Source organism: Patiria miniata, unplaced genomic scaffold (genome assembly GCF_015706575.1).
Source record: "Patiria miniata isolate m_02_andy unplaced genomic scaffold, ASM1570657v1 HiC_scaffold_5, whole genome shotgun sequence".
NCBI lineage: Eukaryota > Metazoa > Echinodermata > Asteroidea > Valvatida > Asterinidae > Patiria > Patiria miniata.
This window is the reverse complement of record NW_024037072.1, coordinates 1,760,879-1,882,774: the sequence shown is the minus strand read 5'-3', so window position 1 is coordinate 1,882,774 and position 121,896 is coordinate 1,760,879. Positions and strand designations below refer to the sequence as shown.

Sequence of the window (121,896 nt, the reverse complement as noted above, 5' to 3'; positions counted from 1 at the left end):
AAACAGTTCCCGCATTCGCCAAACTGTACAAAACTAAATGCCTGTATAAAATATGACATTTCATGTACCTTATAGGTAACATTGACTTAATAAATATAAATACATACAAAATGACAATTTAAAATGCTTTCACGGAAGGTTAGAAAAATACAATGAAGTGAAGACTGACAATTTCAGAAGTCGGGCACATTTCAGATAAATTGTCTAAACAGAAAGACTGTTGGAAGTTGGGAATAGGAAGTAGTTTGTCAGTTTTATAGTGGGAGAAAACCTCGAGACATAAATCAACTAAAACTCTGTAAATTGCAGATATGAAATTTAAACAAAGTCACAACTTGACCTGTGGAAGAGGAGAAACTATCCCTGAACCAATCTGTAATAATCCTCCTTAAACAGCTTTGGTTTGTTTTGTACAGTGTGTCCAAAACAAGTCCTCTTTTTCACAGCTTTTAAAAAAGTAAGTAAGTAAAGTCTGTCACGAGCCAATGGGGCCAATCAGGCCGGCGTTTATCTCCGGTTTCAGTAGCACGAAATGACTAGGAATATTCTATTCCCCCTGGATGGGATGCTAGTCCATCGCAGGTTACTCCCCAGCTAATGCCGGTACCCATTTATACTCCTGGGTGGAGAGAGGCAAGTGGGGGTGAAGCGGTTTGCCCAAGGGTGCAACATATGGCCAGCAGCTGGATTCAAACCCCTGACCCTCTGATCAGGAGTCACGTCCCCTAACCACGTGGCCACACTCCCCCCCCCCCCCTTTTAAAACAATACATAACTGCTGATTTTTCATTTTGTCCACGATCTTAATTGTCATTTATTGCGAATGTAATGGATTTGGGTGAGGGTAGTTTTGCTTTCTTTAATTTTTAAACTTTCTATATTTGGTTCTTTTTTTGCAACAATGGTCATTTCTCCATTTGGAAGAAATGGTAGCCCTGAAAAAAAAAGCCTATTTGATGAACTTCTTAGATGTTAACTGTGGGGTGTTAGCACTCTAGTCATGTTTAATATCTCTATGGGCTCCGTGCACAAGTACCCTCATCAACGGCCAGAAAAGGAGAGTTGGGGTGACCTAGACTGGTTCCTGATCCATCCACTGCGTATTTCGAATGTATCCCAAGTTATTGGAGGCGGGGATTAGTCTAGGAGACCATCACAAGTTGAATTTGAATGTATTTGTGCGCCGACGGGGCCTGACGCCCACGTGAAGACGCGGTGGCTATAGCTTTTGCACATTCAGAAAACCGTGTGTACTTCACGTGCAAACCAGTACAGCACGCTGTGTGCCCCGTCCACGGAGCCATCAAATGAGGTAAAAACGCACCCTCTTTTGTTGGCGCACTGTGCCCATGGGCAGAGCACACACAGGCAATGGTGTTCAACTGTCCTTCAACACTGACGTTCCTCTTCACTTCTGAGGGGATGCTTGACCATGGCGACCATAATTTCAATAATGGTTGTAGGAGAAACTCCTTGCATTCTTGGAGGACCGTCCACTGCCCGGCCGACGTACTTCCTGATCTGAGATGAACAGCAAAACAAAACGCTCATCAGCCAAACAAAACACTTCTTACTCCTGCATGGGGAGATGCAACAGAGTTGCCCTGAAAAAAAAAGCTTTCTGACCCCGGAAATAGAAAGTTTATTAACTGTTAAAAAAAAAAGAAAAACAAAAGAACAAGTTTTTACAGGAAAAAAAAAGGACTTCTGGGTACAGAAAAGACAGCATTACAATTACATGACATGTATATTGAAAGAATATGAATATTCAAAATATTGCAAACTCATGACTGCAATGATATTTTTATTGGATTGTCTCACCTATGTATGAACTGCTGTTTTGTGGACTTGGAGATGTTTTCCATCGATGATTCAGTTGCTGTAAGCTGGATGGAGCCCTGACATTTTGAACCGTGGGTCGGTATTGGTCGATTGCAAAGTTGAAAGACAATGCTGCAAAATAATCAAAATGCATCATTACTTAAAGAGTATGAATGGATGACAGCAGGCATTTACTCCGATTTTCCAATCATACAAGCTAATTTAACAGCGATCGTGAAGTGTAGGGCCCGGTTCCTATAAGGGAACAAAATCCACTTTAAAATTATTGGACCTACCAAACTAGTTGGCGACATTCTCAATAAACAGGTATGTCATAGATAGAGGGCAGGGTTTTGATTTTTTGAGGGAAATTTTGGGGTAAAATGACGATGACAGAGCGGCGACAACACGCGACCCGAAAATAAAGATGGCGATCACCGCGCGATGTACCGTGAGCACACACGGCGCTCTGAATCGCAAGGCACAAACCGCGCAGGAAAATCGTGATTTCTACCCCAAGAATCTGTTCAAAATTGCAAAATGGGTGTCATTAGAATTGAGAAAAGTCTGCTTTTGATTGCAAAGGTGATTTTTGAGCAATAAAATACATTTTTGACTCTAATTTGATCAAAACAAAACAGGGGCCCTACACTTCATGATCGCCAATTTAACTGCACAAGCATCCCTATGTTGTTTTCTGTTCCATGTTACTAATGGCTGAACCTGGGTTGATTTGTGATTCACTTGCGACCAGACCTGTGATAGACTGGTTACGGACTCCTGGTCTTTGTCTATTAACATGGGTACATGATGTCAAAAGAAGCAGATGTAGTTCTAGACAAATGTTTTAGGCACAACCTAACCTATGATCTACACATACCTACAGCGGATGGGATATATCGCTGGTATTGAGGTCGGGCTCTGTGGACAAATGGCACAGTGCGCTGTGGTTTGGTAGCCGACTGCTTCTTGCCTGAAAATGAACATGATGATTGGGATAACTAGTTTATTGATTAAGAGTGGCATTACCAATAGAGTGATGTATCCTGTGACATGCACATTTCAAAGCAATCATCGAATTCACAAAGCAACAGCACAGCATATTCAAATCCGGAAGTTTGTCAAAATTGGGACAATCCTGTTGAGCCTATGTTCCCAATAATTTAATTATCAATTCCAAAATCTCATAACAATAATTCAACAGTAGAGCAAAACAATTGCTGTCTGTTTATGGAATTGCCAATGGGTTTTGTCCTCTCTCAGGGCAGTATTGTAGTCCAGTCCATCATAAGTCCTTTCGTAAGTCCAGTCACAAGTAACAGGATAAACAATGAAAAAGGAATAGCTAGTGACTTTACTTGAGACTGAGGGATTTGTGATGGACTTGTGATGGACTTGCAGGGACTTGTGGGGATTCGTGGGGATTCGTGGGGACTTGTGGGGATTCGTGGGGACTTGTGGGGACTTGTGGGGATTCGTGGGGACTTGTGATGGACTTGACTACAACGCTGCCTCAGGGTCATTCAGCACGTACACTAAGCTCCTCTTTCAGTATAAAACAATAAGGGACCACTTGTCAGCAGACAACTGTAGCAGTACATTATAGTACACACCATATATCTTACTCATCACGAGTGCTTGTCTGAGTGCGTTCAGCTGTGGTTTCCCAGTGTTGCCACTTGCCAATGCTGACTGCTGCCTGCTCCTTGTGCAACCTCTCCTAGCTTGCTGTGTGTCTGGCCTGGGGTCTGTCCTGCAGTGTGCCTTGGGGTCTGTTCTACCGTCCGTCTGCTGATTTGGGTGACGCGTGACACGGTGATGATGAGCGAGGCTGTTTTTTAACTGTTGCCTTTGCTTGAAACTATGCAAATTAAAGCAAGTCAAAACTTTTACAAACATGTACATGTACATGTATATACAAAGTGTATAAAGACTTAACCCCAAAGAGAAGTGCATTTTGAAAGGGGTAACCTAAGGAATGCTTTGTTCTTGAACTGTCTTTGGTGTGACCATCCTGTCATATCCTTTTCACAATGAAGAAAATGCCCCACTGTAATGCTTCAAACAAAATTAGTGATTAGAAAATTCATAATGGATAACCATCGAAAGTCTCTCGACCTATTTCTAATGGGGTCCCTTGGTAGATGTGGAAGGAAATTATAGTTTTTGTTCAACAGTTTGTTGACTGATTGGAGTGACTTGTGACCCGACGATGTGAGGCTGGATTTGATCTGGTGTTGCCTTTGTTCAATACTATGGAAGTTAACTCTTTCAGTGCCAAAGTCGTACATGTACGAAGTGTATTTGTTAGTTCGAAATCGCCAACCTCGTACATGTATGAGTAATGTTCGTACTTAAAATCGCCAAACCTCGTACATGTACAAGATAGAGTAAGCATGTTATCACAAGGGGGCGCTCTCGCTCTTTCTAATAATATCATTTTCATTCAGGTACGACCTGTATTTATTTGTTTCATTCGAGTTCTTGCGAGAGGGCGCAGCACTGACACTCGTATTTTCTGCAAAAAGTGCGGAATTCCCCTGTGTGCAGGACAGTGTTTCAGGGTGTATCACTATGTATGTGACTACTATTGACTATCCAATATACCAAGGATATACCAGAGAGCAACAACAACATATTTAGTGAGTAAAACTTATTTCCTTTTTTTTTTTTACAGAATTTTGAACAATTAACAAAAACGCTTGAAGTTGGGCACTTTAGGGTTAAACTTTTCAAATTTCGCGAGCACTGAAAAAAAGTTAACAAGTGTCAAAGCTCATTTTATACAGAGTGTGTAATTGCACCCCCTTAACGAAGAGTGGATTTTCCAGTGGAAACATATACAGTGAAGAACATTTTGTTTTAAACTTTCTTTGGAGTAAAAATCCTACCTGTCCTTCACACAATGAAGAGAATGCCCCATTGTAATGTTTCGTTATCAGGAAATTCAACTCTTTTGTTGGTGCACCCCAGACTACTTGCATCAGTGATCACTCCAATAAATACAAAAACAAAAGTCACTCAATCCACAAACAAACTAGCGGAAAATTGGTAATGAAGACCTTTGGCTACTTACATATTTTGTTTTTCAAATGAAAATTATATTTGTACTTGGTACTTGTAGAGTCCATATCACTTTGCCCCCTCTTTAGCTGTTTCCAGAATTTCAATGCAATTATACTGAAGTTTTCAATGTGTTACATATACATGTAGTACCAGGTTAGCTTGAGGAGAAAACAGTGGGGTACATAGGACACTTTAAGGACCTATGGGTTAGTGATGTATCTTTTTTTTTCAATGAACAAATGGAAAGAATGAAAGAACTGAAAGACACACATTGCCAAGACAGAGTATGTTCCTTACTTTCTCCATGCTCTTTGGATGACAGCTGCTGCATCACTCCTCCTCCTCCAAACTCTCCGCCTCTCCATCTCAACCGACTGCTGTCTGTCCTCAGATGACGCTTGCCGATTGACAGCAACCTCCATGCCACATAAGTTCCCTACACAATTACCCATTGAGCATGTACATTTCTGTGGTTCTCCAAGACATCTACTATCTTCATACTTGACAACTTCTCTCTTTTCTAGGCTTTTTGCTGTAAAGTCTAGATTACTGTTACTGTTATTTGAATTCGCATTCACAACTGGCGTGTCCGTTTGGTGGTTCGTATCTGAGAAGTCTATTTCACTTTTCCCGATAACCTCTGCAACTTCTGATGATCTGGAATTTTGGAGACCAGTGGCCTCGATTTCTGTCACGGGATCCTTCTTGTGGCGTTTGTGATCTGAATCACCCAATCCCAGATTAACTTCATCATCTGTGATGAAGTCACTAGTCCTTCCGCTGTCCGAGCTGGTCTGATCTCCGGGATGACATTTTTCTTCTGTCGCTTCTGTGTCCTCTTTGCTCTTTTCAGAAGCTTTCTGTGTTTCTGCTTCCCAACACAGTCTCTTGGGTTGTCCAGGCTCCAGTTCCGTTTCCAATTTGGAGGTGGTTTGTAATTCAGTGTGCACCACGTGTGATTCTCCGTCATTCACTTCTTCTTCATTACGCACTTGTCCCATCTGAGAATCAGAGTTTCCTATGTCTTTTCTTGAGGTTTCTTCTGTCTCAATTTTCTTGGTCATCTCCACTCTCTTCCTGTGAATGCCAAAGCAGATCATAAGAACTAAGAATACACATGTCATTGTTTGGATTAATTAAACCTTTATAAAAGGCATAATCAACCAAGATGTGTTAGAGTAAACAGTCTTGATTAAATTTTGCTCTACCACTGAGTGTGTCTGACACATAAAACAAATGGTGTGCAAAAATCATGCTGTAGAGTACACCTTTTTTTTGCTGAAATCCATGCAAGAGAAATGTGCCTCTTGTGGGTGTATGACGTAAAATGGCACTGCTATGGCACTGCTATATACCATCACTAATCAATAACTGGTCATATTTTCATCAGCAGAGGGCAGGCAAGTGCACAGCACAGAACCATTACAAATACATGTGTACGCGCATACTAACTTTGCGGCATCTTTCCGGAGTTGCTCATGCTTCATCAACAGTTGTTTCCTCTCCACAAAGGTCTTACGGACACGGTAACCTCGGAAGTAGGCCTGGACCCGGATGGCGGCCATGTCGCGTATCCCAGTGATGGAGAGCGCCCCCTGCTCGATCATGTACTGAGCCACGTGATGGTGCTCGTTCAGTAAGGCATAGTCTAGGGGAGTCAAGCGGTCCTCCGTGTACTCAATGTGGTTGGGGAAGGCTCCGTTGTCGAGAAGAAGCTTGGCGGCGTCCAGGTAACCGGAACTGCAGCACCAGTGCAAGGCGGTCATGCCCTGTGTAGAGATAACAAAGTATTTGTTATCCATTTGTTATTACTGGACTATTATTCATTGTAAAGAAAATGGTAACGAAACAAAGGATTCCTCAAAAGCTCCCCTGGTAATATACTTTGCAAGCCTGAAGATACATAGAGAGAAGACGATGAGGAAATGTTCAGGTGGAGGGAACCGACCACGCCTTGACTGAGTACCCAATTCGGTTGGATTGGAACCCAAGTCACAGAGGTAGAAGATAAAGAAAGCAAGGAGGGACTCAGGTTAAATCAAATAGATTTTGCTTTCAGGCAGGCAAACTTTATGTTTATAATTTTCCATTGACTGGACTCTCGAATTGTTCTTATCAATTGCAACGGTTGATCTTTTGATGTAGTGGCTCCTAAATATTTCAAATGTTGAACTTTTTTTAAATTTCTTAATGGAGACTTAATTCAAATCGTGGAAATAATTTGGTCCGGTGGTCCAAAATAGCTTGAAATGGACTTTGTTTGTGCGAGCTTACTTCAATGTCTTGAGAGTTAGGATCGGCTTCTTTGTCCAGCAGGAGGGAGATACTGTTGGTGAAGCCTCCATAGCTGGCACACTGCAGAGGAGTCCTGCCGCTGAAATCCTGAATGTTGGGGTCAACGTCCTCACTGATCAGGATGGAACAGATACAGGTGTGACCACCTAATGCTGCCCTGTAACCAAAAAGAAAAGGAAAATATCACCAAGGGTCAACTTAAGATGGGGGGGGGGGAGGGGCTATAAATATAACCATTCCTATTCTCTCTGACCAATTTGTTGAAAGAAATCCCAAATTTACATTCCTAAAATAAAGTCAAACTTTATTGCAAATCTCAGTTCATTGCTTATAAGCCTGTGGGCTCATATATGTTGGCTTTAACACCTAAGCCACCTACCCTTATAAAATCTAGGAAACACCTTCACCCAGCAAGCACCCTTTGAAATGAATGTACACAATGACATGTTTTTTGCAGCCAAGAGACTAAAGGAAGTGTATTTTTCAATCAAAACTATAGCTTTCACCCATGCTTTGTAAGCAATAATATTTCATACAGAGCACCTTTGCTGAGGGAATAAATATGAGCTTGGCCGATTTTAAACAAGTGCGTTTCAAACCAGCTAGGGGCCTAGTCGTAGGCTTGGGACATTATCGGTGACCAGGCCCCTGCCCGGTTTGAAACGTACTTGTTTAATAACAACCAAGCGCATATTTATTCCCACTCATAAACACTTTCCGTCAAAGAGTCAAAACAAGTCAAAAATTAGAAATCCCAAAGATTTTGTAAAATTTGTTTCAACAATTTTACTTTGTGTTTTGTGAAACACCCCTCAAGCTATGGTTATGGTATGTGCCTCGCCCGAGTAGTACTAAAAATCTCCTTATATGGCGATTGGCACGAGCATGGCCCATACTGTGCGATGTGGCGCAGAATGCAGCGGTGCCGGTGTAGTGTGAATTTAGGACTCTATGAGTATTGGGTATGCCTAAGTGAAGATAATTAGGAGAGTGACTGGTCACGTGTGATGAGGGTTCAACCAATAAAAGGGTAAAAGGGACCAGATTTTATAGGGCTCCAAATTTCACGTGAGACCAGAAAAAAAGTGTTTAAAACCAGTTGGTGTTATATCAACCGTTGAAAACCACCCACCTAATGGGCTCTTGACCAATAGGAATGGGTAAACTGTCTTAGGTATTTATGGATGAGGGATACATGGCACAGATTCACTGGCTTTAACACAAGCTAAATTCAAGACATACCAGTGAAGAGGCGACCGTCCCTCCTGATCCAGAATGTCAACATGCGCACCACCTGTCATCAAGTGGATCAGAACTTGTCACACCATACGATCCACATTTTATTACATCATTGACAAGCATGAACTACCATTCCTCAAGTGTTTTCATTGCCTTCAGTTCTTTGTATGATAATACTAATTTCCATATTCATGAGCAAAACTGTGATGTCATCTTAGAATCTTCAATGACAAAGCTGTTACCAGATTCAGTTTAGGCCGATTGTTAAGTAAGGGAAGGACTTCACCCCCTCACCTTTTGTTGCCATACATTTGGAAAAACAAAACTAAATTTTTTTTAATAAAAAAATTAATTCTCAGATGCCCCAATATGCATGAGAAAGTATCACAGATTTCAAACTGTCTCTGGAAAAATATCCCCTGCAGCAGTGGCGCACCCAGGGGAGGGGGGGGGGGGGAAATTGTTGTTTGTCCCGCGATTTGACCATGGTGATATGTATGTGGCATATTTTTGAGTACCATAATAGGAGTGCAAATGGCGCCATCAATGTCAAAATAGTCTGTCACCCTCCCCCCCCCCCCAAAAACAGTTTGTTTTTCTGCGGCCCAAAATTTTGGGCATAATTATTTTGAAAAAAAAAAAACATTTGAAAAAAACATGTGAGCCCCCCCCCCCCCCCCCAAGCCAAATCCTGGGTGCGCCACTGCCTTGCAGCTGGACATGTCACATAGATAAAGCCTCCTTTTTTGCAAAGTATCCGTCTGGATCTGTCCCTGTCCATTCTGTTTCTTGAACCCTAAGGCATGCAGTGGGAACCAGCTTAGGCTTTGTTTGAAACCGTCCAAAACTGACCTTGAACGAGTGCCTTGGCTACCAGTGTATGTCCCATCTCTGCTGCCCTGAACAGTGGTGTATGCTTGGACTGGTCTAACATGTTCACATTTGCACCAAGCTGTCAAAACAAATTCGTTCCAAAACAAACGAAATATTTTCATCATTTCCAAGACAGAAATTAATTCTTTTCAGGATGATACAGTTATCACTTTGTACATATATGTACATTTTACTTCAAGCATACTCAAATCCTGGATGCTGATTGGCTGTTACCATAGCAACAGCAGTTGGATAGGATCATTTGTTTGTGTGCATTTTGTTTTCAGTTTGAAGCAACAAAATTGCTCAAGATCCTTAAGTACGGTGCACAACGACTGACTTGTTGAAGTTGCAGTTTGGAAAACAATTTTTTTTGGGGGGGGGTTCTGGTAACTGGATTCCTTTGCTAGTGCATGTAAAAAACAGTGTACCCAGGGTTCGATTTTAGCAGCAACCCGCTAGCCAAATGCTAGTCAAAACAGCAGCGAGATAGTCAAAGTATTCCTTAAGTAGCCCCGCTGGCGAGTCAAAACTTATTGGGATACGGCAAAGATGAATAATAATTTTATTAACTGTTTAGAATTAAATTATTAGATCTGTTGATTAGAAACGCTGACAAGATTGCTTCAGGATACACGTTTGAATGTATGCACATTGTTGTTTATGAGACACTCCATAAAAGAAAAACAGGCTAGTAAAAATGCCCACGGGCTAGTTCAGAGTCTGTTTCAGTAGCCTGCTGGCTAGTGAACAAAAGGTCGAACCCAGTGTACCTGCAGGCACCCTATTTTGAAACAACGTTCAATGCTAGTTTCATTCAAATGATACCATTTCAGGCTGAATAACTCCACAGGGTATTGATAACAGTCCTAAATATGAAATTGGTAGGTATCTGCAAGTGATCATACATGTACATGGCTTTGAAAATGATTGAAATTACCCAAAATGTGCATTTTTCTTTTCGACAAGTTCTACACACAAAGATTTCTACCCACAGTGTGTTGAAAATGGGAGCAGTGTTTATTTCATTCTGCCTTGGCCTGAGCTTTGCTGACTGAAACAAATGTATGCTTTCAGAGTTCAGATTTCTGCAAACAGGTTGAAACGTACAATTTCTAAATGTGTTTAATACGGACCTGGATATCAAGTGATGTACATATTGCTTAGTAATTAAATTTACTGTTAATAGTTTCGGTTAGCAGTTGTGAGCACTTACCTCTAAAAGTACTTGGATTGTGCTCGGATGTCCACACATAGCTGCCGCGTGAAGGGCTAAACAAAAAGCAATCCAATAAAAGATATTTGCACAAATTAATCTCAGTGTAGTGGTACCACAAACAAATGACAATTTCTGAAAATTACAGCAAAAGCAAATGTTGTATCTTGCCTTCAAAACCTCCAGCAGGATTTTGAAAAAGCCTTGGGGTTAGCATAACGGCCTGAAACAAGCTGCCTTGAGCATTATTCCGGTGAGGACCATTAGTCGACTAGTGGTTGATTTGCGATGCAACTTACATCTGTGCACTAAATGCAATGTGCGAAAGGTCTCTATAGTCAAACGATAGTCAAAATTTCATCACAAAACTTCATGGTCCTGGCTCCCCGTTGTGCTTTATGATGCAATGGTTATTGGTAACCAGTGATGCAACCGTGCCCCGTTTCCATATAGTTGACTAGAGTAGTCCAACCATCCAGTGGCGTACCCAGGATATGGCTTGGGGGGGGGGCCTCACAATTTTTGTTTCCACATTTTTTAGAAGTTTGAATTTGTTCAAAAATTTTACAGAAAATTTGTGGCCGCAGAAAATATCACCAAGGTCAAATCGTGGGAGTAAAAACAAATTACCAAAAAAAAAATTTAAAAAAAAATTGACAACCTCTTGGGGGGAGGGGGGCTCAAGCCCCCCCCCCCCCCCTCCCCTCGAGTACGCCACTGCAACCATCCTTAGTTCGAGTGAAGTCTGGACATCTGGAGAGGCTTCATTTCCTTGGTTCGATCGGAAGATCGGCCAAGGTAGGTAGATAGGTAGATAGGTAGGTAGGTAGGTAGGTAGGTAGGTAGGTAGGTAGGTGAAGTTAGTCAAACAATGGCTTTAACCATAGTCTGTCTCAAACGAGCTCTTTGCTGACAAGAAACTCACCTGTTGCGCCTGTTTTATCCGTGGCATTGATGTCTGGCTGGCTGATTTCAACCATGCGGACAATCACCTCATCGGCACCTTTGCCTGCCGCCCACATCAGTGCGGTGCGCCCCTCCAGATCGGGCTCATCAGTGATGCCCTCACGACTCAGAAAAGCTGCCACGGTATCCTATTTCAAACAAAGACACAGTTGTAATTGCATTTTGATTCAAGTCGTGATACGCCTTGTAATGGAAACGGCTACAACTCTGGTACAATTTACAAATTTGGGCACACTCCATGCCTTTGAAGTTTAAAGCTTTGTTGCGTGGATGAACCGTTGCACATAACCCTCACTACGTACCCTTATTGGCTTGTGTGAGTAGATACAATGACATACTCTACCGTTCCATGCCTAGCCTCATAAAAGGAATGTCATTTCCCCTAATCTTCTGAAAATGCTCTTTCTTAAACCGTGTACTCTGATTGCAATTTTAGCTGAATACGCCACTGGTCTCCGTGAACAAGTACCCCCTCAATGGACAGTAAGAGAGTTGGGGGTGACCACTGGTAGAGAACTTCGAATGCATTGCTGAAAACGCCCGACACTCGCACAAAAATGCTATGGTTTTGTGAACAAAATACAGTCATGTGCGCTTCACACTATACACCCGTGAATCAGTACACGCATGCCGTGTCCCCCGTCCACTGGGCTTGAAAGTGGTCAAAAAGCGCCCTCTCTTGTTCGCGCACGGAGCCCAAACCCTCCACATGGAGTGCACTAAACAGCAAAGACTCTAAATACAGTTATTCGGAAGCCGCTAATGTGCTTATCATAGGATTAGCTGTAGATTTCTATTGAGTGTGCAGCTACTCACTCCTGTAGTAATATCCATGCAGTAAATATCAGGCATACTCTTATACTGAAGTATTGCTGAGCAGAATTTTTACAACTGGACATGTCGACTCACCGCATGGTTATTCTGTGCAGCGTAATGCAATGGCGTGGCCCCGTTGGCATCTGAGCTGGTCACGTTGGCCCCCGCGTCAAGCAGAAGCTCCACAATGTGGGTGTGGCCAAGCACTGCCGCCCAGTGCAGAGGGGTGCGGAACATGTTGTCCAGGACCGAAACGTTACACTTCACCAAACTCGTCTATGCCCGACAAAAAATATTCAAAGAACACAGGATGTGGTTTATTTTCAGAACATGGTAAATGAACAACATGTAAAAACATCGAAGACAGGAAAGTTCAGTTTCTACCGTTTCTGTTTAAATTATAGCTATGTTTTGTTGTACATCAAATTAGGTTTTGCCCTTCACCGACGTATAAACACTGTTTACTCAGTGTGTAACCTCCCGAGTGAAAGTTGGAAAAAATCACTCGGGTGGGACTCCAACCCACGACCTCCTGCTTTCTAGTGCAGATGTCTTACCACACGACGTTTATACGTCGGTGAAGGGCAAAACTTAATTTGATTTACATCACCCCGACCCAAAATTCCATCTTATGAATTATGTTTTGTGTTATTCCCTCTGAATGGATTTTTTTAAAATTGGGTATTGCTCTTCAAATCGACAGCTTTCTAAATCTATTTGTTTTGCTATATTTGGCTGTAATCACATTTGACTGTTAGTCACTGCTTAGAGGGAAGGCGAAAATAAGAACAATTGTTACAAACCCATTCAGTACACCCCCCCTCCCCCGAAAAAAAATGCGGCCCCTCTGCAAAATGGACCCAAGTTATGACACTGCCCTTAATGCAGTGTTCAAGTCTCAAGATTTCATTTGGTTTTCATTTCATTCTCGAATACACAGATTAATTTATTGGTCAGTCCAATGCAAGATATTCCACCCACCTGAAAATTGATGAGCTGTTGAGCTATGGTCTCATTGCCCTGGGCAACGGCTAGATGAAGGGCGGTCCGACCCTCGTAGTCCTGCCAAGTAATCACACTGGGCTCTGTGTCCTGATCAAAACAATCAAAACAATTGATCGGCACCTTCGAGTGACGATTGTGCACCTTATAAATGCTTTGTATTCCCAATGAAAATTCATTAAAAAGGGCTTACAGAATTTTCCTGTCTCGTTCTTAAGACCCAGTGGCAATTTTTTTTCTTCAAGTACCCAGATTCAGCTTCCAGAGTGGTATGTCGGTAATATAATAATAATAATAATTTGGGAGGCTAATCATCCTTACTCGCAGCTGGTATGCTGAATTGCGAAGGACGCGGCTACAACGTGGTCGGGCCGCTGGCATGTAAAGGCGCCTATGGCTGCCGGCCACATCGACCCATATATGACCACGGAGCACAGCCTGAGATCGAAAGTGTTTGATTTTTCCGGAGGGAGGAAAACCGGAGGGCCCGGAGAAAAAACCTCGTGGCACAGGAGAGAACCAATGCACAACTCTACTCACATGCGATCCGCGGCCAGGATTCGAACCGAGGTCACCTTGGTGAGAGGCGAGCGCTTTACGCACAAGCCACCCATGCCACCCAAGAGCTTAAATCAAAGCCTCCAGGTGATAGCACTTACTTCATCAGCCATTGAAGAATGGTTTTGACTAAAAAACACTGAGAGTACATTTTTCACATCTTCACTGTTGTCCACAGGCTGATATCCAAAATGTGAAATTAGAAAAAAAAAAGTTTGGCGAAAGGACTAAGCGCAATCAATTTTGAGCTGTCACATGTCAAATTCGTCCACATACTTAAAGTCTGAATGAGCACATCATAAATTTTGTTTGAACAAGTATAGTGAAAAGTTGGAAAATGTCCGAAGTCCCCCTCTAAAAAAAGTCGTTTGTGATCAGCAAATAGTTGCGCCTATATATAGCAGCTCTATGAAATTGTTCCCTGGTTAAACACTGACCAGTATGAGCTGTACAGTGTTGACAGCAGACACATCATGACCAGCACTGGCAGCCCAATGGAGAGGGGTCTTGCCGTCAACGTCAGGTATGCCGATATTGGAGTTCTGTTGGGAAAATCAAGACAAAAATTCCCATTAAAGGCAGTGCTTTTTACATATTGCTCATGTCAACATTGTTAAGGTGATTTTTTTTCTTCAAAGTATCAGGTTCTGTTATGAAACGAAGATGACAAATTCCAACCTTATAACCCTAACTCCCTACTGACTTTTTTTTTACTAAAGTAGAGGACCAAGTGTATCAAAATCCATCACTGACACTGCTTTGCATAATGCTTCAGGACCACATCCATTGCAATCCACCACTGGTGGATTCGGATGGATTTGCTACGCATGGCTTATCTGCCAAAATTCCCCCAAATTTGGGAATGGATTTTGATGCACTTGGGAAGGCTAGGGTTAACATAAAATTCCATCTTCAAATTGGTTTTTTATATCTTTGTTCATGTTACAGATTTTTTTTTCTTTTTCTCAAAATCATTACGATCTCTTACATCGAATCCAAATAATACTTGCATGTTTGATTAGAAGTTTGACGGCCTCTTCATTCCCATAGGAAGAACTCCAGTGTAGAGCAGTTCTCTGTGAAAATACAAAATAAAAATAACTCATCATCAAGTTTGATAAAAAGACAAAAAAATTAAATCATAACTTTACACACCTTAAGGCAACTGTGCTTGTAAAGTTAGGGATTACAATGTCTACTGTACAGGGCAAGTCAAAAAACGGAAACCCAAATGTCAGGACCATTGTGTTAATGAAGTTCTGCATGTAGCACTTTCAAAATCTAGGCTATGAAAGCCAAATTAATAAGCTTTCTTTTAGTACAGGAATCATTCATATCACTCATGTACTTTTCAAGTTACGGAATTTTGAACACAAACACCGTATTAAAGTTCTGTCCATGGATCACAAAAAAAGGGCAAGTGTTCTTACAGCAAAACAAAAACAATTCACATAGGGATGTATGTGAATACGCATGTCACAAGTGCCTGAACCGATCAGTTGTACAAAACGGACAAATTGTTTTTCAGTGTGGCTGAAAACATTAGCGTATAATGAATCACAAATATTAATTTCTTCGTCAGAGCAGACTTGTATTAATTTGTAATTAGCTTTATTTTATTGCTTTCATTTCTATTCGCAAGCTCCAAAAATTGAAGATTTGACCTTATTTTCAATTTAATATGGCCGACTCATGAATAAAGCCTATTGTAGGTTTCATCACTGCCATGACTAAGAAAATGGTTCAAATTCCATGCAGTTTATGAGAGGATCGATAAAAGCATTGACTAGGTCTTCACCTTCGCATTGTCCTGTTCGTCTTGTTCACCTGGCTCCAGTTGTTTGATCAACAGCATCAGGCATTTGGTGTTGTCATGGCGAGTTGCTAGGTGCAATGCCGACTGGCCCTCCTTGTCTTTAATCCTCCAGTTGGCTCCCTTGGCGAGAAGCAGCTTGCATAACCTCAGGTTACCCTGTCATTCAGAATAGAACACTTCATTGAAAAACACTATTAAGAATGTAACCAGTCCAATGCTTTACAAATAATGAAATCTTCCAGCCCAAAACGTACACACGGTTTGTGTGCAAACTTACAGGACTGTGGCAAATATACGGAATATTCACATTTTCAAATCATCAACTTGAACTGAAAAGCTTCTTTCAAATTCAAATATTAAAAATACGTGAGCAATCTCGGGGTGATGATGTAAAAGGTCCAAGATATCATTTGTAATCGTACAATTTGCGTGGTTCTAGTCAAATGCCACACTTTTGCTGATTTAAGAACTTCTATTCATAAGGAATATTAGCCGAAATTTCTACTTTAAAATCGGTCAAATATAAGCCATTCTCCTACCTGTTCTGTACCTCATTTTATTAAGCTTTTTGCTAATCCTGATTGTTGGCTAGTTTAGGCTGGCGCATGTTTATCTTGATCAGTGCATTTCAAAATAGAATATTTGAATATTCCATGAAGTCTAAGTTGGAATAATTGAATGCTAAATTCTTCACAAATGCACAGTTATACAAAGAATGGAAGGTTTGCAGTAACACCGTATCTCTTTTTGAGTTGTGTGGTTCTGGGAAAAACCAGTTGTTTTAACTCGACGTTTCGAACAGTGTGCTCTGTTCGTCATCAGAGCACACTGTTCGAAATGAACAACTGGTTTTCCTCAGAACCACATCAACTCAAAAAGAGATATCATTCACCGTGGTGTTACTGCAAACCTTCAATTCTTTGTTCACCTCCACCAAAACCTGCAAGTCTCATTCACAGCTTTACAATTCACAATGCAGAGGGCCGTTACCTAAAAGAAACCACTTTTCAACCTTACTGTCGACAGATCACAGCAGTCGAGATTTGTAAATAAAAAAAAAAACACCCATAAACCTGTTGAATTTGGAAGTAAAGTTTGTACTTTTCTTGTTTTCCATCTTTTTGGCCTGGGTTTAAATCCTACTCTGGCCAGCACGTGGAGTGACTTTTCAGTCCCTACATGAATCAGAGGCTTTTCCATACAATATTCATATGGGATTTTCCTCCCACCTTAAAAACTGAATAATTTTGTTTTTGCCCTTCCGATTTTTTGGGGGGCTGGCAAACTACTAGTCTATGGAATATCTTGTTGCCCAGTAACTGTCTATGATACGCGAGCAGATTCGGCGATTAATAATGCAAAACAAGACTGCGTCTTGACCTCGAGATTCTGACCATTCAGTGGGAGCCTTCTATATCGGGTCTTCAGTAACCGGTTGTTGTATTACAAAAACATGGCATCCAAATCGACCAATCAACAGCTTAGTCCACATATCTGATTGACATGATGTGACAGGTTCCAAAGTCGACAGAGCCATGGGCACTTTTGAAAAATGTGTTGTCTTCATTACCAGAAATGAACAATAAAGAAAACTCTTTAGTTCCCACCTTGTAAGCTGCCCAGTGGAATGCTGTCCTGCCTGCATTGTCCACACTATTGACTTTAGCACTGTGCTTAATAAGAAGCTCAGCGCATTCCAGCCGGTCGGCTAGCACAGTCAGCATCAGTGGGGTACGACCAAACTGGTCACCGGCATCAATGTCATCGTGACTATCTGTCATTCAATGTACAAACGTGCATGGAGTAATTCACAATCTATTTTAAACAAAGAATAAAAGGGAACATATAATATTTGCTTTTGCTGCAATTTTCAGAAATGGATGGATTTGGGGTTTAGTATTTTATACCAATTTGTTACACTGACTTGCTTGAAGTTTTGTGTTTGTAGAATGTAGATGCTGGAAAAAGCAAGAAATTTAATCGCGTTCCTGTAGTCTGAAAAACAATCGCGTTCATGTAGTCTGGTTCCCTGACTCCACGTAAGATGAAACGGAGCAAATTATAGACATCAGGGAATTGTAAGTTCAGGGAACCAGTCTAGCTGGCTTGTACCCGTTCATAGGTGTGTAATTGATTGCAAACAAAATGTGGAGTAACTAATATGGAAAATTGGGGGCAGTATTTGAAAAAAGCCAGTTTTTTCAAACGCTGGTCGGCCGACCAGTGTTGGAAATTGATACAAAGATGAGTGTGCAGTGCCTGATGAGTACAAAGTCCCTGCATTCCCGTAACTTAATATTTTTTGTAACCTCGGTGGATACATAAGGTCTGGTAACTATGTTCACATCAAATATGAAGTTTTGGTTAAATTCACAACTCATAATAATAACTCGATGCCCTAGTGAACACGTAAAAATATGATGCGAACAGCTGTCAAACTACTCACTGTTGAGTAGTTTACTGAGGGCGCTCTTATCTCCATTGACAGCAGCCGCATGTGTGTGCGTGCTCTGTGCCGACCCTCGCTGTAGGGATGGAATGGATCCCATAATGCCTTGCTGCTGTTGCATTGTGGGGCCATTGTCACTGGCAGGCATGTTGATATCCTGTTCTGCATGCACACGTCCGCTTCTCATCTGCAAATGAACAATATTTTGAAATGAGGAAGGAATTTATTACAATGAAAAGAATGATTTAAGTGCCAATAAAATTGTTTGGAAAAGTGAATGACAGTAGATAAGTCTCCTGGAGGCAAGGGCTGAAGATGTCTGCACTAGCTAGTAATTCAAAAGATATGGGTTGGAGTCCATCGTGCCAAGCTTCGGAAATTTTCACATCACGAAATTAATTCTCTTTTACTCCTCACAAAAGAAAGACAAAATTAAAACTGTTCAAGAGAGGAGGTTGATGAGTTAGCTGATTTCTTTCATTCATTTAAATGCTGACAGCATTTCCTTCACTAAAAGAAGTGTTAACTTTGGAAGTCTTAGGAAAATAAAACTTTCCATGATCACATAGTAATTAAAGTGGCCTTCAGGGTGAAGCATTGAGGCACTCATTTCAACAATGCACACATCTGGATTTCACTTGGATTTTGGCATTTTGTAAAAGCACTGTCTAAAAAGAAAAGCAACTTTTTAAAAAGACATCATAAGTCATCACGCAAACGTGAAGGGAATTGGATGGCAATAAACGTTCGCTGCAAAATTCACTGGAGTTGAAATGGGTTCAACTTTTGCGTATTCGTAGTGCAAATACTTGCCATGATGTCACAAATTCACATCCGCATTCATTCTCGAGCAGAGTATGAAAAGAAAAGCATCTTTTGAGAGAGACAGATCAAAGGTCATCATGCAAACATGAAGGGAATTGGACGGCACTAAACATTCGCTGCGAAATTCGCTGAGAGTTGAAATGTGTTCAACTTTTGCAAATTTGTAGTGCAAATACTTGCCATGATGTTGAAATTCACATTTGCATTCACTTCCGAGCCGACTATGAACTGGCCTTAATTCTATAGACTCTGCTGAAACCAAAGTTTGGCTTCCTTACTCTGAAACATACTTACTCTGAAACACTTGAAGAACCAAGAACACATTTCATGCACTGTTACCTTTCCACAATATTAATTCAGTTGTGTACATTTTCTTAAATCCATTAGTTTGAGTACTGAACAACAAAATGGTAAATTCATCGAGCTTAAAACAGCACAGTGAATGGCCGGAGCAAAAGTTGTACACCGACAGAAATACCTCGGTGTTCATCCATAGTACGCAACTCTACATACACTCTCGTTTATGACTCAACAGAGTGACAACATATCAGCTTAGTCATCACATGTATTGAACACTTTTGTGTCTATGAGTGAGTGTGTAGGAACCCATTGCTGACAGCTTTTCATTGTGCGTTGCTAGCCCGGACAGGAGCGCGCTATTCTTGTGTTGGAGGCTGCTGTCACGCACCAATGATTTCTGAGCTCAAATGTCAACAACGTGAAAAATATACAGCTTTTCACTTTTTTTGAGCAAGAGGACCGGTGTGTGGCAAATAAAAAGCTTCTGGCTTACAATTACAAACAGTACAAGAACATATACCGGCATATCATGTAACATTGTATTTTCTGCCATTTGGGAAGGGGGGGGGGTGTAAGTCTCTTTTTTAGCAATGTAACATTTTTAACTTTTGGAAAGATCCATACTGATTTCACTCTTTTTTTAACATCCTTTTTGCAAATCATGCATAAAACTAATGATGTTCTAATTATACTTTCAGCAAGTGAGTCACATTACAGAAATTTTCAATAGTGTTTAGGAATAGTGTTTATAAAAATAACATGTCTTTCATTACTCCATTCTCTCTTGTAAAATTTCAAAAAAAAAATACAATCAAACATTTATCAGGGCCTCTGATACCATTTGTATATCAGGTCACTCCATTCGATATATTTTCACTTGATTTTTTTTTCTCCAGTTTTTACATTCATATTATCATATCCAAAAGGATTGTTAGTGTTACAGTTGTGTGAAGATTCGTAGATAGGTGCTGGGTTTTTATTTCAAGAATGTCTTATGCCAACTACCATGCAACTTAAATTTTAAATTTTACTTGCCTTTTAGTTTCTACTTGTCTGTACTTTGGGCAAGCAAAAAATTAATTCAAAGCTCACTTGGAATGAAGAGATAAAAACTTGTCAAAAATATGTTTATTATTACCTGCAGCGACTTTGGACAATGGTGCACAAATGCTTGTCCCATCCAAAGTTCATTTTATGAAGCACCCTCTGTAATAAAACACACAAAAAATGTTTTTAATTAATATAATGTTGAAACTTGAAACTTTCAAGCCACATTTAAAAAAAAATATACTATCAATGAAGGTCAGTCATTGCAAAAATGTTGAAAAGACATGAATCTGGGTATGAGAAAATTTCCAATTTTGTTAGAAAATACTGACATTCACAATGCATTGCGGTACATATCAACGTGATGTCGCACGTTTGGATTTCAATAACTCTCTGCAAAATTAGAATTAAAAGGCAGAGGTTTCAGGGAACATTGAGGAAACCGTATTAAGAAGCTTGCAAATTTAATGCACACCGGTTTTTTTATGCAGCACAAACTTTTGCACGATATGGATACCTTAAGTTTTGGGTGATCGTGTAGTGTAGGGCCCCTGTTTTGTTTCGATCAAATTAGAATTAAGAATGTTTTTTATTTCTAAAAAATGACATTGTCAACCTAAAGCAGATTTCTCTCAATGTAATGACACCTTTTTGGTAATTTTTTGAACAGTTTCTTAGGGTAGAAATTACGATTTTCCTACGTGGTTTACAGGCGGATTACTGCATAAATGAACTACAACTACAAGTACAAATTACATGTAAAGTTTCAAGTATAAGTTCCATCCAGGAAGGATGTGTAGTTCTGTTTATAATAAATGGTTGCATATAATATGAGATTTCATTCTCATAGGGGTTTCAATTATGACGTCACATGTCACGTGATGATGTATGTCACATAAATTTTCATCTATAACTATAATTGTTTTGTATGCCAGAGCATACATCGTTGAAAGCAAGTTCACATCTTTCACCAATTTTAAATTACAAGGCACTTCCGGTTTCAACCGGAAGGAAGGGTCACATGATTTTGCACATATGTAATATCAAAAATGAAAACCCTGGATTATTCTATCAATTCCAGCAAAAGTCATGTTCAGGTCTCTCACGGTTGATTTTAATTTCTATATTGATTTTATATATATTTTTTATATTGATTATACAATATATTTATATTGATTTAATCTTTAATGTGACGTCACGTAACCCATAATGACGTCTTCGTGACGTCACTTCAATTTTCATCTATAACACATCCCGGTCTAGGTACATACCAACTTTCAACCCAATCGGACCTGTAGTTCTGTAGATATAGGCCTTCAAAATATGCACTTTTAATATGACGTCACATGTCACGTGATGACGTCATGATGATGTCAATGTTCGGCACACAACTTCAGATGCTGGTCTAAATGTTTCGGATTTTTCGGATTAAATTTAGTGTCCAAAGTGCCGGTAACAAAAAATGTGTACAAATGCAATGGGCAAAAATGACTGGAATTTTTTTTTTTTTTACAAAAACAAAGGGTGTTTCGGCTGGTTGCCGAAACAGCCAACAAACATGAAACTTGACTAAGTATAAAGGCCATCGGGGAAAAAATTCCATACTGGGCCACCACTCAGACAGTCAGAGCTCCTGCACAAAGTCCACGGGCCCATGACATTTTTAAGTAGTATCAAGAATTTCTGCACTAAACAGTGTTTCTTCATCAGATTTACAACTTTTGGTATTTTTCAGGTCATATTAATGAATATGAGTGGTGGCCCAGCATGGAATTTTTTCCGGGCTAAACATTGATGTGTATGACGTCACTGTTTAACAGGTTTTTTTGTTGCTAGGCTGTGTGGAATTCATTAATGAGTGATTACCTAAAAAATAAAACGCAGTGGCTATTGTTACGGCAGCCGTAACGCATTTCCCATTTTCTATCGTTACAGTAGTAGGCCTACTGCTACTGCAACTTTTATAAAAACATGAGAAGAAAATATAAAATAAGAAGGAAAAAGTGAATTTGAACGTTATGAAATTCTGACTTTATTTCCCTTTTGAAAAAATCCTCCAAAGCCTCAGGTTAGAAAAGGAAAAAAATTCGAGTGCAAAACTGAGATGCGAACCCGCAACATCGCGGTGCAAAATCCTACCCTCTATCGACTGAGCTGTCGCACTGTACTCCTAGAACTATGAGGCTCCGCGTGAGCGGAGCCTCATAGATGTAGAAGCCCGCAAAATTGTCTGCAGCACAAAACACTAATAAAGTACAAAAACGTCCATCAAAATTGCAGACATTTCACACAGAACCGCTGCACAGTTTGCCCCTATACTCCGTACTTTACCTCTTGACATACTCACGTATCTGGGGCACAACTAACATAGGTGGATTCTGTCGGTTTTTAGGCCAAAATGATGAAAATATGCCCTTTCCGCACTGAGCCAACCGAACACTTGAAACGTGCACGCATATGATCGAGCGATGATTTTCGGTTCGCTCGGAGCGCGCCGCAGGGGGTACGGTACAGGCGAAATGATACATGTAGTATGTGCATGCGTACAAGTGCATGTACCGTACCCCCCGCGGCGCGCTCCGAGCGAACCGAAAATCATCGCTCGATCATATGCGTGCACGTTTCAAGTGTTCGGTTGGCTCAGTGCGGAAAGGGCATATTTTTCATCATTTTGGCCTAAAAACCGACAGAATCCACCTATGTTAGTTGTGCCCCAGATACGTGAGTATGTCAAGAGGTAAAGTACGGAGTATAGGGGCAAACTGTGCAGCGGTTCTGTGTGAAATGTCTGCAATTTTGATGGACGTTTTTGTACTTTATTAGTGTTTTGTGCTGCAGACAATTTTGCGGGCTTCTACATCTATGAGGCTCCGCTCACGCGGAGCCTCATAGTTCTAGGAGTAGTCGCACTGCTCGCTAAAATGTGGGGAAACAAATAATTATATACCCGGGTGCGTATCAAAAAAAGCGTCGTAGAGGGCGCTAAACAACGGCTGCCGTAACGATAGCCACTTCGAAAATAAAATTAAATGGGAATTTTTCCCCATTTTTAAATCAATTATCATAAAAACATTGACAGATCGTCACAATTCACATCGTATTCCAAGTCCCTACTTGTACTACTTCCCAATGCACGTACCTGTACTACACTGTAGGCCATACGTTAACCATAACCGATATTTTACTTAGTGTTTCCGTTGTCATGCTGCATTGCAATGCGATGATAAATGACAACACACAGCATAGTACACCACCTGCTTAATGCTGTAGCATGACACCCTGCCAATTACGGAAAATTCTTGTGACTTAATAGTGCATTGCGAAGCACATCTACGTCAGGGTACCAAACTCTGTTCTTAAGCCGCAAACTAGACTTAATTTAAAGGCGAACCTGAGGCAATAAGCACAACACATGCGCTGTCGTTTAATGGACAGACAGATCATGCGTGGAATCTGACTTGAATCAAGTTTAGCTACATAGATTCAGTTGTGTACAACGACCCCGACCCGGCCAGCGCACAATGTAGGCATGGAAGTTGCATGGCAAGGGAAAATTACTAGGAGACGTGCTCCAAGTTCAATTCAGTAAAAAAAACTTAAGTCCAAGGTGATATTTTGAAAGTTGAAATTTGGAAAGAATGTTTGATCGTGAATGTTTTGACCGTGTAGGACCCTATATGAGCGCCCCCATTTGGAAGATGGGTGCCAGCCCCCGCCCCCCTCCTGTTTTTTGATTTTACGAAGGCCAAAACGTGCCTGAAATTTTTTTCTACATTTCCCGCGCACGGATGTGCAGTTGCTTCCCCCTCTTCTGGTCACTCACACATTCTCTCGGGGCACATAGACGTGCACTAGTGACCTAATTGCCAGTCTATTATGTGTATACTAGATGCCAGCGCTGAATAAGTTTTTTATTATTAATCAGTATCATTATTTTCGATGAAATATTAATGATTTTTTTTGACTGCCTTGCTCGTCACACAGTTTGTCCTAGAAGTGGACCAACAGACAGAATGAATCCATTTGCCAATAGAAAATAAAAGTAATGAGCTTCTGTAAAATAATCAAAATCCAGAAGAAATTAACCTAAGGGCGGATCCAGAACACAATTTTTTTTGGGGGGGGGGCCCAAAAAAAATTTGGTCCCCCCAAAAAGTGGGTCAAAATTTTTTTTTTGGATTCTAGATGCTCTGTGGTGCGATCTGAGGCAATTTCTGACCACTTTAACCAATGTTTTTTTTTGGAGGAAAAGATGGTGGTGTTCTCATTGCCTGCCTTTATTGCGATGTCACATAAAAAAAAAAAAAAAAAGTTAGCACCAAAGTTAATTACCTTTACAGACTTATGACGCTGTTGTTAATCTCTAATCTACTGATAAGGCTTAATGTACAAACGTTATTTGACATACGAAAGCATACAGTGCTTTGTTTTTATTGCGGGTAGTAGCTGATGCAGAAGATGATTGAAGAATTAAAAATCAAGGTCAATCTGTTATAAAAAAAAAACAATTAAAAGTTAAGTGGATTTTTCGGACTGGCAGGATTACTAGCATAACCCACTCGTGCCTTATTAATGCTTCGACTGATAAAGTTTGAAAAAGTGCCCGAAGCAATGGCACTTTTCGGGTCATTTGTATTTTCTGATTGTGTAAAATTTCAGTATTGGTCCGAAGACTCATTATTTTGTCCAACATTTCAATCTATTTCACCTTAAGAGTTTCAGGTCCCATACTCACACTTGTCATTCCTCTGCGTTCAAGGTAGTCTTGTACTCATGTTTTAGTCCAAATACGTGTCAAAATGTTTTCAGTATCTTAAATTCAACACGGAAGATATAGTCCATCATTTGTAATTTGTGCATTTTGTTCGTTTGAAGCAAAAAAAGTGTTCAAAATCTAATGAAAGATACTGAATAACTAACCTGATGAAGTTTCAGCTCAGCTTCAGCTGTACTTCCGAGAAAACAGCATTCTAGGATCTCAATTTCAAATCAAAAGTTGCTGAATCATGTTTTGAAGCGATGTCGCGCACTGATCCGACGAATTATAGCAACTGGGTGCACGTGTGCGTCGTGCCAATGCTTGCGCACGAACTACTAATTTAAATTTTCCTACGGTGCGTCTTAAGACGCACCGTTGGAAAGGCCTTCTTTCGTTGATTACTTCAAAATGACAGCTTGCCAGAAAGAATAGTTTCACAGGGAGTTTAGTCCCTTACTATCTTTCAACCAACTATGTTTTTCAACAATAATTACGCCAGTTACTTTTCGGATGGCTGCAAATGATGGACTATAGCTTTAAAGTTTGAATTATACTATAAAAAAGATATTTGAAAGTCGTGTTGGTGCTTGGGCCTCAAGGTCTAATAACTGTTTAAGTGCCAAGTTCAAATGACGTTTGAAACTTCTTATACATGAAATAGAAAAATAACAATTGTGAAGTTTTTCGATTAAATGTAAAAGTAGGTAGTAATTTCCTGCTGGTACATTAACCCAATTTAAAGACTTACCAGAACTAATGGATTTTTACAGGCCTAATTATTTTTGGAAGTGTTTCAGTTAAAGAGATGAATTTGATGTCAAGCTAATTTCATCACCTGCTATAACATTGCTCAAAGCCTATAAAATCGTCTGATAGATTGCAGAGATCGTCATTCTGATCTCGAATCCGAAGACGTATCACGCCATGATGATGTTGGTAATCGGTCTCTGCCTGGTGCTTGCCTCGACGGTGTTTGCTGGACCTGCGGTGAGTTTCGGTAACCCGTTTGAAGCCTAGGGAAATCATTTGATCGAAATCGACCCCATGTATCTCTTATGCATGAAGGCTGATCTAACCCAGAGCTGCTACAGAAGTGCAAATTTTAAACACTGGTCTAGACAACAGAAGACACGGAAGAGTCACGTCTTAAGCTTCAATCGGCAGTGGCGTAAATCTGTACCGGCGAGGGGGGGGGGGGGGGGGGGGGGGGGGGGGGGAGATGACCAAAATCCAATCGAAAGGGGGGGGGCGGACACCGCACTACACTAGGAGGCGCTCTTCAGGATATAGATGTTAATATGTATACTCGCGCTTACATCAAAACGGCGCATTTGAAGGTTTTTGTACTTGTGTTTCTTCACTTTTCAGTGCTATTGAATACATTTTTGTTGTCTGGATGTTTGAAAATACCTCGAAATCCGCATTTTTTTTTCATCACGAAACTTGTCGCCCCCCAGTCGCCCCCCCCCCCTGAGATTTTGAGTTTCTAAAAAAATTATCATTAATCTACATGACGCCCCCCCATGAAATGTTCCAGCCCCCCCCCCCCCCCCCCCCCCAACTGAAAAACATGGCTACACCACTGTCTGGGCGTCGGGGAAATTGTCAGGTCAGGGAACCAGACCAAAAGACTTTGTATCTCTTTGTAGACTGGACTAAAAACCTGCCCCGATTCAGATAAATCTCTTTTAAATAAATCACCTTTCCTTCTTCTGACAGCCGTCATTGGGACAATGCTGCTTTCTTAACCGGGTGAGTTGGTTGAATTACATCCCAGGCGGTGGTTTAGCAGGTTGTACAATTCATCGTCTTCTACTTGATTGTGAAAGCTGACAAATGTCGAGTTATATCGGCGGCAGTTTTTTTTTTTTACAGTCATACACAAATAGATAAAGCAAACGTTTTAAGAAAATTCATGATTCGAAAAAAAGGTTTATTCTACATTCGCTGGTAGGCCTACACAGACTACGCACTGACGTAACTTTCCTCGACTTGAACACAGTCGTCTCAATAATATTTTTTTGTCCAGAGCTTAACCGATCATTTGAAAAACAATACTCCATATTGATTTGGACAAAGCTGGTATGGTCTGTGCACCTTGATATTTTAAGTATTATTTCCAGGAGTATCTGAATCTCTTGACTATACTCACTTTTGTTTGGCTTCATGTTTGTTTCCTCATGAATTTCAACTTGCAAGCAAGTTTATAACAAAAAGTGTTTTTCTGTTCCTTGCGTCGTTTAACCCTCTGAAAAAGACTTTGAATTTTGGGTGTCTTTGGCGCAAATTGATCTACCTTACATGTTGACTGGCTTCTGGCTCCGTTTGATTTTGACTAGTCTCCCCAGCAAGAGCTTAATTATTGTCGGGCCGCAAAATATTCGAAATTAAAAAATTATCAATCCATAAGTAAACTTGGGACGATTTACTACGCATGAACAAATAGCAACGCAAAATATATATTCGCTGTGAATAGCACAGAAGATATATATTTAATAACTTTAATTTGAAATAGTAATTTGGAAAAAAATTATTACTCTGGGAAAAGTAATGAATTTGCCAGGGTGTCTGTCTGTTTATTGAAGCATTGTTCTATTTCACGCATTTAGATGGTCCATGGATTCGGGCGGCACCTTAGGAAGAGCAAATATCGCCCGTTGTGGCGATGCCCATTCAGCGTCCATTTCGAACGTCCGTACTTTAGATGCTACCGACACGGTCGCCCATGAAATCGGTCACAAGTAAGCAACATATTTATACTTTGGATTCTTGAAACAAGCTCCAATTATTTTTGTTTAATTAAAGAGATCTTTACCCAATTGCCGTCTTTCGGGCGTGACACTTCATCTACCTGTTCTGTTTTGTTTAGTTTCGTTTTAATGTCTGTTGTGAATTAAAGGTTTGCGGAAACGCCATGTGAGAATAATTTCTCAGACTATAAGATCTGCATGGTTCTGAAAAGAACCAGAGGTAGGCCTATTCTTTTCACAACCATTTTCTTAGTTTGAGAATTCCTTCCTCCATGGCGTTTCCGATAACCTTTCATTCATCAGTATCTCCACCATGCAAAGCCACAAATGTTACTGCATGTCTCTTGTGTTATTCTGGTGTTTTTTTCCCCCAAAGATATTTTAAACTTTTAACTGGGGTACGCAAGTCGGGAACAATTTGAAATGTGTTCTCCAAATACCATAAACCGCCTTAGGACATTTTCCTATAGGCATAAGACCTCCAAGTCAAACGCATTCCCTAATTTCACGATTGTCACGGTCCCATGGTTTCTCCTATTATTTAGTAATACATGTAGACCTTTATCATGCTACCACCCTTTCAGTCCTGTTTCCTGTATCAAATAACAGTACTGCATGAACGATACTGTTTTTTCTTTTTTTGTGCAAAAAGGAACCAGACTATTTTGCCTTCCAGCCTCGCTGGAAGGCAAAACGGTTATGTATTTGAATAGGAAGAAAAATCAAGATGGCCGCAACACGATAATGGTGTATTTACACCATGTAGGCCTATATTGGAACATTTCCCTAAAATGCACCAAATTATTGAGCCAAGACTTGAAGCAGGGACGGGACGCGCGCATATACGGAAGATTGAAACATGTTGCGTGAGGATATGTTGAAATGTGTTGACGAGCTAGAAATGCTTGATAGATACAAAAGCATTAAAATACGATTTGAACTCACTTAACTTGTGGTGGTTAAAGAATTCAACCTTACTGAAATAAGTAGAAAGAATTTAAGTGCACTCGTATTAGTTTGAAAAAGAAGCCATGAATTCACTAGTTTCTAGTATTTTCAAAAACTCAACAAATAACTACACAAGTAGAACTTAACGGAGTAATTCTGTATTGATTGAAAAAAAAGGCTTCAAATTAAGACGTCATGACTGTGTGAGATATTAATTGTTATATTTCCCCCGTCGACCTCACTGATTATTCAATTTACTCAAAGTATTACTCAATACGTTTGAAATGACTGAAAAGCATTTCGTTCTACTTAATTTTACCACAGTTTGGGCATGCGGTATGACAGCGATGGAAATGGCTGCTCTTCTTCTGGTTATATGATGGCTGCCAAGGCAACGGATCACCGTTCAGAGCCGAGTTGGTCATCCTGCAGTAGGAGTTACTACAACAGCTTTGTTGCGTGAGTGTGACCAATCTTGCTCATCGGTGTTTAGCGTAGCGCAATGAAATTCATGGATTCGAGACTTGTGGCTCGGTGCATCCCTTTTTGCAGTGATTGAAGAGTTGGCGAAAGACACGCGAAAGCATTATTTATAAAGCTAAGCCGGCAGATATCACACCAACAATTAATTAAGCAGGCACTTTTGCATGAGGTTAACTTTCGAACCAAACCTTTGATTGTCGTTGATATTCTGAGGGCTCTCGACATACGAAACGTTATACATGGGCCTGTCGTACGACGACAGCCTAGCCAAGGCACCTTTCGGCTCGACCACGTTGTAGTTGCATCCCTTCACAATTCAGTTTCTGCTGTCAATAAGCCCCCAAATCGATTATTTATTTATTTATTTATGTATTTATTCTTTATTTGTATACAGGCGAAAGACCTGCTACAACGACTTCTAGGACTAAGCGTCTTCCACTGGAACACCTCGTTATGATGATGGACATATAAAGAAATGACAACAACGATTTACTTGTTTGTTTGCGCAAATATAGCGGGGAAAAATATGTTGGGGAATTGTGCACTTGATGATAAAAGCTTGGCATTTGGCACACAGTCAGGGTATGTCAAAATAAAGATATTTGGCTATAGGGCCATCGCAGATTTGTCCTTTGAAAAAACATAGGTAGAATAACAAGCACTTTGCAAAATTTTAAAATGGCTGCCATTGCTTGTTATTCTATTTTCTCAAAGGACAAATCTGCGATGGCCATATAGCCAAATATCTTTCTCATGACATGCTCCGACAGTACGTGTGCCAAATGCAACGCTTGTATTATCAAAGGCACAATCCAATCACCTATCTGCCGCATTAAAATTGTAGGTCACTGTTCCTTCCTGTATTTGTTTACCTTGCATAAGAATGAAATTGGCAATAACTATATATATATTTGTACATAATTCCTTTTGTTCTAAATTTAGGTGAAGGTAATTAAAATACTCACTCATCAATCATTTTCTTTGAGTTGTGTGTTATATATTTTGTATATGTCTCGGCAGAATAGGAGCAGTATTACAGCACAGTACAGTTTCCATTTGCCTTCAATACCGATTTGGCGTAAATTTTGGTGCCGCGTTCACATTGGACTTAATTTGGTAAAAAGTTACCGCGAGTGACTGTCAACGTTCCATTGTAGCTTGCCTGCCAGAATATGAGGGCGCCCTGCCATGTACCTTTTACCTATAACACTCGGACGTGATTGAGGACAACACTTCAGTAGTTTCGACGGGAACATTATGTTTATTCATAAGAAAGGGTCAATGGACCTTTATCGAGGTACGCCATCTTGAAAATCAAAGCGAGGTATATAACACTAACAAACAAAGAAACAAACATGGCGGCATAAGTAGTGTGTGCGGTGAACGAGTGACACTAGCAAAGTTACAGCATGTTGACACTCTAATAAATGGATGTCAATTCGCCGAAACATCAATCAACACTCCAGAAGTCTCGTTGCATTCTGAAAAAGGATCTAATTATTAAAATTAATATACAGCCCCAAACCAGTGACCAAATTATATTTTTCTTGTCAGTTTGTAATACGCGTAGCTCAATCAATTCAGCTTAAAATCAATTCGACAACTGCATGCTAGAAATCTACACGTGTGTTCACAGCATTGACTGAAAAAATTTGTCAGTTAATAAGTCCTCGCTTTTTAATTTTTTTTGTTTCGAAAGTTAAGGTTTGAAAGGGCTATTAAGATTATTCAGATTAAACTGGACAGCTAAAAGAACTCCTTCTAGGTCAAATTTAGGGTGGGTCTTTCAATCCCCTGGAACATCCTTTCCCCGACCGCGGGCGCGCGGCCTTAAGTCTGCCTATATAAGTCTGTGTAATTAATTAATAAATTAATAATTAGAGTCTCTGGAACACAGTGCTACCATCCTGGGCCTGTACTTTGGATGATTCATATATCCCTCCGCCAAGTGAACAGGCTAGCGTCTCACCATTGAAGGCAAAAAAGCCACAACCACTTTGATGGATGCACATCAAGGAGCAAGCGAGACGACTACGTGCTGGAGTCTTAATGATCATCTCAGACGAATGAATGGTGTGATGTAAGTCAGTCACGACGAAGTATGAGCTCTGGGACCTCCAATCTTGATCACAAAAATAGATTTAAAAAAGTACAAACTAGTTGGTTAATCTTCATGTAAATCTTCGATTCAAATAAACATGAAATAATTTGGCTACTGCTCTCTCAAAGTGCATGCGTTGAAATAAAGAGAACCAAGGTTTATATTCCATGATTCATCCCATTTTTTATCTCTGGAAAAAGAATTTTGTCCGTGAGTTAGATTTGTTTTTCGCATAACAAATTTCAAACTTGTTTGTTTTAACCAAGCACAAACAAGTTATGTTTTTCTCTATTTTGGGAGTATGCAACCCTCTCCAAAGAGACTTTTTATTGGGGTTATTTTTGCACACAGATCCACTCCTGCAAGTACGCTGCCTCATTCAAAGTGAACAACGTTTGCTGGATTGAAAAGAGAAACACACTCAAAAATAGCATGGACAATAGGCCTAGGCTAGGCCAACATCTGTCAAACCTCTTGTGAGAAATCAGGTAACCTTCCTTACAAAACAATGTGTAAAGTATTCTTTAAAACGAATAATTTTGACAAGAATAGATTTTTTCGCACTATTTTGCATTTTGTTTCCGTCTACGAATACCTGAACTGCAGCTTGACGCTTGACTTGGAGTCACGGTACTAGTAGATTGAGCCACGTGTGTAGTAGTAGTATCCTGATCCACGGCTGAAAAATGCGCGCTGGGAGTGGGGTCTATTGGTGCTGCTGTCATGGCTTGTTTCGTGGGGTCTGGTGGTGCTGTTGTCACGGGCAGTGTCGTGGGGTCTGGTGGTGCTGTTGTCACGGGCAGTGTCGTAGGGTCTGGCAGTGACTGTGTCGTGCCATGTGTCGTTGAGGCGGCGACCGTTGTGACATCCAGGTAGTCACCGCTGTTACAGAGGTTAGTGTCGCAGCAGTAGTAACAGACCGAGTTGACATTTTCCCCGCGGTGACATTGAGACGGGTTTTGATTTTCTTGGGTGTGGCAAGCGTCTATTTCCTTGCACACCTTTCTGACGATGAATAAACTATTTTCGTCTCGGACCTCATTCATGCAGATCTGTGGTTTGAAAAGAAAGACCAGAACACTGAAATCTCTCAAGATTTATAGGGCCCATTCATTGTCTTTTTACTACCTTGTATAGCTTTTTGGGTGAAACCCGTGCCTATTACTGTAAAGTAGAGTTAAATACGCGTGAAGGAGGAACGATTTCTTTTTAAGTTACGGTGGACAGGTATATCCAAAATTTCAAAAGGCGGGAAATATCCGCATTTTTCACACCTTTAAAGATTACCGTGTTGGACCCGGGTCGAAACCCGAGATTTAGGGAAGCCCTTTCACATTAGCAACACTCTCAAAACGTTGGTTAAATTTGTTTGGTAAGAAAAAGGTTAGTTAAATTTTCACCAAATCACCAACATTGTGTAACGGTGTCCAATTTAACTAATGTTGGGTACATTTTACCAAACGTTGGGAAAATTTGTTCATGTTTTAGTTTCATTTGTTCATTTTACCCAACGTTGATTAAATTTAACAAAATTTAACCAACGATGGGTAAGTTTAACTATTTAAACCAACCGTTTATTACCAGGTGAACAGCCACACAGTTGGTTAAAAAGTTGGTTAAAAAAATAAACAAATTTTACCCAACGTTGGGTAAAATGTATTAAACATTGGTCTAATCGGAAACATTTACACAATGTTGGTTAAAATTTTAACCAACTTTTTAACCAACCAAATTATAACTAACACTTTGGGAGTGAATAATAGATAGAGAGCTTTTTTTATATTAATCTTCGCTGCATTTCAGCAGTTTCTAATCTGTTAGTATGTAATTTGCTTTGTTAGTTTGCGTTTATTCACCAAAACGATTTCCCGTTATACGGTTTTAAGCGTTGTGGTCAAATCTTTTCAGTGTCCGGGTCGAGTTGGGGAAAGGGACGTGTTCTCTATCCCTTCCCGCCAGGATCGCCACCCACTTTGTAGGTGTACAATCAGAGAACGATGACGTCATAGACTAACAGACTATCAGACAGATTAAAAAAAAAACATAGATAAACATAATTTTACAGTGAATTCAAAACAAACATACAAATGGAAATCTGACTAATTACCTGACCACTGCCGCATGTTGTTGCAGTCCCGGGATTGCAGTCGTTGTTGTTAGAATCACACACATAGCAACTGATCGCTTTTTGAACGAAACAACAACAATATACACAAGTTATTCCGGCAATTTGTAGGGGAAAAAACATTTCATCACGTGATGGTAGATCGTTTGCGCTCTGGGTCCATAGAGATAATCATATCAATTTCTAGCCTTGGTCAAGGCGCTAGTTGTTATTCATCCCGGCCGTAGCGCGGTAAAAGATATCCTCGCTAGCGCGCGCTATGCATGAGGTGCATTAAAAACACAGCGCGAACAGCGACCTCACGCGGCCACCATTTCTATGCAAATCAGTTGGACCCAATCTAGCGCCTTGGTTCAATCGTCCATGTGAGGTTTTGGGGGTGGTGCTCATTATGTTAATAGACTTAGCTGACCTTAAAATGTCGTTTTCTTATTGGTCGATCGTTGCGTGGAAACTTGCATAGTGAAACGTGGCACCGTACATAATCCATACACGTACACGTTGTGTGTCTCTGCACACGGCACCAATGCACAAAAACTGTGGTTCCTGTCACGTCCGCAAAAGGCGAATAGCTGCAAATAATTTGATGACGTCCGGATTGACCAAGGTGTGATTGGACACTCCACATATTAGCCCCGCCTACACTTATCTGTATTCGCATACGGGGTCGTGCGCTAGAAATCCAGCGCAAAATAAAGAAAAACATAAGCTTTTGCCGACGATTGAACCAAGGCGCTAGATTGGGTCCAACTGATTTGCATAGAAATGGTGGCCGCGTGAGGTCGCTGTTCGCGCTGTATTTTTAATGCACCGCATGCATAGCGCTAGCGAGGATATCGTTTACCGCGCTACGGCCGGGATGAATAATTATTAGCGCCTTGACCAAGGCTAATCAATTTCGTACTATTGGCATTTCAATGAAAAACAACGTTGATCGTGATTGGTTCTTCGTTTCTGATCGCCAATTTACTCATTATAGTTCAAGGAAAATAAAATCGGTCCATGCATTTTGTTCGATAACACCACTTAAAATCCAAAGAAAAACCTAACCTGTTGAAGTTTCAGTTCCGAGTGGATATTAGTTTTCTAGAAAAAAGCGAAAAACCATGCACAACCTTTTGATCACGAAACACGATTTTGTCCATGGAATGAAATCACCTACATTTTTTGATTTCTTTTAAATGACAGCAAGCCAGACGGAATAATTCCACGGGGTGTTTAGTGCCAGTACAATCTTTAATCCAAGTAAACTTTTGATAATAACTCGGTAGGTTACTTTTTGTACAAATGCAAATGATCCTATATGTCCTTAACCATGTGATCATCAGTAATTGAAGAACACAACATATTGTGCGAAACAGAAGATATTCCTCCAGGGAATATAGCATATCGAGACCAACTTCCTCCGGTCAATCTGTTGAATTTGTATATAGGCCTACAATCTAATGTGAATCAGAACTTTAATTTGCTTATCTTGATACAAACATAATACCGGCCATCGACAAGGGCGGATGGGGGGGGGGGGGGGTCAACGGGGGCCATCCCCCCCCCCGAAAAAACACACGAGGACCAATTATTATGTCAGCTAGGTTCATCATCTTTGTTGGACTTACCGTTTCCACAACGTATTTTGCTAGCAACAATCATCACCTGTAAATAATAATTGAAATTTAAGTGGTAGTCAGACTGTACCATGTGCATGTAGGCTCTATACTGGGGCCATATTCATGAAACCTTACTAACTAGCAGCCAACTAGGCCTTAGTAGGATACTAAAATGCCTAGTAGTCAACTATGAAGTTGACAACTAAATTGTAATCAGGGTGACCGTAAGGTCGATCATGGCCAAATTCTGCTAAATGCACTTCAAAAATCTGTCAGATTTATCAAAAATCTGCCAAACTGCCCAGAATTACTCGAAATACACTATTAACACTTAAAATCACATGCAGATGTTGTAATATTGCCTTAATTAAGGTTCAAATTACATTATAAACTAATCTATGGTCACATAAAAATGTTATAAAATAGCGTAAATTTCAAGCAAAATGCATGCAGTTACGTCACGACGACGGTCTCGCTCCAGTGAACCTCAGCACCTAAACCAGGCAACCTGTCCTATTTTGCAAGGGTTTGTTTGAAAAGATTGACGCATTTTGTTTCAAAATTGCTATGTTTTTCTGTCAAATAACCATTTTTGCAAAATTCTGCCAGAAATCTGCCAAAAAAATCCATTCTGCCAAATTTCTGTTAAACACGTTTTTTTAACAAAAAGTTAGCCGAAAATCGGCTAAAACGGTCACTAGGGTTGTAATTCATAAAACCTTACTAAGAACCTTGCTAACTAGTTACATACTAGGGAAATTTAGTTGCATACGTGACTAACTGGAATTGGGTGCTTTTGGGTGGAGTCGGCATGTATGGAATGTGATGACAACAGATACAATAGTGTGACAGGTGTTTTTAATAGGCTATTTCATGTTCAGCACTTGCGTAGATTAGCATAATATATCTTTGTGGTATAGTGTTCTACATGTAAGTGAATCAACATCAAATTCTCCAGCAATTGCATATAAAGCTAATAAAGCTATCCGACATGGCTACAACTTTATGGCAGACAACAAGTAGAGGAATTTAAAAACATTATTCGTGCTAAGCATAAGGATGCAAACACTAACAAGAAAAAGAAAGATGCATGGACAGCTATTCTCTGCCAACACCTTTTGCGGCCATAAATGTGCCCCCTTGTGCATAAAAGTGCCCCCTCGAGATAAAAAAAAAATGCCCTTAAAGTATCTTACTCATTTCTTATAAGTAACCATTTCCCAATAATGGTATAGATAGTTTTGATATTAAACGAGGAATATGAAAACCAAGCCCCCAAACCCATACACTATGCCCTGAAAATGGGCACATAATGCATAGTTAGCGCCCCCATGTTGGAACATCGTACCAGCCCCCCCCCCCCCCCCCCCCCCCCCCACACACACACACACAGACAGACACCCACTATCTTATTTTACGGAGGCCAAGTGTCCGGTGAAAAGTACGTGTCGACCTTTCAGCACGGATGTGCCAAAAAAAAAAAAAATGCTGAGCAAGTGCCCCTTTTTGGTGATGCCCCCAGTTTCAAACCCGCTCCGCCGCCGCTGATATAGTTGCTAACCAGTGACTTACAGTTGCCCTGGATCAACACTAACTTTAGTGAGAAACTTGGAACATAAGTAACGCTAGTAATGTTTCATGAACACCAATTAGTTACCAATTAGGCTTATTAAGCAACTACATGCCTTTTTAGTACCCAACTAGGCTTAGTAAGGTTTCATGAATATGGCCCCAGGAGACTGGGCTCCGCCGGTGATGCTCAGACTAACCCAGATCCGGATAGCTTCCAAAATCTAATCGATTTGTACTTGTACCAAAGCCCACCCCTAAGCAAAATTGCTTGCAAATCTGTCAATAACTTTTTGAGTTATACCAACCAACCAACCAACAAAATCCGATGAAAACAAAACCTCCTTGGCGGAGGAAATAACTGCCCAATACACAAGCAAGTTCTGAACAAGATGATCATGTACTTACAATCACAAGTCCCAGCTTACTGTTCATCGAATTAGGCATGTTCGTGACTTCAGTGGCCTGTTTTCAACAAAAGACCAGAGTATATTTGAAAACAAAAACTGCTCCAAACCAATGTTAAAACAGTCATCATGCACGGAGCCTAATGTGCATAATAATGATGTGGCATGCATTATGCCTATTCCAATGTAAACACTATGCATATCAGCGATAATGGAGGAAGTGCCTTTGTTTTACCTGCATTAAAAACGTCTGTCGATGTTGCAAACTATTTCTTAATCTTGGTGAAAAGGCACGCATGCATGTCTTTTGTTTCTTCATTCAGAGAGGAGGTTAAGCCCTCAGCCATAGGGCCTAACCGGTTTTTATTCAAGACCAACCAATGCTGATACACGATACAGTTACGGTTTTGTTTTAATTTAACATTTCTGATATAAGGCATAAAAACTCAAATTATATGATCCGACAGGTTTAATTAAACACCGATTTAAGAAAACGTGTCCGACTAGAACATGGCTGATTGACTTTTAATGAGACTTAACAGTACCGATTATGTATTTTTATTTAGCGCTTATAAGATCCCCCGCCAAAAAGTCATTTCTGCAGGTTCATCGTATTTAAAATCAGTGTCAAAATCTCCCCAAAACATAGTTAATAATTGTGACGTGGCAATCACCACTGAAACGTATTATTCTATGTTAAAAGGCGACAAGTGCAGGTTTGATTTATTGAGTGACAAATTGGTCAAGACCGCATACATCTACCTTTTGTTATGTCAAAATATGACGAAAAAAGAAAATTTCAAACTCGGTAAACTGCCATTGTAGAGGGCTTTGTCGTACTCAGGTACACACGAAAACAAACAAAAATCTCATTGTCTTACTACCAGATGAGAAACTGCACCTGTGCAAATATGATGAAAAAATCACAAACCAACCCTGTCTCTGTCTGAAATTACGGAAAATATATTTTTTTGGCAGATAAATATAGAATCTATACCTTCCACATCCGAGCATGTAATCATATCAGACAGACAGACATAATAACTTCGTGCTTACCTGATGAAAAATATCACGCAAGAAACCTGCTAGCCTTGCTTCACACACGGACCAAAATGGTCCGTGCTTCACATAATGACCACCCGATGATGGAGCAAATGCAGTAATGATAACGTGGCCTTCAGGAACGTTCTACCTAAACCAAGACTCGAGCTGAATATAGTCCGAGCGATGGTCGTTAATTATAAGAGCCAAAATCAATAACCAGCAATATAGCTTAAAAGTAGACCTACATTGCACCCTCTGTCATTTCATTAAAACCCAAAGTATTTGGCTCACACAAAAGAGGTTCTAATCAGAGTATTGATTTGTTTTTACCCAACATTTCATTTGAACGAATTTATAACAATGAGATGACATTTTCTTAATAATACACTTAATTTACAAGGTAGTGGGTAAATTAGTACTTGCAGAATACTCTAATTGCCCCCAATGTAATTAGGCAGTTCACAATGGCAATAATATCAAGCAAATAATTGACAATAGGCCTTACTAATTCAATTTTTTTTTCTTTTTTTAATATACGAATTGAAATCTCTTTCTCTGGAAAAATCTAGCCCAGCATTTAAGCAGGTACAGTTTGGAAGCATTGTATATCCTTATTACATCAACGGGCTCCATCGGTTTAAAAAAAAATCGAAAGTGTCCTCGATGCTCATAATCGAAAACAAATGAAGGTTTAGGCTAAGAAATTGTTCGCTCCTAAAGCTTAAATGTTGGCGAGTGATTTACACAAACATTGACAAAACTTAATACCCCATTGGGGACTCGAACCATTGGCGTTATACAGGGCGAGTCGAAAACAAAAAGCGGAACCAAAAGCCCCAAAATATATTTCGTATTTAAAAAAAAAATATGTAGCACCAAACATGATAACTACTGGAAAACCAATTTCATAAGCTAGTTTTAGAAGAAAAAAATACTAAAATTGCTCAATCCGTTCAAACAATATCATCATTTAAACGCAATGACCCTTAAACCTGTTTCGTCCCCAAAAAAACTCCCCAAAACCCCCAGTTTATCGTGTATTCTGATTGTTTGTAACAACAAAGAAAATGATTCAGAATACTTGTCTACAACTGTCAACAACTGCAGTACACAATGTCTTTATTAACAACCTGCTTAGGCAAACAATATGATTTATAAAATCCAACTTTTTGTAAAAGACGGGCCTTCAAAAGGCCTTCATTGAAGATTTTTAACTTTAAACTGAGGTTTTATGGCTGGTGACGTTTGAAGACAATTGTGAAATCAACGATTCTTGAAATCGCATTTTTGGACGAAAGAGGTTTTATGGTCATTGCGTTTAAATGGTGATACTCTTTGAACGGATTGATTAATTTCAGTATTTTTTCAATCTTAAAGTAGCTTATGAAATTGGCTTTCCAGTTGTTATTATGCTTGGTGGCGGTGCTACATATTTTTTTAAAATATGACCTATTGTTTTTAGGGTTTGGGTTCCGCTTTTTTTTTAATCACTCCTGTAAAACGTAGAGCCACTTCTTCACTTACAGAACAAATTGTTCACCAGGTTCAATTTATCCATGCTGATAAAGATAAGAAAATCCAATTTCTTTCTTCGTGCTTTAATGATACTTCAGAGCACGGAGTGTCTGTTTGTACTGAGGGAAACGCCACATGTTTGTCACTTCGCGCGGAAAATCCATTGCATGTAGCTATTGTCTACTTTATCGATTGACTGGACTTCAATGTCACCGGCGTTATGGTTAATGAATTATTGACATGATCTACTAACCTACAGTATTCAATAGTTGGCATGGAAACCACATCAATACACTAACACGTAATGTGCAAAGCCTTTACACAACGGGTGATGTTTCGACTACTAGTCAAGGTGTATTTGGCACTAGAACGGCTCTCTGCAATTTTTCTGTGGGTCTTTTAAACACACAAAAGCCCTTAAGATCATTAATATTGTATAAGGTCCGAAATGTAACTCAACATGGTGTAGTTGACCCCTTCCTGACCCCAGTTTTCAAATGAAATCAAAGTGGATAAGGTGTAGAAATATACACATAATGAATGCCAAACCTGGGTAGCAATAAGACTAAAAACGAAATCAAGTCCAAACGTTTTCTGTTACAAATGCCCCTTTACTAGAATCCACTACATGAAATGATATTGCAAGTTTCGTTTGTACAGAATTGACAAGGAAGACCAATGATTGGGACTTAGATTATGCAAATATCATTCATTTATGCAGACGTCTAATGTACTGAAGATACTGCAGATGGAAGTTGTTATCTGACTCGAATTGTGACTCTTCACTCTGTATAGTGAGTGGAGTTTGTGCATGAGATCTGCCAATGTTGACTTCCTTTCTGACTGGTCTGGCTGAGACCTATAAACAAGAGAACAAAATAGGTCAATCACCGAATAATATGCACAGTTAAATTCAATGAGACTTCTATAAGTTGAGATTTTGCCACATTTACTCTTTATGAAATAGAAACAAATTGTTTGGTCAAACTCAGTTTTCTGTACATGTGTTTTTTTCTACATATCCCACCTTTTTTTCCAGGCTTAAGTTTTGCTAAGTTTCTTTTTTTTGTACAAAACCATTACACCTGATTCCTCTGCAACACACTATAGAACCTCCGTTCTGCCATTACATGCTTCACTTCTGATGCCCAGGACAGTATTGTAGTCGAGTCCATCACAAGTCATTGGGGGAATGATATATGAACAACAATCACAAGAAATAGGGATAAAAATAACAGGGGAATGCCTTTGTAGGGTGCTGTGGTCCAATGGTTACGGTGTTCGACTCGTGAGCCATGGTACGTGGGTTCGAACCCTGACAGGGAACATGGTGCTTGTGTTCTTGGGCAAGACACTTTACTACAATTGCCTCTCTCCACCCAGGAGTATAAATGGGTACCTGTGAAGGTAGAGACCAAATTGCGCTGATCTCAAGCTGCTGCAGGGTCTCATTTCTGATGAACAGGGATAATAATTGTGATGCGCATTTGAACATATACAACACAAAGACAATTAATTAACCATCCCTAAGCAATGCTTTACCGTGAATCTTGAGATGGCATCACAGCTTGAAGACTTGGCAACAACTGCTTGGAGAGAGAGTCCCTTGTCTCCGGTACATCAAATGCTCTGTCCAACAACCTCACAACTGCCTCCTAATTTGAGTAAGAAATAATAGCTATCAGTCCATTGGTCAAACTCGTGTGATTTAAGCAGGATGTTTTATATTCTGCAATCCTGATCAGGAGAATCAAGTCTTGAATTCAAGACATGCCATCATTCATTGAAGTACAATCAGCACTAGTACTACATTGTATTGCACTGTATTTATTCCCAAAAGAATCCATTAACCACACAGTGCTTGGGCAATGGACCGATCCAGGAAGCACCGCCCCATGGTGTTCTGACCAATCACAGCCGTTATTTATGTCCGACGTGCGTGCACTAAGGTCCGACATGCGTGCACGCGCGTATGATGCGCGCAGAAGGAAAATGCAGCGTGGCATTGGAGAGGAACACGTGTTAATTTGCCCACGTGCGCACTGGGCGGAGCTTACTGGATCGGTCCATTCTGGGCAGTACGGGTGTAATAGGCAGGGTGGTTTGGAGCAGTACAAGGAATAATGGGCTGAACAGATACAGCTATTCCACTTTGAGAAGAAAAGTGAAAAATCAAGTTTTTTTTCTGCAGAAAGGACGAGTGAATATTGTTATTTTTTATCCAGAAATTTGAATATCTTATTTCTTAGTACACCGTAGAACAGTTTAATTTACATGCCGAAGAATTTTTGCTTCATTGTATTATTGTCCACTTACCTTGAACTGCTTACTAGCCAATCTTGACTGATAGCAAGCCATGAGTGTTGTGAATACAGAGCTTCTGTTGTAGAGTGTGACATCATTGGAGTCCCTCAGTCCATCCAGCAGTAAAGTCAGTATCCAGTAACGCTCATCCTCATGCTAAAAAAAAATGAACCAAACCAAACAAATTGAAATTCACTACAAGAGATTTGCTGGCTCAGGCAGGACTCGAACCAACTACTGGTGTTCAAGGGTTTGAGCCCCACCTGAGCACTTCACTTCATCTGATGAAATAGCTGTTGCTACGAAAGCTCTGGCCATAATTTTAATTTGAGTTAGTCTTTAAAGTGCTACCTTCATTACATCCCTGAGTAATCCTGTCTAGTTTACTGGCTCAGGCAGGACTGGAACCATCTACTTGATTAGCCCCGCCTGAGTACGCAGGTCTAGCTTCCTGGTTAGGGTTGGACTCGAACCAATACACCACACCAATGCAATGTCAATTCACAAATTTCTAAATCCTTTGGATATTTTGTTATCCTTGGGAAATTGATGTTCACTTCTCAGAGTTTCCACACAATGTTTGGAATATATATGAATTTGCAGTGGCGTTTATTCTCGTGAATTTGTAAATAAAATCAATCCATATACAGGGTGAGTCAGATTGATCTGGACCCAAGTTTACCATTTTTTTCTGTTGCAAATAGAGTACATTGAGAGAAAATCGGAGTGTTTCATATGAATGGTTATTACCTTGTCTTCCACAGGAATTTTGTATTTTTCAAATTAGTGGCTGTGGTGAGGAGTTATGCAATTGTTATTGAAGTGGCTCATTTTCCAGTCTGCGCACGAAATTGGTTTTGCCTCTTTTAAATGTGTCAATAACTTCAAATGAGCCAGCTACCATGACTAGGTTTTAATTTGTTATTACACTGCTTCACATCAGTACCAAGTTTCAATCAATTTGTTGAAGCATGGAACCGTGGTCAGAGTGTTTTTAGTGTGTGTTCTTTGCTAGCGCTTTTCTTCAAAATTGTACAAAGGACATACATGAAACTTTCACCAAATATGTCCAAAATACCAGCCTATAACATATCTCATTTGCAATTGTTTTGACAATTGCTACATATTTTTAATATTTTCTTTAATTTGGGTCCAGATCATTCTGACTCACCCTGTACATGAACATGCTGTGATCCATCTATAGTATGAGTCAGTTACCAGACCTATACAATGAATATAAACCAATGAACTCCAGAAGATGCTTGTTACAGCCATACGTTTGACACAAAAGTATTTGACTGGCCGTCAGGGACTTGGTAAAGGAAAAAGAGAAGCAGCCATAGTACATCCACACATTCCACCACCCAACGAAAGATATGATTTGACACCAACCAAAAACTTCACCTAAAACACAAGGTTAAGTTATAAAAAATACTGCAAGTGAGACTTGCGCAATCCCCCTCGCATATGCTGGCAGTTTTTATAAAGTCAGTGTCCCAAACCAAAATGTTAAATTTCTATTGTTTTAGCAATAGTGACCTTGACCTTTGACCTGTCGGCCCCAAAAGCAACAGGCTTCTTAAGACTATCAAGAACAATCCACAAACCAAATTTGAAGTTCCTCAGTAAAGCATTTCTCAAGTTATCGTGCTGACAAGAGTGAACCTAACCAAATCATAACACACACACACACACGCACACACAGACTTGTTTCACATACCTAGTGTGGACTTTCCTTTCTTTTCGTGTAGTTAAGGAACACCAGTGGAAAAACTCATTTTTCTCAAACTGTGAAAACTCTTACAACCCAATTTTTTTTCAATGATTCCCTTTAGTGTTTCTCTTCATTCTGCTACAGATAAACCTAACCCAAAAATGCCTCTAAACCTGTTTTCCAGAAATGGGGAAACACTGTGTGGACGTGGGCAAGTCCACACAACGTCGGTGCTACCTACATTATGTGGACGTCTTTTGTTCGGAAGTCCACACTGCGTATGTAAGACAAGCTCACCCGTTTAAATGCCGGCAATCGTGGACGCCCCATTGTCCCTAATCCTCTTTGCTTTGTTTGTACTCTAACTTTTTAGCGACAGCTCTCATTGGTTTTGTACACGATTTGAGATCGTGGACGTTCGGTCAATCGTGGACGTATTGTTTGCGCCCACATTCTTTTGTCCTACGTCCACGATTGCCGGTGTTTACATACTCACACATACACACATACATACATACACACAGAAGGAATACGCTATCGCCATATCCCCCTCCGGCTTACAGCCAGGGGGATAACAACGAATTACCTTGAAGCTGGAACTATAGAAGAGTCTACCAAAGAGTGGAACAGCATTCATCTGTAGGTGTGGTTTGATTAACAGATACTGCAGCACAGTTGGATACATGAAGTGTTCTGGTGTTAGCATGAGATGAGCTGATCTGGCAACGAACGCACCTACAATGCTGGGAACTCTCATGCTGGGTTCAGTGATGGAATTCCTGAAGCAATGAAGTAAGTAATAAACCTGAAGAAAACACCAAAAGGAAACTTCATAAATCACCAATCTAGGCCTTTTCTAAATGTACTGCTGTGCCAAACTCAATTGAAATGCACGTAGCCGTAGCTCAGGGGTGTGAGTGATCGCTGATAAAAATAGCTGAAAACAGCTGAAAAAGGTGTAAAAACAGCTGAACTTTGGAAATCTCCTATACTTTTGTACACAGCAAGTGAAGGAAAAAAGCTGAAATCCAAAACAAAAAAAAGCTGAAATCAGCTTTAAAGCTGAGATTTCACACCCCTGGTAGCTATAAAAGTCAAACTAAACGCATCCAAAGTAAGACTGCAGGATTATAACTTTCAAGTAGTCTAACCGTTTCCACACAATTCCACTGCATTCACTCCACTGTGAGCGTACAAATTTGTCAAATATTCTTCCAAATTTCCAAAATGATCTGCGTTTGGCACGACAGTGGCAAGGTGTTTAGAGTGGTGTCACTGCTATTCATCAGAAGAGCCAAACCTATTGAGCAGAAAGTTGCAAAGCTCAATTTGTTGTGACAAATAAGTCAGTTTGAAATGTTGTGCTATAGCCGTGCCAAATTCAAAGAAGTCATATTTATTGAGTCCGTCTTGGCAGTAGCATTTCATTAAAATTGGAATTTACATGATGAATAAACCTACTGTTTGGAAATGTTACCCTAAATTATCGTTCAAGAAATACTTAAGAAAATTTAGATATGTGCATGATAAACTAACTGCGTATGAAAAACTAATGTGTTATGTTTAAATACTACATATATGTCAGAAACAATGAAATCCGAATTCTTGGAACGAATTCTGACCTCCCTTCGTCCCCTGAATCTTGCATGTTCCAAGTGACTGAGGAATGATGCCATGACGTGGTAGGCTGCCCGTCTCATGTCTCTGTCATAGCTGCTCAGGCCAGCAACGACCATGTAAAAAGCATTGGAGTCTATGAACCGGCAGCAGTCAACGACACACTCTGACAAAACAAAACAGATAAATGTTTAGAAAATGTTTAGAAAATGCATCCATATAAAATGTGTCTAAGGGGCCAATTTAAACTGTGAGTGGCAACAGGAATACTAATTTTTTTTTTTAGAGTGTACTTGTTTCAATGGGACAGTTCACACTTTGTGTGCATACATTTTGGAGGTACATAAATGTACCTTCTGCGCCAAGAAATAACCAGAGGGATTCTCTGATAAATCTGATCAATCAAGACACTGGTAGTTAATACAATATGAAGCTTGGCAATGTAAAGCTTTTAATAAGTTCATAAACTTACCGCACATGCATAAATGCTTACTACAGGGCGATATGCTACTTTTTCTTTCTGCCTTCTATTAACCATGCTTCTGTAAAAATCTGCCCTTTGACTGTTGAACCCATTAAACTAATCTAGAATGAGACGTGGGGAATTAGTTGTGTTTATTCATAATCAAATAAACCAATACTTGCGTACCAACAGGGTGGCTATTCAAATGTTATAGTTATGTTTCAGAACACAAAATTGATCACGTGCAAAAAAAATTAAAATTGGTGACAAGCCAAAAATGGACTTATTCTAATTCTTAATTCCTTTTTTCACACAAAGATGTGTCACAATGTTACCGATCTTGAAAAACAAGTGCCAAGTAATTTCTACAATAGTCCACAGGCATTTAAATGCTAATATTTCTTATCTGAACTGCTTTTCAAAAACGTTTTGTAAGTTTTCATTTGTGATAATGTTGGTGATAAATTGTACACACCTGGTGCAAGGAGGTTACTGTAAAGAGGATACAAGAAGCCGGGATCATACAGATGAGACGAATCAGCTGCTGAGGGGTCACACGGAGACTAAAATGTGAAGAAAAAAACAGAAGAAAACAAAATCATCTCTATGATACAGACATACTCGAGTAACAATTTTCGAAACCCAACACTGTATGAAACATCAATTTTTAGACACCACACTTTCTGGACCTTTTTCAATGATTTTAACCCCTGTAATTATTCATGACAAAAATAACACACTATGCAAAGTACAAGAACACAGAAACATGCAACTTGAAACTTGAAAGGATTCATAAGTACTTATATGAGTTACTAGCTGGTTCTGGGGAAGTAAGCAAAACAATTTTGATAACGAACCATATGAACGGAGTAAAAAAAAATTAATATTGGGTTTTGCCATTCACCAATGTAATTCCATAAAAACTGTATACTCAGAGTCTGAGGGTTTGTGAAAAAAAAATCACAAGCTTACTCGGGTGAATCCATGGCCTCCTGCTTACCACGACTGACGTCAAGCTTTCGGGGTCAACTTTCAGGTTCAAACTTAGCAGGAGGTCATGAGTTCGAGCCCCATCCATTAAGTTTGTAAATTTTTCATGCAAGCCCTTGGAGAACGCTGACTATACAGTGTTATGGAATGATGCGATGATGGGCATAAATCCAATATTAAATATACATCTCCAAACACAGAAATTTCATCATACAAAGAGTTGAACAAAATAATTAGCATGGTCCAAATCAAATAAAAACAAACCTCTCCCTGTAACTTGCGATGGAGAGGGAAGTGAAGTGCCGAGTCTCTCAGCACCTCTGTGTCTAACTGCTGAAGTATTTCCTTCATGGTTGGCTGTTGCCATAGTGACTTTCCCAATGCCTTCAGGGTTTGGTGTTGTGAGACTGCAACACGACCCCATGCAGTGGGCCTGGAAATCAAGAATGAGAGTCTCATCAAATAACCGTGGTAAGAGTGTTTTTTAGTGTATGCATAAAGTAACTGGAGCACAGTTTGTTTTCCTTTATTAAGTTGTTGCAAATGGATTTCAAATGATTATAAATGATTAAAAAAAATCGCCAGAGCACTCTGTGGTTTTATGGATTCATCAGAAATAAATAAAATGTAATACAATGTAATACAATGTAGTACAATGTAATACAATGTAGTACAAATGCCAATGGGTTCATTACCAAATTGGTTGACTTTGGTGGTCCTCTTAAGAATGTTTGCATCCGTTCTATAGTCCCGACTTTCCATCTGATACCATCTCTGATAGTTTTGTTTGCCATGTCATGATAGGCAAGTTACAATGCAACCACGAATCACGTTAAAAAACTCATGAAGTTCATGTTGTTTCTTAAACCAAGGCTTGTAATGTTATAAAACCGAGAATCCCTCAAAAAGTAACGGAGGCACTATAGCTACCAATCCTAAAGAAATCTTGAAATAAACGTTGGACAGTTTTTGAGGTGGGATAAAACATTAAGGAAAACCCACAAAACCAGTTCGGGACTGAAAATCCAATCCACATTTGGGTATGTGCGGGATTTGAACCCAAACCACTGAGCTTAAAGACAAGTACCATCAGGCCGGTCTGACTACCAACAGATAAGACTCACTTGTAATCCGATGGCACAGCCTGATTCCTCTGATAATGCTGCATAAGCATCAGCAAGGCTGTGTCTGTGTTACTCCTGGTGATATTGTATGCTCCGATGAGAACGGCATAATGCGCTTCATGGCAACATCTTGGCTCCAACTCAACCATGGCAAGCATCAGTAACACCAATGATTCTATCAAAAGAACAGTCAACATAAGGCATGTAAAGAATTACCAAAAGAGACTTTTTAAGACCTTCGATCCATGTCAACACAGAAATGTGCTCATTTCACACATGTTTACATATCCATCACTAGTCCATTGCTTTATATTTTATCCAAAGATGCGACAAGACCAGCAACCAATTTCACAAAACAGTGCGTAACGTACACCGGACAATCCATATGATTTACACGACAAATTTGTTGCAAAGCTGCACAATAAACTTACAATCGATTTCACGAAACTTGGCACAGCTGAACGAAGTTTAAAATATCTGAAAAATCTTAGATGAGGATATACATGTAACAGCAAATTAGGACAACTGTTTGCGTATGAATTCCGTTTTGCTCGTCTTCTTTTGGAATTGTGCGACAACTCAAAAAATTATGTCACGGGTAAAACAGTACCTTGTTTACTTAAAAAAAACCAAAGCTTTAAGTGCCTTGTATCAACCTTGTTAAGTTGGGCAATAAGAGGCTCCACGACGATCACATTTTATTGAGTGAAATAGTCATTTTTCAGTCTTTTTGCTATAACTTATGCCACCTAAAATACTTCATAAGTTACGACATAATTTGTTTCGTAAGTCCCGGACTTACGCACAGTGAACATTTTGTGAAATGTGTCATAACTGAAATGTTGCTGACGTCTCCATACCTTTTGCTGATCTGTTTTCATCCTGTTCTTCTAGGACTGTTGGCAGAAACAGCGAATGACTCAGCACAATCTGATAGAGAACTGACAACGGAAGTAGGTTCTTTAATATCTCTTTCTCCAAGTTTGAATCCTTGTTACTGCTGTAGATCAGTTTGACCAGACTAGCTATGAGTTCCAGCATGGCTGGTGACTGGTAGCAGTGCTTGAGTCCGTTTCTGACCAGACTCTTCCAGGCTTGAGTAAGTGATGGAGACACTGACAGATGTCTTGTTCCCACAGCCTGAATGAAAACGCAAGGGAAAAAAAGAAACATTCAGCAGACTTTCAGATCTATGATAAAAGAATTTTTTGTTTACAATCAAATGGAATAAAAGACAGATTCTAAAGTCAATAGTCTGTTACCTAAATACAAAAATACTGCAAGTTAAACTTGCGCGATCCCCTGGCATGCTGGCAGTATTTATACAGTCATTTAGCAAGCACATTTTTCAGTGTACCTAACCAAAATCAACAATGACCTCATTTGACCCCTAGATGACCTTTGACCTCCAATGGCTCAAGTCATCTGAAGTTAACCTGACCAAGATGGAATACACACACATCGATAGAAGGAATACACTATCGCAACATCCCCCTTTCTAAGGATAAAAAGGTTGTTCAGTATGTGCAAAAAACGTAATGAACGACATCCTCATACACTGCGCAAAATTGTTGATTTCTATAGTAATAAACTCAGCAATGTATTTTTTAAACCTATGATTCCTAAAACAAGACATTTTGAAGGACCAGCAAAGGTATTTATTTTCATAATGCCACACTAAAGTGTCGTTTTTACTTGAGGGACACATACCTTGACAACTGCTGTTGTTGACATCAGCTGATCACTGATAGCTGTTGCTGTGTTGTCAGGATTCTTCTTGATCAAAGTGACGACGTTCTGTAAACATGCCACAACCACCTCCACAAGAACATCACCAGTCTTCTGGTCTGACTTGTTTACTTCATGACGGTTGGCAAGCCTTTCTACTGCAAGTTGACAGGCTTTCAGCTGTAACCTAACAAAAAAAAGTCGAGTTTGCTTATAAAACATATTTTTGCTCTGATAACTTCATATGTACATGTGCCAAATGGTACTAAATAAAAAGGAAAAGGAAATGTGTCTATTTCCAGATACATTCTTTGAAAATTTTTCGGTCAAAGTAGGAAATTTACCACTTTGGCACTTAATCCTCCTGTTATTTAAACATTCACAGACAATCAAAATTCACTTTCACTTCCCCCGTTATACTTTTAACAAAGGCTAGTCACCAGCAGTCAGATCATATGTCAAGCAAGCACTGTGACTAGTCAAACTGGGTCAACAGACAAAGCAGGCAAGTTGTGGTCACAGCTGTTTTATCACTCACCCGGAGTCAAAGCATAGATGTATCAAGTTACATAAACAGTCCCAGCCAGTCGATCCTGCTTTATGTAGGCTGGGAATTCTTAACTGTTGAAAACGGTCACTTGTTTGTTTTTGACTGAGAGGACTACTTTGGCACAGAATGTATGTTTGCAAAGGAGGGTTAATCATGTAAAACCTTAAAAAGGTTTTGCCAAATTAGTGGTCAAGAAGAGACATTGATCATGTTGTTTAAAACATTCCATTACTTTAACAGAAAATTACAGACTGACATGTCGTCTTATATGTTCTGCTGCCTTACAGACAACTTTGCAACACAGCTCGAGATTGCTTATTTTATGCAAAGTTTCAACGAAAGCGATATTTATACTATGTAAACTGCCTAGAGCGTTCATACCTGTGAAACACGCCAAGATGCTTTCCTCCTTGTCCTCTTCTGATAAGAGACTGAAGAAACAAGATCAACGTTTCTCTCTGTGTATCCATTAGGATTTGACTCAGTAGTTCCATCTTGGAGTCATCTTCTTCATGAACATCTTCGTTTGCTTGAAGACCAGCAATCCACTCCTTCAACCAAATCCAGTATGTAGCATGCAGTATGCTCAATATCTGCTTACCTGAAAGAAGTAAACCCATGTTTTAGTATTTCATTTAAAAATGTACTGTCCGTTTGGTACAGCTTCGTTTTTTAAATTGCTCTTTTTTCTAGTACTGCAAAATGCATTCACTTTTGCATGACACATTGAAAAAAAAAATGGCTGTTTAGTAATGAAATAATTTCTTGACAAATTTTGAATTATTTGTGGCCTGATAATAAGTCAGTTCTTGCAGGTTAGACTGGTTCTTGCCTCCTATCAGCATCATTGATACTGGAACTAGGAACCAGTCTGCTCAAAGAGCAGATTTATTTGTGCAAAAATGCTATCAACAATAACCACATTTCACAGAGGGATGAAGACACCCAAAATAGGACTATTATAAAAGTATTTTTTTTATTTTTTTTTAAAATGAAACACAGAAGGTGAAAATTCATCAGGATATTATTATTCAATTTGTGGATGAGCACCAACATTACATCTTTAAATTCAATATCTACAATCATTTGCAAGTGACCTCATGCTAAAAAGCATACAGAACGTTTTTTTATTAAATTTAATGACTTGCAAATATGTTGGTATTGCAGTGCAATATATAACTGTAGTGTTAAAATGCAAGAGTTGGTTCACAATGTCAATGGCTGAAGTACTTACTCGCAGAGCTGTGCTTACAGTAAGCCAGTATCACAGGAAGTAAGACGTCCTCCTTGTCATTCAGTTCTTGTTTAGAGCTCTCTAAACACCACTCCTCAAACCACTGTATGTGTACTGCACTGTGGTGTTTCATCAGTTGGCATACGAGCTGACTTGTAGCCTATCATGGAGCAAAAATAGTTATTAAACTACAATTTATAAATATCCAGAATGACAACATTGCTTGGAAGTGGCCCAAGTAAATACAGTGAACTTATGCAAACACAAACACTTAAACAAGTGCAGGTAAATATAACCAAAACAACATAAAAATCGGTAACATCAAACCAGTGTTGTAGTACTCGTACTCAGTACTCGTACTCGAGTACTACTCAAGTACTTTTTTAGAGTACTCGTACTTGAATGTCAAAGTACTCGTACTCAAAATGACGGTACTCGTACTCGACATGTCAAAATTGTATTCGATCATCAAAGTACTCATACTCGAATAAAAAAAGGTATAGCTTGACTTACCACGGCCTTATTTTATTATCGATACTTTCAGTTGGAAATGGTTGATTGGCTTGCAGAGAAATAAAAGTTTCCTGATTCTTCTCTGTGCACGTCTGGACAAATACATTGAACAGCTAGCCGTGAGTCGGTCCTGTTTATCAGTCTGACTGGGCCTGGGGCAATACACACAATGAACCAATTGCCGTATGGCTGTATTCAGAAATACAAGCACTCGTACTAGAAGACCTGAACTTGTACTCGGAAGTACAGGTACTCGTACTCGGTAACCTAAATACTCGGCAGTACTCGGTACTCGGAAAAAAAGTACTCGACTACAACACTGTATCAAACTCTGTCTTCAGATTTGCAGTAACGCACAGGAAGTAGTAATTTCTTTCACAGAATCAATACAAATATGTGTATGCTTGTTGTTTAGAGAGGGTCTCTAAACTGAGCTTACTTTGACCATTCCACTAGGAGTATTGTCTGTTACAATCAGGGAGACAAGCTGTTCCCATTAGAAAAAAGTCTGGGAACACCAGATGAATCTGTTTTAAATAAAACATTCTACAAGGAACAGAAAGGTTCTAAGTTCTTCATTTTTCCTTTATCATTGAGGGGCTTGTTTTGAATCGCTCACCTTAGTGGGTTGGTTCAGCCAGTCCATGTATACTTCCTTGGTGAACACTGCTACCAATTCCGGATTATCTCCCACAAACTGTGACAGCACAGATGCCATCTGATCACAGCTGAACTGGTGTGCTAACTCCACTAATGTGGAGATATCGTCTGTACTTAGCATCACCGGTTTGCTGGTTACTGCTTTGTCCACTGACTGTTTAAGTTTCATGGCCTTTTGTTTTTCTGCATGTACTTCCAGCAAATGGCAAAGCGTTGATCTGAGATGCTGTTTAGTCCCTGAAGTGACGGCAGAAATCTTCTGGCTCTTCAAACTCTGGAGTAGAATCCTGATAGCATCTACAAGTTCCTCATCTCGACAGTAAACGCACATCTCCTGAAATAACTCTATGACACTCCTGGACTCGTGGCTATGTCCTTTTGTCCTGTCTTTGTTTGAATTCATCTCCAGTTTGGCCAAGTTCAAGTAGTTTTGACAGGACTCCTTGATGATTAGTCGAAGTATCAGTTTGAGTGTGTCATTTGATAGATGCTGCTTGAACACACTTAGACATTTCAGAAAGCATGATGTAATAGCACTAAGTGTTTGTGGTTTGCCTTTGAGGCCTGATGTTACTGGTTCTTTCTGGACGTTTCTTGCAGAGTGTTTGAATAACATCGTGAAAGCTGCATGTTGTAATACTAGCTCAGCCATGCTGGTCCACCATTCATCTGACGTCTCACATCTTGAGGGGTCAACTACTGATGACATTCCATCATTTATTACTTTCTCAGGATCATGAATGTTGTTCTCAGTCTCCTTATCACGCTTAGCGTGGACGTGGTCAAGAGCGCTCTCAATCATCAAAAGATAGCTTTTCAAAACAGCCAGCATATTCTACACAAAACACGACAAGAAAATTATTGTTAACTCACGAAACGATTAAAGGAATGATGCAATTGTTTGCACAAATCTTTTAATTGTAAAATCACGGCTGAAGCTTTTTCCAAGATTGACTGTTCCATTCAACTCGGCTTCACCTCATTGAATGGAACAGTTACTCTTTGTCCACATTGAAATATTCCTTCCATTGCATTCATAGACATTCAGTATTTGTAAACTGGAGGCTGGGGCATGGTTGCATCACTGGTTACCAATAGCAGGGAGCCAGGATGTTTCATGATGATGTTTCAACCATCAATTGACTAGAGGACACTGCGCAGGTGTAAGTTACGTCACAAATCAACCACTAGTCGACTTATGGTCCTCGCCTGAACTTGCTGTATGCTTCAGCCTATTTTTGATGACATGTACCTTTGGTTTGATGATGTGCAGAGTGTAGATGTACATCAGTAACTGTCTAATCATTGGCAATAATTCCCTCTGATCACAACGCAACAGTCGTTCCATGTCACTGGCCTTCAGTACACCACCTTGCATGATTGATGATCGTAACGCTGAACTCCGTTCATTTCTGGGCTTTAGAGATGTCTGATCTGCTGATGCTCCTTCAGTCTTCTAAGGCAATGTAACAAGACAATTCGTGTAGAAAATTGTAAGTAACATCAAAACCTTGGCAGACATTAACAGAGTTACCGATACTGCAACAGTGTGATATGTACTGCATACCAGATTTGTAGTTGAGTCATTTGAGTTAAGTCCGGGTCCGAGTCTTGAGTCACTTGGGTCGAATCTGAGTCACAAGTCACATTTTGGAACTGGACAGATATGTGCATGCATTTAGTATCTTGGAAAACAACAAGTAGGACAGCGTAATGATGAGGAGCTTTCTAAATGCCACCATTTTGTACTTCAAGTGCTTTTATACATGTGATGAGCCCTATTCCTGGCCATGGCGACCAAAAAATTCACATCAAGTTTTTTATAATAATTAAAAAAAATATTAAAATGTTGGGTAAATAGTATGTGACTCACCACTCAGGAGTCTCAGTCATGATAGTTGAGTCCGAGTCCCGAGTCTTTTTTCAATGTGACTTGAGTCTAGTCCAAGTCACAAAAATTATGACTTGAGACAGACCTCAGTCCGAGACCGGGACTCGAGTTATACCACCTACGTGTGTACCAATTCTAGGAAATGCAGAGTGATAGCTTAAAGCAAAACAACTCAATACATCTTTCAAACCCAAGTACTTCCATTCATAAATTTGTTTAAACGTTTCAAACTGAGTAATATTTTCTAAACTGAAGAACAGCGGGTTTACACAGCAACATTATTAACCTATTACATTTTCATTGTTGACATTTATATTTCATCAGCGAATTCTGTCAACAAATTCTCAATGAAACTTATTTTCCCATGACTTTGCCCAGCTTACTTCCATCCAAATTACCAAATTTCCAAGACAAAACATCGGATCTTACCTGATACAAAGCACTTTTCTTGTAGATAGCCGGCAGCCACATTGCATAGTATTTCATGACATCTTGCCAGTACAGATTATGCTGCAAACCACTGCCTTCAGTTTGTGTGCAATGATGTAGCAGCAGACATACAGACATTGGGTTGTCTTGTCTCTCAAGAATACTCAATGCAACAAGTGATACGTAGTGACCAAACAAACCTGGATGAAAAATGCATCAATGGAGAATTTTGTTCCATGAAAGTAACTAATTACAAGGCTGCAAGCTACTCAAGTTATCGCAAAATACCTAACTTGACTGTAAGTGAATAACAGTCTCAAGCAACCTGTGACATCATATCACCTGCTGTGCTGTCATTTCAAGAAAAGTGAAATTGTTGTATCAATTTTCAACTCTTGTTTTAGAGTTATTGTTTAGGTCTTAGTCAATGACAACTACAGGGGAAAATGATGACAGAGACATAGCCGTAGCTCTGGAAGGCTGTTTCTAACCAGCCTTACCTTGAGTGTTGCCTTCCAACTGAGCAAAGACTTGGAGAGCGGAGGGCAAGAGAGCACTACAGGGGAGAGGCTCAGCTTGATGGGCTTCGCTGATTGGTTGATGAGCGAGGTCATCAAGGTCATGCGATGCTGTGTGGGTTATCATTGCTAAGATATCAGGTGAAAGGGTATCTGAAAAAAAGACAGATATTCAAATGATCTGAGTTTAAAGTGTGTTATAATGTGTAAAATTTATGGAAATAATAATATTGCCAAGTCTATTTAACCAGTTCGCGTCGGAAGTCGTGATAACACGCACTGGCTGTTTTTATACACAGGCACGGCTGACTAGTTAAAATGTCAAGATTGCCTTGACTCGCCTCCAGTTGACAACTGAACACGCTAATCCCTTGTGTCTTTTGTACACACACAAAGTCCATGAAGTCTGTGGAGGCAGACCGTGTGTTGATCTTGAATTGGCCGTTGTGCACGGCCTATTGTTCAACAATTTACGCTCCAGTGCACACCTCAGATTTTTGAAACATATGAGGTTTTGTCTAGAAATATCGTACAAATACTGTTGAAATGACTCTTGCAAATCAGTATTTAGTGGTGTTTTGGCTGGAAAATTTTGCCTTTTGCGAAAAATCACATTTTTTTGCAAAATCCTGGCGCGAGGTGGCTAACTGTGTCCCAAACTGGATTTGTTCGGTGAGACTAGGTTTAAATTCCAACAGACCAACCACCCAGTCAAACCTACTTTATGTAGGCAAATAATTCCTAATTGTCAAAATAGTCACTTGGTTGATTTTGACTACCGAGAAGGATTTGTCAATATGCAAATACTAACCATTCACATTTCCTTCTTGTCCATGCTGCTGAACTGCACACGCAGAGTGCATAGCCTCCATCACTCTATCATTGAATGGGTATGGATTCCGTATGGCCTGCGTCAGTGACTTGTAGAAGACGTCCACTATTTGTTTGGTTTCATCTTCACTGAAGGTCGCTAGGATGTCTAACCAAATGGCAATCTCCCATTCCGTCTGGGCAAATAGTCCGGTCTCTTGGATAAACTACACATGGGAATAGGAAAAGAATACATGTACATAAACGCCTTGGCTATTTTTACATGGAATCTTCTTGCAAACCTCCAAAATCAACTACGGTGCACCAACAAAATGGCACATAACGTAAAATTTTGTTTCAATGAGACATGAACCCTTTCCTTTCCCTTGGCAACTTTTGACTTTTGACAGGTGGGCAATTCCGACCACATGACGTAAGGTTGTTATTAAAGGTGGCAGTACCTTAGTTTTGTCAGTAATTGTTTTCTACTACATGTACTAGACATCACATTATTAGTGATGTATCACATTCACTTTTCTAACAGCAGCTCATTAACGTGTCCGATGTGTACGTCCACATTTACAAAATAGCCCTGGTCCAAAATATTCCCCACATTGAGAATTTTGATGAATTGAAAAGGGCTTGGGTTACTGTCAGTAAAGTCATACAAATTTGGCCACATATACTGTTGGTTGAGAAATAAAAACAAAACTTAAAAAAGGTCAAAGAAACCTGTAGTCAGAAAAGAGGAGAATTTAGGAAGCTCACCTTATTGAGTAGTTTGATTTTCAAAGCACATAGATCTGATTTTGTTGAGGCAGATATTAGCTGTCTGAGCAGCAATAGCACAGTGGAGCCATCTTCACCTCGGACCTGCGATAAATGAAAGGCATCATTATCAACGACTCACTTAACACTAACACGTCAACAAGTAGAGGTTGCTAAGTAACAGGACATGAGGTTCTGACACATTAGTGAAATTATTGTAAGGCCTTTTTTACAAATATTCAAACTGTATGACAAACTTATGTTTGCTGTGTTGAAACTAATGTGCCACGATTCAGCTCATTAGCCCTCCTGCTGTTTGAACAGTCACAGACAGTCAAAAAATAAATACTCTTCCCCTGCCATGCCTATTACACAGATTAGCCATCGCCAATAGTCAAATTCAGTCAACAGACATAAGCAAGCAAGGCGTCAGCACATCTGGCTTATCAATCACCTGCAGTCAAAGCACAGCCGTATCAAGTTACATAAACAGTCACAGCCAGTCAATCCTGCTTTGTGTAGGTTGGGAGCTCTTAACTGTTAAAAACAGTCACTTGATTGCTCTTGCCTGAAAGGACAACTTGGCACAGACTGTATGTTTGCATAGGAGGGTTAGACAAGAAATTGTGCATAATGTACATAATTTAGATCGTGCCTACCTCCTTAAAGCCGCGTAGCTTGCCTTCAGGGAACGCCAGTAGCAATCTAATAGCTCGTTTCTCAATAGCTTCAGTCACCAATGGGGACTCAGTGTGGTATATCAGATGTGGCAGACGACTGAAGTCATAGGTCGTTGGAGTAAAGGAAAGTGGGATTGTCAGCTGGTAGGCAGACAGGACATCAAACAGGGCAGTCAATAGTTCGTCTTTCTTTGCAACAGGTACTTCAGTCACTACAGCTAAAATACAAAACCAAGAAGGTGAAAGTCATCATACAAATTGTTATCACGTCATAAATTGTGAGGCGTTCTGGCAAAATGAGACGGAACTGGGCACAGGCCTTTAGTGGAGAATAATGCAAAAAACTGAATAGTGATGATGATTTTCAGATTTATTGATAATTGTAATCTTTGATATGTCTACTTTGCATATTTCAAAGAAACAGTATACAAATTAAATGTGTTTGTCCGGACTTGCACAGAGGAAAATCAGGAAATCTCGATTTCTCCACAAGCCAATCAACCATTTCAAACTGAAAGTATCGATAAAATAAGGCCATGATAAGTGAAGCTATAACATTTTCCCCGGCCGAGTACTGCTATCCGAGTTCGAGTACTTTGATGATCGCGTACAATTTCGCCATGTCGAGAACGAGTACTTTGCTGCCCGAGTACGAGTACCGTCATTTCGAGTACGAGTACTTTGACATTCTAGTATGAGTACGAGTACTCCAAAAAAAGTACTCGAGTAGTGCTCGAGTACGAGTACCGAGTACGAGTTCTACAACACTGCATTGAAGTGCAACAAACAGTATTGCAAGGAAAATTTAATTCTCTTTCCTAATACTACCAAGCCCGTACTTCCAACTCTGCCCAGTACTGTCTCATTTTGTCAAGCTGTGATCAATGTTAATTTTACCTGTAGAAGTATGTTCCATCTCTGATTCAGCTTCGCTTGGTTCTTGTCTTGTAACAGCTCGTTGGCTCCCATCCAGAGGTCTATCCAGCGTCTTGTGAAGTAAGTTCACATAGGTATCCAGATCTGGCAAGGCCTTTGGAAATCACAGAAGTATCGTATTAAACTTCGCATCATGTACAAAATATGCAAAATACACAGGTTTGCTTTTTATGGGCTCAATACACGAACAGCATATGGACGATATATTTAGAGGATTTCTCTTTAGAACTTCTTACCTTGATAAGAGCTTGCTGATATTGAGATATGACTGCTGTCTGACGAGACTCTCTCAACCAGTCTATCATCCCATGGGCTCTATCCAGAATGAGTCTGATGATCTGTAGTATACAGCAACTGACAACCAAGCTACTGTGCTGAAATACATAATAATCATCATGGTGTCAAATAGTGCATGCGACCCTGAACTTCAAAACTCAAAGTTGTACCTACAAGTTGCACTCAAATACCCGGCAGTTTAAGTGTCTGAAAGATCATTTGGTTCACCACATACAGTATACCTTGTCTACTATTAATCAGAACTCGTTTCTGAAAAATATAACTATAATGACAAAAATGATAATTAATTTACACAGAATCATGATTTCAATAATTCATGGAAACTTTTGAAACAGTTTACTTTGTGAAAAATTTCACATTGTTACCAAGAAACAATAAAGACTAATGCTAACACCCACAACAACAAATATACTTCTTTGAAAGAAACAGAAGAATAAATGCACCAACTATGAGCAACACCAAAAAAAAAAAAAAAAATATTCTTGTCATTTTTTTAAAGAATCGCCAGCACATACTAGGAGTAGTTTACACATAACATCTTCAGTAAATTGTTTGCCTTTGTTTCCTTTTCTTCAAATGTAGTCATACAGCAAGTTCTGCTACATACCTTGACAGCTTGAGACAGCAGGACAGGTGTCATGACCGTTGGGATTGTGCTAGCCATCGCTAGCTGTACCATGTAACCTGTGGAAGTGTTTCTAGCGTGAAGCAAGGCTGATGGAATTACTGATTGGCCAGTCAATATCTGGGGAGTCAGCAAAAATCAACAAAACTGAAATATAGCTGAAGAATTACAGGCAAATAACGAAAATCAAATCAAATCAACAAAGCTTAAATAGCAAGGCTGTATAAAATATAAACAGAAGAAGCTACATATTGGCAATTCCACGGTTACTCACGTTACATTTTTGATGTACTTTTGAGTTTCCTTGGGCTGTAATTACCTTACTGAAAAGGTTTAATAACTGTTATCCCCATGGTAGATAGAGTAGACCTAGACCTACCCAAGCACCAAAGATGACATCCAAAAAAATGTGTTATGTATGATAAACAAGACGCAAAAAATTGGTTACTCACGTTACATTTTCGTAACGTGAGTAACCGTGGAATTGCCCAAATGTATGTGTTGCTATCCAATGGACCCTGTGCACTATACACCACCACCAACCCCCCTTCTAAAAAGGGAGCATTGGGGAGACAAGTGGATGGGACATTTGAATGCAATGCCGTAGTTCCCAAGGAGAAGAAAATACTGGTTTATGCACATACAATTTAATCATGTGTACTCCACACCATATGTACATGACCAGCAGTACCATGGAGTTCTAATGCATTGTCACAAGGCACCATCTACTGTTAAGATTTCTATAAACAGATACATGAATTGTTTCCGACAGTGTTTCACTGAAATTAGATTTAAAAATAAATAATCACTCAAAACCATCAAGTTTTATCTTTTAAAACTTAAATTGTTAGAGGTCCATGTACATTTATGTAATTAGAAAAAGCAGACATAAGAATATAGTCATTTCAAAAACAGTTGTAAAAAGTGTACAAAATCATTAGAATTCATTCCAATACAGGGTGAGTCAAAGGGAAAGTTACCAACACTAATAATTTATCTTAATAAGCAATCAAATTTGAAACACCAATGAAGTATATCTAAAAAGAGCCTCTTCTTCGACTCATCTAAAAAGAAAATTACTGAAATTGATCCATGCTATCAGGAGTTATCAACGTTTTACTAAAAGAACACATTTTTATAGCTGTCCTTGGAATGCCATGAGAAGCTATTGAGCTGGGTGAGTATTACAGATTACACGTCCAAGTTTCATTGTACTCAGTAGGCATTCATGGGTTTGTAGAACGGTAAATGATCAGTGGTGGACAGCCAAGTTTTGTGATCTTTTTATTGAAATAAACATAACTTGGGAATACAGTATGCAAATTTACAGTTAAAAGTCAATAAGATGTACTTTATCCGTATGTTTTATTTTGTGTTCGAAATGGAGCAAGCCAAATATTTTAAAAATATTTTTAAAATTTGATAACTTTCTTTTTGACTCACCGTGTATTTATAAATCTGTTTATTTACCTGTTCTAAGACTTTCATGTTGTCAAGCCAAGATGCAGAAGGTCTGGGTTGAAAGGAGAGCTTGCACTGAGACAGGTAGCGGTTTAAAAGATCAGGACACGTATGAAGAATATTCACCACCAGATCTAGAACCAACTCATCCTCTGTAGTGTTATGAAGACTCAGTAAAAACTTCAGCAATACTGAATTGCAGTTTCTAAAGACAAAACAGAACAGAAGGTGACGATGAAATTAATGTCATTCTTTGTGAATGTCACATTAACTAAATCTTCATAATTTGTAGTTTCGTAAACACGACAAGGCAACCTCATAAATCTGGTACTAGAGTGCATGAAATTATATTCTATTGTTCAGAATGGCTGTTCACTGGAAGTCTTCTCACAATGAGACGCATTTAGCCCATTCATTGGTGTTATGGGGTAATCCTATATGATAGCACTGCCTGGTTTTCTTCACCAGTCTACAACCAGTCTAAGTCAGGGGAGGGAGTCAGTCAGTCAGTCAGTCAGTCAGCGAGATATTTACAAAGTGGGCACTAGGCTGGCAAAAATTCAAGGTTTTTTGGCAAAACTTAAAAAGATAGAAATCTTATAAGTAGTTCTATAATGTCAAAAAATATTTGGCTGCATACATGCATGGATGCATGAATACATAATAATAATAATAATGTGCTTATATACCAACGGTCTCAAAGTGCTTCACAATTATTACCCCTTTTCATCAGGCTATGAGACCAGTTTTTGCAACAGCTCGAGATCAGCGCATTCTGGTCTCTACCTTCACAGGTACCCATTTATATTCCTGGGTGGAGAGAGGCAGTTGTAGTAAAGTGTCTTGCCCAAGAGCACAACGTGAGTTGAACACCGTAACCATTAGAGCACTCCACATAATTATGTAACTTACTTTCCCGAGAGCCCGAGAGAGTTATCCAAGAAATTGATGCCATGTTTGAGGTCACAGGTGACTTTCAGTAGAAACTGATGACACAGTTGGCGTATCTCCAACACTTGAAATTCTTCATCAATTGTAGTATCATTCTGCAAAACAATAAATAATAAGCAGTATGTACATCTAATTATGTAGCTTCTAATTAAAAACTCTTCAGCTAAGTTTCCTTGTGGGATATTTTGTGCAATGAGGATGTATGTGCACCTGCTCACAAAATCGTGATTTGTCCTTTGTATTATTTTCAGTGAATTCACAATCCCACAGAATAAATATGTTTATAATAATAATCATATAATAATCGGCATTTAAGAACGCTTTTATTAGTAAACTAAATCACAGCGCTTACAGTATTATTATTACCCCTGATCATTGGGCCAATTAAACATTCCAAATACCATCTCAGCTCCCTGGGGAGTATACAGCTCGATGCAAACAAAGTGGCACATAGAGAATTCTAAATTGAAGTCAACAAATATCCCATCAGGAGTGGAACCTGGTCCGATCGAGCACAGGTCAACCAGGCATATCGTCCATAATTACACAAGTTTGTACACAGGTTGGCATAGGTTTTGGGAATTTTCTACCAGGTAGTGCCTCTCAACCCAGGTCCTAACTAGGGTTGAATTTTACCACGATAGATTTTTGTAAAAGCAGTTCCCAAAATCCCAGGGTTCGACCTGGGTCCAACATGGAGATTTTGAAAACTTTATGAAATAAATCATATTTCAAGGTTACCTTAGCTTCTGCAGTACCCTTCCACGTGTACAATGCAGCAAGTTGTTGAAGGGTGTAGTTGTTGAGAATGTGAAGTTTCTCAGTCTTGGTGACCGCTGGATTGCACACCAGATATTGCGTCAGCGTCACTAAGATCAGCTTAATGTTGGAGGCTCGGTCATGCCCTAGCTTCTTGAAGAAACTCTTGAGGAAATCTAGAACAGACCAAAAAGTAACAAAAAACGACATCAATGATTTTCAATGAAAGTGGTATGTGAGAATAAGTCAATATTGGGTTTTACCATTCACTGACGTGACTTTAAAAGCGCTGTACATGTACACTGTGCTGTCCAAGAGCCGGACAAAGTTCTTTAGGAGGGACTCGAACCCACAACCTCCTGCTTGCTTGCTGTGCAAGTAGGAGGATCATTGAGCTTGCTGGGTTGGCTGGCTGGCTGATTTGAATCCCATCATTCGAATCCAACGTTGATTAATGCAAGTTTCACAGACATTAAAATCACTTGAAAACAAAAAGTTATTACTTCTGTAGTGCTGTCTAAAAGCTTATGCCAACAAAATATACAAGCTTTTATTCAAAAGGGACTTGAATCAAATGTCATCCTGCAAATGGGAAAGTCACTTTTCAGAATACACCAGTTTTTTAAAGAAGTCTTGAGGACGTTAACAACCCCAAGATGGGCATCATGATCACTGGATGATGTCGTAAACTTAACATCATATCGTTATAGTAAGATACTAGTTAATGATTTGAAAAGTCAAGATTCAACTTAATTGAGACTATCAACAAAATGGTCATCAATGCAATTTTGCATTTCTAAAAGCATAAATGCAATATGGTGAAAAGATGTATTGCCATTAAACCTAACCTTCCCAAATCCTTTTTGCATAAAGGACGATTTTGAAGTATTGAGGCTGTACGGCAAAGTGTGTGGCTGATTTTGTGTCAAGGTCTTGGGCCGGACCTTGTGTTGTTTATGCTTAGCCGTGCATACATTTAGGCCTAAATTACACTTGAAATCATCCGCATTGCTCCAAGATGTCACTGGCTCTGCCTCAACATATTGACAGTGATTGCTGGAGGATTTTGCACAATATTGAGGCAGTGGTCACCCCTCCAAGGATCACATTCAGGAAAATACGGATGATTTTGGAGGATTGAGGCTGTACGCAATTTTTACATGAAGGCAGTTGGAGGATTTTGCATGATTGAGGTTGCATCCTAGCAAAAATGCCTAGGGGGTTAGGGTTAACATATCCAAATTATTTACCTTTACGAGTAAGAAACTGCTTGATGAGCTTATTATCTCCACTGACAAAGAATGCCATTGCTAAACGAATGCAACAAGTGCGTACATCATCTTCAGACTGAAAGAAAATAGACGCCACTACACTCAACATCTACCGAACGCAATAAAGAAAAGCATTTGTGTCTGAACTTATCAACAGATACACTTGAGAACTTTAAATCTCCTTTGGATTGAAAAAGCAAATTGAAATCGAACCCTCCCAATGACTTATTCAAAATTTCTAGTTTCCTCATCTCAAGATGGAAAGTAGATCGACTATAACCAGCTTTTTAAATCATTTTAATTCTGAAGCTACATGTATGATAAAAACACCAGGCATAAACGGTAATATAAAAATGTACATTCATTGTATTACTAAACGTCAAGTAACTTGTTTTGACTAAAGACATTTTCACTCCAATCAAAGTCATGATTCAACTGAAAAAGTTGGAATTGAATGATGCAGGTTCTCGCAAATACGTGAACGTTGAACAATATTTCTCTGTAATATGTACACACATGTACCTTTGAATCAGTCCTGTTGACTAGTGTCATAAATACGCCCTGTTGGAAGTTGACGGTCACCAAGACATCTCGCGCCGCATGCTGGCCGTAGGTTACCATGGCAACCAGGAGATTGAGAGCAGACACAATGACCGAGCTCTCGTTACTTCCATTCAGTGCGCGGTAAATGTGGGTGATATGAACATTGAGAATCTTCTGTATGATGTCCAATGCGGTGGTGCTGTGTTCTGGTAGACTGTCCGAGACATGCTGTAAAATCTGAGTCAATGTCTCCAATGATTCACGAAGCTGTAAATAAAAAAGGATAAAACAGGCCGGTGGTAGACACTAAGTCAAAATGCCTGAAAAATGATAAGTTTTTACTCTCCTACTGGGAAGTCACTATTCAGTGAAATATGTGCAACCCCAGACTGGGACCTTGAATGCAGAAAAACATGCAAAACAAATTCAGGCCAACTTTACTCACTCTTTAGCAGACAAAATTCTCCAAAATTTTCATGAGGCAAAGACGAGGTCCTCAGTATTTCACCAACCAAGTTTGAAGTCTCAATTTTATATTTTAAGGAAACTTTTCTTCCTTATTTTGCACCTGTGAGTGAAGCCAAGTGATTTAAATTTGAAGCCTAAGGCCAAAAAAAAAAAATTATTCCGTCTCTGGTCAGACCAAAAATCCGGAATTGACGCGGCCACGCGGCTTTTTTTTTTTTTTTTTTTTTTTCTTCTAGCTTGGATTGTACAGACAAGGTGGGGTATTATTTTGCTTTTTTGGTGTCCTCATGTACATTGGTGTCCTCCATAATTTGCCTCGGTGCTTTCGATCATTTGCCTTGGTGCAATTTCCCATTCCTTGGTGCTCTTTGGTAAAAAAAATTGAGGAGGTGCAGAAATAGAGGACGCTGTTGGAGCTACCGTGGAACATTTTGGAAAAAAAAAAGATCGACGCGCATGATTAAAATCGATGCGCGCGCTGACCAGAGACCGACTTATTTTTTTTTTGGCCTAAGACTAGACTAATACATGTTCAACTATTTCAAAAGACTGACCTCTTCAGTAGTCTGGTGGCAGACTATGGAGAAGATGTGTAGAAATACAGAGACCAGTACCAGATGTTTCTTTTGACACAGTTGATTGATGCAGCACCAAAGGGGTGTTGGACTGGGTGTTTCCTGTGCCAGTCTATTTTCTTCTATTGCATGTTTTTACTGTCTTAAGTTTTGGACCATCATACACAGTATTGCGAGTCCCAAATTTTCGGATCATGGTGGGGGGGGGGGGCAATGTAGTTCCGTTGGCATGAAATGTTAATTTTTGGCAATTGGTTGGACCATCTTCTGGGATGTTTTAACTTACAAAAAATTAATGTTGCCATTTTTCTGACCATTTTCTGATACCTTAATCTGATTTTCCATAATATACCCCTAAACGGGTTAAATGCACACAATATGGTGTTAGAAATAGAAGCTTAAGTATTGATTCAGTGAAATTAGTTAAAATCCTTTAGATAGATTATGAAGTGTTAATTAACTGTGTCGCAGAGAGTCACTTCACAAAACAGGGAACTATGGAGAGAGAAGTATAATGGAACGGAAGCCACCGCTTGCCTGAGCTTAACCACATGGAAGAATCATGGTCAGTTTTGAAGTGTTATCCACACCCAACAGAACTTAGGAATACCTCACAGTACTTTAAAATATGGGTAATATGGGCAAACTACGAAGGCAAAACTTGAAAGATTTTGAAGTACGAAAGGATTAGGAGGGTATAAAAGGATGAGAAATCAGTCGAAGATGTGATACTGACTTGTGCCGCTGGTACTTTTTCCTCCGTTAGTAGTTCCATGATCTTTGGCCACAGCTTGATTTGTTGAAGACATCTCTCTGACAGATCTTGGAGCTCCTCCTCATCTTTACTGGTGGATGACACAGCTGCCATTGTTCTACTAGTACTTACTAGAGATAGTGATAAAGGAACAGAACTTATTGCTAAAGACTTTTTATTATCTGGGATTATTCTGGAAGACCATCGCAAGTTAAATTCGAACGTATTCGCGCCCTGACGAAGCCTGAAGCTCACGCGCGAAGACGTTATGGCTTAGCTTTGTGCACGTGCAAGATAAATTAAAAGCTGTGCGTACTTTACGCGCGAACCAGTTCCATACGCACATGCGGTGTCCCGTCCAAGGTGCAAGATGGGAATCAGTGAATACGAAGTTACAACGATAATGTTGGCATGGAGCAAGACTAAAATTTGTCACCGGAAAATGTTTTAAAGATATAGTCCATCATTTGTAATTTTTAGCATTTTGTTCGTTTGAAGCAACAAAAGTGTTCAAAATCTAATGGATACCAAACAACTAACCTGATGAAATTTCAGCTCAGCTTCAGCTGTATATTCCGAGAAAAACAGCATTCTAGGATCTCAATTTCAAATCAAAAGTTGCTGAATCATGTTTTGAATTTTTTTGAATTGCAGCTATACGCGATGTCGCGCACTGATCCGACGAATTATAGCAACCGTGCGCGCCTGTGCGTCGTGCCAATGCTTGTGCGCGCTGCGCCGAATAACAAAACGAACTACTAATTTAAATTTTCCTACGGTGCGTCTTAAGACGCACCCTTGGAAAGGCCTTCTTTCGTTGATTACTTCAAAATGATAGCTTGCCAGAAAGATTAATTTCACAGGGAGTTTAGTCCACTTACTATCTTTCAACCAAGTATGTTTTTCAACAATAATATGCCAGTTACTTTTTCGGATGGCTGCAAATGATGGACTATAGCTTTAAGTCCAAAAAAATAGTAACTGCGCATGTTCAGTACATATCCGGCAAGAACGTTTACTAAACATGCTAAAGGTTTGCCGTCTCCGGCAAAATATCCACTGCCTTATAGTAAATATGGGAAAGATATGTTGCAACCTGATGCCACTTAAGCGGTTGTGTAAAAAGTCTATGGAGAGTCAGGAATTTTTTTAAAGTATTTCCTAACAAAATTGAAAATGTTTCTCAGTCCCAGATTCATGTCTTTTCAACATTTTTGCAATGACTGGCCTTCATTGAGATGATATACAGTTAAATCTTGATAAGTCAAACCTCAACATGCTCTAGGGAACCGGGAACAGGTTCAAAATTTGACTTAAGCTAAGCACAGTTTTGAGTTAGGCAGGTTGTCGTTGTACTTGTATCAACTACTGAAAGCAATGTTTGACTTAACAGTAGCCCCACTAGTGTGGCCGTCGGTATGCTGTGCTGAACCTAAGGCCACACACCGTGGTACCACGCGCTACTGGGGACGAAGTTTTCATAAAATTCAGGGCAGTTTCTTACATTCTCAGTTTCTTACTTTCTTATGGTTGTATTCTATGATGTCTCACCAATCACTTCTGGAATGCTAAGGTCTAATGATGTTCCATTTTCCGAGATATTCTTCAATCTTTCTGGAGTCCATATGCACTCGTGAAACGTCTGGTGATGGCAGCCATTTTGAATGGGACAAGAGATGACCTCAAGCTGTGACGTCGCGTGTATGCAAATTGCTTGTCGAGCGCGCGAGGGCGTGAGTTGCAAATGCGACGGCTGTTTCCTGTACCATGCATTTATCGTCAGGGGGCCACGTGCACCGATCTCTATTCAGGATCTACGGCACAGGAAACAGCCGTCGCATTTGCAACTCGCGCCCTCGCGCGCTCGACAAGCAATTTGCATAAACGCGACGTCACAGCTTGAGGTCATCTCTTGTCCCATTCAAAATGGCTGCCATCACCAGACGTTTCACGAGTGCATATGGACTCCAGAAAGATTGAAGAATATCTCGGAAAATGGAACATCATTAGACATGTTAGACCTTAGCATTCCAGAAGTGATTGGTGAGACATCATAGAATACAACCATAAGAAAGTAAGAAACTGAGAATGTAAGAAACTGCCCTGAATTTTATGAAAACTTCGTCCCCAGTAGCGCGCGGTACCACGGTGTGTGGCCTTAGGTTCAGCGCAGCATACCGACGGCCACACTAGTGGGGCTAACTTAACAGCTGCTTTGAGTTATCAGAGTTTGACTTATTGAGATTTCACTGTCAGACTGTATGACCATGGAGCTATAGCTCCATGGAATGACTATGAGGAAAAAAGTCGCGTCAGGTTGCAATATTCTTTCATAATCCTACTCTAAACATTCACTCGACTCTCCATTGACTTTGTACACAAAAACAGAAGTGGCGTTTGGACTACATTCTTTCCTGGATATTTCCTAACCATCGAAGTTGTGTCTGAAATTTCTTTCCTTACAAAAGCTACAGATAAGCCCATTGACTTACGTTGGATACGATGTGGAAATCATTTGGCGTACGTGCTGGGATTTAAAGGTGATTTTCCCCTGGCCCTGTCCCGCATTCTATCTTGTTGCACCGTCCGCATGCTGTTGCACATGTGCGATTCTAGTCTGCTCCCTTGTTCCCTTATGCGAGAATTTAATACATTAGCAAGGCTGGGTATCAAACATGGTAAATTTCTATATCAATAGCGCCCTCAATATGAATTGGTTATGGGAGAAGGGGCGGAGCCGAAGAGTATAGGAGGGGTGCTGTAAAAGAATTGTTTCAACCAATATGTACAATGTAGTATGTTCATGAGAACTTAACGCACAAGGTCTATACAGCAGATCAGACTACATTCCTTTTTGCATTTTCTCCTTTGTTCTCAAGGTCAGAGAAGTCTGTAGTAATCATTTCCATGAAACTCATTTTCAAAATAATTTTTCCACTGACAATTGAGTTTTATTATTCACATCATATGCAATTGATTTTATTGGAACAAACAAATTATTACAAATTTTCAAAAGGGTTCAATCAGATTTTAAAACAAAAACATAATCGTGACCCTAATATATAACACTTCAAAAAAAAGTCTTTCAAAAGTAACAATGCCGACTTTAAAAATACACATATCACTAAAACAACACTATATGTAAATCAATATAACAATTAAAAATGTATTCAAAATTGGCAGCGTTTGCATTTGGTGACCACATTTTCATCAGAATTTTAGAATTATTAGTTTAGTCATTTATTGTGTATGGGGAAGATATTATGGGATGGATCCACGTACCACATGAACCCTTAGTCTTTGCAATGTTACTTCCTAAAAGTTCTTTCAGACTATCCTAAATTACATTTTAAAAATGTGTTATTTCATAACTTATTTGAACAGTGGCAATAGTACAAAACATGATATCTGTCTGTATGGGATGCCTGGCTGATGTTGCTGTACAAAGATTAAAATGTTTTATGGTCATTGAATAAGCCTTTTCGGAGTTCCAACTGCGCGCATTCATAACCTGTGACAACGCATATTGTTTGTCTCAAATGCCCTTTGACAGTACCCACAATGCACAAACAGCCTTTTTGTAAAGTCAGTGGCGCGATGATGTCAAAGGCCATTTGAGACAAACAATGCGCGTTGTCACAGGTTATGAATGCGCAGTTGGAACTCCGAAAAGGCTTATTGAAACAAGCCATCATTTTATATTAAACATCTCAGGAATACCTTCAACAGTCAACATATAAAACCTGCAGTATATCAATAAGATTTCACAAATTAAATACAATAAACCCAATGTCAATTAACGTCCAGTATTTGTCTTAAGCCTCTTCTGACAGAAGACATAAATTCTTCAAACTAGATATCAAGAGTTTTGGAGATTTCAGACAGTGACAGGAGTGTGATTACATCAGGATTTACACATTACAAACGAATCCGGGCACGTGTTCACTGTACACACATGCGGCCCCCATCAATAGAGAAACCATTGTGCACGCTATTGCACAAAGCAACTGCCCCGTGACGGAGTATCTAAACAATAGCTAGCACAATGCTTTCACCATTGATGGGGGCCTTAATGATAGAATTGATAGCATGCCCGGATTGGTCTACAGTATGTATGTCCCAACAAAAAAGTCTGTCAATCACAACAACATTTTTGGACAATGTGACCAAATCCCTTGCCTTAATCAATTTCAATGCTGTGTTATATTAAGATGTGTAAAATTCTGTGGATGCTGTGAAAAAAAAAGGGCTGATGTAGTTTGGGATTGGGATCATTTCCCCTTGAGCATTAAACTGAGGTTATGCCATGATGACTGATAGCCAGGCAAATGATTTCAATCCCAACTGCAGCCCTTTTCACAACATGAAGGAATTTACACAGCTTACATAACACAGTACTGAAATTCATTAAATTAATTAAGGCAAGGAACTTGGTCACAATGTCCAAAAATGTTGTTGTGATCAATTGACAATATTGTGCAGTGATGCGTGACTGAAATTAATCTGTACAATCAAACATTTCCAAAAATAGTCGAAGGACACTTTTCGAGGGACATACTGTATAGGATCATGGATGAAGGGAGGATCTTGCCACAGACCAAAAAAAACGGAGATCACAGACCAATGCTGGAGTGTGATCACGTCTTGAAGAATACATGTACATCATCTTAAAAGATGGACAAAGGGGGAATCTTGTCAATGGAGCAGTTGACTGAGATTAAACACCATTGATGGAGTGTGACATCTTGATGAATACATCATCTTAAAGGATTGACTGGAATCTTGTCCATGGAGCAGTTGACTGGAGATTGAAGACCATTGATGGAGTGTGACATCTTGATGCGTACATCATCTTAAAGGATTGACTACAGTCATGTCCATGGAGCAGTTGACTGGAGATTGCGGACCATTGCTGGAGTGTGACATCTTGATGCATACATCTCTAGAATCTTGTCCATGGAGCTGTTGACCGGAGATTGCGGACCATTGCTGGAGTGTTATACATCTTGATGAATGCATCACCTTGAAGAACAAAGGGGGAAGCTTGTCCGTGGACAAGCTGACTAGAGTTTGCAGACCATCGTTTGGATTTCCATTACTTCTTCTTGTTAGGCACATCACCTTGCAAGATGGATGACAAGAGGACTTTGTCCTGAAGAGCAGTCTCCACTTCATTCTCATTCAACTTTAAGCTGATCTGGAGAGGGTTAAGAAACGGAAAACAGTGAGTGTAAAAATGCCAGCCCTTTTCAAGTATTGACAAAAACTTTTCTATATATAAATAACTTGTCAAAACTGCATTTCTCTAACTGTCTAGAATGTATTTATAGCAATGAGCGTTTTTTTATGTCAGCCCTGGAACAAGCAACAAGAGTACCAGGACCAATCTGGACACAAAATCACTGTACATGTACATACAATCAAAGAGGACCTCACTTATGGGGCAAGCATTGTGCAGAATGGACCATTATTTTTCACAATAGCTATCATTACTTGAAATGTCATGAGTGACACATTTTTTTTTCCGTAGGTGGGCGAAGCCATTTTCATGAATAATTCAGTAGTTTCATTGGAATCATTGCCAGACACTCAGGTTCTTGTTCTCTTTTTTCCATAAAATTAATATTATCCCAACGATAAGTTTGGAGAAGAAAAATAGTCGATGAAACTCAGCATTAGTGGATTCGAACCAGGGACCTTACTATCCATAGCTCATATTGCTATCCCGACAACAACCGTTCTTTAAAATGCTTTAATGTAACTAGGTGACGAAACAATAACAATGCTGTTGATGTCATTGTTTTAATCTCAAGAATAAACTTAATTTTCCCATCGAAATCCTGAATTATTCATATTGCTTCAACCGCCTACTAAAAACAAAATTGCGCCCAGGACAGTCAATAGTTGATTTGTCTCAAGAACTAAATGTCAATTTGCAGCATATTTTGCATATTATCCTTTATAAACCCCAGAGTACATGACAAACATTTAAGGAGGATGTGGGCATCAAAAGGTGTGATGGGGTCAACGTAGCAGAGCCTACTCCTTATTTATGACAGAAATACACAAATGATTCTACCAAAATTTTTTAAGCAGGTTACTTATAAATTGACTTTGTACTACGATTCACAAGAAAACTTACAAATGATTTCTCTTCAATAATGGATGTTTTACTGAGAACCACAAACGTTATCAGGTGATAGTAAGTACCTTGGATTGTCTAGTGTCTTTGGAGCACTTGAGCCCAATCACACCTCTGCTTTCAACCAACTGACAAAGAGACAGGAATTCAGACTGATCCACAGCGGGTACCTGTCTATCCTTGCACAATTTGCTGTAGGTTTCATGGCACTGAAAGAAAACAAGAGAACTTTCTTTGAATACTATATTCTTATACTACGATACAAATAGGACACTGGGTGTTCCCTCTGCCTCTGGACCAACAAAAATAAACAAACAATCCTTCAACAGTGTTCATATCTTGAAGACACCCACCTTTCCTAGAGTAATTTCCTTGAACTTGCCGCCTCGGACCATCATTAGCACAGTGCATATCATGAGTTTCTGTTGTAGAGGGAACATCTGAGATTGGTTGGAGTTGGTTGTCAGACGCGATCCATACACCTCTGATATTACACTGGATACCTGCTTCAGACCAACTTTCTTCAAGCGAGGTGAACTGCTCGTCGCTGCACTTGAGTATCGCCCAAAATTTTTCACTAAAAATGGAAATAAAATTTGATTTTTCTGTAAAACAAACGAATATTGGTTGTGGAAACCAATCAAACTGAAATACAAATATAATAAAATAGGGAATTGACAACCTATGTAAAATATCTTGCCCTATTTGGCCCAAACAAATTCTAATTTTCTTAACCAAACTTGTATATCTTTTTGAAGTTTGCATTATTTCAAATGTACAATGAATGATAATGATAAGACACCTTCTAAACAGAGAAATATTGCAATTTATCAAATACAATAATTCATCGTACAAGATAAGGACGTTGTCACTCTTGACGTCAAATTTCCAAGTCAGAAATCGCAGGTGATATTTGTTCTCTTTCAATTGTGCATGAAATGCTGAGAATGCATGAATCTTTTTTGGTGTATCATGAAACATGGTTAAAAGACCAAAAAAAAGTCTCTTAATTTTGAAGGATCAAGAGCAAAGCGGTCGTACAATTCAGTAGCCACAAACCAGACAGTCTATGACAGTGTACTTTCTTTTGATTTGCTGTTTTCAAGGCAAGAACTGTCTGATCTGAGGGAAAGGTGCACGCTCTCACCCGGTGATTTGCAGCCAAATCGCAGCTGACTCTTGACATCACATTCAACTATCTCAACGGCACGCCTGAAAAATAGAAAACAGGTTAAATTAAGGTTAATATTGCCAAAAACAAGGCTATAAGTCCATCATTTTAGAGCTTTACCCTACCAGTGCCTTCCGTGTGCCTCAAGCCGGTCCAGCAACTATATTGACACAATTTCAAAGCTTCAGGCCCAGTTACACAGAAAGTTAACTTAAATGTCACCAACCCTAGGTATCAAGAGTCTTTGACAAATCAGTATGCAGTCTCACTTTAAGATCAGAGGATCTTGGGTTTGAACCCATTTACTCTGAACTTATAGTCATTTAAAGATTTAACAATGTAACTTTTGAATTTCATTGATGGTATAAGAAATGCCTATTGCTTTCCAAAAAGTTTGTGAGATACAAACTTCACAAGCTCACTCTGCGGGATTTTATCCGACCCTTTGTTTTTTACTGCAGTTAACCACTCAACTACCAGGAACAGTTACTTACTTGCATTCAATAATAGTACCAGGTACCATATTTAATGATGTCTGGGGAAAATACGCCATACATTCGATTAAACTTCGGCGACCTACCTGCAAACATCCAGTGCTTTCCTGATGTCGCCAGCTACCGCAGCGACCTTCCGTGCACACAGCTGCAATGCTATAGGCTCCACAACACTCTCCTCGGAATTCTACAAATCAACATAAAAATGAAGTATTTTCTTTGATTAGAGGCCGTTTAATATTCTCAGTTAATCTGTCATTTGTTAGTAGACAAATTAATGCTCCACACAATGTACAATGTATTCGTGTAAGGTGTTTGTCTATGCAGAATAAAGCTCAGCTTCAAACGACTGACCCTCACTGATAAGTTAAACTGACTATATAACTTCCCTGTACCCTGGATGGTGGTATGATAGTAATTTTTATAATATGGATTTATATTGAGCACATATCCACCAAAAATGTGCTTATTTTGAACAACATTATCACCCCTGCTCTTCAGGCCAATAAAACATTCAAACTACCAGGTCAGCTCTAAGGGAGTAGACAGCTCGATGTCGTAATAAAGACACAACTGCCAAAATCAAACACACAACCACGCACGTTTACGTTACATAGCCTACCTAGTGTGGACATTCTTTTGTTTTCGTGTAGTTTAGAAAAGCCTGTAAAAAACAAGTCAGGTGTGTTTACAAACACAAATGCCCCGCAACCGTGACTGTTCCCATGACATAACACCACTCTTTTAACATCAACTTACATGTACCTTGGTCACATGGAACATTCATTGACAGCATTAGTGTCTTCTGTAGGTTTTATATGAATTAATCCCTAATCCCTATAATCTCAGAATAAATACAAGATTTCAATTGTTTTAGCCACTGTGAACTTGACCCTTGACCTTTTGGCCCCAAATTCAATAGGCTTCTTAGGATTACCAAGAACAATCCACAAACCAAATTTGAAGTTCATATGTTAAGTATTTCTCAAGTTATCGCGCTGACAAGATTTCTATTGTTTTAGCCACTGTGAACTTGACACTTGACCTTTTGACCCCAAATGCAATAGGCTTCTTAGGATTGCCAAGAACAATCCACAAACCAAATTTGAAGTTCACATGTAAAGTATTTCTCAAGTTATTGCGCTGACAAGATTTCTATTGTTTTAGCCACTGTGAACTTGACCTTGGCCTTTTGGCCCCAAATGCAAAAGGCTTCTTAGGATTCCCAAAAACAATCCACAAACCAAATTTGAAGTTCACATGTAAAGTATTTCTCAAGTTATCGCGCTGACAAGATTTCTATTGTTTTAGCCACTGTGAACTTGACCTTTGGCCTTTTGGCCCCAAATGCGAAAGGCTTCTTAGGATTGCCAAAAACAATCCACAAACCAAATTTGAAGTTCACATGTAAAGTATTTCTCAAGTTATCGCGCTGACAAGATTTCTATTGTTTTAGCCACTGTGAACTTGACCTTTGGCCTTTTGGCCCCAAATGCGAAAGGCTTCTTAGGATTACCAAGAACAATCCACAAACCAAATTTGAAGTTCATATGTTAAGTATTTCTCAAGTTATCGCGCTGACAAGATTTCTATTGTTTTAGCCACTGTGAACTTGACCTTTGGCCTTTTGGCCCCAAATGCGAAAGGCTTCTTAGGATTACCAAGAACAATCCACAAACCAAATTTGAAGTTCATATGTTAAGTATTTCTCAAGTTATTGCGCTGACAAGATTTGTCCGGACACACACACCCACACACCCACCCACCCACACACACACCCACACACCCACCCACCCACCCACCCACCCACCCACCCACCCACGGAAGGACAAGGCGGAAACAGTATGCCCCTTCGGCTTCGCCGCGGGGCATAAAAAATCATTTTACTCACACTGTGAAAACTCTTTCAACCCAAATTGTTTTCTATGATTCCCTTTAGTGTTTCTCTTCATTATGCCGAGGATAAACCTTACCCAAAAATGCTTCTAAACCTGTTTTCCAGAGAGGGGGAAACACTGTGTGGATGTGGGCAAGTCCACACAATGTTACCTGTTTTATGTGGACCTCTTTTGTTCGGAAGTCCACACAGTGAATGTAATGCTTGTACACCTCTGCCTTCAAAGGTACTCATTTACTCCTGGGTGGGGAGTGGCAATGAGTGACAAAGTGCCTTGCCCAAGGACACACGCACAACCACCTCAGGCTGGACTCGAACCCACAGTCTTCAGAGTTACCCACAGACCATGAGTTCAATGCACCAGACCATGAGGCGACAGCACAGGGCACACCATTGCAATCTGATCACTATGACACAGTGACAACTTCACTTACATTCTGTACCCTGTCCAATAATATGGCCGCAATCTGATCCTTTGAGTATGGCGGGAAATGCAGCAACTCAGGTTTGCACTTGGGTCTAGCTTGGAGTCGCGGCAGAATCCTATCAGTCAAGTCCAGTGCGTTGGCAACGCCTGCAAATGTCAATGAAGAAAGATGAAAATCATCAAGCAAAAAACAATAAATAACATGCTGGGACTCTATAATAAGCCACTGTGGCACGTATGTTACTACTATTTGCCGAGTCAGATTATGTTGAACCAAGAAACACCCCAGATTGACTTAATCTGGACAACTATGTGGCCATGTGTTCCTGATGACCATTGATAACAACACATTTCACAGGCAATTCTAATATACGTAAGTATTTGATCATGCATATGGACATGTTATTCCTGTCTTCTCTGTGTTTGATTTAACCGTCACACAGGTTTTATTCAGTTTGTTTTGCCTTTCTGTGCAAGACCAATTCAGACCAATAGACCTACAATTACATTTGAATTACAAGTTCTGAAGAGCCTTAGAACATCAATGTTTTATTTAAACATCCGCAGTGTTTCTTTTTGTACACAGCACCTTGAGCCTACAATTTTTATCAATAAGTTTCAGTTTGTATCAGAAGCACTTTATAGGAACAATACATTTACATTTGACTTCCGATATTGCAAACTCAGCTGGACATAGAAAAAAGGTTTAAAGCAGTCGAGACAGAGGGTTTCGTTCAGTATGGGCTCCATGCGCGAACAGAGAGGGCGCTTATTTACCACCTTCGAGAGCACCATGGACAGGACACACCAATGTACGTACTGGTGGTTCACGCGCAACACAAATTGTACAAAAAATAACATAGCGTTTTTAAGTGACTGTCAGGCGTCGTTGGCAATGCGTTCAACTCCAAGTGGTCTCCCCCAACTCTCCCTTCTTTACCGTTGAGGGGATACTTGTGCACGGAGCCCATAACCAGAAACAGAATTTGTATGAATGAGAGTCAACTGTATTGTGAAGTTTTGTGAACTTACCAATGAGTAGAAGTCTTGACTTGGGTAGGGACGGCCACTCAAACATGGTGTACAATACTTCCTGTCCCTTGCTATCTAGATGGTCAATCTCATCCAACACCAGAACTCTGTGGCAAAATAGAAACACCCAAAAGTCATTCTAGGCTGCAAGTCAATTAGGAAACCCGACAACATGTTCACAAGCCTCGACTCTCTCAAAACCCATGGCGGTTATGGACCTATGCTGTGGTCTTTGCCTTATTTCCCCATAGTTCTGGAACAAGTTAAAAAATTATACATGTACACAAAAATGACAAACTCATTCATGTTGTATATGTACTGTATGTGCTCTAAGATAATTTGAATTTCTACTCCACAGATTTTCAACTTGTATTTTTTTCATGAAATTGTTTTCGTCTATTTTTGTCTTCTGCAATTATCTGGCAAAAAAACCCTTTTATTTAGGGTAACTTTTGCATACGAACAAATTCACTCTGTGAGTAGACTGGTTCCCGGTCCTTACATAATCAATTTTCATAGGGGGCAGGAACCACTGAGTCTAGTAGTCTATTAGGCCAGATCCGAATTATTGTCAGGCCAAAGACGATTCCAAGCAATGGGAATGTCTTGTACTTTATTTTGGTAAAGTCAAAGCACATTCAAAGCAATCAATTCGGGCGATTCACAATGCAGTGCGCCACCAAGAGTTTGCCACGGAGGGCTCGTTTTTCCCAGTGCATTGTGGGAGATGGTCGACAAATTCACAGCGCGGGACATTTGAAATTGTTAGTTTTTCCGGCCAGAAAGTTCGTATGATTCGAGTATCTGTTTGCCCGGTTCTTTTTTGTTTTATCAATATGGAGTTATTTTGTAAGGCGGCAGAACGCTATGCCCCAATCTATAACAAATTAGCTGAAGTTTTCTACTGACACTCGTTCAAATGGGCCATGTTTTGTCGACCGTGACCTTGAAAAACGAACTCTCCGTGGCAAACTCTTGGTGGCGCACTGCATTGTGAATCGCCCGAATTTAAACAGGACACCATACACTAAATAAAGCATGGTTGATTTAGTTATGATTGGAAAACTGTTCAGTATAAAGGCAAAATTAGTTTGAATATGCATGTAGGTATGTATGTATCAAGACTGAAGCTTACATCATGGGTCCTGTCGATGTGAATGCCTTCTGTAGTCTTCTGGATGCTTCCTTAGCACTCCTCTTGCCGTGTTGGCTGCCGAGAACTTCCTCCAAAATCTTCCCATAAATTCCTTGACTGTGTCGGACGGACATGCAGTTCACAAATATGACCTGAGCTTTGCTCATTAATTTCTGAAGAAAAAATAAACAAAAACATCTTTTGAGAGAAAAAAAAAATTGCAGAAAACTGCTTTCTGACTGAATTGATTTTTAATATGCAAATTGTAAAAGTTGAAGGGCTGACATCTCGATTCTAGTGGGATCTTTATTAACCCTAACTCCCTAGTGTCTTTTACTAGGAACTGGAGCAAGTCCATCAAAATCCATCAATCACTGTGCTTCCAATACAAAACTGTACATGACATAATGGAATCCACCACTGATGCACTGGTTGACATGCATTGACTTGCTACACATGGCATTTATCACATTAGCAGTACAGGAAGCTAGGCAAAATCAATTGGATACCCCTAGCACTGCTTCAGGCCATTAGGCCCAAGTCCATCAAACTCCATCAATATTTAGTCACGCCACGCCTCCTGGACCAAGTCCCCCAAAATCCACCAAAACAGGGGGATGGATTTTGATGGAGTTGGGGTGGTTAGGGTCAAAGGAGAAATATTCTGGTATACTCCAAATGTATAATTTTCATGGTTTTGATATTAAGTAATTTTTTACGATTTTTAAGACAACGCTCAACATTTACAAATAAGCACACTGAATTAGCACAGTGTGTATTTCATATTAAGTCAATGTTTACATGTCAAAGGAAATATAAATTTTTGTCCATCTAGCCATTGCTCAAGTTTTACTTTCAAATAAGATCATATTTTGAGTGTCTCCAAAATGAAACACTTCTATCATAATCCAGGGCCTTTTACCTTATGCGTGTTTAAGACCTGAGACAAACATGCCGTCTTGCCGGTTCCCGGTGCTCCAGAAATATACAGACTACCAGCTCGATTCTTGGTCACATGACCTGTCAAGAATGATGTCATCATTCCAAGTTCCTTATCTCTACACAGCAGACGATCGGGTAGAGCTGTATGCAAAGCTTGCTTGGTCTTCTTGTAACACTCTCCTGAAATAATTGAAACATTGGAATAGTAAGCCGAAGACGTCTTCAGTAAATTTGATAATTTGTTTGTCTTCTCACATCTTCTCGTAGCAGCAACAAACATCCGTGGTAAATAAGAATATGGTTAAGATCACGTGATTACACATATTTTCCCCTGAAAAGAAGTCGATGAGAAGAAACGTACCTTCATTTCTTTCAAGCTTCAGGGGAGTAACCGTCTTCCTTGGAGATCTCTTTCCTGCTGGTGATGTTACTCTATCAACCATGCTGTCCTTTCGGTTTCTCCTGGGTGGTGAGGTACATTCCAACTTCTTACATGCACCTTTCCAAGGGCTAGTCTCAACATGGTGCAAGCGAGAGATGTACACATCTGCATTATCAGCACCGATGGAATTATCTTCACATACGGGAATGTTCTCTTTCTTCATCTTTCGTGGACTGCAGCATGGCGTCAGTGGGCGTTCATCGTTTGTCGAGACTTCTGTTCCGGCAAATTAAACAAAATACAACATGAAAAATGAAATCAAATTTTGGAAACTTGACAAACAGATCGATAGGTTTCCTTCAGTGAAATTATTTTTCCTATCACATGGGAAATATCGCAGAGAGTTGAAATTTGTTCAACTTGAGCACAACTGCTTGCAAAGTGACTTTCTTTGGTTTTTGCAGCGATGCTCCCTGTGAATGTTTTATGATGTCAACTTCGCATTCGCTTTCAAATTAAGTATGAGCCGGACAAAATACAGGTGCATGTAGAATATACTGAGACCACTTATTTTGAAAAGACATTAAAATATTGATTATTTACCTTGCAATAATGTCCTTTTTCTTGGAGAGGATGGGAGGATGGTTTGAGCAGGCTGACTTGCCGAATCATATCGTGACGATCTACTTCTAACACGTTGTGGAGACAATGACGTCTCTGGTGTCTTTGAGACTGGTGCATTTAAGGCGTCCTTGTCATTGTTGATGGTTCTACAAGTCAGACTCGACTTCCTTAATTCAGACATTGGGCATTTTTCCTGAGATTTGCTTTGCGGCGTCTTGCAACTGTTGCGTGTCTTTCGGCACTTGAATTGAAGCGGGGTTTGTACTTGTCTTGTTTTTACAGGCATTGTGTAACTCTTGGAAAAGACCTGCAAACAGAAATTACACAAAGCATTTGAGTAAAACTTGTGAGGCATCTTTTTATGGGGGTGGGGGGGGGGGGGGGGTAGCCCTGGTGGACTCCCTTTCCTCCCTACGTTACGGAGGGAGTCCTGAGTACACATATGCTCACAACCGAACGAAAACATTTCTGACCAATAATTTCAATATTTTTACCTTGTTGGGGAAGCTAATTTTTACGTCGTAGTATTCTATGTGTCCTTATCTGTTAGTAGCACGATGGGTTCAGGAATTCCATATGCGATGCTGACTGACGTCAATCAGGAAAATAAACTCGAAAGCATCGTTAAACTTGTACGTGTTTAGTCTCTTTTCATCAGTTTCCCACCGCCGAGTCTATTCTAGTCGTACATCATACCATGAACGTCTGTGCAGCGTGTAGTCTGGTTCCCTAGACCGGACAATTATTCTCGACGCTCATATCACATCTGGTCCGAGGGACAGACTATGCCGCATGAATATGCAGTGCGCACGCGCGATTTGCTTAGTAACCACCCTCATACGCACGCGCACTTACTTGAAGGCGCGGTCGCTAATCCAATGACCGAGCGTGTTTTCGCGCCAGTTACCAGAAACACATTTCGGCTTTGGTCATTGGTTGAGCGTTTTCGTGACATCGGTTGGCTGGAGTGACGTCACGGTTCCAACCAAAACTAAACAAATGAGGGCGCTAGCGTGCGTGCGCGCTTTCGGATCGTACGCACGTACATTTGTACATATCATGTACATTGTACATGATGCAAGACGTACGACTCTGGGAATAAACTGATGAAAAGAGACTACAAACACGTACAAGTTTAACGTTGCTTTGGAGTTTATTTTCCTGATTAACGTCAGTCAGCATCGCATATGGAATTCCTGAACCCAGCGGCCAATAGATAAGGATACATAGAGTATGTAGGCGTGAAATAAGCTTCTATAACGAGGTAAAACATAACAAAACTCTGGTAAAAATGTTGGGTGGTTTCATGTAGAGAATTCTTGCCCTGGACGTTAGTCGTATTGCAATGAAGACTTCGTCCAACCTGGGCTAGGGGGGGGGGGGGGGATACTACATTCCATGCTTATGTTGCAGCCCACAAAAAAATGCTTCATCGATCAGTTTAGCCCCTCCCCCCCAATCTTGAACTTCAAACAAGACATCCATCTGAGCAACAGTAGGCCTACTCCTAGTACCATACATGGGGTCCAGTCCCTCTTACAGTGAGCTCAGGCCGACACCTATCATGCCTAGTATAAAAATGCAAACACGTGGTAAATTTGCATAATTTCTGACCATCAGACCATGCTAACTTTGAATGATCAGCAGAGCAGGCGATGATACAAACTGTTTTGCAACTTCATATTAAATTTGGAAACGCACTTACCTGGTCACTACCTAGCCCCATAAATGTGGCCTATTTACTGGACTGCCTCCGTAAACATAGGCCACACATCCACATGTACAAAAATTGTGTCGACTTTGCCAAATTTTGATTTTCACATTTAGGCTTAGTTTGTAGGATTTTTTTGCTTTAGAAGCATACTCACCCTCTTTATAGGCTAGTCAGAAAGTGCTGCCTTTTTCAGATGTCTAATTTTTGTGAAATTTCATGTTGAAATTTTGATACGCAAACGTGTAAAAATGAATCTGAAAAATTTCACGAAAAATATACATCTGAAAAAGGCAGCACTTTCTGATTAGCCTATAAAGAGGGTGAGTATGCTTCTAAAGCAAAAAAACCCTACAAACTAAGCCTAAATGTGAAAATCAAAATTTGGCAAAGTCGACACGATTTTTGTACATGTGGATGTGTGGCCTATGTTTACGGAGGCAGTCCAGTAAATATTTAGGAATTCCAAGATATCTACCTGTACTTTAGGACCCTACTAGTTAGGGCCTACTTTAACTTTGTAATTTTTGAAAATTATGCGACAGAAAAATGAAAGAATGTCACATCCTGACACAACTTAATCTCGACCTTTGTGACAAAACTTAATCTCGACCACTCTCAGCTCACCACACCACACCTCCAGTTTAAATTCCCTAGATGGAATATTTTGGAGGACCACCAACCAAGTACCAACTTAGTAACTAAAGCAGGTCAGTCAGCATGACATTGCAAAAATCTTAATAAAAGAAACATTTCCAATTTTGTTTTGAAAAAAATTGCTTCATGTTCTTGACTCTCCATATTACACAACCACTCAACTGCTCAAGTGACGTCTTGATACTGCATTCTTTCCCAGGAAAAATATTCTCACTCTGACTTAAAATGTCCACTCACCTGAGCTGAGCTGAGCTACATTAATAATGACTATTACAATGACTGTGACTGTGTGTATGAGCTCGCCTCAGGTTACACTATCTGTCATGACTGTTTTCGTTACCGGTTTATGTTGAACTAGCCCGACTGCGTCTGGCCGTACATCGCAAGCTCGTACTACAGAGCTTGCGATAGTACTGTACGGCCAGACGCAGTCGGGCTAATGTTGAACATGCATTGACATGTTGAAGTTCATCATGAAAACTATGCACACAAACCAGATCAAAACTTACCGCGAATTTGAGGACGATTTACAAGTACAGCTTGCTAAAGGTGTCTGTGTGTTTCCTATGACAATAAACAGCAACAGAATCGGCAAAAAAGGTTACAATCTGCAGCGAAAAACTAATATCTAAAGTTCACGCCACTCTAATCTTATCACTTTGTGCTATAGAGGTCGTCATGCAGCTGGTGGGTACGCGGCAATCTAACTTTTCGCGGGAATTTAACACTGTATCCAACGGCTGTTCCGTGACTAAATACAAACCCGCACAATGTTTAAGCATTGATTCCCATCGGAAGCAATGATGCATGTACTGCACCATAAGAAAACAGTCGTATATTACATTCTAACAAAGTCGGCTATTGAGGGCGCTCTGGCGGAATGTATTAATGTGTGTTCTAGAAAAAAGGCCTTACTTAGGCCGTGTCCGAAACGGGCTTCCAGAGCTACGGCTACGTCTATTGTCAGCGCATCTCCGCGTATTTTCAAAGGGCACAGACCTACCTAGACCTAGCTCTAGGCAGTTGATTCGGATGCAGCCATAGCTTATAGGGCGGCCGCGTAGTACGGGTGTGTGGGATGGCGGGGGGGGGGGGGGGGGGGGGGGGGGGGGGGGGGGGGCACGCGCCCATCAACCCCCCAGTCTCCCCCAACTTGAAATTTGTCAGTCGCCAATTAACACGAATCCATGATTTAAAGCCGATCAGTGAAGTGCTATTTTTTGCATGTTTAATTTTGTTTTGGCGAAAACCTTTTCGAGTAATTCTCACCCAAAGAAGACGACCCCTAAGTTCCCAAAGGGGAAAAGTAGCCTAATCTTGAAAAACGATCCCTCCACAACATTGCAAAATGGTGCCACTTTCGAGCCCAATTTCATCCAAAATGCCCAGAATTGGAAGGTCCAATAAAAACAAAAAAAATATTACATACATGTTTTGATGTGATATTTATAATATTGTTTAGGTGTTAAGTCTCGGTGTCGGAATCGCTATGACAAGCTTGACCCAATTAGTGTTTCACCTTTCTGTCTATATGGTGTTTATTGCAAATTGTTCATTTTTCCACATACTACAATTCCGATTCCCCCCCCTCCGAAAAAAATATATAGTAAAAATATTATCCATGAAATCGTCTTTTATCACAATTCACAGTGCTCGATACATCTCTGTAGAGCTATAATCATGCAATAAATTCAGAATATGAGCTGATCGAACTTTGGCATATTTCTCTTCTGGACAGACTGTTTCGTACCGTAAGGCACTCATCAGCAGAATTTAAGAAATATTGGTAATTATGCAAAGTAGCAAGGAAATCCTGAAAACTAGGTGTTATTGGCTTTCTCACCACGAAGTGACGTCTTATTCAAGCCATTTTTGTCGTGTTCCCTGAATGTCTTTCATCAAATATTTACTGTTGAATGGGATGGCGCCAGACTATTTATGCAGCCTTACCTTTTTCTTTCATTTTTTTTTTATAAATCTGGCTTAAAACATTAGGGAATGTTTAATTGCAAATTTAAATTATTCATTAATAAGCGGACTTTAATTATTTAGTTATGTACTTTCATTTCTATTCGCAAGTTCCAAAAAAGAAGATTTTTCCTCACTTTCAATTCAACATGGCCGACTCGTGAATAAAGGCCCATAGCGCAACCGGCGCACGACGGACGAGGATTGTTTTTTTAAATTTTTTTAGGAGGGGGGGGGGGGGGTTGCACGTTTTTTCCTTCTCAAATTTCTCTGGCATTGCATTGAGAGCAGATGGAGAAGGCCAAAAACTGACTATACATGAGAGACGTAAGCTGATGGAAATACATGCCTTTGACTTTGGACTAAGGGAAACAAAGATCAGTAGCGTGTGTATTCCTTGAAATCAGCAAACTAAATTATTCAATTCACCAGGTGTTCTGATAGTGGAGGAAGGTGATCCCCATGCAGGCTGAAATACCATTACTGGGCTGCGACAATACTGATGTGCTTTTTTTTTTGGGGGGGGGGTGGAACTCTGTAACTTCCCGTATGCAGATTTGAATCCTTTGATAACCCCAGTTTTTCTGTCCAGGTTTTGACCGTGAATGAATAATAATCCGAAAAAAATGAAATCCAAATTTCACGGGCTACCGTTTATCATTATTTAGAATTGAAAAACTTTAGCAATTTATCTTACCGGCTTATTATAAGTGCAGACATTACTATAAACTGGAAAAAAGGATGACGGGTTGATTTCCACAATACCGATCTCATAAGAGTGGACAATTTGGAAACAATAATGATCAGGGAACTTCAGCGTCCTGCCGACATCGTTCTATTTTTCTTTTAAAGTTGTTTTGTCAATAACTGATTTCAGTTTTAATTATGAAGGTTTCATCAGTTCATCATCAAGATGAAAAGATCCATTCACCAAATCCAACTTGAGAGTTGGTGCACCAAGCGGGCCGCATCAAGCCAGCTTTTAAGGCCAACTTAGAGGGCCCCTTTTGTTAATTTAATTCAGTAACAACAAATATATTACACAAAAGGTTCACTCATGCAAATCCCAGCAAAGTAAAGCTACTGCCCCTTAAGATGGCTGCTACGCACAAGTTCTATGGGAGTGACCACTTCGGTTTCAAAAAAGATATCACACTGAAAAAGGATTTTTTTTTTGCACCGTTACAGCGTTTTGCACGCATGCGCGTTGTTTGGTGGACGGACGCGTGACGCGTTCACAAAGGCGCGAAAACGCAGTAAAGAATGAATTATGACGTCACGAAAATAATGCGAATTAACGCGCAAAGTCCCTCGTTGGCATGGTGGCATCAAAGTCATTGTTTTAGCTAATGCAGAAGATAAGAAATCGAGAGTCCGGTTATTTGCACCAGTACCATCCGCCGGCACTGGGGTCATGGCAATTAACGTGATGGGGGCTCTTGTGTTGCATCATAAGTAACACGGTCATATATTTTTTTAAACGTTCATTGTCCTTATTAAATTCTGGGGGGAAATGGAGGATGCGATAGCGCGAAGTGGGGCCGTAGAATCTGGGAGAGTGCGACTACAGAGCGATGTCATCGAAGAGATTCCAGAAGATGAAGAAATAACGAGCAAGACGAGTAGCCGACCCAAACTTTCCAATCCACGGTTGCTTGGTAGGAAACGCTCAGAGCAAAGAGATGCAGCTGCACCGGGTGATCGGCAGACACGAAGTGCCACACCCGCTAAACAGGATGAGGGCAAACTGACTGGTAATGCACGCAAGAGACGTGGAAGCATCAACTTACAAGTACGTTATTTCCTAATGAAACCACAATGGCAAACTGACTAGGGGCATTGTTATATTTTGTTAAAATAAACAACTTAAATCAAGATTTTTGAATTTCATACTCTTCCTGCTGTTTGGTTAAACATACATCTGAGTTAGACAATGCCAAATGAAATAGTTCTCAGCCTCATAACCCTGCATTTGTTAGAATGACAAACCCAAACCTCTAGTTTTCTAAATTGTTTACAATATTCTCTTATTTTATATTCTTGTATTAAACAGTTTCATAGTTTTCAGATTTTCTTGGATTTATTTTGAAGACTTTAAACTGAAGTATGAACATAAAAAAAAATCATATTAAATTCTACATGTTTGTATTAAATAGAAATTAATGACGTCGCGGGTAATATACATTTTGAAAGGATATATAAAAGGTTGTGATTTTTTGAACAGGTTCGTCGCCCGAGTACACAACCAGAGTTTTCCACCATCACTAACCAACAGAGACGGATGAGTGTGCGACGAAACAGCACTTTGCCTGCCCCACCCAAACCAGCGTTCATGTCAGCTGCCCAACAGACTCGTCGAGCTAGCACTGCACCAAAAACGAAAGAACCCGAGCCCGCCCTCACAAACGAACAGAAAGAAGGTTCGCATGTTAGCATCATAGCTTTTTTTTGGTTCCATGCAAATTCGTTACATCATAATAAAGTGCGACAGAAACTATTATTTATGATTGTTATGAAGGTTTCCCCAGAAAATTATACAGTATAATTATATCATTATATTTTCTCCTATCATAGCTTTAAGGGGGGCTTTCTGTTCTAGCTTTCAAGCTTTTTTCTACAACCTGAAATGAGTTTATTTCTCATCTTTAGCTGTCGTTATAACAATTTTTGTCTTGTTTTCTCCATTTGCTAGCTTTCAAGGAAGCATTTGACCTTTTTGACAGTAACGGTGGTGGCACCATAGACGCGGAAGAGTTAACCGAAGCTTTGAGTTCTGTAGATATTCATCTTTCTGTGGATGAGATTAAGGAAGTTCTGCAAGCAATAGATAAGGATGGTAAGTTGAACATTCTACTGATGCCAAATCTTTTGAGCCTAAACTCAACCTCTAAACACAAGTAAACTACACACTTCCCTAACGCATTCTAATACACTAGCAATCCGGGCACGCTATCATTTCTATCACGGAGGCCCCCATCAGTGGCGAATGCATTGTGTTAGCTGGTCAGGATAACTGTCATGGAACAGCCGCACAATAGCTAGCACAACGCTCTTGCCAATCGATCGAAGGATTAACATAGGGTAAGATGTTAAGTTTGTGAGACTTAAAATTTAATCTAGCGGTTTCAAACCATTGAGTGCATTGTGGTTAAAAGGGACAGAAATCCATTTCGCAACTCAATTTTAAATAGGATTTTAAAATAAATTATGTCTCATCGTTTTTTATGATTCTCAGAGACATAAAACAATACGATTTCTAGTCTGAGTTTTATCAGTCCTAAGGCCCTCACACGATACCATTTTCTTTTCTTTCCACTGCTCACGGTCGTAGGTAGTGGTGAAATTGACTTTGAAGAATTCTTGAACATGATGACCAATACAGAAAAGTTTCTGGAAATGTTTGGTAAGTTCCCCGATGACGATGTAATTACCAATGTAATCGAGGTTACAATTGGAAAAAGTTTAACTCCGAAACTATAAAATAATCAGATCAAAAGTAGATTAAATTGCCTGATGCGATAACAACGGCAGTACAGCATCTTAACACTTTACTTCAATCAATTCATAAATTGATGGACAATCAGTTAAACATTGACGGTACAATGGTAACTTTTGGTTTCATAGAAGAAGATGACAATTCATCGTTAATCTCAACTTATCTACCCGTCTTCACCTTGACCTTTCTCCTGACCTTTAGCCTCGAAGCACGAAGAGGGTTCCGTGCTGGGGTCACCAGCAGCTGGTAGAGGACACATTCTCTTTGATGCACTCACACAATTCATGAGGTCATCTGCTCTTAAAGCCATGGATGAAATTGTTGGGTTTGTATTACAATTAGCTTCAATCCGTCCTATCGGTGGACCCGAAATGCCAGCATATTGTCACATGACAGACTGAGTCACTGTCCCAAATTGACTGACTGAACGACTGAATAACTGACTGACTGGCTGAGTCACTGAGGACAAATAATGTCCCAAACTAAGATTCAATCACATGTCATTCAAGAGTCCTCCCAACCCCAACCTCGTCCCCAGGGTATCGAGCAGTACGCGCCCACCACTACCTGCTCTCTCACCCTGGTATTGGATCATTTGCATGTGCAAGATTTTTGAACACGTATGCAAATTAGGAGTAGTTTGGTACCTGCCTGGTAAAAACAGAATCAATTCGTCGCAGCGCGAGCATGGCGTGAGTTACGAAAACATGATTTTATTTTAATTTAACTGTTACGATCTTAACGAGACAACATGCAGTATCACATTTCATATTAATATTAACAAACTGGAAAGGATATGAATATTTTCGAGAAGGCGTGGACGAATGATCGCGAAAACACGTACTGCGCGTTGTGAATAACAACACCAAGTGCTCGATATAAATCAATTTCTAGCCAATTGCGGTATCGAATCAGGATGCAGGAAGGAAGTTTCCTATCCAGGGTTTACTATTGAAAACAACGTTGGAAATAAAGTAAGCACTGGGGACGAAGTTGTCCCAACCCGCACTGCAAAAATAGAAGTTCTATTCCACGGTGAATAGAACTTGGTGGTCCATTGCATGGTCACGCGATTGGTGGCTCTGACCAATCAGATGACGACTAATTATTCAGGCGTTGTATACAACAATATTGAATGTTTCATATTCGTGCAATAGAAAGAATACTTCAGGAGGTGACCGATGGAATGTTCCATTCCACGAGGCGAAGCCGAATGGAATGGAACATTCTATCTGTCATTATTGAAATTGAAGGCCTTCTGGTCACAGTTTTTAAGTAAACTTTTTAAATTGTTTGTGTTTAAATTTCTGTAACTTAAAAAGTGCATGAGTGATTTGAATGATTCTTGTACTAAAAGAAAGCTCATTGATTGGGCTTTTATATCCTACATTTTGAAAGTGCTGCAGGCACAATTTCATTCAAAAATTGGTCCTGATGCCATTTGGGTTTCGGGTGTTTTTTTTACTCACCCTGTAAATTAACTCATTCTTGCAAAACACAATCGTCGATCTAACGTTTTTTTGTAAAGCAAACTATAGTTGTTTCCTGTCAACTGTTATTTCATTTCTTGATGTGATCAGAATGACAGGTGCATTTAATTAAACGATTTCAGGTATTACAAAAACAAGTACCGGCGTGTGAATGCGCCGCACGTGGTCATGCACTATGCGGCCGGAGCTAGACTGATTGGACTGACTGAGAAGCAATTGGCGAGGCATCTAGAGAAGCTACAGGCTAGTAACCAAGGTAACGTTGACTGAAACTTACGGCAAAGTTAGCTGATGCAATCATTAAAAAGGACGATTCTGACATAAATTGTCCATAAAATGTCCATTTTCTTTATCAACGGCCCATTTTCTTGAGCTGATTGTGTATTTGCAAACTGCCTTTGCCACTGAACTATTTGTTTTTCGGGGGTCTCATTTTGTACTGTTTATTAAGACAAATAAAGTTATAATCAATCGTAATGTTTCTCGGGGGAAAAAAAGTATTCTTTTACTATATTTTTATTTTTTTTATTTAATAAAATCAGGAAACGATTTGAAGAGCCCGTACGCTCAACCTCTTCGCATTTTCTTGCTCGGACCCAATGTCAAAACCGTGAAGAAGAAAGAGCCGGAAGGCAATGACAAGGAGCGTCGTCGCTGTACTGGCAAAATAAGATTAACTGTACATCTCCCGCCCTCTACCGACGCCATTGCCCAGAAAACAGAAGACAGTGAAGGCCAGAGCAAGGTACTCATAAGTCTAAAAATGGCGGACCAGGCGGGCCATTTAAAGTCTGAGCGTGAATTTGTGTTTCGATAAAATGCGGACTCATTGGTAGTATTGCGCATGCCTAAGTGAAGATAATTAGGAGTTGACCGGTCACGTGAAAGTGTTTACTCAATAAAAGGGAAAAAGGATTGCGATTTTCATGCATGGAGACTGATTTTCATAATAACACCAGCCAGCGCGTCGATTGTCAAATTGACCTATGACGTAGGGGTCAATCTAATTGAAGTATCAACGCGTAGGGCCTATCAATTGGGCGATGTTTGATTAAAGCATGACGCATAGTGTGCAGGAGAAATGGGCCAATCAAACTATAGGGAAGGCGGCAGAGCCTAGACGCCCAGCAACCAATGAGATATCAGAAGTACGAGCCCGTTACCCGTCCATTATAAGTTCGTTATGAGTTCAGGTCTCCGGTTTAGGTAGATAATGACCATCATTTTTTTTTTAAAGAACTGTCTCCCGTAACTAAGCAACAAACGATGTAATGTATTGATTGGGTGGGTCCTTGTTTTTATGAGACAAGAACGTGTGAAAATGAGATGGGGTTGTCGTTGATTGTGCAAGGCTGAATAGGCGGGAAAAGGGAGTCCCTAAAATCATATGCTGTAGATGAATGCAGCGGGTTACCTTGACAACACAATAAAACAACGCATAATCCATAGAAACACTTTGTGAACTCCCAAATTTATTATGCCATTTTAGAGTCCCAACTGGTGAGACCAACAATGGAGGAAATGTTTAAGATGTGTCCGTTACTTTTATTTAAGCTTGAAGAAATCCTAATATTAAAGAAAAAAATCCCTAGATTGAAACAAAATCCCAGAAATCCAAAGAATTTAAAGATCAAGAAAATAGCTCCAACAATAACTCCAAAAATCCCCCGAGATTCTGATCAGAAATCCAACTTTCTTGAAATGTTATTTTGTGGGCACATGCGCTTCCTTATAAAGGTGAATTTCCACCACACAATAATTTCCATTCTTTTAATTTGCGTAAATGATTTTTTTTTTAATATCAAAGTTGGCTTAAATACTAACAGTAATAGTCAGACAGAGAGTATCAGTGTGAGCATGCTTAAAAGAAAATTCCCCATGTTTTTCGGGTTGATGCACCTCGAACCGACTAATAGCTCAATCGCTGAGCGCGTGGTGTCTTCGTAAAGGTACGGGGCTCTTTTGCTGTGCTCGGCAGCAGGCTTAGGTGCCACCTCGTTTCCTCCCTTGTATGGTGATACCCTTCGGGTGATGTGAATTGACAGGGAAGGAGGTGTGGTGTGTCCGAAGAGTATGGGAGTCGGTAATGGACTCATTGAGTGTATTTCCTTAGTCCGAGCCTGCCCTGAATACTTGGTTAAATTTTCCTTCATCCTTTTGTGGGGCTGATGGGGCTGTGATCACCCTTTGGTTTTGTGATGGTTCGTTTTTCTATCATGTTTGTTGGTTGATCTGGTACCACCCATTCACCGCTTTAAAATTGAGTTTTTGGGGTAATTGCGCACAGCCCAATACCCGTTTTAGGACTGTTCGATTTTTTTTCCCGGGCAATAATTCTCCGCAACTTCTCTTCCAAACGGTTCGCGGCATGGACGTCTTTTTTTAATGCACAGTTCCGTAGGCTTTAATGATGCGGAACTTCTTCCGTGTGGTTAGGGTACTTACTTTGTTTCTAGGGAATCTATGACCAATTATACTAGTGGCTAAAGCGTGGGTATACAAGTTATTCTCGTTAACTGTTTCTATCTCATCAATTAAGCCAAGAGTCAGCTTTGTGAGTACATTAAAATAAAGGTTTTTCTGGTTCTATTAACTGGCAGGATGGTATCCGTAAACTGTACTGTCTTGTACGATAAGTTCATAGGATGAGTGGCATAAAGGGGGCTAGGGGTGGCGCGGGCCTACGCCCGTGCACCCCTCGTGCAATTTTAGGAAAGCAGAAATGAGCATCGAGTGTAACCTTCATGATAAGGCCCAAAAGTGCCCCTCCCTTGCAAATCGTCTCCACTTATTTTATTTCAGCCACATCCAACAACGCAAGCGCCAAAAACAGGATGGATAAATGGAGAGAAGACAATGAGAAGAAGTTACAGTTTTAGAGGTGGGAGGAAAAGCCCAGAAGAATATTCTGGGGAAAACCCACGGAATCAGGCAGGGACTGAAAACCCAATCCACATATTGGCCCAGGCGGGATTCGAACCCGGGTCGTAGCGGTGGAAGGCGGGGAAAGTACCGCTACGCCGACCTGACTCCCCCACTGCCACTTGGAGCTCGAAAGATGTCTTCTTCCCCTCAAACAGGAAGAGGCAAAGCATGGTGTGCAGTTTTAACGTCGTTTATGCGATCTCCCGATTGTAACTAACTGTCATCATCTTCAGCGACGATAATGGTAAACATTATACATATTTACACGAATCATGAATAACAATCACTATGTTTTTTGCTTCCGTTCAGACTGTGCGCAACTCAAAGAACACAAACACGCACATGAAGCCTGTCTTCCAACCCCGTCTTGGTTGGGTCAAGACTCACGTCAAGAGTATTGCTGCCAGGCTACCTCAGAGGAAATCTGTACTGACCATGGAGGACTTTGCATCTATAAGGAAACGGGTAAAATAATGAGGGGGAGGGGCGTGGCGAGATGACAAAAGGGGGTGTTTACAATGATTGACAGTATTCACTAAAAAATCGGTACACAATAATGGAATGGTCAAACTTGTCAGGATAACAAGTTCCCCAAAATCACATAATAAGCCTATTTTTAATGTTTTTATTCTATTCATGTATTTAATTTTGTTCAAGTATAAATACAATTTAAGGACCCCAATTTTCCCGAAAAGAAGCACCGAAAAGACTTGTCATTATTGGTTAGTAGTTGACTAAATCCCTTTTAACTCCAAAATACTACGTTCAAAATTCGTCACCGACACCACGAAGTAACACTCTACCGTGTTAAACCGTGGAGCTATAATTATGGTTAAACCATATTTTTTTTCGATTTTCAGTTTTTTTGATTTTTAAACATTATTCATCAAGGCCTACCATTGCACGAAGTTTCAAAGCTTCAAGAGCTTTACTTTAATAATTACGTAAGTATCCATGGCAACATTTGCGCAAAAGTGACAATTTTCGTTTTCACGAAGTAACACTCAAGTTCCATTTACCATTGCAATGCATGGCGCGCACTCTGCTCATAAGTGAGCAAAAACGTTTTCACGAAGTAACACTTTTCTTGTAATAAGTTGTATGAGCGCGCGCGCGCTGACCTGAAGTTGCACTTTCCTCGTGTTAAATACATTGAAGAGTGTTACTTCGTGAAAACGAAAATTTACAGTTTCGCAGCTTTTTCGGTTTCACGAACTAACACTCATCTTTTTCTCTTATTTCTTGTTTATTTAATACACAAACGGGTGAAAAACAGCAGATTTAATAAATTCAATTCATCAAGTGTCCACAACGAGAAACCCAACTGAAAATACTCTGTCGTTTTGACGCAAAGTATTGTTTTAGAAGGCGTTCAACTTTAGTTGCCGTTTTCTCCGATTGCTAGTTTTTACTGGTATGTAGATGGGTGTTACTTCGTGGTGTTGGTGACGAATTGTTCATTCAAAAAATATTAAAATACGTATTTTTGCGATCAAAACAAAACAAAACAATGGTCGCCATGGAGACTCGTGATTATTACTATCCCTCATCATAATGATGCAATCACCTGAAGAAATAAAGAAACAAAGAGATGCAATACTGTCTAAAGTGCAACAGGAAATTATTGTAATTTGCGAGATAGCTTCCAGTCTTTTCTCACTGCTGACATTTGCAAAATTGCTCAGAGGTTACTGCAGTTCGACGCTCTTTACTTGGAGTGCCATGACCTCGTGCTGCAATGAACTCATGATCTGCACAGGTAATTCTGCAGGTTATGGGTTCGAGTCCAGCTTTGGGTTGTGGTGCGTGTGTCCTTGGGCATGGTACTTTGTCACGTTCCCCACGCAGGACTAAATGGGTACATGTAAGGGCAGAGATGTTATTGTGACTGATTTTAAGCTGCTTTGCGCCGAAATGGCAGCATCAAGCTGTATGCTCCCTATATAGTAGGAGGCTGAGAGTGTCGTTTGAATGCTTCATTGGCCCAATGAGCAGGGTAATAAAGATGTAGCGCTTCGAGCACCAATACTGGTGGATACGTGCGTTTCATTAAATCATCAATTATATTGTTACCTGTCCCTTTTTAGATAACGGATGCAACAAGGGATCACTACCATGACCTAGCGCGGAGCAGGGCTGTCGAGAACCAGCGATACTGGCGCTCGCTCCAACCACAGTTTATCCCATCTGAGACTCTGCGGACCAACTTCAGAAAAGTGTTCTGTGCGTACATCGCAGCCGGGCAACGAAAAATTTAAATATCCTCTCAGGAAAAAAGGTTGCTTCTTTATTATATCTTTAACAGCGAACATAAAGAGACGTTAATTCCAATTTGATCATTATAAATAAAGATATTTTCAGAAATCTTTCATGTTACAAAAGCTTCTGTGGACACTATTTTTTTTTAGAATAAAGATTATTAAAATTAACCATTCTAAATCGTTCTTATTGATAACACCAACAGCTGACGTCAATTCATGAACATTTTGTTATATGATTTGGAATAAAATCAGTTTCATTTTGAGAATCCACCTTCGAAAACATTTCGAAGTGGTAAACAAAATTCGCAAGATAGAAAAAAAAACTATCGGAACTCCGAGGTTGGAGATGGGTAAGCAACTGTTTGGCTTTTTTATAGTTTTTTTTAATTGAACGTAAGAAAGGTTCTTGTAATCCCAAAATTCGTTCTTAAACAATAATTGTAGGAATGTTATGGACGCAGTGCACCGATATAGACTTTATTAGATGGACATACTGCCGCCAAAACTAATCAAGATTTATTTGACATTCATCCCCGAAAGGACTATCGTTCAATATGGATTGATGTTGTTATAAATAATGAAAATATACGACCACGCTTAGAATGTTTGTCATTGAAACGCCAATAAGCGAGTTTATCATCTGTGTTTGTATTCTTTGTATTGTTTCTGAATCGTTCATTGTATGGTATGCCACCCACCATTTTACCAAACTCGCGGCTAATTCTTCTCCCCCCCCCCCTGTCATCGCTACGGTTTAGATTAAGCGTAGGTGGGAATCTCTGAAGATATTTGGGCACCAGAAATTTCTTGTTATGTTACTGTAAAATTCCACTTAAAGTTAGTGTATACGTGCATTTTGGGTGGCACCTTAAAAAATAAATTTTCAAATTGAATTGATCATTTCGTATACGTGCTTTTTGGGTGTGGCACCTTGAAAATTAGATTTTCAAATTGAATTGATAATTTTTATAGCAGTTCATCAGTTATGAGCTCTCCATGCAGACATCGCACGAAAAAGATCGGCCCATGGCAAGTAATCAATTAATTAATTTCAACCTTTGAATTAATAGCAGGACGCTCCTAATTCGTTCTAAATAGTATGCGTAATTCCTAAACCGGTGCGCGCCATTTAAAACCACTTTTGTAAAACTGTATATTGGCCCTATAAGGCCTGCAAAAGAAATTAGCAAGTGTATTTGACACATGACATTATATTCCTTAAATTTTCTTTCGGAAAAGAAAATCGAAATTTTTGAAAAAGCACTTTTATACCAACTTTAACAAAATAAAATTTTGTGAGCAGACCAACAATATTCGCACATAATCTTTATTCCCTTTCAATCTCAACAACCTGCAGATCGACGTGGAAACCAATTGGGCCACGTTTTTCTTAAAGGGACCGTGCCATGAAGTTTATACTAAAACATATTTTAACCCAACTTCCCTTTTTGAAGAAATGAAATGGTCCATGTTTCTCCTTACAACTGATGGCACTGCATGGCTGTAACGTCCTTTAAGACACACAATCTTTATTTGGTTCGTTTTTTTCCGTTCACATTGTGAACTCAAATAAATTTTACTCATGCCAAATATTTTATGCAAAACAGTTTGCTCATTGACTTGCCGCCATTTACCGAAACAACAATGAATCAACATAAATAGAAAATTTACTACAAAACAACATACATGTATTAAAGTTATTAAATATATATATGCAGATCAAAAGAATACACCTTAGATCAACGCATACACCAAAGTTAGGACACTAATTTTTAAAAATATGATTAATTAATCTGAACATACCAAAAACACCCTCACAACAAAACTAGTCTTAGTTATATTACATCATCATACTAACTTTGGTCAAAAGTAGATTGCAATAAGTATAAGGATAAGTTAATATGTTGCTATGTATGAGAGTTTAACTGACTTTTTTTTACCCGACCTAGAAACTGTAAAGAATACAGTTGGTACACATGATCTTACTTTCCAATATTCGAGTTGCTATGATACCAAACAAGACAATAACACTCTGTCATTTCATCATGAATTTGAATTATATCACTTCTCAAAGTGTCACTCAGGTTGAATACAGTTTCGATTTCCTGAAAGTAAAAACAATTTCTTGAGTCGTCTGTGTGTTCAACGTTAAAAACATATCTGTGCACAAAATAACGAACTTAACCATTTCGATCCTTTATCTAGACTGTTATGACTTAATAACCATGCATTTGCATTTGCTTTTAAGCTTCTTCCTCTAATTATATGTTGCAAAATAAACACAATAGTACCAGTGATCATAATAAAGTATAGGCCTATTAAACTGGTTATTATTGCGAGACAGAATAACAATGGACAGACCCTACTCGGGTAGTAATAGTAGTCATTACTTGATAAATGCCAGTCTAACGAGAACTAAACGGGTATTTGTATAGCCTCTAATAGCCGTATATAGCCCAGCGTCAAATGAAAAATATAAATAATATATCAGCCTGCATATATACAACGGCAGGCCGCCAACTACATGATGGCAAGGCAGGGAGGTTGGTTGCTATAGCAACGTGTCAACCATGTTATTGATTCGCGCGTCTGAGTGCCGATGGTGCTGTGTATACTAAAAACGGTATCGAATTTGTCGGTTGCTGTGACGTAATTGATCTGTTATTGAGTTGAGAATGTCTTGTCTTTGTCACTCACAATGGTTGCAACAAGTGCACACAAACTTGTGTCTCCTGACCAGGAGAGCATAGAAAACTATAGTGTCATGTCAACTCTATGTTAATGGACGCATCATAAGATGGTTGTATAAAGGAATATCATAGAGCCTATTCGAATAATTGCTGGATTTCCCAGATAAAATATACTGCATCGGCTATTATCATCGTCAAGTATTTATGAATTATGCCAACTTAATGGCCTTTATTTGGATTCACACATTTATTCATGATGCCTCCAGTTTCAATTTTTAGTCCAACATTAGCGAGAAACGTAAGGAATTTAGAGCATGTAAATGTTGGCTTTGCGTTACTGACAGTTTGTCAAAAATGTTATTGTGGGTATGTGGCTAAAAGGGAACGATTCTCATAGTTAAAATACTGGAAGCGGACGTTCCAGCGGATGGGAGTTCTGGGGTAGGAGCATTGTTGTCCTTTTATCCCTTTTTCTAAAGATTTCAGGTGAGGGGCATACCGTTCCATTTGTACGTTGTTTACACTTGTCGATACTCCTCCATTGTAGTAATTTCGCCAAAAATTATGAATGATTTCTTCTGTGCACATCCAATAAAGATGTTGAGGCAGAGCAAGCCAGGAAGCTTAGCGGTTCTGCATGGCTGTTATCTCTTGACATACTGAAAATGAACTACTTCGTGCAAATGTAAGTTCTGCACCTGCAAACAAATATTGAATTTTCTATCTGAACAACATTAATATTTTATCCACCAAAGATCGTGGGAAATTTAATTGACGCAGTAATTGAAGCTAGATTAACATAGCCTACATTTATTTTTAATCGACCATTGTGATTGTCACAATCGCCTGTCTGCCTTGTACGTGGTCATTTAGTACACTTGCTACCCATGTTGCATCGACGTGCATATTGTCCATTTTCACCTGAGTAATCACCAAGTCCAGACTAATCATACTCCTCACATTTTATAATCATTAAAACCGAGGGATGTTGCCGTGCCATGAAAGAGAAAATGGCGACACTCAGAGGCATGGCACGGACAAGACTATAATATGAAGGTTACCAATCAATACTTTCCGTGGAACAGTGTACACAGCTGCAGTCTACCAACGAAGGTGACTGTGCAGTGCCATTGTATGCTGGCCTGACGTCACCAGCAGCAAATAGCCTTTTGCAACTGGTGAAATTGATCGTACATTGTGGTAGTAGAAGTATGGTATAAGCCATGGTTTGAGCTGTCGGATGCAGCACAGATGATGATAGCATTTCATTGTCTGAAGACAGATTGTTGGTTGTACCGTTAAGACATTATGTGAGTGTGAGCATCAAGAGGAGTTGGGCACTAGCATAGGAAAGCTTGTATATCGAGAGAGTTTACAAGGCAGGTTTTTGAGAAACATGGCCAATGTCTCATACGACATTCCAGCTGTTGTTGCACTTGCTCGCATGTTTAAGTAGGAACACCCAACTCGACGACATACGGAATGGGAAGCGGCTCCTCCAAAAAGGCCAAGCAACTTGAGGCAGAGGAGAGAGAATTTAAGAAGAGAAACATGCAAAAGGGGAAAGCGATTGATGACGAGGAGGAGGAGGAGGAGGTAGGGGAAGATGGGAAGAAGAGAAAGAAGAAACAAAAGGATGACGAGTTCCTTCTTGGAACTTGCAAAGGTCACAAAGGAGGCATCAATTGCATGGGTATCAACGAAGATGGAAATATGATCATCACTGGTGGTGAAGACAAAACGGCGAGGTTGTGGAACTTGGCCACTTTCGAATGTACTAAGGTACTGAAAGGACATAAAGGGTACCTAACCTGCGCCCAAATTCTGGATGAATTCTGCTACACTGGAGCTGCTGATCGCACGGTAAGGAAATGGACAGCTAAGACTGGCGTGTGCGAGTTAGTAATCGAGGGGCATGCTGCACCTATCAATAGACTTATCTGTACTGGGGACTTCCTCTTTACTAGTTCTTATGATCGCACCGCTATGTGCTGGGACCCTGATGACGGAGAACTCTTACATATATTCCGTGGGCATCGTCGAGGGGTCACCCCTCTTATGTACATACCTGCCGAAGATGCTCTTAAAGATGATGTGGTTGACATTGAGAGTAACCGAGACATCTTGGTGACAGGTAGTGCTGATGGGACGGCTAGGTCTTGGAATATGGACTCTGGTGACAGCTTGGTTACTTTCAAGGGACACAAAGGTGGAGTATTGTGCCTGGCTGCTGATTCAACTGGAAGTATTCTGTTCACTGGGAGTGCCGATTGTACTGTAAGGAGTTGGAATATCAACAACGGAGAAGTCTTCAAGGTGTTTGAGGGCCATCAGAGTGCCGTCGTCTGCCTCCAGGTAACTCATCTTTTGGTTTATAATCTTTTAGTAACAAGCTGACGGAAATGTACCATTTTATAACCCTCATAATATCATCTGTAATCTGTCTCATAATTTGCACAATTTCTTCACGGCAGGAAGTCGATGAGTAAACTGGAAAATAGGTTTTCAAAATTTAAAAGGAAGAAACTTGCCGACTGACGCGACACACCATTAGAGGCATACACGATAATTTGCGTTAATCCCAAAAGTAACGTACCGAATTATTAGCAAAAAATCTTACTTGGATTAAAGATCGTATTGATACTAAACAACCCGTGAAATTATTCCGTCTGGCTTGCTGTCATTAATAACAAATCAACAAATGTACAGCTGATTTCCAACGATTAGTCAATAAACTGATTTTTGGAAATACAGAGTACATGGACGAAATCGTGTTCCGCGATCAAACGGTCGAAAAGTGTAATATCCACTGAGCTGAACTTAGGTTGGTTTGGGAACATTCTTCTTTGGCTTTGAGTGGTGTTATAATTGATAACGAACAAATAAAATGCATGTGAAGCAAATTATCCTATTTGCCTAACAAACAACCCACAAGCCTCCAAACTGAAGTGCGTGAAAAAGTAAGGCACTGTAAAATATTGTTTCAGGTATGAAACAATATCTCAGTAATTTTTGGTTAATTGGAGTAAACTTTAAACGGACTTTTTTTTTATAGGAATCTACCCCAAGGTGTAGGCTGGTTAAATTTTGACCAACTTTGGGTAAAAAAATGAGCAAAATGTTCGCCTTTTAGTGTGTATGGATGCCCATGTTCGTCGCACTGTAAAGCTGAACGATTTTTTTCTTTGGCTGCAATATTATTATAAGCACTAAGAAAGAACTTTTTACACTATTGTCTCACCCACACGTGTTGATATCAACACGAGGCTACCTTGATCGGAACAGGGTCCTATCGGAACACGAGTCGACAAGGCATATACCGTTCACAGGTTGTGCAGGGTCGGCAGTAGATTTTGGATTTGCTATCCGGGTAGAGTCTCTAAGACCCTAGTCTCGACCAGGATTGGATTTTACCCGTGTATTGCACGTGAACCGTGTAGAAGCCATGTTGGATTCTTGCAAAGTTCGCCTAGCCTACCGGGTCCAACACGGAGGCCTGAATCTTCAAAGAAAGTAGGCCTACTTGGCTAAGTGCGGCTCTCAGCGACTGGCTGTCTCTCATTACGCGTAAAGAAAATCTTTGTTCAAATTTTAAATATTAAAAACTTAGTTTGTAAAGTTACGTTGTGCAGTACATGTTCAGGAATCAGGAGTTCCGTGCGTGTCGTATAACTTCCAAATACAGGCACCAGAAATCCTATTTTTCCCCGGGAATTATGGGAGGTTATGCCCACCTGTATTAAGCAACTTGTCCGGATATGCCCAAAGGTATATCAGCCACGTTTTGAAACTAACTAACCTTGAAGAATAAGAGCGATAATTTATCTTATCCGCTGCGTGCTTTTATCCTTGAATTATTGACCTGACCACTTTATAGCTTCAGAAGGCTTGCTGCATCATCCGATTTTCATTGATATAAAGAAGAATAACCACGAGCGGACTCTCATTTCGGCATACAAAACAAAGCCCCAAAAGATGAATTAAATTGTCGCAATAATGCTTTTATAGGCCTAGCGCTTTTTCATCCTATCAACGATCTCAAAGCGCTTTCCCCCGTTCATCAGGCCACGGGACCACGGGACATATCAGCGCGCATTTGGTCCTTAAAACAGGTACCCATTTATACTCCTGGGTGGAGAGAGGCAATTGTAGTAAAGTGTCTTGCCCAAGGGCACTAACACCATCTTCCTGGCAGCCTCGAACCCACGTACCATTGTACATGAATCAAACACCGTAACCACTGGATTATGGCATTCTACATGGGATTTGACAAGAAAACTGAAAATAATAAATTTTGATTATATTTTTTTTCGCAGAATAAATCAAAAAGTCCGTCGTGAAAACTGCTGTTGCTTTTATCGATTGTGGTCGTACCAAGGTCTTCTGTAATTGCTGAAATCGTGATGTTAATTTCTCTATATACCGCCCCCGTATAAGCGCTAACTGATGCAGTGCGCGTTCTTGACGTTGTTGCGTAAAGAAATTATGGGCCATGTATATATAAAGATTTTTTTTAAAGCATTATTCAAAGAAAATTTTAAAACGGAGTGCTATTTTACCTTGTGTTATTCAGTATGTATGCAAAAAATGTTACTTTGGTCACCCACACCTCCATTCTATGTAAACTCAGAACACTATAGACAAAAACTACCACTTACAGTGGCGTAAATCTGTGCCGGTGAGTAGGGAGATAAGGGACGACACCAAAATCCAAACATTTCCCGGTCGTGGAAATTCGAAAAAGAGAGGGGGGGGGGGGAGGACCCCAAATTATACTAGGGGGCGCTCTTAAGGATGATAGATGTATATCAATATTGATATATATCCACTTTTCAGTGCTATTGAATGCATTTTTGTTGTTGGGATGTTCGAAAAATACCTCGAAATCCGCATTTTTTTAACACGAAAAGTGGGGGAATGATTCAATAGCCCATCCCCCGGTCAAAAAGTGGGGGGGGGGGATATATATCCCCATCCCCTCCCCCCGGAATTTACGCCCCTGACCACTTCACAATTTTGATGCTTTGTAATCGGGCGACTTCAAAGGGTATTCGTCTTCTTAAAAAAAAAAATGATGCAAATTATCGTCCCTGGTGTCGGTTTTTCTTAGAAACACGTCGCGGTAATGGTCAAGTTAGCATTGCAGCTACATATCATTAAACGGAGGCTGAAGTTTGGTCAGTCAAGCGGACATCATATATACGGCAAGGTCGATATTGATTGGTATCTATAAATATGGCAGCTTGAAGCGGGGGCTCCTCCAGTTGCAAACTCATAAAGGAAGGAACTATTTATCAAATCAATACTGATAATATATGACATTAAATATCAAGCGACCCCAAAAATCCGGTGCGGTGGTTTTAGTGGGTCTTCAGGATGTCAGAATATAGGAAGTTAGAAAATAAAGGATGAACGGAATACAGAATCGACAGAATCGACAGAAATTTAGCGTAGACACACGGCAGGATAAAGCATGGACTCATGCGGATAACAAGGAAGTAGGTTAAATCGAGCCGCAAAATTGTCTTCTTGGTAGGCATGTGTGAAACATAATCACGTGCGTGAATCGACTAATCGTGTGATTTGAAATAACTTTGAGAACTTTGGATTTTCGGTGGAGATTGTAGCACCATTATGGCGAGTTATACGTTAGGCCAGTGGTCGCAATGCTGCGTGCTGACGGGGATTGATTCCCAGAAATTTTACATTTGTCTTTTTATTGCCCCAGAGGTGAATTTTTTTCCTAAATTGTGTTTAATCATGTCCTACTGATCGATGAGGATTTTTTTAAAAAGAAGTTAAGGCCAAGAACCATTCAGTTACCAACTGACGCGTGCACATTACAGTACGGCAAATAGGTGATTGGATTGCGCCTTTGATGATACAAATTTTGAATTTGGCACACAGTCAGAGTATGTCATGAGAAAAATATTTGGCTAAAGGGCCATCGCAGATTTGTCCTTTAATAACAAAAAGGTAGAATAACAAGCAATGGCAGCCATTTTGAAAAGTGCTTGTTAGTCTACTATTTTATTAAAGGACAAAATCTGCGATGTCCCTATAGCCAAATATCTCCCTCAAGACATACTCTGACTGTGTGCCAGGTTCCATGCTTGTATCGTCAAAGGCACAATTCCTATAAACACATCTGCCCCACTGTTATGGTAATTGACTATAGTTGTTTGCAGAAAAACAGTTTCCCACTGTAAGCCGGGCCCGTGAATATATATATTGCCAAATCAAGCAAAGATATGATTTGTTCCCGTGAAGAAACGGTGAGAAAGAAGTAGTAAGTAGGTTTGTCAGAAATCACCGATTTTGTGGGTAAATTTGGCATTCTAAATTCAGTTTGTGATGATCATTATATTTCCAAACATTTGTCTTTATTTAATAACAGTTATCAGCAACATTGATGTTTATGTTTACGGTGTCTCATAAAATTCGCTCTGTGTTTTTTTAATTTTTTTTTAATTTTCAACACAGAGCAAGATTCACATAATATCTGTACCCCGTTAAACTAACCTGAGAATAACGTCATAATTCTCTCCTAAACCTTCTTCAAACAAGCTTCTATTTTTTGCGTTCATTTTTGATAGTTTAAAATCTAAGACAATATAACCCGATCAAAACGAAAATCATCGAATGCAGAGTTGACATTTAAAGAAATATCCGAATAACTGCAGTCGGGCATAACAGATATTGAACTGTTGAACCCTCGCCGCATTTTAGAATATACAGTAGGATAGTGTTGCTGTATCAAGGCTCTTCGGAAGACTGAGTCTTGTAGCTTTTTAATATGCCTATCCAAATGGAATGTATTGAATCCTCCCGTGAAACCAATAACTGCACGAAAACACTCGTTTAGGCCTTTGGAGTTCCATAGATGAAAACATTTGACTATTATTGATGAAGCAAGCTTCACGATGGAGTTGTCATCACACGACACTGAGTACCATACGGCTTGAAGGTTGCAATGATACGGACTAACGCTTGTTGTCTTCGGTTGTCATGGCAACCTACACAAGCACCATCTGATTAATAGATGCGTGCCGAAGCTGTTCGTGGGGGTGAGAACGAAACACCTGCGCTGACTGTCAGTGTGTATTAAGTACTCCATTTCTTTCCCGGGTTGTTTCTCGGAAACAAAAAGCGAGCATCTATATTTAGAAAGGTCGCGCAAAATGTTCAGTCTTTTTCTCATAAATAATTACAAAAAAAATATTGCGAAATTTCAACTGAAAGAATTCTTCCCAGGTCTTTTTTTTTGGGGGGGGGGGGAGGGGGAACCAAGCATCTTTATTTAAATCGGTCGCACTCAATTGTGAGTCTCTTGTCTCTTAAATAATATGTAAAAGAAAAGATTGCGATATTTTAACTGAGAGGAATTTTTTTCAAATCATTTCGCGGGAAAAAAGAGCCTCTATATTTAAATCGGTCGCATTAAATTTTGAGTCTTTTGTATAGTAAGTCGTCAATAATATGTTAAAAGAGAATACTACGATATTTTTAATGAAAGGAATTTTACCAGGTCGTTTCGCGGAAAAAATCAACAACAACGAGCATCTATATTTAGATCGGTCGTAAAAAAGTTATGAGTCTTTTGTCTCCTAAATAATATGTTAAAAAAAATATTGCGATATTTAACTGAAAGGAATTTTTCTCAGGTCATTTCGCGGGGAAAAAACGAGCATCTATATTTAGATCGGTCGTAAAAAAATATATGAGTCTTTTGTCTCTTAAATAATATGTAAAAGAAAAGATAGCGATATTTTAACTGAAAGGCATTTTTTCCTAGGTCTTTTTGCAGAAAAAAACAGCTTCTATATTTAGATCGGTCGTACAAAATTATGAGTCCTTTGTCTCTTAAAAAATAAGTTAAAAGAACAGAATGCGATACTTTAACCAAAAGTGTTTTTTTTAAGGAAAAAAATGTTAGCACGGGAAGGATGAAATCTGTTTCAGGAATTGTTTTGAGATCTATAATCTGTCGTAAATTTGTCATTCTGCGTACTTAAATCCTGGCAAATACAAATAAGCAACTGCACTATAATGCCATGATCTATAAGAAGTGTTGTAATGAGTCAATGAGTCGACTCGAGTTCAACTCGAGTCACATATATTGGCGACTCGAGTCCCAACGGGTAACTGACTCGACTCGACTCGAGTCACTGCGAGCAAATGACTCGACTTGACTCAAATCCCTCATCAGAAGACTCGACTCGACTCGAGTCGAAGGCTAGTAACACTCGAGTCCCAAATTTGTGCCAAAATATATTTGCGTTGACTTGCGGTAAAAAAGTTATGTTCGCGTACTTCGCGTTACCGTCAAGTTGTGGCCGATTTATGGCTTACAAATATCACGGACTCCCACCTCGTGTTTTTTTAATGAACTGCATAGAGTAACTGCTATACCAGAACCATACTTTAACCCTAAAGAGGCCGGGTTATTTTGACCATCTCTCAGCCGGGGGGGGGGGGGGGCGGATTCCGCCCCCCCTAAGATCTCGGCCATCGAGTGTCGAAAAATTTTGAAACTCGACACATGCATAGAGCAACTCTTTCTGAACATACCCAAGAAACTTCATGACTATAGGTCAAAGGGTTTTGGAATTATGGCTAATTAATTATTCATATGTACAAATGGCAATTCTGCTCTGTGTACACCACGTATATGAGAAAATTCAGTTTTCACGGCGCGTAGCGCCGGAAAATTTTTCGCTACGCGGCAACCCGTGGTCCGATTTCTATGTTTTTGGTATCAAAAGATGCGCAAAGCTTGAGGCTAAAAAGTCATAACAGCTCGGGTCGCGAAAATTTTTTTTAAGAAGCTATCACGGAAAATGTTGAGGGGGGGGGGCGGATTCCGCCCCCCCGGCCCTTTCAGGGTTAAACGGATTTTCCTAATTCTTGGTTTCGCCATCGGCTTCGGGCGATTTAATAAGCCCTGGAATGATGGAACTCCGGCTAAATTGATGTCCTGCCTAACCCATATTATTTTTCATATAATTAGAAACAGCTTCGTATGTTGCAATTTGGTTTTGATGTTGTCAGCGTAAAAATTATTCCAGACCCAACACCAAACCAGAGATAAAACCAAAGTTTCACTTCTTGTTAACTGTTATGTAGATCGTTGGTAGAAACGTCCAGCAGAAGCTGTGTATCCCTACTGGGAACCATGCATCATTTAAGTCTTTGGATCGTCATAATAAACTCACAGTGCCTTGTGTTTCTTCTTCAATTCTGTAATTTATTAGATGGTATTCAAATATCAGTGACTCGAATCGACTCGAGCATGTGACTCGACTCGACTTGAAACGACGGAGCATTTTGGAAAAAAAAGATTGACGCGCATGATTAAAATCGACGCGCGCGCTGACCAGAGACCGACTTATTATTGTTTTGGCCTAAGGACAGTGCCTTGCATGGAGGATCTGTGAATTACTCATGTTTTCGTCACAAGCCATGCATATCTGAATCATCAGATTGTACGTCTTTTACTACTTCTTGTTGAACACCGAACGTATCATAAAAATACCATAACCCCTGCATCCCCTGCATTCTAGCGCGTATCTCGAAGCAAACTCTATAGTAACGTAATCGGATGTAGTCCGAAAGTCAATGTGAATTAAAAAAACAGCATTCGAATTTATACCAATATTCCGTGAGTCCACACGGAAACTTGTAACTCATTTTCCGTCCCTCAAGTCAACCTTAGTATCTAATGTTATTTTTTTTCTTTTCAATTTCTCTTTTCAGGTGATGAACAAATTGATGTACACGGGCAGCTCTGACCAAACCGCCAAGTGCTGGGTGACTGAATTTGGTGATTGTACACGAACATACCAAGGTCATAAACACACAGTCAGCACTGTTCGCTTCCGAGACGGATTGGGTAAATATAATTAATTCAATTCTAGCCAAACCAATTTTTAATTTCTGATTGGGTTTAATATTTCAGTCTCCAGAAGACCATATTAAATTTGATAGTCCCAGAGGACCTATATAGTCTCCTTTTTTGTACCTATCTGACTGACTGACTAACTGACTGGCTGGCTGGCTCCACCCCCCCCCCCCGTGAATAATTAGGCTGGTGAAGAGAGCCGAGCAGTGCTGTCGTGAAGGAACACCCAATAACTGCAATGAATGGGCTAAATCCGGCCCATTGTGTAGACTGGTGCATGAAAAGACTTCCATTCTTAGTCTACTGAATAGAATTGTGTAGGGACTCAGACAGCTGTGCTAAGCTTGCCTTATCTTGTTAAGGAAACACATCGGTAAGATGCCTGTGTTTAATGCTGGACCCAGAGAGTAAACCAAAGTCATCCTGTACCCATTGGATGATCCAGCCCCCCGAAAAAACACACGATATTTTCCCCCCAGGAAATAAATTAAAACGTTGCGTATTTCCCCCGTAAGCCATCATCAGCTACACATACCTTGTATTTAGTTTTAGTCTATATTAAAATATGGAAATGATGGAGCCCCCCTCGATGTCAACGGCTGGGTATTCCGCTACATCTGATGTCCTCATCGGTGTATCTTTTCGTGAGAGAGGAGACCTATTCTGGATCCGTAGACCCTGTTTGAGGTGGGGCAGGGAAATCCGGTGCTTGAGATTGTACCGGTGTTGGCTGTTCTCCTTGCCCACCTTTCTTTCAGCTGTCTAGTTCGATTGGCCTCAAATGTCTTGATGCCCTCATGACATGTGTGGCGCCAGTCGCTCCGCTCCAATATGGAAACAGCGCACGATATTATATGCTTAATCCCCTTCCCCTTTGTGAAAAAAACTCAAGCCCTCTTCCCCCCCGAAATTTTGGTTCTAGATCCGCCCTGGTATGTACCTATCTCACTGACCGACTGACTGACTAATTGTTGTGTATTGGACTTTCTTAATGATTGGCCCAAAATGACTCAACTGACTACCCAAACCCCTAAAACCAAATTCGTCTGGGACCAGCAGCTTTACTGGGCGTGCCTAATCTCGTGTACAGATTAAAAAAACAACACACACAAGGGCGGCTCCAGGGTGGGGGGGGGGGGGGGGGCCAAAGGGGGCCATGGCCCCCCCCCCCAAAAAAAAAACGAAACCAATTTTTTTTTTTTTAATGTGACATCGCAATAAAGGCAGGCAATGAGTACACCGCCATCTTTTCCTCAAAAAAAAATTGGTTAAAGTGGTCAGAAATTGCCTCAGATCGCACCACAGAGCATCTACAATCCAAAATTTTTTCGGGCCCCGAACCCCACGCCGTAATTTTGTAGGCCCACTTTTTTGGGGGACCAAATTTTGTTTTGGCCCCCCCCCCAAAAAATTGTGTTCTGGATCCGCCCTTGAACACACAACGTATTTATGTCCACCTGTTCAACGCCCTTTTTTTTAATTTTTTATATGTATCCGTCCACAGTTTACACTGGATGTGGGGACAATTGCGGGAGAGTCTATGATGCCAAGTCCGGGGCATTGAAGAGGACGTTCAAGGGCCATGAGTACTGCATTAATGCTATCTTGGTAAGTAGACAGAGACAGACATTAATTAAATTAAATCAATTAAAATCAATGCTGTATATTTATCGACCTTCAGCCAACATATCAGGCGTGGTTGTCAACCAATTACTTTCTGGACAGCTTTAAAGCATGTCATCCCTTGATTGCTAGAGGTCCGGTGACCAAATTTTAAAACATTCAAATTTTTATCAGAACGTTTGGACAGTTTCATAAGATTTTTACAAGTCTTGCAAAATTTTCTTTCTTGACCACTCGGGCAAAAGTGGTTAAAGAGATGGCAAAAATGGTTTTAAACACACAGGCCGGCCCAACGTTGTGAATTAGTATTTTCAATTAGCTGATAAAACTTTTCATTGCCAAAAAAAACACCCGCAGACCAACATTTACTAGTTTAAATAGTAATTCACCATCTGATCGTTTCAACGTTCAAGTTTATCTACACTTCTTATTATCAGGTGATGCCCCAAAAGATGCTGACTGCGTCTCATGACGGAACAGCGAAATTATGGGACTGTTCCGGTATCAAAGATGAAATCACCAGCTTCGGTGACGAAGAGGAAGAGAAGGAGAGAAAGAAAGCGGAGAAAGAAGAAAAGAAAAGACAAAAAGAGCTGAAGAAAAAGGAAAAGAAAGAAAAAGAAAGATTAGAAAAAGAGAAAAAGAAGAAACCATCGAATCAAACTGAGGATAGGGAAAGTTTACCCGAGAAGAATAATTTTGAGAAAAGCGAAAAAGAACCTGAAGAGAAACAAGACACGGGAAAAGAAGATGGAGATGGATTAGATGAGGACATCTCACGAGAAATTGATATGATTAATAAAGATATGGATGACCTATAAACACTTGGAGTAGGAGAACAACTCACTTCAGTTTTCTCAAGGCACTTTTCACCAATCAAATATTTATAAATTGTTTGTGATTGTTAAGAGGTTAATGTTGTCAACGATCAATGAAAGATCACCGCCTGTAAAGCTAATGATCAATATTAATGGACCAAAACGAAGTTTACTTAGACAAAGTTAGGAAATGTTGGAATTATGATCAATTTTTTTTTTAATTGTGCGATTGTATTACTATTGCTACAGTGCATGCCTTCACCAAATTTTTCTTGGTTTTGGGATGCCTTGTATAAAAATAAATTTACATATCAAAAGTTATTACAACAGAAGGCTTATTATAGACATTAAGCACTCCCCCGTCCATGTTCATGAAAGGTAATGTAAAGACCAACGTGTATGTCTTTTTTTGATGATTTTAAAAATCAATCATTTATAAATGTTGTAATACTTGTCTTCAGCTTAAAAGTAAAACCATCAGTAAATCATCGATGACCCGTTGAAATTAGTGCTTTAACGGTTTTATTAGTGCAAACGATAAAGTTGACGCCTACAATTTTTCTCGTCAACTTGGCACCTTGGAAACTCGGCATAAATTCGGCGCCGACTGCAGTATCCCGGTACAGAATTGTGTTTGGTGTCGTGTTTCGTCGATCGTAGGGCGACGTCAGATATAATAAAGGAAATGCGAATGGGTCTTCATAAATACCATTCTTTTCTTGGGAAACAACTAACCCATCAAAACGTGTGCACTTTTATCATGAAACTAAACCATGAGTCTAATCTGTTTTATCCATTACAACAAAAATAAGTTTGTCTGCTTATTTTAATTCAGAATTACCAATTTGTAATTCCCACGTTTACCTGGATAAAGAAATTGTCATTATACTTCGTAACAAATATTTCGTTTTTATTTTAATTTAGAAATCCGTATTTTTGTGTCCTACAACTTTTGTTTTGGCATTGCCCCGTTGATTTTGTGTAATGGTTTACGATTACCTGTAGTTGTCTTAGCACATGATTAAGGAAGCACATGTGTACATTTTGTTGCAATATTTAACTATTGCAGATGAAATGTGAAAATGTAATATTAATTGGTAGCAATGGACAGGCAAAAATGCCAAAAACACTATAGGGTATGATAATAATGGCTCAACATTAAACGTGCTGACGCATTGCATTCTAACGATCTTAGGAATGTGTAATTGTAAACTGTAAAGAAGAGATGCCGTTTAGTTTTTGTACCTCATATTTCTTTTTTGAAATAATCATTGTGTATATTTCACAAATTGTATAAATAATTTATATTTTATAAAACCACATTTGTGCTTGAAAATGTGGCCATTATGGATACTCTTTAACACTCATCTTTGTTACACATGCACATTTTAAAAAAGTTTACAAGAAAGGCGATTGTGAAATAATGTGCCCAATGTTCTCGGCTCTTCTAGTCCCGTTACTTGAATGTATTGTGATGTGAAAAGTTGCACAATACCAAACAGGTTGAACCGTTGTTCACAATTAGTCTATTTTGTTAAAATATATTTTGCATTTCGCGTGCCAAAGTGATTGCTTTAATGTTGACTGTGTTTGAAATAGTTGTAACAAAGATGAAAATATATATATAGAATGTGTTCACACAAAAAGATTGCGTATTAAAAATATGTAAAGGGAGCGAAAGCACAATTTGTTCCTCTTTATTACACACAAACCAAGCATTTCTAGTCTCTGAGGAAATCAGCTGATGATACGGCACACCGGGCAAGTTTGGGGTTTCAACCCCTATCCCCTCCCCCAGCCAACTCCAAACTCCCCTCCCCCCCGAAAGAAAAATATAATAAACAGAACAAAATCACGAAATAGCTACAGGAATTGGGCCAACAAGAGTGATATGAAATAGAATCCCCAACAAACAAAAATCGGACATGAAAAGAAAATTGGGGGACACCCCCCGCAAAATTTGTGCCTAAGTGCCGACCACACTGTATCTCATAATATTATGACGTTTCATGTTAATTTAGCGCTCATTTTATCACGAAACGATGTAATGCCTGAACAGAATTGGCATTTTTTTCAGACAACGTTTTGTTTCTCAGAACTATGACAAGCTGTTTCAACTCGATATTTATATCGTATTGTCCCATAAAACACACACACCACCATTTGACGGGCATTTTTTTTGCAGAGATTTTGTAATAGCGCCCTCTTTCGATTTACGGGGAGGCGTTATAAAGCAACGTCTCTCGACTACTGATAATGATGATTATAAGTAAATAAGACAGTAATGAAAAAGAAAAACAAAAGACTGCGTTATCAAAGTTGGATTGGGTAACATTTTACACCGATACAACTAGAAGTTGGCAGGCAAGATAGTTTTGAAAACAGAAGACAATCACAAATTACCGATGGAAGAACAATAGACAGTTTGCACTGCCGCAATCTTGGAGGTTTTGGCTTTGGTTCAACAGGGATTGGCACGAGTAGACATCTTGTGCATTCATTGTTATAACAAAACAAACCTTCAAGATGGCTGCCGTATGCAATTGATCTATACCTCCCAGGGATTTTCTCTTTATGTCTTGAAGGAAATGTGGAGGGCCAGGGGATCGGCATCTGTAATACTTGTCCTGTATTTTTTAAACTAAAAATAACGTTTTAAACGTTTGCTGTCAGGTATCCCCGAGTGATCTACCGACAATAAATAAGACAGAATATCAGCGAGCGACATCAACTTAATAATCGTGTTGAGGGCGCACTTGCCGTTATGCTTAAATAGCGTAACAACAGCGCAAGCATCATTTCAGAAAATGACTACAGATCCATATTGGATGTTGAACTTTCATATGCATAGGCCTATCGAGAAATTATCATGGCATCCACTGACTTTGGTTATTCAGCATTTTGAATTTGAAGTTCTGATCCACATCACCTTTTTATGTATTTGGGATTTTTTTTGTTTGTTTTTTACATCAAAATGGCCAAAATAAATAAATAATTACGCAGTTTTATATGCAACACTCATCGTTTGAGATTTTACCAGTAGGAACTAAAGACTGATTTTAAAATTCTTCGAGATAGCCCAGGCTCTTACCAAATACTCATCGAATAATTTGAAAAATTCACCAAAGTGTCAAGTACACTTGTAAGAGTTTATTTTCTTTAGCATAACGTTCAAGACATAAACAAAACTTCAACTTAATTCCATACAAAGTGAGAAGACCAGACGAAATGAATCTCTCTTTAAACTTGTATCATCATAATTAGTTATGGTCCTCATAAAGCAATGTAACCGTTTAGTGATCAGTTGAAATGTAGTCACCAGCTATACCAATCAGATAATTCCGGACCTCTTTAGTTTTCATTAACGTAAAACTCAGTAGCTGTATACCTGTTTAGAATTGTCAGGAATATTTTAACCCGATTTCGTCTTGGTGAATAAAACTCGGAGTAGAATGTTGAATGAGAGGATGAAGGCACGACCGTGGGCCTGACGCTATGCACAAAGATCCTATATTTGGACGCGTCGCGTGCCTGTCGCATTGTATTTTAACTTGCAATACGTCTTTTCGGTGTTTGGGTCGCTTGCCCGAGAGCTATAGAGTATGGCAGGCCTGGTTTTAAACCAGCTCATAACTATAACTTGTATTTTGAAATAAAATGACTGAATTTGACCACTCATTCTTTTAAATAATATTACACTTAAATTTCCATTTCACAATCTTTTTGAAGTCCACGATTTTTAAAACTGTAATCAATAAAGAGTTCCGTAATTTTTATCCAAATTTAAAAATTAAATAATTTGGCCTTAAATATAACGAAATACTAGTGGGATGACGCGCATCGCGCAGCACCCGCCTAGCTGGGTGGAGTCGGGGCACCCGCTAATGAGCATGATGGAGTCGTAAAGTGAAAACTTGACAGTTTTATCTTCGCACATGATGGATTTATCATCTCATAATGTTGCTGTGAATCTTACAAATGATTGTACGATGGACTGTTACAGGGTTATAATGTATTACTTTGACCTCAATGTGCATGTTGACCCCAAGCGGGCGTGGTAAACCTTGGTGAAGCAGTTTTGCCACATTTTTCATCATCAACGTTATGTTTTGCGTAATAGCAATATGTTAATAGAGTGTTTTCATTATATTGTAATATTATAAATATAAATATATAATGTTGTAATTGAACTATTCAAAGTCTGAAAGAAGATCACTTCAAGATTGTATTTTTGCCAAAAAAGGAAAACAAAACATATAAATCAATTTTTTTCACATGCCAACCGTGACTTCGGAGGACAGTGAAGTCGGAGCATTATATACCATTTAAGGACCTGCAAGTCCAGCGTACACAGAATAATAATCAGATTTTGTGCTTTCGCACACTCCTTAGGCCTTTAAAAAAACGTAACACACAGACAGACAGACAGGCGGATATCAGACAGACAGACAGATTGACCTACTCGTTGCCTAATATGGAAGTGCTTTATTTTTTATATAGGAACTTGTAAATGCCTTGGAAAAATCCAGGGACTTCGTAGGGCCCGAGGCATCAGTATAAGGAGGATGTGTGCTGCAGTCTACTGCAGCAGGTGTCACAAGACACCCATGCTTTGCTAATAGTCATCCAAGACTCTTCGGGGAGACTTGCCATCGACCTTAAGTCGTCGTCACTCGCACGCATGGAGACTCAAGGATATGCATTTCATGTGCACTTGAGCAGTTAAAAGTATAATCTATATCAGTCGTACCACCGCGTCTCCTTACGCAGCGAACTGCCACCAACTAGCTTCAATCTGATGGAGCGGTGAGTATTCTTGGATGTTTGTCAAGTTCAGAGGAAGTTGATATATTCACAAATCACCAATGGACGTAAGACCTAAAACATAATGACGTCACGCTTTGGTTGTATGTGCGCTTTCCTGTATGAGAGCCAGCAGGTGGGATGAGATCCACCAAACATCATTATGTATAAGGTCTATTCAACCAGGTTTGAATGTGCACTTGCAGCACCTTTCAGCTAACGCCCGGATCCACCTTCAATGATTGATGGGTTCTCATAGTCGTAGCCCATTCGGACCCGGCTCAAAATGAATCCCGCCCTCTATTGGTTCTGATTACATGTATCAGTATGCATTGCAGTAGTTATAAAGAAACATGTGAGTGGTGTCCGTTATATGTATGACTGCTTCAAGTCATTGTAAAACGCATATAGAAGTAAAAAGCATTTTGAAGACCATTATCTTTTCAACATGAATTCCCGCCTGAGAATAAATTTCCTTCTTTATTGTTATCTTTTTTATGCAGTTTAGATTACAAGAAACAATAATGAGCATGATGAAAACGTTGACGTACAATAAGTGGCAAAAGAAATTGACATCAATCAACTTTTAAGCTGAATCAAAACAAATTAGAGGGCCTGTTATTTCGTTCCTGGCAGGAACGTTGTCAAAGGCAAAAAGTCCTCTGCATGATTGTTTCTCCTTTGAGAAAGGCAGAACTATTTGTTTGTTAGGCACGTTAAGTTAGTTGATTTGTATATTCCAGGTCAACCCATTCAGTAAGTAGTTTGCAGCCGCTTTATTCATTTTAACTTAAAAACTGATTAGAAATACAACACCTGTATTATGAAGAAATGACGCAAATTGTTTCACTTCACATTTTAGTATTGAAGCTTCTGCATTCAACATGAACGCAGGTCCTACATGAATCTCATGCATGTCTTTGTAGGGTATTACAACAATCCTGTGCCGTTTAGAAGACACCCCTCCAGGCTTTGCAGGAGCCGTCACGCCTTACAAGATTATCTCACTTTCTTTTTCTCTGTCAGCCAATAAATACAGTTCTTAGTACCGACCTTTTTACAGGGGATGGTTTTGCTCTCGCAGTTTTCAGCGCAACTCCAACACCTTGCCCGCCGCAGGATGGTTCAGTAGTCCGTGTCACGCCCGCAGCCGATGCAAGGCAACATCTGCTTCAGGGTGTTGCACTATACCGAACGTCCCCGCAGTAAGCTAAAACGAGCTGTCATACTACAGTGTCTTGTGATTGCAACTGCTGGTATTTAGAATTTAACCCAATTTTAGAGTCGGGAGCGCGGGAGAGGGTTTTCGTCTCTTCCCGCGCGTGGTGCTGTCACTTTCTCGCAGCTTTCTATTGACACCTATCGGAGGAGTGTTGAAGTCATGCTGGAATAATGTTGAGCAAAAAAATCATATTCTTCGCACTGCACTGTCATGGACATGTAATTTACACATGATATATTTATTCCAATTAAATAAACATTAAAGATGCACGTCCCGTGATCTTCAAAATACGATTTTTTTTCTCCTAACGAAATTTCAATTTGTACGTTTTGTTTTTACGAAGAACTACCTTTTTCCGATTTTTGTCGTCTGCAACCTTTTGAAAAAAAAGGCTTATAGTTTGCAAACAAAATATGAATGGGAGATCAGTTCTGATAAAAGGACTGAATGTGCCACCCAGTATAAAGAAGAAATCAATCAATAAATCAAATAAATAAATGAAGCCTACCTTCGAAAGCCGAATTATTGTCTGGCCTCGAATAATTCGTATTTTGTAAAGAAATAATTCAATAACTAAACGTCGGTGGATTATTTCGCTCGATATCACAATCAAAAGTGAGTAACTTTTTTAATTGCTAGGAAACTATTATTTTCGGGGTTTAACAGAGAAGGTATCAATATTAAGATATATTTTAAAAACAAACATGGTTTTATGAAATTGTACATAAAAATGAACTGAGAAATATATAACAAAATAATAAATGAATAAATACATTACTTATTCCGTGCGGTTTTTCGCAAGTGTCTAATTTCTAATTAAACTGATCATTGGCAAAATAAAGCAAACTGCCACACGAGACGCTTATAATCTCAAAACTGAATTAAATAGAGGTGTATGTTCTTCGTATGCATATATTAAAGGATGAATTATAGACCCACGGGAAAAAACGTATGGTTTTCCTTATGATTTTCCTTATACACTTACCTTATTTCCTTATGGTTTTCCTTATACACTTACGTGGTACTCCATCCAGGATATATACTGTTGTGTTGGTTTTGTAAAGTTACACCATAACACTGCACGAGACTAATGCCGTCGTATCTGTATTTCATTCTCGCAGTAACCTTAGAGTTCAGTGTTCAACACATAAAGCCCAAAGCCTGTTGACATTTACGACGAGCCGTCTGATCCAATTAATTTCCAAATCCATGATCAGACATGTTCTTAGTTTGGTTTCAATCAGATTCAAAGTAAAGTAGCTCTTTCTTGAGACAACAAAAATAGCAGTGCATACACGGCGGCTTCCATAGACCATCATCATGTTGCGGCCATCTTGGGTTTTTCCCATTCAAATAAACGTAACCAAAGCGAGGATGGAAGGAAAAATAGTCTGGTTCCTTTTTGCACAAAAAACATTATCATTCAGTACTGTTATTGGATATAGGGAACATGACTGAAATGGTGGCAGCATGATAAAGGTCTATTGCTTCCATAGCATAAAATAATGAAGTTCAATTCTCAAATCTTCCATATTCTGGAGTTTTGTAATACAATTGACACTGTTAAACCTGATTGTTTTCAGATAAGTCGATAGATTTTGTATTGAAAATTTTAAACTCTTGTAGTTTTGTCAAAATGAGCTCATGTATATGTTTTTATGATGTTTTCATCACGGTTTTAAACTAACATTATTTGATAAGATTTGAAACTTTGCATGGCGCTAGTATAAACTAGTCAGGGTTTACGGTAACATCATGTGAAAGAATCTCTTTTGAGGAAGATGTGTGGTTCTGATAGTTGTTCCCCTTCTTTGCTCTCCTGAAGACGGTCAGAGCATATGATCGAAACGTCGAGTTCACAACCAACCGGTTCTTTTCAGAACCACACAACAGTACATTGTATTTAGGTATTGATAGTTGGTTGGTCACCCATTAATGACTGCTTAGCTGAAAAGTGCGTTAGGGTTACCAATACACTACACATGGTGAGTTTGAACTGTGAAAATTTCAAGTAAGTTGCATACTTTATTCCCACGTTAGTCTCGAACTCGAACTCGTACTCGGAATACAAATACTCGTACTCGTACTCGTACTCGGAAGAACAAGTCCTCATACTCGGGACCTTAACTTGTACTCGGAAGTACAAGTACTCGTACTCGTACTCGGTAACCTAAGTACTCGGCAGTACTCGGCAGTACTCGGTACTCGGAAAACATTACTCGACTACAACACTGGTGGAAGAACATGCTCTTTTAAGACATACCGGTACTTCATTGGTGTATCAAATTTGATTTCTTTTTAAGAAAAACAAATCTTTAGTCCAGGTCACTTTTTATTTTGACTCACCCTGCACATGTGCACATTCTCATAATATTTACCTCGGAAGCTCAGTTTGGAGCCCAGACTCGTTTCAACGATAAAAAAGACAGTGTCCAATTAGTTCAAAAAGGGTGAAAGAAAGCACACGAAACGCACGAGGAGAGTATTTTTGCTGCATACATGACCAAACCGCGACGTCACTATTAGATTAGTAACGATATCAGATCCTGACAGTTTTAATGACATTACAATGTCTGCTTATGCGGTGCTTAGGAAATGTTAACTTTGAGGGTAGAACTGCGCTGTCCCTGATTTAATTACTAACGCCTTTGCCAATTAAACACACGATTTGTGATAACTAGGGAAACCAACCTATATTGCGGTCGTTCATCTACTTATCAGGCGCGGTTCTAGAGCCTATATTTTTTTGGGGGGGGGGGGGGCTAGCAGGGTGGATCCAGAATTTTTGTCTGGTCAAATTTTATTTGGTCTTGTATGACTACAAATTTTGGTTGAATTTATCATAAATTATAACCCAAGCAATTGGTTATAGAACAACCCAAGTTTGGGTAGTTCCAGTTTAAACCCTTTCTTTGGTAAAATTAACCCAGGCAATTTTCAGTGTACATGACAAGAATTTAAGGCTTCCTCTGTGTGATAATAATTCGGATGTGAACATTGCATCCAAAGTAACCAGAGGGCGTGGGCTGCATAAAGACCATCAGCATTCGGCAGCCATCTTCGAGGCAATATGTATTACTGTGGAACTAAAGCACTCGCCCCAAAGACTACAATGAAAAGGATCCATTTACGCAATAAGCGTAGGAGTATTTACGTAGGAATACTCTTAGAGCTCGTTATTTCAAAAGGCACGCATTTTTTTTTAAATGTTGCTATAAGAAATTGCTTCTACGTGTTCAACACAGAGGGTTAAACTGTATAGGCAGGGAACCAAGAGAATAAGTGGGAGGGATGTTGATGTAGCTATCTATTTTAAAAAGAAAATAATTTGAAAGTCTCGAGCATTGATGCTAGCATCAATGCAGCTAGACCGGAGACTGACCTCATAACACACGGGTTAGGGGTTGGGGTAGAGGTCGAGCTTACAAGCATACACGCAGAACGGAGACGTTTATGCAATACACACAAGCATGAATTCGATTTATATTTAAATAGCTTTACCCCTACGTTATAGGTAAACCTGACAATTGACGCACTGGCCAGTATCAGACTTTTAATGGTGGTCAAAAAAAAATCGTGATTTTTGAGTTTGTGTTCAGACTAAAATGCAGCATAAACCGTCTCCCCCCCCCCCCTCATTTAAACACAACACTACACTGACATGTTACGACGTGGTTCCTTAACTGAACGATTCCCCGGCGACGCTTTATTATGCGCAGGTCAACATTCGCCTCAACCTCATCAAAATGGACTCGAACATGCGCTCCCACTAGTTGCTCTCTTGCACTGGCACCTGTCGGTCAATTATTCGTGTGTTTTTAATGCAGTGTCTAGGGTACAGACTGAAGCAACTCGTCGAAGCATCAGATCTACAAACACACGATTTTTTTCCAAAGTTCCAATGTGATAATCTTACCCATCCAAAATTCAGAATTACACTGAATATGACAACGAGCAGTTGAAAAGGGAGAATAGCTTTAGGAGAGGATTAATCATTCACATTGAACGTTAAAACACGCAATACACGCCAGAAATCAAATCAGTGAATACAGGATATAAAACCATTACTCGCCATTGTGGGATGGAATCAGAATACATGAAGCAAGTTGCCCTCTCAGGGTGTACTATTTGTCTCGAGGTTGAAGTAGACCCTGGGAACGAGGATGGATTTTGCCCTTACCCGCCTGCAATTTTAATTTTGTGTGTGTGCATCACTGTACAGATATTTACCATAATACGCATGCGTAAAAACATATCACGTGAACAATTAAATATGTCACCTGAATCAGCATAAGTTCTTATAGCTAATATTCTACGGATCTGTGGTTTTAAATTCTTAATTTTCTTCCCTAAATTGTGACAAATCAAGTCCTGATTATTGACAAATTCACCTTTTTCCTCTCATTCATGGCTCTGGAAGTTGTATTTTAAAAAGGAAGTTTTAGTCAGAGACCTATTCCGCTACCAATTGACGCATGCGCATTATGGTAATTGACTAGTTGGTGGCAGAAAAAGTAATTGCTACGCCTCTCTATCCGTTACCAGTGACCCAGGTAAACACACACACGCACACACCGACATGCATTGGTCATGACGGTTAGCTTATACCCGCAATGCTTGGCGAAGCATCATATCCGTTCACGATTTCTTTTTTGTAAAAGCAATAACCATTGCTTCTGGTAAGGTTTGGGCGATGGGTACCAGCGAAAAGTCAGATAACGGCCGCATTCAATACTAGAACATGACGCAACAAGGTCAGTGAAGGCCTGCCCTATTCCGAGTGCATAAGATTTAAATACCGATCCTAGGATTTAAGATTGACATTGAATTTTCCTTTGCGAAATATATATAACATGTTAAGGTTTGCCCAATATTTTTAACAAGAGTTCCTTCAATGTAATACCCCGGCCCATCCAATCTTTATTGGAAATTGAATAGTGGCTTACATCAGCATTTGATCATCAAAAGGAGTCATTCGGTTTCATTAGGTTAGCATTTTCTCCACAAATACGTTCATCCAATTCAAAAGAACGTTAACTTCATTCAATTTCGTCGAATCAAGTATCAAGGACGCAGTTTCATCGATCAGTAAACATGCGGTTGTCTGTATTCTGCATTCAGGTTCGTATTTGTCTGATATATATTTAAAAAAAAATTATATAATACAATGCAATGCAATGGATAATGCATTTCTTGGAGAAAAACACCTCTCTGTCAAAGCACGTCAAAGCAATTATGAACATAGAGAGGAATATAGGAAGAGGCCGATGGAAGCATTCGATGAGAACAACAACGCTGACAACCTAAAAACTAGCAGACACTCAAAATGACTCAAGATTCAGTCAGAATTGTCTCTAGACGGTAACCCGGACGTAGGTCTAAATGTTGCAGCTCTTGGACTATAATTATCGCGGTTTCCATGGCAATGATGGTGTCCAAATCCAGCATCATTCCCCCGTTTTTCATCAAAATCGTGAGCTAAAATAGAGAATGACTGTACAGTGATTAATGTGCCAGAAGCCCCCCCCCCCCTACTCCCGTGTTGCAAAAGGCTTTCTATAAGTATGTCACATTTTGTTCTCTAAATCTGTCAATCTAAATCGGATTCAAAGTGCAAACACAGAACGATCTTTTGGTACAACACAGATAAGCCGGTGCACTTCAAGTTCGAGTCAACATCGCCATTTGCCTCCGTATGACACTGGAAAGGGTTCCAAGAATGGTTCATTTGCATTGCCTCCTTGCTGACATAATTACTTGATGGAAATAGTACAAAGAAAACAAGTGAGCGAGCACCTTTCCATTAAATTCCGTTTCTTTTGATATGGACCAAAACGCTTCCTGAAAATCGGCAGAAC

The 121,896-nt window shown here is 39.7% G+C and overlaps 6 protein-coding genes across 8 annotated transcripts; 2 read left to right on the top strand and 4 right to left on the bottom strand.

The window, feature by feature from the left end:
• Positions 1–1,447: 1,447 nt before the first annotated feature.
• Positions 1,448–23,496, bottom strand: LOC119740560 (inversin-like). The gene is made up of 20 exons (XM_038215904.1): positions 23,475–23,496; positions 20,381–20,448; positions 18,115–18,304; positions 17,276–17,442; positions 15,651–15,824; positions 14,863–14,928; positions 14,290–14,394; positions 13,274–13,384; positions 12,386–12,568; positions 11,436–11,604; positions 10,511–10,566; positions 9,274–9,373; positions 8,425–8,476; positions 7,162–7,339; positions 6,340–6,656; positions 5,185–5,964; positions 3,435–3,682; positions 2,702–2,794; positions 1,822–1,953; positions 1,448–1,521 (listed from the first exon to the last, which is right to left on the bottom strand). The coding sequence occupies exons 2-20, from the start codon at positions 20,420–20,422 to the stop codon at positions 1,448–1,450; spliced, it is 3,237 nt and encodes a 1,078-aa protein (XP_038071832.1). The 5' UTR covers positions 20,423–20,448; positions 23,475–23,496.
• Positions 23,497–30,470: 6,974 nt separating this feature from the next.
• On the bottom strand, positions 30,471–39,246 carry LOC119740783 (threonine-rich protein-like). The gene is made up of 6 exons (XM_038216204.1): positions 38,092–39,246; positions 37,037–37,093; positions 35,069–35,105; positions 33,438–33,514; positions 31,926–32,382; positions 30,471–31,351 (listed from the first exon to the last, which is right to left on the bottom strand). Exons 2-6 carry the CDS (start codon positions 37,073–37,075, stop codon positions 31,107–31,109), a joined length of 855 nt encoding a protein of 284 aa, XP_038072132.1. The 5' UTR covers positions 37,076–37,093; positions 38,092–39,246; the 3' UTR covers positions 30,471–31,106.
• Positions 39,247–39,933: 687 nt separating this feature from the next.
• On the bottom strand, positions 39,934–68,807 carry LOC119740781 (nucleolar pre-ribosomal-associated protein 1-like). Of its 2 annotated transcripts, XM_038216203.1 has the most exons (30): positions 68,720–68,798; positions 66,814–66,817; positions 66,210–66,358; positions 64,410–64,697; positions 63,867–63,963; positions 62,599–62,792; positions 61,819–61,952; positions 60,916–61,111; positions 59,428–59,565; positions 58,760–58,897; positions 58,485–58,617; positions 57,567–57,805; positions 56,908–57,012; positions 56,141–56,366; positions 55,312–55,482; positions 54,812–55,011; positions 53,744–53,947; positions 52,451–53,326; positions 51,319–51,478; positions 50,466–50,685; positions 49,517–49,721; positions 48,667–48,946; positions 47,807–47,981; positions 46,947–47,115; positions 46,168–46,255; positions 45,235–45,395; positions 44,199–44,417; positions 41,911–42,054; positions 41,137–41,249; positions 39,934–40,453 (listed from the first exon to the last, which is right to left on the bottom strand). In XM_038216203.1, the coding sequence occupies exons 3-30, from the start codon at positions 66,339–66,341 to the stop codon at positions 40,300–40,302; spliced, it is 5,559 nt and encodes a 1,852-aa protein (XP_038072131.1). In that variant the 5' UTR covers positions 66,342–66,358; positions 66,814–66,817; positions 68,720–68,798; the 3' UTR covers positions 39,934–40,299. The 2 variants fall into 2 exon arrangements, with proteins under 2 accessions (XP_038072131.1, XP_038072130.1); XM_038216202.1 differs by lacking the exon at positions 66,814–66,817 and having other exon boundaries at positions 68,720–68,807.
• A 2,347-nt stretch (positions 68,808–71,154) lies between these two features.
• LOC119741594 (cell division control protein 6 homolog) lies at positions 71,155–83,525 on the bottom strand. Of its 2 annotated transcripts, none has more exons than XM_038217409.1 (12): positions 83,351–83,525; positions 80,453–80,780; positions 79,829–80,125; positions 79,448–79,647; positions 78,526–78,698; positions 77,391–77,497; positions 76,366–76,505; positions 74,121–74,221; positions 73,517–73,581; positions 72,723–72,946; positions 72,438–72,578; positions 71,155–71,424 (listed from the first exon to the last, which is right to left on the bottom strand). In XM_038217409.1, exons 2-12 carry the CDS (start codon positions 80,757–80,759, stop codon positions 71,323–71,325), a joined length of 1,857 nt encoding a protein of 618 aa, XP_038073337.1. In that variant the 5' UTR covers positions 80,760–80,780; positions 83,351–83,525; the 3' UTR covers positions 71,155–71,322. The 2 variants fall into 2 exon arrangements, with proteins under 2 accessions (XP_038073337.1, XP_038073338.1); XM_038217410.1 differs by lacking the exon at positions 83,351–83,525 and adding an exon at positions 83,079–83,100.
• A 2,611-nt stretch (positions 83,526–86,136) lies between these two features.
• Positions 86,137–95,622, top strand: LOC119740312. The gene is made up of 9 exons (XM_038215579.1): positions 86,137–86,601; positions 87,034–87,229; positions 87,502–87,645; positions 88,141–88,212; positions 88,507–88,630; positions 89,918–90,051; positions 90,338–90,540; positions 93,030–93,185; positions 94,808–95,622. The coding sequence occupies exons 1-9, from the start codon at positions 86,323–86,325 to the stop codon at positions 94,976–94,978; spliced, it is 1,479 nt and encodes a 492-aa protein (XP_038071507.1). The 5' UTR covers positions 86,137–86,322; the 3' UTR covers positions 94,979–95,622.
• A 2,577-nt stretch (positions 95,623–98,199) lies between these two features.
• On the top strand, positions 98,200–111,207 carry LOC119741784 (WD repeat-containing protein 86-like). The gene is made up of 4 exons (XM_038217679.1): positions 98,200–100,026; positions 107,428–107,563; positions 109,077–109,180; positions 109,633–111,207. Exons 1-4 carry the CDS (start codon positions 99,154–99,156, stop codon positions 110,014–110,016), a joined length of 1,497 nt encoding a protein of 498 aa, XP_038073607.1. The 5' UTR covers positions 98,200–99,153; the 3' UTR covers positions 110,017–111,207.
• Positions 111,208–121,896: the final 10,689 nt, after the last annotated feature.

What these genes read in the sequence shown, in the direction of transcription:
- LOC119741594 (XM_038217409.1), bottom strand. Translation starts at nt 80,759, where the DNA reads ATGCCTGTAAAAACAAGACAAGTACAAACCCCGCTTCAATTCAAGTGC. An exon ending in GAAGCTTGAAAGAAATGAAG is followed by an intron (nt 79,648 to 79,828) that starts GTACGTTTCTTC and finishes CAATTATTTCAG; the next exon opens with GAGAGTGTTACAAGAAGACC. An exon ending in ATTTGGCTGCAAATCACCGG is followed by an intron (nt 72,947 to 73,516) that starts GTGAGAGCGTGC and finishes TTCCATTTTTAG; the next exon opens with TGAAAAATTTTGGGCGATAC.
- LOC119740560 (XM_038215904.1), bottom strand. Translation starts at nt 20,422, where the DNA reads ATGGGACAAGCATTTGTGCACCATTGTCCAAAGTCGCTGCAG. An exon ending in CTAACTCTCAAGACATTGAA is followed by an intron (nt 6,657 to 7,161) that starts GTAAGCTCGCAC and finishes ATCTCTACACAG; the next exon opens with GGCATGACCGCCTTGCACTG. An exon ending in CTCCGGAAAGATGCCGCAAA is followed by an intron (nt 5,965 to 6,339) that starts GTTAGTATGCGC and finishes TGGCATTCACAG; the next exon opens with GAAGAGAGTGGAGATGACCA.
- LOC119740312 (XM_038215579.1), top strand. Translation starts at nt 86,323, where the DNA reads ATGGAGGATGCGATAGCGCGAAGTGGGGCCGTAGAATCTGGGAGAGTG. An exon ending in GTGGAAGCATCAACTTACAA is followed by an intron (nt 86,602 to 87,033) that starts GTACGTTATTTC and finishes TTTTTTGAACAG; the next exon opens with GTTCGTCGCCCGAGTACACA. An exon ending in AAAGTTTCTGGAAATGTTTG is followed by an intron (nt 88,213 to 88,506) that starts GTAAGTTCCCCG and finishes CCTGACCTTTAG; the next exon opens with CCTCGAAGCACGAAGAGGGT.
- LOC119740781 (XM_038216202.1), bottom strand. Translation starts at nt 66,341, where the DNA reads ATGGCAGCTGTGTCATCCACCAGTAAAGATGAGGAGGAGCTCCAAGAT. An exon ending in ACATGAAAGTCTTAGAACAG is followed by an intron (nt 59,566 to 60,915) that starts GTAAATAAACAG and finishes CTGACTCCCCAG; the next exon opens with ATATTGACTGGCCAATCAGT. An exon ending in CATCTTGGCGTGTTTCACAG is followed by an intron (nt 49,722 to 50,465) that starts GTATGAACGCTC and finishes TTTTTTTGTTAG; the next exon opens with GTTACAGCTGAAAGCCTGTC.
- LOC119740783 (XM_038216204.1), bottom strand. Translation starts at nt 37,075, where the DNA reads ATGCCTAATTCGATGAACAGTAAGCTGGGACTTGTGATT. An exon ending in GTAAGCTGGGACTTGTGATT is followed by an intron (nt 35,106 to 37,036) that starts GTAAGTACATGA and finishes TATTATTTACAG; the next exon opens with GTGATGATTGTTGCTAGCAA. An exon ending in CAAAATACGTTGTGGAAACG is followed by an intron (nt 33,515 to 35,068) that starts GTAAGTCCAACA and finishes TCGTTCAAAAAG; the next exon opens with CGATCAGTTGCTATGTGTGT.
- LOC119741784 (XM_038217679.1), top strand. Translation starts at nt 99,154, where the DNA reads ATGGGAAGCGGCTCCTCCAAAAAGGCCAAGCAACTTGAGGCAGAGGAG. An exon ending in TCGCTTCCGAGACGGATTGG is followed by an intron (nt 107,564 to 109,076) that starts GTAAATATAATT and finishes ATCCGTCCACAG; the next exon opens with TTTACACTGGATGTGGGGAC. An exon ending in ACTGCATTAATGCTATCTTG is followed by an intron (nt 109,181 to 109,632) that starts GTAAGTAGACAG and finishes TCTTATTATCAG; the next exon opens with GTGATGCCCCAAAAGATGCT.